Source organism: Rosa rugosa, chromosome 2 (genome assembly GCF_958449725.1).
Source record: "Rosa rugosa chromosome 2, drRosRugo1.1, whole genome shotgun sequence".
NCBI classification, from domain to species: Eukaryota; Viridiplantae; Streptophyta; class Magnoliopsida; order Rosales; family Rosaceae; genus Rosa; species Rosa rugosa.
In genome coordinates, this window is record NC_084821.1 from 57,253,218 (window position 1) to 57,393,051 (window position 139,834).

Sequence of the window (139,834 nt, forward strand, 5' to 3'; positions counted from 1 at the left end):
CAAATGATTTGACACACAATGCCGTCAATGCGTAATCTAATCATGGTTAAGTTTAAGTAGTATTATAAATTAATAATATTAATGTGGTTAATGATGAGAGAGATGAAAAAAGCAATATTGTCTCTCTTCCTTCCCCATTCCAACTTCAAACCTAGAAACATACCAGAGAGGCAGAGATCTCAATTTTGGGATTCGATTTTTAGTAAGGCAAATTATTTCATTATTTCAAAAGTCTCAATACTATTCTCTATACCCAGCCTCTTCCAACAAGATTTTCTCCATGATAACCCAAACCGAAATTGCATTGAAACATTTCAAACAAGGAAAGGGAAAGCAATTTGGAGATTGATGTCCAAACACTAGACTTTTCACATCTGTTGAAATTGAACAGTTTTCTATTAATATTGATGTAAAGCTTTTATCAAGATTTCTTTTTTCTTTTGGATTGAATCATAATCAAGCAACCCCAGGAGAAACCAGACTCTTATCTCCTTCTCCGGTCGACTTGCTCTTCTTGCAAATTGCAATGGGAAGGAGTCCATCCGGGTGTGGTCGCCGAAGAAAACCTCGTCGGCGGATTTCTGAAACGACACGAACTCGAAGTCGACATCTTCTTCTTCTTCTTCATACACGTACTCTTTAGTCTCATGAACTAATCCATAAAGAAAAAGAACATATTAGCAACGATAGTTTCTTGAAATTCATATTACAATAAATTCAAAGAGGTAGTGGAAGAGTAGAACTCAGAAAATGTTCTCATCAATAACAAAGATGAAGAAGAAGAATACATGTAGAGAGAGTAAAAGATACGGAAGAAACGTGGTGAGAGAAAAATGTATTAAAAAATAATAATTATTAAAATTATTTAACCAGAGTTACTGAGTTAGTGAGAGTAAAACGTGGCGGTTGCATATGCAGCAGTGGTATCACCACTGAGCTGAGTTTATGTGGTTAGCAAATTTGATTCAACTAATTGGAGCCAAATTTCTTATGATTTGAATAGTCTATCTTGTTATCAATTTTTTAATACGCATAACCCCCACTGACAGGTATATTTTAGGCGAGTAAGAGGAAAAAAAAAACATTACTGGATTTGACGAACAGATCATGAATAAGTTGATTAACATCTACGCCAGTACTCAAATCTGCGATATTTCTAATATATCCCTTTTTGGATAGGCCAATATATAATAAGGGGTTAATATCTTATTTTCTACCGTTTTTCTTAAAATTTCTTCGACATCGTCAAATATCCCTGATATATTAGATATTTGAGATATATCTCCAATAAAGTGAAAAATTTTGGGATATATCCCTGATAAAGTGAATAAACATCTGATAAAAAAAAAATAGAAAAGACTCAATAATTCTCTAAATGCAATTTTGTATGAAAAAAGATCTCCTTGAGGGAAATCTGGTTTTGGAGAAATCCCCTCAAGGTGAATCCAGGTGAGGAGAAATACCCTCAAGGAGCGATTCTGTGTGGGAAGTACGTAGTTCTCTCAATGCAAATCTGTGTACGTGAGGAAAGATCTCCCCTCAAAGCAAATATAGGTGAGGAGAAATCTCCTCAAAGGGAATTTGGATACTCCTCGAGGAAAATCCGAGTGAGGAGTGGAATTCAAGTGAGGAAAAATTCCTTGAAGACGAATCTGGACAAAGAGAATTCATGATGAAGCAATTTCAAAAAGTAACTCATTCACTACATCTTTTTCAATTATATGGGATTGACCTCAATTATATTAAAGTTCCAGATAAAGAGAACAGATTGTTGGGTTATTATCCTCTTATAGGAGAAACAATCGGCAACTCTAAAGAGATCTATAACTATCATGTTCATCACTACAATTCGTACTATATGGGTCATATATCTTGGTCTGATTATTGCATTTTCGTAGACCAACGAGCGACTTTTCAACCACTTATAGTCTCTTTTTGGATGTAGAAGAAGTTGACATTTATATGTATTTACATGTAATTCAATAAATTGACTATTTCAGAAACTATATATTTTTTCCTATATCCCTGATATTTCAAATATCTCCATTTTTCAAAATTCCAATAGATATGTAGATACAGATATTTTAATCTTTAGATTCAAGTACCCATTGATTAATTTTATTTAAGATTCAAAGTAAAATGCAAAAGTTCCAATTTTTACTTTAAAGACTTGGACCCAAGTGGACAAATAACTTTCCAAGTCTCCACAAATAAAGTTTCGAGACAAAGAAAATGAATAACAAATAAACTAACCACAACCATCATGAATAAGAAAGAAAGAAAATGAAACATTCCCTTTTCAAGTCTGAACTGTCTCAAGTCTGCACTGTCATCGGAAAAAAAAAAAAAAAAAGGTCTGAAGTACTATACAGTGCACGCAGAATACTATAAGGCAGCCATGCGCACTATAAATAAAGCTAAGACTGAATTGCTCTCTATCATATCATACAGCAAACACATACAAAACCATGAGAACCATGAGATCATTTCTATCTTACCTTCTTTTGTACGTTCAGCTGATTTCATCACCAAACAATGCTTTTGCTTCTGCTAGTTCCAGTTCTAGTGAAGCAGAGGCTCTCTTCAAATGGAAAGCCAGCTTTTTAAACCAAACCCAGAATAATAGTCTGACCTCCTGGACTTACTTTCCCAGCAATTCCACCAATCCAAAAGCCAAAGGAAGCCCATGCAACGTTTGGACTGGCATTTCATGCAACACTGCTGGAAGTGTCAACAAGATAAACCTCACCAGTTCTGGTATACAAGGTACGCTGCATGAATTTCCATTCCTGTCCTTACCCAATCTTGAAAATATTGACCTTAGCTGGAATGAACTCTTTGACAGCATCCCACCTCATATTAGTTCCCTCTCCAAACTCATCTTTTTTGATCTATCTTATAATAAGTTGTCTGGGAAAATTCCACCAGAAATTGGTCTTCTCACAAATCTTGAGGTCTTGCACCTACATGAAAACCAGTTAAATGGTTCAATTCCTCAAGAGATAGGTCAGCTCAAGTTTCTTTACGAGCTTACTCTTTACCATAACTATCTAGAAGGTCCAATTCCTTCTTCTCTAGGTAGCTTGAGTAACCTGATCACTTTGTATCTCCATGACAATCAACTTTCCGGTTCCATTCCTCCAGAGATAGGAAACCTTTCTAGTTTGGTTGACATGGTAATGGATAAAAACCATTTAACAGGTCCAATCCCTCCAAACTTTGGAAACTTAAAAAACCTGGCATATTTGTATCTCCTTGACAATCAACTTTCTGGTTCCATTCCTCCAGAGATGGGAAACCTTTCAAGTTTGGTTGAAATGGAAATGGCTAAAAACCATATAACAGGTATGATCCCTCCAAGTTTTGGAAGCTTAAAAACCCTGACATATTTGGGTCTCTACGACAATCAACTTTCTAGTTCCATTCCTCTCGAGATAGGAAACCTTTCAAATTTGGTTGAAATAGAAATGGGTGAAAACCATTTAACAGGTCCAATCCCTCCAAATTTTGGAAGCTTAAGAAACCTAACGCGATTGTACTTGAACTTGAATAATCTTTCTGGTTCAATCCCAACATCTTTAGGTGATCTGAGAAACCTTAAGCTTCTCTATCTTTATGGAAATCAACTTTTTGGCACTATTCCAAAAGAGATAGGTAACTTGAAATCTCTGGTATATTTAGAGTTGAGCACAAATCAACTTAGTGGCTCCATTCCTACATCATTTGGTGAGTTGAGAAACTTAGAAACCTTATTCCTTCGTGAAAACCAACTATCTGGATCCATTCCTGATCAGATTGGGAATCTCATGAAATTGAATATGCTGGCATTGGATAGTAACCAATTTTCTGGTTATTTGCCCCAAAATATATGTGGGCGCGGATTACTAGAAAACTTCACAGTATACAACAACCATTTGATAGGTCCCCTCCCCAAAAGCTTGAAAACTTGCAAGAGCTTAGTTAGATTCCTTCTTCATGGGAACCATCTGACGGGAAATATATCTGAAGAATTTGGTGCCTATCCAAATCTTCAATATATAGACCTAAGCCACAACAACTTCTACGGTGAAATCTCACCTGTCTGGGGGGAATGTTCACGATTAGGAACTCTCCGGTTTGCCGGAAACAACCTGACTGGTAGCATCCCACCTGAGATTAGCAATGCAACCCAAATTCATGTACTGGATCTTTCATCAAATGGTTTAGTTGGTATGATTCCAAATGAGATTGGGAGATTAACTTCTTTGGTGAATCTGATTTTGAATGGTAATCAACTTTGGGGTCGGATACCCTCAGAATTTAGATCATTGAAGGATCTTGAGTATCTTGACCTGTCAACGAACAAATTCAATGAGTCAATTCCAAGCACTTTAGGTGACTTGTCCAGTTTACACTACTTGAATTTGAGCAACAACCAGTTCAGCAAAAAAATTCCATTTCAATTGGGGAATTTAGTCCACCTGTCCCAGCTAGACTTAAGTCATAATTCACTGGACCATCAGATACCATCAGAAATGAGCCAAATGCAAAGCTTAGAGATTCTGAATCTTTCCCACAATAATCTTTCTGGTTCCATACCCAAAAATTTTGAACAAATGCATAGCTGGGTTCAAATCGACATATCCTACAACCAGTTGCAGGGTCCCGTCCCCAACAACAAAGCATTTCAAGATGCTCCTTTGGAAGGCAATGAAGGATTGTGTGGCAATATTACAGGACTTCAACCCTGCCCTTCCATGGAAAATAAGCATGCCACAAAAAAGAATCGAAGACTCATGTTTATAATTGTTTTCCCTGTTCTGGGGATACTTTTACTTTCACTTGCCTTCCTTGGAATTGCCTTCGTTAGAAAAAAAGGAAGAAACAAAGAGCAGGATACAGAGCAGAGCAATGTGGAGCAAAAAGAAGTCTTTTCCATATCTGAGTTTGATGGAAGAAGAATGTATGACAAAATCATCAAGGCAACCAATAATTTTGATGATGTATATTGCATCGGAAAGGGAGGATCCGGAAGTGTCTACAAGGCAGAGCTGCTATCAGGTAGCATAGTTGCAGTGAAGAAACTCCACCCAATACTTGATGGTGAGGAGTCGTCTTGGAAGGAATTCCTTAATGAAATAAGGGCACTAATAGAGATACGGCACCGGAACATTGTGAAACTTCGTGGTTTCTGTTCACATGCCCATCACTCGTTTTTGGTCTATGACTACCTAGAATATGGTAGCTTGGCTTCAATCTTGAGCAAAGAATATGAAGCTCAAAAGCTGGACTGGAGCACAAGGGTGAGGATTGTGAAAGGTGTAGCTCATGCCCTGTCTTATATGCATCATGATTGCTCACCACCTATAGTGCATCGAGACATATCAAGCAACAACATTTTGCTCAATTACGAATATGAGCCTTGTGTTTCAGACTTTGGCACCGCTAAGCTTCTAAATGCAGACTCATCGAATTGGACTACCCGTGCAGGCACATATGGATATATAGCACCAGGTAAACTAGTTAACACATGTTTCCTAAATTTTATACTTTAGCCTATATATACATTCTTATATATGGACGTATATTATGTGTTTGGCAGAGCTGGCTTACACAATGAAGGTAACTGAGAAATGCGATGTCTATAGCTTTGGGGTGCTGGCACTGGAAGTCATAATGGGGAAGCGGCTGGGTGAAATCATCTCCTCATTTTCGTCTCCATCCGCCAACGAAGACAAATTGTTGAAGGATGTATTGGACCAACGCCTCCCGGCTCCAACACCTCATGTTCAAGATGAATTGGTAACCATTGCAAGCCTAGCAATTGCATGCAAACATCCCCATCCACAATCCAGGCCAACAATGCACAGGGTTTCTCAGGTCTTATCATCCCACCCTGCAAGTTCCTCGGGACAACCAGAGATTACACTTGCGCAACTCATTAGTTAATTATCTGAATTGTGTGGCCTATGAGTATGGCATAAATAAGATGCTCTTGTTTGAGCACAATCATGTATTGATTAGTTTGATCATTTCGTATCATTTGAACTTGAGTTTTCTAGTAAGAATTTGCACCCACTTATTAATAGAGACTTTCTTCGTCCCAATTTGCTCGGGCTGTCTTTTAAATTGGCGAAAGTTGTCATCCTTTGAAGTAACCTCACCCAGAAATCTAGCACTTGTTTTTGCGTAACTTAATGATCAACATTAACAAAGATGAAAGAATATTTGCAATTAATTCCAAGAAGAAGAAAAAACACACAGTTACCTCTAGTTGAGTTGTATGAAAGATTAACAGAGGGGACTTGGTCATCGTAATCGACCTCTGCTTTCTGCCACGGACTTGGACACATCGTTGGTGGGAAGTTGATGTATTATGATTACATTTGATGGATCATAAATGGTGTGATACTACCCATCGGCGACAAACAGCTATCCCCTGCCAATCGATCACGTACGGCTCACATCTCTTTTTCCTTCTCTTTTTCTAGTTTATCCTCACTCTCTTTTTGTTTTTTTTTCTTGTTTTCTCTGGTTCTCCTTTAGCCTCTCTTGGCGATTTGGTACAAGTCAATGACTTAATAAACAAAAGGTGAGTGATTATTTTGTGGTTCATGACCACAATGCGTTCGTGTTCTCAATCACTGTGGCGTTGACACAAGCATACATAAGACAGAAAAATTAAAAAATAATAAGTCATATCGACCCATTAAGTTGTTTCAAACCATAGATATGTTGTAATTCAAAATTACTTAATAATTTCTCCAATATATCTAACTATATTTTACATTTTTTTAGGTATGTAGTCCATGTCAAAATAAAATTTCACCTGATTGAAATATCTAACTATACTTTTCAAATTTCAAATATGTTGTCCAAGTCACAATAAAACCTGAAGTCCTGAACCAATAAAATATCCAACTACACTTTGCATCTTTCAAGTATGTAGGTCTTAATCACTTGTAATTATTTTTTAGTATATCATGTGGCACTGCCAATTAAGTGGTAGTCCGTACAAATAGAATTGCGACCAATCAACAATAATTACTGGCCGGGCATATTTATCCCCCATTCAAAGAAATGAGTTTCTTCCAGCTCACTGAAAACATCCACGAATCCTCTTAGATGTTTTTCCTATGAATTATGAATTCAACTACTGCCCATACGAAATTAATTAATTATGGTTTTGATTTCTCTAGATATCATCTACAACAACTCTAAGATGCTTACAACAGCAGCAACACACAAGTATAAGAGCTGCAATAATATGCAGTCCAAGATTTAAGCTCTGAGATTTTATTGAAGGAAAGAATCGCAACTGATTGATGACATCCTGTAATTGCTGTCATTGAAACAACTTACCTAGCTAGAATAGTGGATCGTATCATATGTAAAATGTATATATGTTGTAAGACTTTGCACAATGTAATATATTGAAGTTATCCCCATTACAAACTTCTTTATGGTATCAAAGCAAACGCTCTTGAGGACCTAGAACTTCATACAAACATATACCTCCTGGTTGGTGATGACGAAGAGCAGAGACTCATTGAACCCGGAAAGGGCTCGAACTCTTCCAAGACCTCAGAACCATGGGAGAATTCCAATCACCCTCTTTTCCTCCATCATTCGGACCAACCAGGTTCTGTCCTTGTTTCACAACCACTGATGGAAGACAATTATACAACGTGGGTGCAGTCAATGACCATGGCACTCACCATAAAAAACAAGAAGGGTTTTATTGATGGAACCCTAAAAAGGCCGACTCACAATCCTAATGAACAACTGCAATGGGACCGATGCAACGTCCTTGTCAAAACCTGGTTGCTAGGAGCTATGTCAAAAGACATCTCGAGCAGTGTCATCCATTGCAAGGATGCTAGAGGTATGTGGTTAGAGTTGCAAGAGAGATTCTCTCACACTAATACGGTTTTATTGTTCCATATAGAGAACACCATACATGAATGTGAGCAGGGCACAAACTCAGTCACTTCCTTCTTCACAAAACTCAAAAGCCTATGGGATGAAAAGGATGCTCTCTGTTCATTTCCTACTTGTAACTGTGAAGCAGCGGCTGAAGTTAAGAATTTCATGGAAACACAAAAGACCATGAAATTTCTTATGGGACTTAATGAGAATTTTGCGCAGACCCGCAGCTAGGGCTGCACACGGATTGGGTTGGATCGGTTTTGACTCCAAACCGTCTCTATGTCAAAGTGAGCGGATTAGGCATTTTGGAGAACCAGTCATAAAAAAAAAAAACCTTAATCCGACCCAATCCAATCCAATTAAAAATGGTTTGGTTCGGTCGGTTAGGCGGTTTTCACCTATATAATAATAACATGCTATTTATGAAAAAGTTCATAGTAAAAATTCAATCTCAATAATTGAAATTATGTTAAATTATCTAAATTTAAAATTCAACAATTAAAATCCACAACATATAGTCAAAAACTAAAATCTAAATTAGATTGAAAGTGATTCACTTATTTAACGACTTAGTCACAGTACTAGCTTAATATGATAGTATTAATGGTCAAAGAATGTGAGATTGAGAGATCAGAAATGTGATGTGAGAGGATAAAAAAACTTGCAGCGATGGATAAAAAAACTGGCTGCGATTATATACTTAGGTTTTAGGCCTTTGGGCTTTGAATTCAATATGGTAGTATATCATTTGAGAATAAAGTTATAACTGGAGATTTAAAACTTACTTAGAACAAATTGGACAAATGAATATATATTTATTATGTGTATATATAAAAAAAAAAACTTTTTCTCTTATATTTCAAGCATACCGGTCGGTTCGGGTTCCGCGGTTTAAGCACAAGAGAAACCAAACCAAACCAGTTCATAAATGGTTTGGTTCAGTATTGAACCGATTTTCAATTTTTAAAGTTAAAAAACCTTAACCAAACCATATTTATCGGTCGGTTTGTATCATGTTATGCACACCCCTACCCGCAGCAACATCATAGGGTTGGATCCACTTCCGAACCTGAACAAAACCTATGCGATGGTACTATGCCAAGAGAAGCAGGCAGAGACCACTGTTGGCAAGTCCACGGCACCACCAGAATCCTCTGCTTTTTCAGTGAAGAAAGTGACTCGTGATTTCAAGTCTGTAGAAGGAGAAGCCAAATTTTGTGAAAAATGCAACATGACCAACCACAACACAAAGAACTGCAGAGCTCATCTCAAATGCACATATTGCAATGGGAAGGGACATTCCTATGACTACTGCCGAAAGAGGAAGAATGCTACTGAAAGTGGACAAGCAAGATCAAAAGCAAACCATGTAGCTCCTGAAGATGATCAAAAGGAAGCTGCGACTGATTTCCCATTTTCACGAGAAGAGTGTCATTAACTTCTCAATCAGCTCCTAACCAAAACGAAGGCTGCCTCAGCCAATTTGGTCGGTAACATTCCCAATTATGAAGAGCTTTCAGGTAAACTTATCTCCCTTGCACAGAATAGTAAAGAGCCCTTATAGATATTAGATAGTGGTGCAAGCGATCATATTGTTTGTAATCCCAGCTTGCTTACCTCATTCAAATCAGTCTCTAATCGTTGGGTCAAGCTTCCTGACGGTACCACAGCACGTGTTACTCATGTTGGCACTGTAGCTTTCTCTCCACATTTTGTTCTTCACAATGTCCTATGTGTCCCTTTGTTTTACCTTAACTTGATCTCTGTGAGCAAACTAGCGTTCGACTCTTTTCATATTACCATCTTTCTAAGACAAATTTGTGTCATACAGGACCTACAATCGGGGAAGATGATTGGGACGGGAACTGAGAAGGAGGGACTCTACCGACTCAATCTACCACAGAAAGGAACATGCAATGCGGTACACACCAACTCGGACTCGGACAGTTTATGGCACCAACGACTTGGTCATCCCTCAAATAAAGCATCTTCATTGTTTTCATTTCTTGCAAATAAAGCTTGTGATTCAAGCTCTTGTTCTGTTTGTCCTTTAGCCAAACTTACTAGACAACCGTTTCCATTAAGTACTACTCGTAGTGCATCTTGCTTTGATTTAATTCACATTGATATTTGGGGAGGTTATCATGTTCCAACTTTTTCTGGTGCACAATATTTTCTAACAATCGTCGATGACCATTCACGAAGCACTTGGGTGTATTTGATGAAACACAAGTCTGAAGCACGCACTCTCCTCATCCATTTTATTCATTTGGCTGCAAATCAGTTTGGTCAAAATGTTAAGGTCGTTAGGAGTGACAACGGTCCAGAGTTTAAGATTCCCCAGTTTTATTCTTCTAAAGGCATTATCCACCAAACTAGCTGCGTCAACACACCACAACAAAATGGTGTTGCTGAACGCAAACATCGCCACTTGCTCAACATGGCCAGGGCCCTTCTTTTCCAAGCCAATTTGCCAAAACCTTTTTGGGGGATGCCGTACTCACAGCAACTTACTTGATTAATCGAGCACCAATTCCAATTCTTCAGGGAAAAACACCTTTTGAAAAACTTTTCCATAAGGAACCTACCTATTCTCATTTAAGAGTCTTTGGTTGTCAATGCTTTGTATCCACACATCCAACTTGTCCTAGTAAGTTTGATCCTCGATCAATGGAGTGCGTTTTCCTTGGCTATCCACACGGCCAAAAGGGGTATAAAGTTTATAACTTGACAACTAAGAAATCCCTAGTTTCAAGGGATGTGATTTTCTTTGAGAATGTCTTTCCTTTCTCGAAAAATTCGGAGTCTTTTCCATCTCAAAATACCGATTTGTTTCCTTCTATAACTCGTTTGGCCCATTATGATAATCCTTCAATTCCTACAATTCCTCCTTCGAGTCCCACACATAACTCTCCACCTACAATCTCTCAAAATCTCCAGTCTTCCGCTGAGCAACATCCTAATTCTCCTTCCAAATCTCTTTCATCTACAGAACCCGTATCTTCTGACATCACCATTCCTAACTTGGACACAATCTCCTCTGATCCCATTCAATCACCTTTGCCTCCAGAACAAACTCCACCACGACCACGCAAGCCTACTGGCGCTTCCAAGCTCCCTACCGCATTACAGGACTTTCACATTGATGCGGCCCTCCCCTCACGTCTCGCTCCGTCGTCTTCTTCGAACGAGGTCACAACTCCTGGTACGGCTCATAGTCTCTCACATGTTCTTTCATATGCCAATCTCTCTTCTCCTCATAGAACCTTTACTGCTAATATTACCCTGCAAAGAGAACCCACATCTTTTTCTCAGGCAGTTAAAGACCCAAAGTGGAGAGAAGCTATGCGGCTAGAGCTTCAAGCACTGCAAGATAACAAAACATGGAGCCTAGTTCCACCACCGGCTCACAAACGACCGATCGGTTGTAAATGGGTGTATAAAATCAAGTACAACCCCGATGGAACCATTGAACGCTATAAGGCCAGGTTAGTGGCCAAGGGTTACAGCCAAGTGGAAGGCCTTGATTATAGGGAGACATTCGCACCAGTTGCCAAGCTTACCACAGTCTGAGTCTTGCTCAGTCTCGCAGCTCAACAAAATTGGCATCTCCACCAACTGGATGTGAATAATGCGTTCCTTAATGGAGATCTCCATGAAGATGTGCACATGCAACTTCCTCCTGGCTTTGAACGAAAGGGGGAGAAAAAGGTCTGTAAGCTACACAAATCATTATACGGCTTGAAGCAAGCCTCCAGGCAATGGTTTTTGAAGCTCTCTTCAGCCCTCAAATCAGCCGGTTTCAAGCAATCATGGTCTGATTATTCCATGCTCGTCTGAAGCCATCAAGGTACCTTTACAACTTTGTTGATTTATGTGGACGATGTAATTCTTGCAGGCAACAATTTAGATGATATTATGAGGACCAAAAGCTTTTTATCAAGCCACTTCAAACTGAAGGATATGGGACAGTTGAAATATTTTCTTGGATTGGAAGTAGCAAGGTCCAAGCATGGCATTGCATTAAGTCAAAGAAAGTATGCATTGGAAATACTTGAAGACACATGATTTCTTGGTGCAAAACCTTCACGTTTTCCAGTTGAGCAAAATATAACCCTCACACAAGAAGATGGAAGATTGTTAGAAGACGCATCTCAATATCGAAGGCTTGTTGGACGCCTCATTTATCTGACAATCACAAACGGAATCTCGTGTATGTAGTTCATATACTTAGTCAGTTCATGGATAAACCAAGACAACCTCACTTAGATGCAGCTCACAAGGTGTTGAGATACCTCAAGAAGACACCAGGTCAGGGTATTTTCCTACCTTCAAAAGGGCCATTGGAATTAAGAGCATATTGTGATGTAGATTGGGCGCACTGCAAAGACACTAGAAGGTCAACAACGGGTTATTGCATCTTCCTCAGACATGCTCCCATTTCATGGAAAACAAAGAAACAGAGTATCGTCTAACGTTCGAGTGCAGAAGCCGAGTATCGCTCTATGGCCACTACTTGTTGTGAGATAACATGGTTGCAATACATTTTGAAAGACTTGAATATTCAACATTTGCAGCCAGTCAAGTTGTTCTGCGATAACAAGGCCGCAATACACATAGCGTCTAATCCTGTGTTCCACGAAAGGACCAAGCATATAGAAATAGACTGTCATGTCGTAAGAGAGAAAGTGCAAAGAGGATTGATTCAAACAGAACATATAAGAACCAAGGAGCAACCAGCAGACATTTTCACGAAGCCCCTGAGTTCAAAACAGTTTTCATTGTTGCTGAGCAAGTTAGGAGTGATCAATATCCACTCTAACTTGAGGGGGAGTATTGAAGGAAAGAATTGCAACTGATTGATGACATCCTGTAATTGCTGTCATTGAAACAACTTACCTAGAATAGGTCCTAGAATAGTGGATCGTATCATATGAAAACTGTATATATGTTGTAAGACTTTGCACAATGTAATATATTGAATTTATCCCCATTACAAACTTCTTTGGATTTAGTAACAGCCTGTTGAGATTTTATTCTCATAATTTTCTGAGAGTACCAATTTTTTGTAATTATTTTCATGTGAAGCCTCTGTTTTCTTTTGATTTCAGAGAACTTATTCTCAACGGTGGATGGCAGATGCAAAATCTAAGTTGTAAAGGTCAGTCCTGATCGACTCAACGTCTGTTAGTTTGGGCAAAGGCACACATGACGGTGCCTTTGAAAGCGTCCCAAACCAGGGGCATTGAGGTACTGTTTCGTGGCAAAAGCAAAACGTGTGGAAGCCAAAGCTTGTGTAGTTGTGTTATGGACTTATGGTTATGCAAAAGCTTCAGATCTGGTTCTAATCAAAACTGGTTCGTGTATATTGGTAATTAGTCGTGGCAATTAGGCCTATCCTTCCTTGACCGTAGGGGAGTGAAGATATTCACCGACTTCACCGAGTTGTCACAATGAAATTACTTACACTAAAGCTTAGACCCCCGAAGCAACAAATTACCATGCATGTTCTACCTAAACAGGGAGAAAATCCTTAGCAAATAAGATTCATTACAAACTTGGTTGCACACTTGTTCAAAAGTGACTAAAAACTAAAAAAGAAAACACTATATATACCCTAAACTACCCCAATCACCTGCTCATTCACAAATTGTCAAAGCATGCAATTGTGGTACGACACATTTTAAAGATCCAAGAAATATTACCCAAGTCGATATATGGATCCAAGAAAATTACCTAACCCAAAATATAGATGCCATGCCACTAACCTAGGTTGCCATCCTCATGAAACATCAAATCAAATCGAATTAGCGCACAGTGAGGCCCAGGTCCAATGGTCTTTCTTTGCTTCTGAAAAACTAGGGTACGTGCAAATCACTCTTATGAATCTAAAAAACCATGCATGGCATTCGATCTGCATCTACGCGTACTCTAAACCATGTCAGACTAATTTAGCTAAAAACCACAACCAGGTGGATATAGAACAGTCCTATAGCTCCAGAAAGTCAAGAAGAACAAAGGAACAAGAGATTTGGGATTTTCTGATATGTTATTTACCTTATCTAAGAATGGAGTATATATACAAGATACATCAAGACCTATTAGGAAACTAATTACAACAAAAATAATCCTAATAATACACAATATTCACAATCCTAATTACATGGCATGACTCACGCCAACACTCCCCCTCAAGTTGGTGCATACAGATCACGGATGCCCAACTTGTCAAGTGAGTCACAGAAAGCTTTACTCGAGAGAGCCTTTGTAAGAATATCCGCCAACTGTTCTTCAGTAGGAACGAAGGGGAACATAATGACCTGTCCATCCAGCTTCTCTTTAATAAAGTGTCGATCTACCTCCACATGCTTCGTGTGATCATGCTGAACAGGATTGTGAGCAATTTCCATTGCAGCCTTATTATCACAATAAAGCGGCATAGCCTTTTTCTGCTTGAACCCCAAATCCCTTAACAAATTTCTCAACCACAACATCTCACACAGTATTCGTGCCATTCCTCTATACTCTGCTTCTGCACTAGAACGAGCCACCACCTTCTGTTTCTTGCTCTTCCAAGTAACCAAGTTACCACCCACAAACGTGAAGTAGCCCGAAGTAGACCTGCGGTCTGTAATATTACCTGTCCAGTCCGCGTCTGTGTACCCGGAAACATCCAAGTGACTGTGTTTTGAAAAGAGTAATCCCTTCCCTGGAGCAGACTTTAAATACCGCAAAATATGAAATACAGCATCCATATGAGTCTTACTGGGATTATGCATAAACTGACTCACCATACTAACTGCATAGGCTAGATCTGGTCTAGTGTGGGATAAATAAATCAACCGGCCAACTAACCTCTGGTACTTTGCTTTATTCGTAGGCACTTGATCCAAATACTCTGCTAACCTATGGTTCTGCTCAATAGGAGTATCAACAGGTTGACAGTCAACCATACCTGTTTCTGCCAGCAAGTCGAGAACGTACTTCCTCTGACTCAACACAATACAATCCTTCCCACGAGCAACTTCAATTCCCAAGAAATATTTCAAATTACCCAAATCTTTCATCTCAAATTCAGAAGTAATTGACCTTGTAACCTTTGAATCTCCTCAAAGTCATCACCTGTCACAATCATGTCATCAACATAAATAATCAAGGCAGTCACTTTACTACACCGATGTTTAAGGAACAAGGTGTGATCTGAATTGCTCGGCCGGTACCTAATTTTCTTCATGAACTTGGTGAACCTGCCAAACCAAGCTCTGGGAGACTGCTTCAAACCATAAAGAGATTTTTTCAATTTGCACACCACCTGCTCTCCAGTAGAAGTACCATATCCAGGAGGCAAATCCATATCAACCTCTTCATGCAGATCACCATGCAAGAATGCATTCTTAACATCAAACTGTTGTAACGGTCAATCAAGATTAGCAGCTAACGAAAGAAGTACCCGAATTGTGTTAATTTTGGCCACTGGTGCAAATGTCTCATCATAATCCACTCCATACTTCTGAGTATAGCCTTTAGCCACTAGTCTTGCCTTGTACCTGTCCACCGATCCATCCAAATTATGTTTCATGGTATACACCCACCGACAACCAACTGTCTTCTTCCCGGGTGGTAATGATACTAATTCCCACGTACAATTCTTCTAAGGAGCATCCATTTCGACTGTCATTGCTTGCATCCACTTCTCATCCCTCATTGCATCCTGCACTTTACTAGGGAGAGACACAGAAGATAATTGATTCACAAATGCTACATACGGTTTAGATAGCCTATGGGTGATAGGAGCATAAAATGCGACGTTTATAATGTTTTAACTCCCTATATTTTGCTAAGTTATTTCCTTTATCTTGATCAATTTAACTTAGTTAGTGTTTTACAGGTAAAATGGAGTCTCAAAGTCCAAAAATGGCTAAGGAAGGCACAAGTGGCGTGAAAATGGAAAGAAATGAAGAAATGGAAGTTCTCCCAGTTTGACTAGGAAAAGGAATCCCAGTTGGAGTAAGAATCAGAAGCTGACTTGGACTCAAACTCTTAAGTCGCGGAAATTAGGAGTTCTACTTGGACAAGGAAACCCAATTCTACTCAGATAAGAAATACTAGTGTGACAAGGAGTCCCTGTTGGATAAGGATTACTCAAGAAGGTTCCGGAAGAGTGTGGAAGCATCTCGGAAAAGGAAGCAGTATTCTACTAGGAAACCTACTTACATATGGGGTTCTACTTGCACTAGGAGACCTGTGGACGCTAGGAGAAGCCCTTGAAACGTTCATGAAGCATCTAGAAGTCTCAAGAAGGTCATATGCCGTGCACATGGAAGAACAGTACACTTTAGATTCGGTATTGAGAGAAATATGGAGTTGGAATTCGAAGTGGAAAAGGATTGGATTTTCCATGATATTCTTGAAGGTTCTTAACGTTTCATCTTCAATATAGGCGTGGAAGACATGTGAGAGGCATGTGATGGAAGGAAAACCTAATTGGACACAAGTTATGCTTTAAAAGTCAAGTCCATTACAGATTCGGAAAACTGTCTGTGCAGATCAGTCAACTTCAACGGAGTGCCAAAAAATAGCTCAGAGCTCAGAAAATTATAATATTTATACTGTTGGAAAGATACGGATGTCTAGTTTCCAGATATTTTTACGGTTTGTCGATATCAATTTTCTAGAGAAAGTTATGGCCGTTTTAGTGAACTGAGGTCAATCCTGCCGGAAATCTGTTTTGTGTCAAAGAAGTCCTAGATCAACACAAACTAAGAGAAGTCAAGTAGAAACGAATTGGGAGTGCTTTGAGACATTCTCCTATATATACCTAGTGTATTTGACGTCTCAAGGTTACCAACTTTCTCCACAATTTCGATTTCTCACTTGCTTTCTCTCAAGTTTTCAGGTTTTCACAATCTTCAAGGAGCTAAGCCGTGCCACCTTCCTCCATTGCCGTGATCTTCACTTGTTGCCGTGCTAAGGAACTGCTTTGGATCTTTGGGACGTAATCAAGGGTTGTTCATATGCTTTACCATACATTTATTCACGGTTTTGTGTACTTGTTAGATAGATTTTCTGCTTTGGATTTTCTATGTGTAAACCGAAACTTTTGAGTATGCATTCTGATTTTCGAATACAATTTTGATGTTCTTTTCAATGGTTAATGTGTTTATGTGATCTTGATCTTGATTGGTGGCCGAATATATGAATTGTTAATCTGATTTTGTGCTTCATTACATGTAACGTTCTCTTGGTGCGCAACATAGGAATACTTGCATGTAATTTGCTAGTAATTAGGTTTTATGCTTTGTAAACCCTAATTCGAAATAGTAGTAAAGGCTTGCTTTGAGTCGAAATCAGATTATGCATGTGATGATAAGTTTTGACTTGCTTTGAGTGCTTGGATTTGCATGTTTATCAATTCTTTCTTGAACTTAATGATTTGAAAACAGATTTTCAACGCAGTTGCTTTGATTGTGTGATGTCTACTTTTTAAAATAAATTGTCTTGGTGCTTTGCTAATTCAATTGACTTAAGAAAGAGAGTTAAAAGGGACAATGATTGCTTTGATCTTTGTGTCTTGGTTGATAGCTTTTCATGGTAACTAAGAAAGATTAAGAATTGCATGAAACGTTGAGTTAGATTGGTTCTTGATAAAGTGTTCTTCGAAAATTCTTCTTGTCCCACCTTTGTAAATAAAAATGTTTTTATTCTTTATTGTTTTCTGAAAATTTATGTTTTCAATCTCCAAAACCCCCCCTTATCTTTATGTTTTCTTGTTTGTGTAAATAAATAAAATTAATTTAGTTTTTTTTCTTAGGTAGCATGTTCACGTAAATAGTAAGTAAATAATCTGAAAATACTTAGTAAAATCGTAAATAATTAAATTGTAAAGTGTTTTTGGCCGAAATATACCTTAGGTGTTTTCTAGGAATTATTTTGGTGGTTTTTAGGAATTGATTTTGTGTTTTTTAGGGATTGCTAAAAAATAGGGTTTCTTTTGGTGTTTTTTAGGAAAAGTAGTTAGAGTTAGTTTTAAACTTGTATTCCTTGTTTGACTTGGTTTAGACTTTGTTTTCTTGTAGATTAAGTAATCCTAAGTAGTGTAGAATTAGTAATCCTCGTTGTATGTGGATTTCTAATATAACTATGACTTGTAAAATGTATATAAGTAGGAGTAGGATTTCCAAAACTTATTCTAACTTGGTTTTCTTTCTAAATTTCGGATTGTATATATATATATGTGCTTGTATATTTCGTTGCTCTCATCCTTTGCTCTCTAATTTCGTAGTAGAATGTATGTGTGCCCTCTAACTTTTGTTGATTCGAAATTCTATGCATGTTTGTATGTTTGTATTTGTTAAATTCTAATTTTCGTGTAAACCTGTATGTGTTCTTATAATTTCGTAAATTTGTATATTCTTTCCCTTAAATTCGTCTCACATGTTAGCACCCTCAATCCCCGATTTTGAACGATACCCTATTTGCTCTATACTAATGATGATTCTTTTCAGGATTTAAATTGGCGAATGCTTTTGCACGTATCAATGGGTCGACACATAATTAGCAACGGGGTACTTAGCTTTTGCACTTAGAGTAGGTTCATAGTGTTTCGGGGGCTGACCACGGGTGGAACGACTAGGCAGAGTTTTGGTGGGAACAATATCTGACACAGAAGAAGGAACACTAGCTGACACAGAAGGAGTATTAGATAAAGAAGAATTAGAACATACCTCGGGTGATGATTGAGAAGGTGAGACCACTGAAGAAGAGGGAGAGACAGGAGAACTGTTCAAAATGGCATTGGCGGCATCGGTAATTTCCTCTCCGGCAGACCGGTCGGACTGATCCGGTCGACTGGTCGGTAGTTGACTGCCCAAATTTTCTTCTCTGGTCAGTGGGCTGCTGTCCTCTTTTTCAAGTTCCGTTCCCAAATACTCCAGCCTTGAGAACTCGGATGCTAGTCTCACATCTTGTCCACTAAACAAATCTTCATAATAACAAGACTTCTCCCCCTGACGAGGAGTCACAGGAGGCAAAAAATAACATGCATCTTCACTGAACGTAACATCCATGGTGACATAAAACTTCTGGGATTGTGGATGATAACATTTGTAACCTTTCTGATGAGAACCATACCCCACAAACACACACTTAAGGGCTCTAGCATCCAACTTTGACCTCTGATTCTTATACAGATGAACATAAGCAATACAACCAAAGACACGAGCATGAAGAGTATTAGAAGATGGAATAGAAACGTAGTTAGACAGGACCTCAAGTGGGACATGACCTTGAAGAGGGGCAGACGGAAGATGATTGATTAGATGAGAAGCACACAAAACGGCCTCTCCCCAAAGATACTTAGGCATGTTAGCACTAAGTAGAAGAGACCGAGCCATGTCCAGAAGATGGCGATTTTTCCGTTCAGACACCCCATTTTGCTCAGGTGTCTGTGGACATGAAGTTTGATGTATTATGCCATGGTGTTGGAAATATTAGTGAAAGGAATGATTGACAAACTCACCCCCATTATCGGAATGAAAGACCTAAACGTGAGCATCATATTGAGTACGAACAAGCTTATGGAATGCTGTAAAAGCAGAGAAAACAGAATCTTTGGACTTAAGTAAAACCACCCAAGATTATCGAGTAAAGTCATCAATGAATAACACAAAATATCGCATTCCAGAAAGGGTAGAATGTTTAGAAGGACCACATACATCTTAATGAATTAACTCAAAAGGCATAGTACTAGAACGAAAACTCGAAGGATAACTAGACCTATGACTCTTAGCCAAAGCACAAGTTTCACAATGTAGGCTAGACTCACTAACTCCCAGAAACAATGAAGGCATGGACTTCTTCATAACTCCAAAAAATGGATGACCCAAACGCCTGTGCCACAACCATAGCTCACTCACTCTGTCAGAATTCAATGTTAGGGCCAAAAGCTGTTCCGGTGCTTGTGTTGGCTCTGCGTACATGCAATCCAAGTGAAACAGTCTCCCCCTCAGGTCTCCCTTGCCCATGACCACCCTGGTGCACAGATTCTGAAAAATAACATACATTGGATAAAAGGTTACAGAGCACTTATTTTGTGACCCCAACTGGGATACAGACAAAAGATGATGAGACAATGAGGGTACATAAAGCACATCATGCAATACAATGGATGGTGTAACCTAAACAGACCCAATACCTAAGACAGAAAAAGACACACCATTCGCATTAGAGACATGGGATATAGAAGGAGATGACATAGACATAAAGAATGACTTATCATAGGTCATATGGTCAGACGCACCAGAATCAATTATCCATGTATCACTACCAGTAAAGTCAGAAACATGTAAAGCAACACCAATTTTACCTCGAGTTAAGGAAACATTACCCTTTAAGGGATCTTACCTTGCAATGCCGTAGAAGTCAGGTTCTGGCACCAATTGGACTGCTGCTTTGCCTATTTGACCACCACCACGTCCTCCAGTATTATTGCCTCCTCTCCAACCAGAGTTATTGTAATTAAACCTTCGCAACTTAGGACATTGATTGTTGAAATGGCCAACTTCCTTGTAATAGTTGCAAGTTATTTGGTTATAATTCTGATTCTGCTGATATCCCTGATTATGTGGTTGATACTGACTCTGAGATGGAACTAGGGTAGAACTCCCAATCTGAGGTTATGGTGGAGGTGTAGCATGGATTGCTAAACCAGAAATTTCAGTATGAAGGTTTTGAGCGGCAGCCTTATTACCTTCATCTCTTCGGATATAGGCAAAAGCTTGTTCCAATGTAGGTGGAGTTGCAAGACGCAATAATTCATTCTTTGCCCCTTCAAAGTGAGGATCCAGGCCAGCAAGAAAAATATGGACACGCATCTTGTCCTGCTCAGTCCGATAGGAATTAATATCAGCTTCACAAGTCATAGGATTAGGGTTTCGCTGATCAAGCTCATGCCAAATTGTCTTCAAATTCGCATAAAAGGTTGCAACAGGCTGTCCACTCTGAGTTATTTTGAAAGCTTTGACATTCAATTCATGAACACGAGCAAAGTCACTCCCATCATAATATGTAGCAGCAACAGAATCCCAAATTGCTTTGGGAGAATCATAGTTAGCAAATAATCTCATTACCTCCGGAGTCATAGCTTTGAGAAGAATTCCCATCACATTAGTATTTGCCGTATCCCATTCATCGGCTTTTGGTCCTGCAGTAGGTCTTGCTGCACTACCGGTAACATAACTCCACTTTCCAATCCCCTGAATATGGATCTTCATAAGCCTCTGCCATAACTGATAATTCGTGTCGTCGAGCTTTACACCAAAACTTGAATTATCTGTCACATTCTGAACAATCACAACCTCACGGGCCACAGAATTAGCCCCTCCAATCTGAGATCCTCCATTATTCCCATCGGTAATAGTCAAATCCACCATCCTTTTTTCTTTTTTCTTTTTTTTCAAATACCCGAATTAACAAACCACAAACCAAAGAAGACCAGCAACGTTTTTCCAAAAAACACGTCTCCAAGATGTAGAACAAAACGTAACAAAACAAAGGACGTTGATGCAAGATGCCTCCAAGAGAAACCAAGGTTATTATAGTTTGATGCAAAGGGCAAAGGACCAATAACAGTTTGATGCAAAAGGACAAAATACCAATAACAAACTGGGTGGACCAACGAGAAACAAAAGATTAATTGTGTTCAAACAAAAGAACAAGGGAACAAGATTAATTCTAGAGTTGTTTTTCCCCGCAGCGGAAACCAAATAGTACCACCGAGTCCGAATGGATCTCGGCTCTGATACCAAGTCAAGAAGAACAAAGGAACAAGAGGTTTGAGATTTTCTGATATGTTATTTACCTTCTCTAAGAATGGAGTTTATATACAAGATACATCAAGACCTATTAGGAAACTAATTACAACAAAAATAATCCTAATAATACACAATATTCACAATCCTAATTACATGGCATGACTCACGCCAACATAGAAGAAGTGGCAAGAAATCAAGCAAATTCATCGAAATGTACTTAATATCATTTTAACCCAAAGCAATAAGGTGAGAGCTTCATATGATAAATTACAACACAAATACACAACTATCCAATAATTTTATTAAACCCTAACAGAGTGTGGAGGAGAAAATTTACCTGAACTAATTGGCAGCTGGAGTGCTCAGTTCACAGAGAAATTAGAAAGAGAGAGGGGTCTGCCCGTGATGTTATGTGGAGTGTCGTCAATTATTATTTAGAGTTAAGAGTTAATTACATATAAGTGTATCTTTGAATGTTTTTTTAGTCATAAAGCCACCAATTAATTTTTTCCCTCATAAGGCCACTAAATTAAAAATGGTGTTATATTTTGGATATAAAAACCAACATATTTACATAAATGCCACTAGAGTAAAAAGTCAACAACCATTCTCTCTCTCCTCTCCGGCGAGGTCTCCGGTCAACTTCGGCCGACCTCCGGCCAACTCCGGCGACCACAAAAGCTACTGTCACTAACACCAAAAGCTATTGTGGCTAGCAACAAAAGCTACTCTGATGAGATTTCCGGCAACCTCCGGCGAAGTCACAAAAGCTACTATCACTAGTAACAAAAGCTACGCTGGTGAGATTTTCAATGAGGTCACAAAAACTACTGTCATTAGTAACAAAAACTATTGTGACCACAACAAAAGCTACTGTCATTAGCAACAAAAACTACTGCTACCAACAAAAACTACTGTCACTAGCAATAAAAGTTACTCTGGTGAGATTTCCGGCAACCTCCGGCGAGGTCACAAAAAACTACTGTCACCTGCAACAAAAGCTACACTTCTCAATACCAAAATCTACTATCCCCACCAATAAAAGCTACTGTTACAAATACCAAAAGTTATGGAAATGTAAAAGATACAACCAAAATAAAAATGCTACTACAATCGAGAAAAGAAAACATATTCAATGACGGAGAAATTTGAGAATACAAGTGGCCTTATATGTACAAAAAAAATTAAGTGGCCTTATGACTAATTAAAGTTTTAAAATGACACTTGTGTGTAATTTTCTATATTATTTATTAGACGCTACACACCTCCTTTTTTGCTATTTTTGTTTTTATTTTTTATAAACCAATCGACGCCGTTAGACCTTCCTAAAACCCGAAAAGCACAAACTAATAAAACCTTCACTGAGCGTCTCTACTTCACCGTCTCCTGCCCTTAACTCTCATCTCTCCATCTTGGTTAATCGGAAACTCAAGGTCAGTAATCTCTTTTTTCTTAAAAGATCGGATCTTGTAGACTCATATACTTACCGGAAAACTAAATCAAATTCCGGTGAAATGTGAAATATGATTGCCGTATCGGAATGATGCATTGATTGAACTACTAACTGAAAGTGTGTAATCCATTTCTTCTTACTGTGCTTATCGCAGCTTTGTTTTCTTTACCAAGCATAACGAGCTTGTTCATATTAACTCAGCTTATATGTGGAAGTGTGTAATCCATTTCTTCTTACCGATCCTATTTCGCACCCATGCATCAACGTCAATAAGCCCAAAGGCTAAAGCATCTTTTAGGGTTTTACCTTTAATTATTTCTCATGCCAAATCGATTTCTAATATATCTTAATTATCTACTTTCTGCTGTGGATTATATGAAGCTTTGAGACTTGAGAGTTCTTACTTCCCAAGTCTTGAACTGTTTTAGTCCTGTGACTAGATAAAAGCATTGAGACTTGAGAGTATGTTTAGTGTTTTGATTATACATTTGAGTCTTCACAAGAGTCAAAACACTTGGTCCATGTTTAAGTGTTCTTGATCATTGTTTCATATGCATAACTTCTCTTGAGATCAGTAGAGGAGCTGTGAAGAAAGGAGAGCGATATTTGGTGATCGTTCAAGTGAAGAAGGAGTTCAAGACGAAAGACAAACTTCGTATTAATTTACATCTAATCATTGTAGCCGAGCTAGTGCTATTCAAGTTTGTAAAGAACATATCCTTCATCATAAGTTAATTCTTATTTTGGGTTCTCAAGAGTAAGAGACCCGCAGTGTTTTTAATCTCATATTTGAGGTTTTCACTGCGTAACCAAAATCTGGTGTTCTGTTTGTTAATTTTGGTTTCTGCTGCCCAGTAAGGATTGATCCGTGCATTGCAATCCCCATTTTCTAGAAAACACTATGTCCTTGTATTTTCAGAGTGCTTTGGTTTGGTTGATTTATATGATTTTACCAAATGTTGAGCCATTATATAAGTGGAGTTTGGGCGATTTTAGTTGTGTTATATGCTATTGGGCTATGCAAATGTTAAGCCATATATGATTTTACCAAATGTTAAGCCATTATATAAGTGCCGTCACGAACTGCGCCTCCAAGATGCTCGTTGTCCTGCTAATGCTTTTAATCATATCTCCAGACTAAGATTAATCAAACATATATACAAGATAACAGTTAACAAAATTCAAATTGAGAAACCGAAACCCTAGCCCCCAATTTCAAACTCTCGAACCCTAAAAAATGAATCCCCAATTGATTTCCCTAAATCCAAATCACCCATAACATAGAGGAAACAAAGAAGAAAACACGGAGAATGGAAGACGATTTACCATTATGTTCCATGATAGAAAGGAAGAAAAGAGAGAACGAGAAAAGAGATGTGAGGACTCGGGGAGGAGACTGGAGGGACTCGAAGAGTGGAAGGGTTAAGTTAAAGTGTTTTCTTATACAAAGTTGAAAATAGTTTTAATTTTATAAACGAGGGAGATGTGGCGCTTTTCAGTTTTGAAGCCCGCGTTTCACTTTTAGAAGCCCGCTCCCGTATTTTACTCATTTTAAACTTCTTTCATAGCGTTTACAAAGAAAACAGCTATTATTAATTGAATTAATAGCACTTTGAGTAAAAACGCTATTACTAAATGCTATGAATAGACACTTTTCTTGTAGTGATGTACATATGTATTTCTATTTTATTTAGGTTGCTGCCATTTCATACACTTCTGATTTGGATGTTGAGCAGATGCATTATATGTTTAGCAGGAGAACTATTCTGTTGGTCAGATTTTTTATGTTCTTAGCTGCTTTGTAATAAAGTGATTACAACAAGCTAATAGAGTCGATGGGATAGGTCGCCTTGGCATAAATTATTCTGAAGCTTGACTGTCACAGTTTGTGTGCTTGTATGTGTCAGAGTATGACGAAGTTGAGGAAGCTAAACCGAACTGTGGCTCATCGCCTGTCCATGCTGAGGACACAGGTGTCGCAGTTGGTGAAGATCGAACGCATTGAAACCACGGTTGCCAAGGCAAAAGAGGTTCGACGTCAGGCTGATAGAATGGTGCAGCTTGGAAAAGACGGTTCACTCTGTGCTGCAAGGCGCGCTGCTGCTTTTGCTCGTGGGGATGCTGTAATTCACAAGACACAAGCTGTTCACAGAACTGGCCTATCGATACAAAGATCGAGTAGGTGGATACACAAGGCTTCTTCGGACACGTAGACGAGTTGGTGATGCTACACCAATGGTCTATATTGAGTTCGTTGACAGAGACAATGAGCTCAGACAATCAAAACCACCGGCCCCTCAACCACCACCACCACCAAGAGTTCCCTTGGATCCTTGGGAAATATCCAAGCCCTGCAAGCAGTTTGCACCTCCTAAACAAGATGAGCAAGTGCTCCGAGATTTGATATATTTGGGATTTTATACTCATTACTTTCTGAGAGTAGGAATATGATTTCTTGTGATCATTCTCATCGAAGTCTCTGGTTTTTTTAATTCGAAAAACTTATTTCCAAATGTAGTGGTGTGATCTAAATATTTAAATAATAGTCCAACGTCCGAATTCTCGTGTCATGTACTTGTGTTTTCTCAATGAGATTAGTGATGTCTGAATAGTTGTTTTTTTTTTTCTTTTTTCTTTTATCTAGTCACAAAAGTTATTTCTTCTTCTTGCGGTCATTAGTTGAACCATTATTAGTATGAGACTTCGTTTGGTTGCCGGAAAGGAAATTGGTTCCTTGGTCTTTCTCATGAGCATGGGAAAGTAAATTTCCCATTAGTTTCCCTACCAATGTTTGGAAACGTTGAGAAAGTAATCGGGAAATGTATTTTACTTTCCTTTCCAATATTTGGTTTGTGCATGAATAGGAAAGTAGGTAACATCAATTTTCCAATAATCACTACACCAATTTTGTTATCAGACAACGGCAAAAAACCGTTGTGTGATTTGATGTATAACCGTTGTAGAGTGAGCCGTTGTCTGATGAAAAATCAGACAACGGTGGAACACAGTTGTGTGATAAACACACAGACAACAGGTATGTGTTATAACTGTTGTTTGATAGCTCGGCAGATGCCAAGCGCGCAGCTGCGCAGCGGTTTAGGGGCGTCTTCAGACAACAGTGCCAGTTTGCAACCGTTGTATGTTAATCATGTCAGACAACATTTTTTTATTTTGTCTGTTGTCTGATTGCTCTTCAAACTTCAGTTCTTAGACTATATATGTTGTGTGATTAAATTTAGGACAACAGAGTTCAATTGCTTCTGTTGTGTGATTAACTTGTAGGACAACAGAGTTCAATTAATTCTGTTGTGTGATTAGCTATTAAGACAACAGAGTTCAATTAATTCTGTTGTCTGAGTATTAATCAGAAGACACTGATTCGTTAAAAACCGATGTGTGATATATTGATTATAATGTGTTTTTCTCCCATTTTTGGTCATTCAGACAACAGGCAGTGATCATTAGCTTTGGTCTGTTGTGTGATCATTTGAACATCCCATTCCTGAATTAAATTGTGCATTCATTTGGTCCATTTACCAAATGACCAGTACTCTATCAAATACAAACATTGCAAACCATCAAATGATTCATATAACCAATACTTTAAACTTCAAAAGCAAAAGGGGTGCATTTCCCTATCATTGAAACCAACATTTTACACAATTATAGTGCATGCCCATCTACTTGGGACATAAAAAAACTGATACACATATATATTGTTCCAAAACATGCCACACATGGTGCATGACAATGTACCAGCAGAGAAGCACAAGTTCCAGTTACTTCCCTTATGCTTGCAAGTCGCCTAACATCTTTTCCCAATATAAATGTCTTGCGAGAATATCCAAACACTTCAGGCTCCATGTAGAAGCTGATTGTATGCCCATCTTTGAATGCATCTTCACCCCACAAGATTTATAGCTGTTGCCTATATATGTTTGAAATAGTAACAGATTTAAATTTATTCCACAAACACACTCATAAGAATTCTAAGAGTAACAATAAGCTGCAAGCTTGAGACAGTTTCTGAAAACTAGTAACAAGAAAGAAAAATTCACCAACAACTATTATTTTAGTGATTTCAAGCACAACTTTCCAGATTTCAAGTAGATATGCAAAGCTACTATTTCGCAAAGTTTCATGCTATTCCCAGTTCAAATGGATGGTCAAACAAGAATCTAAAGTGACAGAATTGCTGAATTCTGCAGAAATCCTGAAACAGTGCAATAACTTCAAAATAGAATAAGTATCGCATTTTAACTCCGTTTTTCACGAAACCAAGTTCAAAATGATCATTGAAGAGTCCCCTTTAAGATATCAAAAACTGAGAGTAAAACAAGAAGTATAGATTTTTCGAAAATCATGAAATGCCCTACTGGTTTAGCAGTTCAGCTTGGGTGTCAAACACATGGTGTGCAATAATCGAACTTTGATCGCTGAGCATCTGTTATACCCCTTTTAAGTGTTGGGAAATTATTGATTTTTCCCTACATTCTCAATCAAACATGATTTGCTATGAGAACTTCAACAACAATTAAAATATAAAAAGAGAAGAACCTGTGGCCAACAAGCACAATTTCAGGAGGGGAAATATAGTTCAGAGTACATATATTTGCAGCTATCAACTACATATAAAGCATAAAACCGTTCAGTGTACATTATATATGCAGCGCCAATAGGTGACTAGAAAAATCAACAAAAGCAACCACAACAAGTTGATAGGCTCTTAACAATTTAGTCGCCTAAACCATAATTCGAGCAACCAAATTACAATAAATGTACTTGAATGTAATATTCTACTCTAAGTGCAATAGCCATCTTACGAGTTCTCTGTGTAAGAAACAACAAGGGTCTTGTCAAGTAAGGGGAGGCTTTCTACATATGAATAAACAAAGCACTATTGAAGTTCAGATTCTTCAGAATCATTCTATTGTCCTTTGCTATGAGTTTGAGAAGAAACTATATTGGCACAAAATAACATATCCTTTCAAGAACAACTAATGTATCCTCTCTGTCCACCACACTCACACATATACATTTCTTAAGCTATATAATGGCTCCATTACCAACCAAAAAAAAAAGATTTTCAGAACAAGGAAAAGATGGTAATTACAAATAAATGGCACCAATAAGTAAAGGATAGAAACCTGAAGTATGGAGTCCACCTCGCGAATATTTGACAAGAATTTATTCCCCAACCCCTGCAAGGAATAAAAGTAAGACAATAAATTAAGCTGATGCTATTTCCTTTTTTTCTCAAAGAAAATAAATAAGCAGATACATTCTAACATATATACAACAGGCCAACGTTAGGGTTTTGATTGGATTTAAGCCATCCAAGCATAAAAAGATCACAAGCAACAGGACCTCAATAATTGCTCATGTAAAAAAAATGAAAACACAAAAGTATATATCAATCAGATTCCTTTGTTTGGTGAAAAAGTATTCCTTTTGCTATATGGAGACCCAAACTGAATCACTTATGGCTTCACCTTCTCTAGTAACTTCAATGTCATAGTCAATAATTGCTCATGTAAAAAAAATGAAAACACAAATATATATCAATCAGATTCCTTTGTTTGGTGAAAAAGTATTCCTTTTGCTATATGGAGACCCAAACTGAATCACTTATGGCTTCACCTTCTCTAGTAACTTCAATGTCATAGTCAGTGAAAGCATCTCCTTGTGCTAGTTCTGCAGCAAATTCGCTTTCCATTTCTGCATCACACTCTAATGCATTTTCTTCAGCAAGTTCGCTTTCCATTTCTGCATCACACTCTGATGCATTACTAGACGTTGAAGGACCTCCGACTTGACAATTTTGATTATCAAGCACTGGAGCAAGAGAATTTGCAATGTCAGTTGCAACATCAGATTGGCTATTGACTATTGTTGTACACTCATATTGAAACCAATCTAAGAAAATGAAAGGAAGATTGATATGGTTTAACTGTCAAAGTTACAGGGCCACATGTACGTCATAGTAATACAATGTCTTCAATAAAGTAACTCACTCACCTTAATAACCTTTGGATTGCATAGAGATAAAGCCTCCTACAAGAATGAAAAAAAGGAAGAAAATACAAACCACTGAGATTAGGAGACATAAGCTGCTGTAACACAGACAAAGCTAAACGTTGCATTTCTAAAATTACTTTTTGCGCTTTGTTTTTTCCTGAAACACACCACTACTTGATACTTGATGCAAGAAGACTTTTTTACTAGTAAATACTGAGGAATACAGTAACTTCAGAGTTCAGACAATTCAAAATGGATAAGCATTTAACCTGGTACATCATGAAAGCTTTGCAAGACAATTAAAGTTTGTGTTATGGTTCCTTTGGTTAGTTGGCTACTTACTGAAATGTTTTAACCTGGTACTGAAATAGAAACAGAACCCCCAAACCAGACAGCTCCATCTCAATTAAATAGTACTATACCACTTTTAAGTCAAGAGAGCTACATCTTACTACAAACTATGGGAATAAATTGTATGAATTGTAGATTCCAGTAGCTTGATAAAAACTCACTACATGATTAAGTAATCCATATTAGTCATCATAGGTGACTTAGAATTGAGAATTTGAGATGTTATCTTTAAGTTTCTGAAGGTATTTATGAAATGACAGGTTCTCATACTAAACCCACAACCATTTGAAAGTGCCTCATAAGAAACTGATTGTGGATCAAGAATTAAAGTTTCATTCTTTTAAATGCACGATAAGACATCTTATATCATTATATGAAAATGCTCCCCAAACTGATCCATAGAGTAACTTCCAAGGAATGACATTTACACTCAATCTCAAAAACTCACAGAAAGGAGATTTAACCTGGAAAGATGTATCTAAAATGGTAACTACCTTGGGTCTGCAGCTGGTAACTTCCTGACAAGGAGAGTTCCCCCTTGGTCCCCTATACTAGGGGCCATCTCTGCTCCTTTATTCCAATGCATGTATGTCAACTTTCCCTGAAATAAATTTTTCCAAACAGCATCACCAAGTTCTCTGTCTGTGATTTGACCTCTTTTATAGTTCTGTATTTCATAAAAATTGTTGTCACGACAACTTCAACGAACAACAGGACAAACAAAAACCATATATAAAGCCTTCCCCAACTTAATGATAAGCAAATGCAAGGAAGCAGAAGCAAAAGGATAAACCAATTTCTACAATGATTATCATTTGACGATATAAACCTATCCTGCAATCTAACTTATTCTTCTAGAAATGACAACTTGTGAAGGGATTCTCAAGAGTACACGTTTAAAAGCTTAGAGGAGGACCCAGTTTTACCCTTGTGCTTTAAATTTTCAAGAACCGGACTTTGAACTAGCAAGACAACTCATCTTTTAAATGTTCCCAGTTCTAATGTAGCTACAAAACTAACTGCACAGCTTCTTATATTATGAGATTGTGCCCCAAAACAGTAACCAGAAATGCCAAAATGGCAATTTTGAGAGAAACGCATCTTCAAGAACACATTCTCTGACCCATTGAGCAATATAACAGTAAAAATTATACAATATAAGTTCTCTTTTACAACAATTATGAAATCAATATCGAAGATAATAATGCCACTTCGAAAACCCATCAATTATTAAGAAAAGCAACAACCAAAGTACCAAACCCTTATCCACAACAACATCTTAACACAATAAACCACCATCAAAACAGTACCCAATGACACAATTCAATGATTTAATCCATGAAGTTTCATACTTTGAACAATAAAAGAGCACAGATAGGGGCAACCGGTCTCATAAATCCCAAAAGACCATTTCTTTACCAAAATTAAAAAGTCCCCATTACGCAAGTTCGATGCTTTAACCTTAATGGGTCTAGAAAATCATAGTTTCTAACAGATGAAACCCATAAGCGGACTAATCGAAGCAATAAAGACAAATTGAGAAATTGGTAAGAGTAAGAATGGGTGGGAGACCTTCCAGCTGATAGTGGCAGAGTATTAGAGCTTGTGGGCTATGTATCGGAGCCATATTAGTGGAAAAGTGGAAGCACTCACTACTGTAAATTTCTCATGAACCAATACAAACCCAGAAGTGCAATTCTCATTCTAAACTGTTGAAACCTAAAAGCCTTAAGCACTCAGCAAAGACTAAGAGTCCATATACGTACCTTGGTCATTGCGAGCAGTGAAGACAATGGTTCCAGTCTCATCGCTAACGAGGCACTCAGTAATGCGAGGGGGCTGAAGAGGGAGAGAGGAGAGAGAGGATCGAGCGCCGCCATTCTTGGAGGTGACCTCTCGACCGGATTGGTGGTGACGACCTTGACGGTCAGGGTTTGGCCGCTCGTGCCAGGCTGGATCTCCTCCACCTTTTGATTGCTCGATTAGTAGCAATAAATCTACGACTGCAGGTGCTGGGCTCACCTCTCGTGTTCATCGTGAGATCTCAAGAAACCCCAAAATAAAACTCAGAAAGAAACCCTAATTCGGTTTTACCCATTACCTAGAAATTGAAATTGAAAAGGAAAGAATACCTATTCATTAGGATTGAGCAAATTTGCTTTGCTCAGACTTTGGATTTGAGCTCCTTCGATATGCAGGACGAGAGGAACACAGAGAGAGACAGAGAGTGCGTGTGTGTGTGTGTTATTTTGCCCTTCATTATGAAGTTTTTGGGGATGCTGAGAGCTTGAGAGAGAGAGAGAGAGCCAAAGCGCGATGTTTAAGGGAAGTCGAGGTTTTTGGGAAGGGACTGTGAAGTGTGAAGAAAGTGACGGAGAAGTCTTTGGTGGAAACGATTCGAAGAAAAACCCTTATTTTGTCTAAGTGGGAGTGAGAGGAGACAAATAGCTATGGTGTTTTCATGAGAGATCCATGGTGTTTTGATGAGAGAGTGATGGTTTTTGATGAAGTTGAGAAGAGAGCTGCTCGACGAGAGGAAGCGGCTATTTTGACAAAGTGTTGACGGGGAGAGAGTAAATCCAATAAACCTAGCTAGCTAACTAAGTTGTCTAAGGCGGGCTTTTAATTTTTGCTTTACGAATCAGACAACATAAAGACGAAGTTTTGTTGTCTGATTGTGAACAAATTAAACCTCAGCTAAGGTTCCAAAGAGGGAAAAGTTCCCGCTATAATATGCAACCAAAGTAACATGCTAGGCAATGCTCATTCACACAACGGAAACAACTCATTTGGTTGTGGGATCATCAATCTGGTGCTATATTTCAATCAAAACTTGGAGGTTTTTGGGGGGCTTCAGTGCCATTTTGGGCCAAATAAAGGCACATTCAAATATTTCCCACTTTATCACACAACAAAAGGTAAGAAACCGTTGTATCATGTTTTGCATGCTACTCTCACACAACACATATAACTATACTGTTGTACTATGTAGTACCAATTTGGAGCCAAATTTGAGTCGATCTAGGAGGGAAATCTGCCGCTATTTTTTTTATGATTCACACAACGGATTATTCTTGTAACCATTGTGCAATGACCTTCTAAAAAAAATTTCAGAATTTTAACCACCTCATACAACGTAAGTTTAGTAAACATGTTGTATGATTCACTTTTCTTCATCACACAACGCTTTTTTTTTTTCGTTGTGCAAAAAGTGTTGTGTGTTAACGTTTTTGGTGTAGTGAATATTCCTTATTATCAAAACATAAACAATTCAAGATTCAAAAAATTCTTGGATAATTTGGTAATAACAACCATTAAAATAATGTTTAGAGTGTGCAATTAATATACAATTAATGCAAGGAAAGTATGAAGGAAAATGAATCCCATGCCCCGTGGGAGGATCCATTTTTCCCCTTATTTTCCCTTCATGCAGGAAAGTTGTTCATTTTCTTAATATTCCTTATTATCAAAACATAAACAATTCAAGATCCAAAAGTAACCATTAAAATAATGTTTAGAGTGTGCAATTAATGCAAGGAACGTATGAAGGAAAATGAATCTCATGCGGTGTGGGAGGATCCATTTTTCCCCTTATTTTCCCTTCATGCAGGAAAGTTGTTCATTTCCTTGGGCGTGCCAAACACAGGAAAGGATGAAGTTTCCCTTCCCAACATTTCTATTCTGTAAACCAAACGAGGCCTAAATTCATCAAATACGTATCTGTGTATGAGAATTAATTTCTAATTAATTATGGGTCCTTGACCCAAAGCATAGAATTGAGTAAAAATTATCCCACTTACCCCAGCAACATATTTTTATTCCCACCTACCCAAATTAACACCAAATGACCATTTTGCCCTGAACTCAATTAAACAATTACTTCAACTGCCACTCTCTGTCTCTCTCTCTCCAGACGCCGGCAACAACTCAAACCCGACACCTCCGAGCCCGGGTTGCTCAACGACGGAGGCTCCGATGCCGGAGGTTACTAGAATGGCCGGAAAATGACTGGATAACCTGGAGGCGATTCTCGAGTCGCTCCCGACCTCGTCGACGACGCTTCCGACCTCTGCTCCGATCATTTTGCAGAACCACCCGCCGCTCCGATCGTTTTGCAGAACCACCAGTTGTCGTTGCGGCTCCGATTGGCCTCGTCGACGACGCAGAACCACCAGCCGCCATCGTTTTGCAGAACCCGATCCGGCGGAGTACCTCAGCTGAGGCCTCGTATCCTTTTTTTTTTTTTTTTTTGTAGTGGGGGCAGAAGGTCCTGAAAAAGAAAGAAAAAAGAAAAATAAATGTTTTATTAGGAGGCAATAGGCGTCTATTGGGCAATAAATAATTTGAATTGATGTAATCTTCTCGTTTTTTTTCCTTAATCAAATTTTTATTTGTCTAATTTTAAGGAGATTAATTCTCTTTCAGGCGATCGAAAATTCTATTGGGGGGCAATACATGTTTATTCGGAGGGGCAATAAACCTCTCCGGCCCCATATGAGATCTCCGACAACCTTTTTGGAGACTTCCGGCGAGGTTTCATAAACCTCTATTGGGGGGAAATGGGGGACAATAGACGTCTATTGGGGCAATAAATCTTTCCGACGACCTCTTTAGGGACCTCAGAAAAGTCTGGCGGGCAGCGACCGAATTTTGGCAGCCGGTGACCGGATTCCGGCCAACTGCGAAGTTGACCGGAATCCGGCGAAGTCTAATATGGTTTCTCTCTCTCTCTAAGTAACAAAGGGGTGAGGGTAAAATAGTCTAAAAAAACACAAAAAAAAACAAAAAAAAAAATTAATGGGGTAATAGGGAAGACTTCCTTAGAGTGTTTTGGGTAAGGGGGAATTAAAAAAACTTAATGGGGTAAGTGGGAAAAAAATATCTAGAAATGGGGTAAATGGACAAAAACCCTAATTATTATAAGGACTAAATTCAGTATAGTCCCTCAAACTTTAGGTCAATCTTCATTTTGGTCCCTCATCTTTTTTTTTAATCACGGTCATCCCTGTTCTCCCAAATGTCATCAGCCTCGTCCAAATTTTAAATCTCCCTCCATTTGTGAGGTCAGCTGCCGAGCTGGAGCAGACACTTGAGCCCACATGTCAGATTTTGAACAGTTTTAGGAGGGCAGAATCAACATTTTCACATATTTTGCCTCCAAATTTGAAATTAATCCTAATCTAATATGGTAATCAACCTACATTAAGTACGTACCAAAACTAATAAAAAAAACACCAGAGTTGTTGCCAACAGAACCAAACATAAAGGGATGTAATCTTGCAAACATACCATAAAGGGTTGCGAAATGAGAAAATCACCATAAAATGACCAAACCCAAATAATTTGCACAAATTGTACCTAATCATTAGCAGCCAACTAGATGCATATCATTTGTTTTGTTTTACATCCAAACTAACAAAAAACAACAGTTCGGAAAGAGTTGCATAAATTCTAGGTCTAATCATCTAGGCAAAAGATTAGACCTAGCAACCATGTGACACAGCACAAGGTTGCACAAAAATATTACAACATGCATCTCTATCTCCTAACCTTAGTTGCTAATCAGATTGTCCCTTCGCTCTATTTTCCACCACTCTTTGCATTTTCTCTGATCCTTACAGATGACCTGGATGAAGCTTGTGAAGTTTGTGCAAAAGCATCTTTACCCTTGCTTGAGGGAGCTCTTAGTGGTCTACCTTTGGTTGCAGTAGGTCTAGCTGTTGAAGTTCTTGCTGCTACCTTCTTTTCATTGTATTTTTTCTATAGGGGCAGAACCAAAAATCACATTTCAATATAATCACCATCACAAGAAGTTCATATTGAAGGACATATTGAAACTACCTTTTGTTCAATAGCTTTCTGCTTTGCCTTTGATCTGAGCTCATTCTTTGACTTTAGGGGCCTTTTGCTACCCTTTGCCTGCAGTAAGTAAGGTGGTCAGTATAATAACAAAAAGGCACAACTCCAAAGTCAAAAACCAATAACAAATCATGAGCAGAAGCAACTTGAGGTTGAGTAGTTGATGTATCTCCATTGTTGACCTTTCTCTTCTTGGTACCTTTAGCTGCTGCTGGCTTAGGTGGTAAGTGCCTATGGCAAGTCTTCATATTGTGGCCCAAAATGCCACAATTGCTACACTTCAGTGATTTTTGAACCCTTCCAAGCTTAGGACCATCAGACTCCTTCTTAGATGCATCTTTTATCCTCTTGGTCCTTGGCCTACCAGGCTGCCTATTGTATTGTGGTGGGAGGATGGCAGGTTCATCAGAAGGGAGCCATAAGTCCATACTATTAACAGGTTTCACAGTGTTAGAGTAAATGGCCATGTAGGTGCTTGTCTGGTAGCATGCATCCACATAGTCTTCAGGTTTCTGCCTCATGAAATTGATTGCAAATATGGCATGCTTACATGGTATGCCAGTGAGATCCCATCTCCTACAAGCACAGGTTCTTCTACTCAAATCAACCACATATTTGGATCCTCCAATGCTTTCTACCTCAATCTGCTCGCTGCCAATACCATAAGGGATGCAATCTGTTGTAGACTTTACTTTGTTCTTCTCTAGAATTTCTCTAGGCTTGGGGCAAATGGGGTCTACAATTCTGCTCATCTTCTCTTTCCTCATGGCAATCCTCTTCATCATCTTCACTCTAATATCCTCAAAGCATGATATGACTGGCTTGGACCTTGCAGGTAGGATGAAGGCATTGAAGCTTTCACAAAGGTTGTTTAGAAGCACATCACATTTTAGAACAGTGCCAAAGTGTGCTCTACACCAGTGCTTAGGTGGTCTTCTAGGATCTGCACATCATAATAGACCAAATGTTGAACTCTAGTATCCTTCAATATAATGTAGGACTAAGTAAATCAAAATTGGGTGAATGAAACTTACCTGTTAACCAGTCATATGCTCCTGGATCCATCTGCTTCATGAGGACCATCTCCTTCCAATAATAAGCCATTGTAGTGGATTTTGCAATTGCCCAAAGCTGGTCTTTCATGACTTTTCCTGGGAACAACTTGTTGAAATTTGTCCAAAGATGCCTGACACAAAACCTGTGTTCTGCTAGTAGGAGAACAACTTCAGAAGCTGGAAGCAACCCTTTCTGCTTGTCAGAAATTATGGTATACCCATTTCCTTCTCCCCTAATGTCTAGGTCCTTCACCAAAATCCTCAGAAACCAATCCCATGAATCTTTACTTTCCATCTCCACCATAGCATATGCAACAACATATGTGGTGTTGTTAGGATCCAACCCCACAGCTGCCAACAACTGACCACCAAATGCACTCTTAAGGTGGCACCCATCTAATCCAAAAATGGATCTGCAACCAGGCCTAAAACCCCTCTTCAGAGTTCCTAAGCACACATACATCCTCTGAAAAACAGGGAGCTTCTCAGTGTTGTTGAAGTCACAAACTATCTCAACTGTTGTGTCAGGATCCACCCTCTTCAACTCCTTTGCATAGTCTTGTAACCTAGCATATTGTTGCCTTGAGAGGTCTTCATTGACCTCTTAACCCTCTTCAGTGCTGCCTTCTTGGTCCTATAAACTTGTTGAAAAGAAACTCTTGCTCTCACTCCAGCTGCCATGGTCTGTGCAAGTGCTTCTAAAACATAAAACACCCAAATCTTTGTATTAGTAATGAATGCATACATCACTTAACATATAGCCCTCAATGCACAAGTCTCAGATCAATAAAAAACACATATACATGTTGAAATGTTAGGATTCAACTTTATCTGATCTGCAAACTTATCAGTGAGGTAGGGGGTCTTCATAGTACTGGTCTCATATACTCTTGCACAGTTATGCTCTCCATGGTATGTCTTAATCATGAGGGTATCTTCATGCTGCATTTTTGATGCAAATAACTCGAATGGACAGTCTTCAGCCTTGCATATAGCCCTCAATCTGACCTTGTCATTCTTTAGAAAAAGAGGTTCCCAACCATTTTGAATTGCCCTCTCTCTGATAGCAGCCCTAAGTATCTTGGGGAAGCAAACTTCATACCCTTACAGAAGTGAGGGTCTCTCATATCCACTTTAGGGTTAAACTCTGGAAATCTATCTCCATCTCCTTCATCATCAGAATTATACTCATGGCCAATTCCTTCCTCATCTGAATCTACAGCTCCATACATACCCTCATTGTCTTCAAAATCACCCACTCCTATCCCTCCCTCCTCCTCATTACTCCCCCTAACAGCCTCACCATCCATAGAACATCCTTCTTCTTGAGACTTGGCACCTACCTCCTCTTCTGTTAACCAATCAAACAAAAAATCATCATCTACTCCATATGCTGCATACTCATCATCATCTGCAGCAGGATTATAATCATCATCCTCAGAATTATCTTCTCCAGAAAACTCTTCATTTTCCTCAGATTCCTCTTCTTCAACCCATCCATCATCTTGTCCACCCATTCCATCAGAACTATCATCAAAGTCATCAACTTCTTCAGTCTCCAATTTCTTCTTTCCCTTATCACTGGGATCAATGGTTGGAGCTCTGCTCTGTTGAGTAGGAACATCATCTTGAGGCTCCCTAATAATCACAGGAGGCAGCTTCTTCCTTTCTGCACACCTTTTAAATCTTCTGCCCTTTTGTTTATTGCCCACCTCAGGTTGCTTCTTAGGAGAAGGAGGGAGCTCTTCAATCTTCACAGATGTTCTTGGCTTCCTTGGTGAATCAGGAAGTTCCTCAATGACAACCCCACTGGTTGTAGCTTGACTAAACCCCCACTCTGGTACTTGGTCCTCATACATAAATAAGTATCAAGTTCTTCTTCTTGTTGATCGTCGTACAAATCCTTGTGGTCAAGATATAGAATCACCACCCTTATCTCTGGCACACAACAACACATTGTGATCACATCCTTGTCAGTGTTCAACTTCGTTATTGCATCATCCTCAGATCCTATTGAGTACCAATAGTCAATCCTTCTCCCAACATAAGCAGGATTAATACCCCTCACCATCCCATCTACCTCAGTTAAGCTCATCCTGTCCTTGTCCACATGATCGTAATAAGATATGCTTCCACCAACATACTTATTTTCTATGTAATCTACATATCCACCATGATATACCTTCATGGTAAAATAATCTGGATGTACTGCATTGCAAAACAAAGGACCATAAACAAAGTCATTTACCAACATGACTTACCAAAACTACAAGTACAACACTCCAAAAACTAGTACAGAATAGCACAAAGCACAAGCACAAATGCCCTAAACCTAAAGTCATAAATCCTCACCAACCCAGTTTACAACGTTTTCCAACCACTCAGACCCTGAAAAATGAATTTTTAAGTAGGACCACAGCAGCACTTATGAGGACCACTATAAAAGCCTTCTATTTCAGCTACCTAACGAGCTTCACATGCATATTCTATTATGGACCTTCTATTATTCAAATCTTCTTATTCGTATGAAAGAGAAATAGACAAGCCTCTGTAATTCTCGAAAATCACATTTCAGAAGCTTCCTAAACCATAGCCTACAAAACCCTAAATTTAAAAACCCAGAAATCAAAACTGAAAACCGCACACAGTAAACCACTGTAATGGGTAGAAAAAACCCTAAATTTCACTGTAATAAAACCCTAAATTTCACTGTAACAAAACCCTAACTTACCGTAATTGGGAATATCCTCGCCTCCATTTTCCAATCGGGGAATCCAGTCGTCATCGGCCCCGGCCATGTCGTTTACCGTCGCGTTCGATTTCTAATCCACTGACCTATTGATCTGGGTACTTTAATCTTGGTTCTTTTATCTGGGTTTCCAGAGGTTGAAGATGAGAGATAGATAGAGAGTGTGTTTTTCGAGATTAGGGATTAGGTTTTGAGTTTCTGGTCGCCTAATCGAGGACATAATGGAGGGAAAACGGTAACCAGGGCCAATTTGGACATTTTGTCCAAACTGAGGTTCAAAATCTGACATGTGGGCCCAAGTGTCTGCTCCAGCTCGGCAGTTGACGTCACAAATGGAGAGAGATTTAAAATTTGGATGAGGCTGATGACATTTGGGAGAACAGGGACGACCATGATTAAAAAAAAAAGATGAGGGACCAAAGTGAAGATTGGCTTAAAGTTTGAGGGACTAAACTGAATTTAGTCCTTATTATAATGGTTAATTTTTAAAGATATCATCTTTTGTTTAGAGTATACTTTTTTTTTTTTTTTTGGAAGAAACATGTCAGCTCATTATATTGATCAGCAAAATTACACATAACAACCTATCCCCATAGGATTGTTAAAAGAGTCACTATCTAAGTAATTCAACATTTTTAAAGATCATGAAGCTTAGCTAAAAACTACACTAAAACATCTCTAGAAATCAAGGATAGAGATGTTATGGGCATTCTTGGCGACATATAAGAGAACCTACAAACTCTTCCCCATGGAAGAAGGAGTTCTTACATCAAAACAATTAAAGGTAAAATAAAAACTCAACACAAGATCAGGCCCAATAAATCTAAGTCCAGACCCAAACAAGCAACCATGAGGCCCAAAGGTGGGAAACCCTAGTAGATGAAAGCTTATTAGGGATGCAAGCCCAACTGAAAATGCTAAGGCCACCCAGCCTCCTGGGTACCCGATCCAACCACAGCGGTCCTCCATGGCTCCATGCCTCTAGCAGTCAACACCACCAGACGAATAGACGCACCAAAGACCTGCAGCCACCGGCATCCATCCGAGGCACTGCCTATAACCAGGTTGATCGAGCCACTCAGCGAGCGTGCTACCACAGCCATCCTCGACCACCACCTGCAGCCAACCTACCGCGGTCGAAGACCCGAAATCAGGCCACCGCAATGAACCCAGCACTCACCATCATTAGACACAGCCAGCATCGAGAGGCGAGATCCGACCCCAATCTAGCTTGGCAAACACCTTGAAAAACCCACGCATTTTTCAGCTTAATATGTTAGATCACTTGTTTGTTTGTTTTTTTTTTTTTAAGAATATCATGTCGATATATTAATATTAATACTCAGGCCAGAAATGACTATTACATATCCTCCCTCTACCATCTAGGGGTAGATAAAGAGTTTGTGGTAAACCACAGCGATACATAGATTAGATCCGATCATTTCACGGTACCCATGCTCACTTATTCAAGAAAGTCTATTTAACTATGAACAGTAATGCATAGTAATAGGCAAGCAAATTCTAAAAAAGACTAACTTAATATGTTAGATCACTTGTTTAGAGTATACTGATTAAGGTTTAAATATGACACGCGACATTTAGAACCATAAAATAATTACTCATGAAACACCGAATATTAAATAGGGTAGTGAAATATGCACTCCAACTTTTACAAACCACACTCCCTTGATATTGATTTTACAAAATTACCCTTACACTTTTAGCTATGAGTCGCAGAGCTCCTCGGCCTCCTCCTTCTGTCCTTGCCTTCCTCCTCTCTTCGTTTCTCCTTCTAGCTCTCTTAATCATCTTCCTATCAATTGCTCTCTTAATCATCTTCCTATCAATTGAATTCTTCTTTCTTCCTTATATCTCATGATTCATGATTCTCATCTAAATCGATATGCCCAATATTAGATAGATTTTCATCTTTGGATAATTAAAGATTAGGGTCCGAATTGCAATCAATTCTTTCAACTCAAAACTCAAAAGCCTACGAGGTCGATCTTCGATCAAAGTATTCTTCCCTTACCAAACCCAATTGGGTCTTCACCTGTTAAATGCATCAGAGTAGAACAAAGGTGTGGATGACAAATTGACAGTGATAATAGGAATTGGAGTGGTAATACATCATGAGAAGAGACCTATTCTATCCTCGGGCATTGGATTGCGTCAACTGATTGAAACTTTAATATACCTTTTCTGATCCCAGATCTTCTACTTCATCTGGGTTAGCAGCATGCTTGTATTGGGTTCTCTCTCTCCTTGCTCGCGGAGCAGCATTCCAGAGAAAAGAAATTATCGTTCTTTGTTTATGCTGCTGACTCTTAGTTTTCCTGCTTTTGGTTCATACAAGGCGAGAATGATTACCCATTTGATGTTCAAAGACGAGAGGACTCACACCTTCCCTCAATAAGACTCGGATCCTTAGTCACAATCCTTCTTGAAAGAAATCTCATAAACTGAACTCCCAATACCATCTTCTCCTCTCAATTATGAGTCGAATTTGTATTTCAAAGAGATTAATTTGCCATGAAAATTGTTCCCTTTTGTATGGGTTTAGCCAGGAAGGTTCTTGGTAATTTAGATCGTACCATCTGCTTAAGCATTCTACTTCTATCCTGCAAGTTTGGGAATCGAATCGTCAAATGAGAGGAAAGTTCTCTTGGTTGGTGCGATTGGAAGACAGGTAAAGAAGTGAGGGTAATTGTGGAAGAGAAATTGTCAAATAATATTAAACAATTCAAAGGGAGTGTGATTTGTAAAAGTTGGAGTGCATATTTCACTACCCATTAAATATGATGTTTTGAAAGAAGGAGATGAAAATATGAGAATGAGGCTCCTACGAGTTGCCCAAATAATGGGCGACTGACTGCTGGCAATAGAAGTCCCTTTGATGTTAGCAATAAACATGTACCATTGTCTAGAGTAACATTTTTTTCTTTTCTTTTTAAGTTGCTATCTTTGGTTGGAAGAATGTTTGGATGTTATGTGAAATTATAATATTATTCATTTGAAGTGCTAGTCGACATTTTTTTTTTTTTTTGAGAGGTCAGTGCCGGTCGATATGATCGATCGATTTCGTTCCACGTGCTACAGCTCTAGCAAGGAGCATAGAATCCCAACTTCCCCAATGTACCATTGCCAAACAATTTGGCCACCACATGGATGACGACATTTTTATGAACCATATTGAACCAAAATTTGTAAATATCCAGTATTATTATTATATTTTTGTTGAGAAAAAGTATTATTATTTATTATTAATACTATTTTTTTTTTTTTTTTTTTGGAGAAACTGCTCGTGGCGGCGAGACAGTGTTGGTTGGGCGGCGCAGGTCGTGAACGACGTGGATCGAGGCGACGCAGGTCGTGCCAGAATGGGACGTGCAAACTCGGCTCAGTGCATGCGATCAGTGGGTGAAGGGATGGACACTGGGCCTGAGCCTGATCTGTCTTGTTGGACTTGGATATGGTCTTCTTCTCTTAGGGCTCTTTTGGACTCCTAATTAAGACTAACTTCTTTCTAAATAATTTTAGGGAGCTATGCACTTTTGTGTTCGTTCTGTGCCTATTTATTGTGTCTGTGTTACATAGTTTATAGACTTTCTTGAATAAGTGAGCATGAAAACTGTCAAATGATTGGACATAATTTATGTATCGTTGTGATATTACTACGAACTTTTTATCTAGCCATGTCGGTAGAGGAATGATATGTAATGACCATTTCTGACTTGAGTTAATGATATAATATTTATTGAAATATATATATATATATATCTTCTGAGATGTCTTGCAATTTGCATATGCATACAGACATTCGAGAAAGTATGACACTCACTCATAACGGTGTCTTCTGTAATTCAATCTTTCTTGAAAGGATTGGCCTACTTTGCCCACTCAAAATAATGAAATATGCATGTAAGTGACATAAAGCTTACCTACCATCACTCCATCATCTATCAAAAGAAGAAAAGAGAGTTTATCTACAATTAGTATAATAAGCTTTTTTTTTCAAAATGAATCCAAAGTGAATCGTGTTTCATTTGTTTAACTAAGAATCTTACTAAATCCTCCTGAATTGTCATTTCCTATGAATTCTTAATTCACTTGCTTATCCCACTACTGCTCTCGAGCAATACCCGTATATGTTAAACGATTATTTGATTTAATATATGGTTTAATTTTTCTCTAGATATCAACTACAACGCTGTAGTAATCGAAGGGGCCAATCTGCCTAACACATATATATTATAGTTAACAATGGTTTCCTAGAGTATGCATGAGTATATCAAAGCCGCCCAAATTCTTGACTCCTAGAATGAAATCCAAATGAGTATATGTCATCATTGCCACCCATGTATATGTTTTTGTATTTTATGAATTTGTTGAGATGAAGTCAAGAACAGTAAAAGCTAATCTTGTTAGAGTGTTTTTATTTTATTTTATTTTTTTTATATGTTGTTTGTTATATGTATTGTTAGGGATTTTTAGGGTTATGGACAAAATTTTCAAATACTGACTTGATAATCAAAGCTAGATTGCCTTGAAATTTGAGATATCAATGTCAAAACTAGAATATAAATTTGGGTTTCGAGAATGTTATGGTACTGACAAAAAACAATGCAATATAAAATATATTGGTATACGTTTCATTATTTGTAGCTAGTGAATATATGTTCCAAGGCATTTGAGGTGTCAATTTGCAATGTGGTACCAAACTTCATCCAATTAGAATTTGAGGTCAGGCTTCACATCACCTTTCATCTCTAAAAGAATCTTGGATCCAATAGCATCAACTTCTCTTGTAGTAAAATTAATTGCAGCGAACAGCATACGGCCAAGAATTTTAGGTTTTGTTCTAAAGAATGTGATGATATGTATTATAGTTGTCCTAATTAAATCTTACGTACTTAAAATTTCAGTTACTTTCATCACCACATCTGTTGAAAGTTGATCCCTTTCTTTGATCACGACAAACAAAAACAATTCTCCACGAAGAGATTAATAACATGAGCGGAGCAACATCAAAGTAATCATTAAGGGCTCATTTAGCAACTATGAACCATTTAATTTTTTTTTTTTTTAGAGAAAAAGAACATTCATTCAATCACCAAAACCATACATTTGGGGGGTAAATAGACCAAAACCCCAAGAGAAGACATTTATAAGTACCATGAGCCGAGATGAGCTCAACTATAACCGCAATTAAATGCTATTATACAATGAATGACATAATATTTCCATTTATTTGTTTATGGACATGCTTCCTTGCTTTGCACAAAAAACATCTCATCTAAAGATGAGTAGTCACCACCTATCCATTGCTAGAGGCTAGAGCCGTATCTACCCATACCACGCATCTCACGAGATGGAACGAAACTTTGCCATTACTTTTGTGGGTGGTTGATTCATCATTCACGATTCACCCCAAAATATTATTCCATGTCTTTTACAACTTTGAATCCACACCAGGACATGCACGAAGCTTCGTTAGTGAGTACTCAAAATAGCATACAGCCGAAAGCAAACCACAGTGAATAATAAGTCGGTCTGGTCTGGTCTGGTCACATATGACATTAAATACGTAGGTGTAGAATCCACAAAATCCCCGAACATCTTTTCCAATTTAAAATCTTATTTTACATCTTTCGTGTCAAATTAATTTCCTTGTTGCACTAGAAGTCTAGAACACATAAATTCATAGTAGTCTCCACGTATTCCGGGCACAGGTGGTTACGAAACTTTTAATTTTGGCAAGAAAGGAAAAGAGAACCAAAACCAAAGCAACAAGCTTTCATTCACTCTATATTTTCATACCACAGCACCAAACTCTCTGTGATTGTACCAAACCATGGAGAAGAGTCCGCACTCGAATTCCGGTGGAGACTACAGGAGGGAACCGCTTCTAGAGTCGGAGGACGGCGTCGCGCCAAGCAGGTCTTGGAGGCTTAACATCAATGAGTTTCGCATGCCGGAACAGAACGAGGGTGAAGGTGAAAAAGGGTGTCGACCCTTCAGTAATATCCGTCGTCTCTGCACACCCAGTAAGTCTTTTTTTTGAGTCTTTTGTTGAAGTACATTAAGATTTTTCATGTTGATGTTTGTGGAATAGGTGTAAAGGTTTGATCTTTGGAGCCTTTTGGAGTTTTTCTGTGTGGTTTTTGGAACGTTGGGTGGTTTGTTCTTGGAAAATAAGTTGAAGAATGCGAAAGGAAATCTTGGGTCTGTGGGGAAGTTGAGAACTTTGAATTGGGTTTGGATTGATTTGTTTATGAAGTGAAAAAGACAGGGCTTTGTTGTTGAAAGCCCTGTTTTGTATTGACATGCCGTAGTTCATGTTAATGAATAGTTGTAAAGGTTTGGTTTTTGGTGTTAACAGAGTGATTCTCTGTTGGGAAATAGGTTAAAGATGAGAAGGGGATTTTTGGGTTGTTGGAAAGTTCTGAAACTTTTTGAAGAATTGGGTTTGAATTAAATTTTTTAAGAACTTGAAAGGCAGGGGTTGTTGCTGAAAGCCATTGGCTTAGTTATCCTTAGTGTTTGTCTGCAGTCTTTGTTTCTGTTAGGTTGTGCTTCTGTCATAGAAGTGTGGAAGTTTTTCTAATTGAAGTGCTCTGTTGAACTATAGATGTTCGTTATTATTTACAGTTTTCTGAATATGTGTACCTTTTCGTGTAAATATCTGTCGAGTAGGAATGGATCAAGAATGATATGTAACATTAGGACACTTCGATTTGCTTTCGAGCTTTACATCTTTCTCCTACTCCATGATTTTGATGGGCTTCATGGGCTTAACATTCTTGTGTTTTGACCTTAGAGAAAAAGTACAAAGTTGAGCAATATTACAAGCAACAAGGAAGGCTTCTTGAAGGGTACAGTGAGATGGAGACCATGGCTGAAGAGGGTTGGTTGCCAGGAAGTCTCACAGAGGTTAGTTCAAATTGTTTAGGCTATGAGATTGGTTTTCATGTTCCTCTATTCTAATTAAGTTCAGTGAATTAAATGCAATTTAGTTGCATTTGGCAGAATCTGCCAGAGCTTTAGCTGGGTTCCAATCTGCCAGCATTTAGTGAAAAGAAATAAACTGTTAAGTTTGACCGAGCAATGCAATGAATGAGAATTTCAATGTCATTATCATTGATTTTTATTCTGTACACCAAATCTAAGGTTATGAGCCTGGTTACTGAAAACGGCCTGTGCCGTCATTGTTTCTCGTAACATGGAGCATCTTGGAGTTTTAATTTCTCAATTAAAATTCATATGTTCCTTTCTGCAAAATTTTATTGTTTTTAATTCTCCTCTGTTTTGAATAAATTTCAGGATGAAATGAAGCAGCTAGTTAAGAGTGAGAGGATGGCAGTTCATATATCAAATGTAGCTAATTTGCTGCTCTTTGTTGCAAAAGTTTATGCTTCAATCATGAGCAGATCACTGGCAGTTATTGCCTCTACCTTGGATTCCCTCTTGGATCTCTTGTCTGGCTTTATTTTGTGGTTCACTGCCCATGCCATGAGAAAGCCAAACCGCTTTCATTATCCTATTGGAAAGAAACGTATGCAACCAGTGGTAAGGCATCATCAATCTTGCTATCTAGGGAAATTCTGAAAATAATTATATTTTTGTCTGACAACTATTGATGAGTTAATAGAGAGATAGCATTGGTTGAGCGAAGACTATATGTTAGTTCGGTTCCTAGATGCCAATTTTAGTACTAGAAGTTAGCGATATGACATGTTAATGACATCTTAACATTTTGAGTAAAAGTTTGAGTAACTAGGAGTGAGTACGTACCATTGACCTGCAATAATCAGTATAATGTGTCAGACATGCAAAGTTGTGTCCGCATTGTGCATGATGAATCTTTGTTTCTGTTCTTTGTATATCTCTAGATTCTCTACTAATTATGCTTGCTCATGCAGGGTATCATTGTCTTTGCATCTGTTATGGCAACTCTTGGACTGCAAATATTGCTTGAGTCTGCTCGGGAACTCGTCTCAAAGGTAAGCGATCCATTTGTTTTCCCCACTCCAACCTGAAAGTTGGACCTGATCGATCTCTAGGTTTCAGACTGTGACTCTGTCGGTTTTGTGGAATGTATTGCTGATATGCTCTCTTTTAACTGGCTGGTTAGAGGTTCCAATCATGCATATTGTAAATATTTCTGTGGATGCATATCCGTAGATTTTCACTGTTATTGAATCACCTAAATTAGCGAATCATGAAAATCACAAACTGAATTTGGTGGTCTTTTTTTTTTCTTTCCTTTTTTACATTACAATTAAGATCTTTAATCATGATTGTACTGGGAAGTTATTTGTTGTTGTACATATGTTTGCCTGCCAAGTTCTGTCAATCTATTTAGTCAGTAGTTATGTCAAACTTACTTACTTGTGTCCTTCATTGACTGCAGTCCCCAACAGAAATGAAAGATGCACAGGAGAAGTGGATGATTGCCATCATGGTCTCGGTGACAGTAGTGAAGTTTCTGCTCATGCTCTACTGTCGTAGATTTGAAAATGAAATTGTACGCGCCTATGCACAAGACCACTTCTTTGATGTCATTACTAATTCAGTTGGTCTAGCAGCAGCAGTCCTAGCCCACCGGTATAAATGGTGGATTGATCCTTCTGGTGCTATTGTGGTAAGTTCGTTCGTAATAAAAACCAGTTTTGCTTGCTCACCACATGGAAATTTTTGAGATTTTCTCAAAAATTTCAAGAGTTATACCATGTTTATCCAACAATGCTGATTTTATTTTTGAACAAATGATGCAAGATTGCACTTTACACCATCAATACATGGGCGAGGACAGTCTTGGAGAATGTGCGTTCGCTAATCGGAAGAACAGCTCCACCTGAGTTTTTGGCCAAGTTAACCTATCTGATATGGAACCACCATGAGGAGATCAAGCACATTGATACAGTGAGAGCATACACATTTGGTAACTATTACTTTGTGGAGGTCGACGTAGTCCTGCCAGAAGACATGCTTCTGCACAAAGCACATAACATTGGCGAGACACTCCAAGAGAAGCTCGAGCAACTTGCTGAAGTCGAACGGGCCTTTGTGCATATCGATTTTGAGTTTAGTCACCGGCCGGAACACAAAACTAGCGTATGATGGTGAGAATTGTAGTAGCTAGGAGCGGAAACTCAGCTCTCCACGTACAGCACAGAAGTTTTTAAATAAGCTGATGTTTTTGTTTTCAGCTTATAATAATCTCCTCATGCATTTGTTCTACGACTGGATGTTTAATGTTATTAGTACGTACCTTGTTACGGTTTTAGTTCCTCAGTTGTGGTTATGGGCTCATTTATTGCTAGCATCCCTAGACCTAGTGTTCTTTTTATTTTCATAGTGAATTTTATTGAACGTTGATGGCTGGCAACCTGATGGTGGCCCTTTGGTCTAGGGTTTCCTTTGGGGCAATGGGCTGGAAATTTGGGATTCTGGGTTGGGTTTATGTGGACTGGGCCTGGGCTCAATTCTCTCTTTTGTATGCTGACGATGTAGGAATTTCTCTCTAGGGGGAGAAATTTGTAAGGGAGACCTTCAGTATTGAGGAATGTCGCTGGGTTACCCACAAAGTCTACGTTATTTTATTTTCCTCGTGGGTAGTTTTTGCATGTGTTTAATTGTTTCCTTAAAAAGGTTGAATTACTTAGATAATGGCTCTATCTGACAGCCCTGTATGGGCGGGTCGTTATATGTAATTTTGCTGAACATTATCATTGGAGTTGACTGTTTCTCTCAAAAAGAAAAAAAATTGTGTTTCCACTATGAATATATTCTATCAGCAAGTTGTGACCTGTTAATTATTTTTAGAATAAGTTGTGAATTTTATAGTAAGGAGTCGACAAAAATCAAGGGCCTAAAATAAAATCTTCAGAAATTGGGCCTTGAAAACTGTAGTAACTGACCATATTTGGGCCTCAGTTTTCTCAAACAGGCTAATGAGTCCAAGCCCTTAATTGATTTATGGTCTAAGGACATGCTAGTAATTTGCCACCACTAGGGTTTGTTTCTCTTGGCAACTACTATATAAACCCCTTAACCTTAATCCTTCAAACGCATCACACTGTTATATGCAACCTCCTCCTCCTCCTACGTTTTCAACCCTCAAATTCTTATGCTTGTTTTCTGTGTTATTGTGGCCGGTGATGTTTAGATGTATTGTCCGTACCATCTGAGAGAAATCTCTGATGCATTAACCTCTAGCTTCTGAGGCCTCTTACTAAGCTTCTTTTTTTTTTTTCTACTTGTTCTAGTTTCTGGTTCATAGGTTATTGCAAAGTTGTTTTCTTGGTGAGGCCTTGATGAATGTATTATATACCATCAAACTTTGAAAGCCCCAGATTGGAGCTTGTTGATGCCAACACTATTTTCTGAGCCTTCTGTTTTTTGTTCTTTCAACAAAGTTGTAGTCTTAAGATCTAGATGGGAATGGAGTTTAGCTGAATAGAGAAGCACTGTAGTTGTTGGATGTTGGTGTGGAAAGGCAACAAATTAGAGTCTCTGATGCGCTTAATTACTATAGCGTTTTAGTGCTGTACGTTGCCAATAGGGATTTGGGAGCTGAGATTCTGACATGTACCTTCTAATTATTTAAGGTTTATGCATTCAGATGTTCCCACATTCATAATTGTGGAAGATCCACTTTCTTACTCTAGATTAATATGGTTAATAGGGATGGAATTAGAGCATTGAATTTACTGTTTTTGCAACCAATATCTAAACTTTAGTATAAGCATGGTGGTTGGGTATGATCTATTTACATGTTCTCAATGTATGATGTGATTTATTGGTTTGTCTTGGTTAGTGTTGTATTTTAGTTTAATTGTGATTTGATGATAGAGGCAACAAATTAGAGTCTCTGATGCTCTTTTTCTATAGGGTTTTCAGTGCTGTACGTTGCCAAGAGTAATTTATTGGGAATTGAGATTCTGGCGTAAGCCTTTTTCGTTAAGGTTTATGCATTCAGATTTTCCCACATTTGAATTCTGGTTTGCTCAGTTTGTTTGTACTCGCAGGAATTGTACTTTTTTGTTCTTATAAAATTAGCTCTGGTTACTTTTTCTGAGTTATTGGATTTGGTATTGAAGGCAACAAATTAGAGTCTCTGATGCTCTTACTGCAATAGGGCTATCAGTGCTGTACGTTGCCAATAAGAATTTGGGGATTGAGATTCTGGCATTTGCCTTATTTGAGTAAGGTTTAGGCATTCAGATATTCCCACATTCAAATTATGTTTGGTCTAAAGGGGCAAAACTGTGTCTTCTAGATTAAGAAGTACGCTGATATTCTGAGCATTAAGCAGTAACAAGTAACAAGTATCCAAGGTTTGACCAAAAAAAGTGGGCTGTAAAAATAAATTTGAACACCTGGACATTATGTCACCATGAACTGAAGTTTAATCAACATCAGTAGAAAATTGAAACCCAAGTTATTTAGTCATGAATCATAATTGACGATTAACCCTTAAATCACAAAATGAATGAGGACCGTTCCGTAGTAGAGAATCGATCAGAATGGATTTGAGGTTGCACCAATGCATTAAGAGAATGGATCAAAATGATTTGAGGTGCCCCTATTCTGGCAAGGTGTAGTATTTCAAAATCGCTATTGTCATACATCCTTCATCAGGAATCCCATTATCGAAGATGATGTAGTTAACTGTGGCTGAATCTCTTGTGAAGGCGATGTAGTTTTGGACTTTTGGACAAGACATTAGACAGGAAAAAAGAGCAGGATGTTTCAATCTTTTCACTCGTTCGAGTTGAGTCCATTGGGCACATAGTCTTTTTGGCCCAATAAAATACGGAAACTCATGTCTAAAAGGAAAATCGATTACAGGGAACCGAGTATAACTTAACGATCAATGAATCAAATATAGGGTGCAAATCTACCCTAACATTACAAGGCCAAGCCATGTAGAATTGATACGATTGTTTCCAATCCACATTTTGAATTGTTACACTTCATCATCAAAAGTAGAATTAACTTCTATAAAACCAACATCAATTTCTTATATCACTTGAATATCGGGAATCTCATTTTATTAAATTGATTTTTTGTCGGGGTTGAAAGTTCTGCTGTGTCAAAGCCTTTCTCGCACAAGTTTTCGGATCAAAGTTCTAGGTGCTAAATTCTGAACTGCTTTGGAGGTTACTGATGGCACATCCCAAGAGGAATGTGCCTTGTCAAAGTTTGAAGATCCTTTGGGAGGGAAGAAGGGCTTTAAACGAATATCCTCGTTTCCATTGTTTTGTCGCTCTTAGGAAAAAGCAGCATTATCCTAATGCTTGTACCATTCCATGTACATATTACAATCAATCAAACCACGGCAGAGACAATTAGGCATGAGCCCACTTGATAGGCAACCGTTCAATTGTACATTTCAAACTTGGATTTGGTCTTCCAATAAGTTTTCATCTTCTTGGATAACCTAATCTTCCTGGTCTCCAACAAAAAATGGGGTTTAGATATTGAGAAAATTTTGAAAAGTATGCTTTAGTTTTCTTGTAAAAGGAGCAAATTAAAATAAGAATGTTGTTTTGATTTCTTTTCTTGGTATTCGGTTAAGGAGTATGAAAAATTCTTCTCCCAGCTTTTGGCTGGGTTCCAAACTCTTACATTTTTAAGAGATGAACGATATCAATTTTATAATTTTTTTTTTTTCATAAGAAATCATTCATACTTAAAATCTTAGTTAATATTTTAGAAAGAAATCTCATTAATAGTTATTTGGTGTGTATTGGGTGTTATAACTTGTGAATTTATGATAGAGAATGATGTGATTTGGAAAAATGGTGTCAATTTTTCTCGTTTTCAATTTTTTTTTTTCAATACAAATTTCAAATTTGCTATTAGAGAATATAAAGGGCTTAACAGCAAGAAGATTTGTGCATGTACTTGATGGACAGATGTCAAAAAAATAATCCCAAAGTCTAGGGAAAAAAGTGCAAGAGCCAAAAATGATTTGTATCTACTTGGTCCACCTTGAAGCACTTCCAATCAGAACTCAGGCATATTCATGGCCATCTTCAAAACCACTCATATATAATATCAAATACCAAAATCAAATGCTCATTCTTTTCCAACCAACCACGAAACCCAGAAAACAAACCTCAAATATCTCTCTCTTTCTCTCCAACACCTTCTCCTTCTCTCTACTTGAAAATCTGAATCCACCTGAGAATTGAAGAACAACAACAACAACAACAAAAAAAGGCAATGGCTTTTCTTCTACCAAATTTTTCTCCCACTTTACCCCTCCAAACCAAGTTTAAGGAAAAACCAATTCACCACACACTTTCTCAGATGAAACCCAACTACTCTCTCCCTCCTCTCTCTCACCTGGCCAGTGTTCAGACCCCAACTTTGTCAGAGGATGCGCAGGTTAACACCTCCAAGGGTGCGCAGGATAAGCAGCAAAGAGATGATTTTTATGTCAATCTTGGCTTGGCTGTTCGAACCCTTCGTGAAGATATGCCTTTGATTTTCGCTGAAGATCTTAATTATGACATTTACAGGTGATTTTCTCATCTGGGTAACTTGGGATTTATATAATTAGTGTTTGGTTTCTCAGAAAGTTTGGAACTTTATTGAGAAAGTTGATATTTTTAGGAAAGTTATGATCCTATTCACAGTTAAAATGATTACCCAGAACAGTAAGATTGCAAATTTGATTGGATTCTTGTTTGAAATTTGATGGGTTTTAGCTTTTAGCATGTAATTTTTGGTAGAAACTGAATAGTTGCTCTCATTGATTGTGTTGTGTGTTACAAATACAAGTTACTATGAAATGTAAGAGGAAACAAACTAGCTAATGATAATCCTAGAACCTAGAATTCAATGATGCCTATACAAGTTAAGGATAAGGAGAACAATCAGATTACAGTCGCAAACTTCTTGACAACATTATAGAGTACATCTGATGAAATCTTTTTTGCGGGTTTTGATGATTTTCAGGGATGATATAACATTTATGGATCCTTTGAACACATTCACTGGCATTGAAAACTACAAGTTGATCTTCTGGGCATTGAGATTTCATGGCAAGATTCTGTTCCGTGACATTTCCCTTGAGGTTTATAGGATTTGGCAGCCTTCGGAGAATGTCATATTGATTAGGTGGAATATGAAGGGTGTTCCACGGGTTCCGTGGGAAGCAAAGGGCCAGTTTCAGGGCACGTCGCGGTATAAATTGGATCGGAAAGGCAAGATTTATGAACACAAGGTTGATAACTTGGCGTTTAACTTCCCACAACAGCTCAAACCAGCATCATCAGTGTTGGATTTAGTAGCAGCATGCCCAGCTAGCCCTAACTTGACATTTTTGTGGGGTCCTGCGGATGCTTACTCATCTTCGTGGTTGGAGTTCTATCGAGCAGTCAGGGGGACTTTGGATCGAGAAACTTTCTTGCTTCCACAAGATGGTTTGGCTAGCTGATGAGCTACTTTATAGATGAATTTATACATAGGTTTTGTACCTTATATGTATACTAGCATTACATTTTGTATTATATATTGGTAGATAGCAGATAATGGTGTTTGTTGAAGAACAAGGTTGTATATACATAGGTTGATCCTGGAGGGTTCGATTTACTTCTTGTGTTGGTGAAGTCAGAAGCTAGTGCACTATGTTTTGAGCTTATACAGGTCGGGATAATATATATACGGAATCTTGTTTCATTTAATAAATTCGACTTTTCATTGATTCAGTTGCTTTAACACTTGAATTTGCCAACAACTTCTGCATTCTTCTATCGTTGCTGAGTTGTAAATAGACTGTACTAATATGATTCTGTTCTGCTTTCTTTATCTGTTTTGATCCCATCAGCATTCCCATTTTGGTTTTTGTTGTCATTACCTCTGTAAACATGTTCTCCCCCAAAGCCAGGGATACATCACGGACCTTGCTTGTGGTTAACTCCATGGTTACCTGAACTTCTTTCGTTTATTCTTCTCTGCAAGTAGGTCTTCCTTCTGGAATCCATTACAGTGTCGAAAAGTCTCAAATCTCCTCATTTCATGCCTTAGCACAACTTGCCACGCATCTACCAACACCCCCCAAGTGCCTCTTACACAAAACTAAAATCAGAAGAATGTGTTCATATAGTTTAAACCTTTTGCACCTTAACAAATTTCTGGTTTATATACTTGCTGCTTAGACCTTTGTTTGACAAGCCCTTCTTGGCGGAACAATGGTTAGCAGACCAATGCTTGTGACTCCTGTATCAATTCTTGCATCAGTTTGTTAGGCACTCCTGTATCAGTTCTTGCATCAGTTTCTTATGCCTAACATTGCTGGAATATATAATACTCAATCTGAGAAAGTTGATTGATCATTGCATATGTACCAACAAGAAGTTACGCATTCATAGCTAGCTGTTACAACAACAGTTGTTACAGTTTTAGGTTCATAGTGTGTTCAAAACATGATCTTACAATCAACACATCCCTAACATCACAAGGCAGTAGAAAACAAGACTTCTTTACAACATGCCCTTCATTGTCTTAACAAAAACTTGACAATGCCCTCTATTTTAGTGTGGTAAACCAGCATGTGAATTACGGTGACATCATATACAGGTATACTGCCAGGCTCCAACAGTTTCGAGCAAAGATTTGAATGATTCTGCATCAGATGAATCAGAGGGGAAGCCTCTCCAAGGGTTCAATTGCTGCAACACGACTGAGATCAGACCTCATGTATTTCTCATATGTGACCTTCAACTTTCCTACTCCAGCAGCTTTTTGAAATCTTAAGATCATCTCTGCACAGTCTCTGCATATGTAAAAGATCGTTAGTCAAAATTCATTACGAAGCAAGAGCTACGCAAGGAAATGAGCTTAGTTGTAAAGAAGCAGTGCCTGATTTGAGACACTTCGTAACGAGCATGTTTGCAAAGCAGGGGGGTCCAAGCTGGAGTAATCTGCAGAGTGCACCTTGCAACATAGATGGCTGCTGCACATAGCAATGAGGGCTTGACCATTATAGGTTCATACTCAACCAGACACAATTCTATGAGGTAGAAGGCCAAATGTTCAAGCTGCAGCAATGTCCACAAAGTAACAGACTGTCAGATAATTTGAAGTTTCATTCACATATTACTATTGTCAACCAATCCATATCTAAAGCTAATATCAAGACCCTATGACTACAAAATTTCTCTCTTTTTCTTTGTTATTTACACCTTTTCTTTCGTATACTATAATCAAACTTATAGTTCTGGAGTAAATTATCAATCAAATTTTCATTTATTAGCCTTGGAAATGATAACTACCAAATACCTTTTTATCTGACTGAGCAGCCTTGAGAAATCTCAACATAAAGACATATGGAGTAGGTGTGTTAAGACGAAACTTCAACTTTTTAAGAATGAGCCTCTCCTGAAATGCAAAGATTTAGTGTCAGAAATGGTGGGAGGAAAACTCTAAAATGTGGAGAAGAGATGGTATTGACTATTTATTAATCATAGAAATGAAAATCCCTTAATAGTACAGACACATACCATTTCAAGCACCTGGTCTCTAGTGTATGACTCAGCTGAGATGCTAATCAACTCTTTGACCTGTATTTTTGCAGAGCAAAACAAACCAAATCAAATCATATTCTGGAAACAAGCTGACATATGAAACAAATAAATATAAAAAATTTCATGCAAGTTGAGATACTGATATATACCCTTGGATGCCAAAAGTCCTCATACTTTGATGCCAACAAGAGTGCAGTAAGACCAACTAATTGCATTTCATTCTTCTTAATTGGGACTTGAGAAAGATATTGGTCTAACAATGTCACCATGAGATAAAGTGTTTCTTGCATCAGATCAAATTTGAAGTGTACCTATTCCCAGATCAGCATATATTAGCAGTGGGAGAGAAAGGTAATAGCCATCTACTGAACAGAAGTGCAAGCAAAAAAAAAAAACCAAGCAAGACGAAAAGAAAAGAAAATATAGGGAAGCATCAGAATGTAGAATAAGTACCTCAATTAACCAATTGACCAATATGCCGCGCATATGAGGAGTAATGTCTGCCTGAATCAACAGGAAATTTGCCCGAGGTGGATTCTGTGCCTGCAATCAAAAGCCAATTCAACACAGGGAACAGGAATTCAAACTAGAGTAACTGTCTTGGAATGCATAAAAAAATAATGCATATAAAATAAAGGAACATGAGCAAAAATGAAGAAAATTAAGAAGACCGCAGGATAATTACACTGACATTCCGCCTCAAATCCAATTTAACATGAGAGAGACATATATCACTAGCATTAGTACACTCCACAAGATGATAAATTTTTTTAAGCCTGTTACCCAAACCAGAGTAAGATGCAAATAATGGTATCAAAGAGTGGCATTAAAATAATCACCTCATAAATCCAATAGTACTGATAGATCTCATCAACATAATCAGAAACTTCCAGTTGATTGCAATGATTATCAATACTTGGCAGCTCTTCCTTCATAGCTTCGACACGTTCCTCTAGTAACTGCAGGTTTGGATCAAGTGTGATTAATTCACAGAAACTGAATAAAGTAAGCCTAAACTGAATAAAGGCATTAATTAGAATACAGTAAGCCCCAACCTTTGATCCAGTCATCAGCAGAGACGTATAAGATCTCCTCCTACTTGAGTTTCTCCTGGAGATGATATCTGAAGCAGTTTTGCTGCAGTTGCCATCAGATGGTACCTCTCCCTGAGTCGTTTCTTGCTTAACATCCTCAGCAATTACAAATTCAACAGCTTTTTGGGTTTTAGACGTAGTTGCAGTAACAGAAGCCAACTTATTTGGACCAGATGTGTACTTAGGTTGCATCCCTCGGGACTCGGGAACCTTCAGGGTGGACTTCAAAATTGTAAAACAAGAGCTTAGATTTATTATGTTAATTAAAACATATGACATGATATTCTCTCTTATGAATATCTGGTATACATATACAACAACACATCCGGAAAATGAGTAATATACAGTATATGCATATATAAAAAGACATCGTCAAATAATTGAAGTTATTTTACTGTCTGATCTATATGAACTCCAGATACTATAACAGAAACACAACTCAACAATTTGGTGGGTGAGAGGGCATGAGTTTTATATAATATTATACTTACTTTGGTAGATTTTCTTGGCATCACGCGAACATTTGAATTCCTTTGACCCCTGGAATATCATATCAGATGCGAACAATTAATAGATGTAAATCTTAGTCTTGTTTAAACAAGAGATAAATTTGTATGATAAATCAATGTAAAATACATTGAAGAAACTAATGTAGGTAGTTATTTAACATGATAATTGTAACAAAAGAAAAATATAGGAGACCTCCAGTCTCTGAAACCGTAAAGGCTTATAACTGGGTGAAATCACAAGAATCAGTGGGTGTGAACAACAAAATAGAATATTCCTACTAAGTGCATCTGTCATTATATGCTCTGGTTTATGACGTTGACACATAGGATTGTCTATGGGATAACAAACAATCAATAGTTCATAAAATGTAATGCTGCCATTTCATTCATTCAGAAGTGAAATGAAGTTTAGGAATAAGCAGCAACATCAGCAAAACCATATAAACTGTCTTTAAGTGGGAGAGAAAAGGATGTTAGTTGTAAGGATCACTCTCACTTACCTAATCAGAAAGCCATCACTCACTCGATTCCTTGATACATAGCTCCTAATATCATTGCTCACTCTGGAGACTAGTTTCTTGCCAACTTTAGCCTTAACTGTATTCCAAAGTGTCATCTTGGTCAGATCCTGTTTTATAACTTGTGAAATCTTAAATAAATGACTGCATCTTACCAGGACTGCCAGCATTTTCCTACAGGTAGAAAAGCAGAAAAGATGAGTTTCCAATATAGACCACAATTCTGTCGAAAGAACTCAACCAAACAAATACACACACAGACACATAAGTATGCTATCACAACAACCTTTGAAATACTTGCTTCTTCTTGGTTGACCTTCACTACTGGTAAAGACAACCTGTACGATGGAAACAGAAAATAACAAATTACATCAATAAAAATACACGTCTTATTCAACAAAATAAAACTGAGAAAAATAATCTTTTCAGATCAGAGACCTTGTCAGCTTAAGTGAATTCCTTGAAGTCCTCCTGACATATAGAAAAATGTAGGTAAGGCCTTTCAAACATTTCTAGCAATATACATAGATTCGTTGCTTAGACCCATAAATTCATTGAGGAGTTCACAGACCTGCTATCTGCAGCCCTAGATTCATTGCTTAAACCCATAGCTTTGGTCTTTTGATTTTCTGAAGGGGCCTTCAAATCTTTAATACCTACAACTAGCCAAAATGGATAAATACAGAATGGCAATGCTCAACCATGAAACTACAATAGCAGTTCTGAAGTATAAAAGCCACCTCTCTTTGTAGTCTGCAACACAGAAACACCTTGACTGCTTTCCCGCTCTTTTCCCTGATTGGACAATCAAGAATACTTCACAATTATAAGAAAACAAAAAACACAATATGAAAGAAAGATTGGCTTTGATAGTTGCTAAGTTTTTTGAGGCAACAAATTGTCATAAAGCCAACCATAGATAGGGACAGTAGCAATCTGAGTTGATCTCTTGAAGGCAAACTGGATTTCTCAGAACCTTCTTTCAATTTTTTAAACTTCGGACAGTTATGAATGGGTATATGGAATTTCAATTTCTAGACCCCATGTGGTTTGAATTTCTAATAAGATTCGGAGCAAAAAAATTATTTATATTTGAGAACTTGAACCAAAACGGCACCTCTAAGCCAGCAAATCCAAATTCTACCTCACATATTTGTTTGCTTGTTACTCCTTTTTCACTAAAGCAACTAGTACTTGAATCTTAATCTATGCGGTCAATTTTATAACAAAATTTTCCTGCGAGTGTAATTAAGACAAAGCATTTCCATTTTGCAGCAGCTTTCCAGATCAGGAGTAAAACATATGAATACTAACTTCAACTGCCCTGCTTTAAATAATGTAACTAATCATAAATCATAAAAGTAGAGAGGTAGTTCACATATGAACCATTCATAGGGGGATCTCCTTTTTATTTTTATTTTCCCAGATACTCACTTCCTTTAGAATTGCCTAATGAAACTACAAAATGATCTGTACTGAAATCAGAAAGCACACTACAGGATATGTAATGAAGGGAACTTTAAGAAAACGGCATTGTAGGACTAAAAAGGTTCTTACCAGGAGGGATCTCCTTGATGTGACATTCACATTCCTGGTGCCTGTACCCACTGAAGGCCTAAAAAGATGCAAACAGAAACAATGCTACATTCAAAATTAAGCATAGGAACTCAAACCTACTGACATTTTATCTATTTCATCTGTGTTTATGCATACAAAAAAAAAGATTGCATTCACAAACACATATACATAAGATAATAATAAAAATGGTTAAGATGTCAAAAAATGCATACCGTTGCAGAGATTTCTTTCTCTCAGTTTTACCAACCCTGCATTAAACATACCCAGAATTTAGAACTTCTAGCTCACAAGCCAAAATCTAGGTACTATTTAGGCAAATGAGAAGGTACCAACATTGGTTTAGAGGCATCTCCCCCTACAACCCTAGAAGAATTGCCTTTGACATTGCTGACATCGGCTAATGCTCTCCTTCCAACATTTCCAGTTGCTAATAAAAGGCCAACACAAAACTGAAATGTGAATTACTCCAACATGGAAAACTCAATTTTGCATCCTATTAAAGCCAGGTTAAACCTTACCAGCACTACCAAGTGTGGCTTTGCTCTTCTCCATACTGAACAAACCCGCCTAGATATGTACAATTAAAGGAAAAGAAATAAAATTACATACAGAACAAGTAAAATATATAACTAAAGGACCCATGGGTTGTTAGAAGAAACACTAGAAAAGGACTGAGGAGGTATCAGTTACCTTTACAACACTTTTATTGTCAAGAATAGATTTCTTCAATGGCACAGAACTCCTGCAATTCAAAGCACAAGAACAACGAAAATTTACATACCCATAGCATCTAGATAGTTGCCAAAATTTACAGTAACGGTCTAATATCAGGCACACACTACAATTACCTGCTATCAACATCAGGTTTAGCAGTTCCTTTTTCTGTATACACCTTAAAATTTTTAGCACCAACTGTTTCACAATTAAAAACACTAAATCAGTCACTAGATCACCGAAAACCCGAAAGAAGAATCACAAATTGAGTCTTTGAACCACCTGTGTGTGTCTGATTCTCTTTGCCCAATCGATTCAGGACCATGCTTACGTTTGACTGAAAATTCAGAAAACCCAACCAGAGTTTCATACAACGTCAGAATTGCTCTTCACGAAAAATAGAAAGCACAGAAAGAGAGACAGAGAAGTAAACAAGATTTGATTTTTAGGGTTTTGCTGACCTTGAAAGCCCCGAGTTTGTTGGTGTCTTTTGTGGCAGAGCTCCGTCGCTGATCCAATTCACACAGAGACAAAAAAAAAAACTTCAATTCAAGCTAAAATTTACGAGAAAGATCGAAAGTTCGTGATACGAAACCCTAGTTTTTACTAGAAACGGAACAAAGATTCGGAGACGGGGAAACAAGAAGAAAAAGAAAAGCCCTAATCGAATCCTCAAGAATTTTGAACTCGATTTTGAGGAATCGGAGGGATTGGAAATGTGTTCGTACCTTAAACGACGCCATTTTGGAAGGCTCTAGGTCTCTGCTTTGCTCGGTTTGTGAAAATTTGAAAGGGAGGAAGGAAAGGGGGGGGGGAATTTACTTGACCGTTGGAAAAGATGGGTTGTCTGAATCTGTGAATGTGAAGAAGCGGCGGTCTTTGATTTGTTTTTGAAATACGAATGGGATTTGACGTTAATACCCCTCTTCCCCAAATTTGATTCACAGTTTCACTTTCACACACGCCTTTTGGCTTTGGATGCTCTAGTCTCCCCAAGAAAAAGGAAAAAATATTGAAGAAAGAAAATAAAAACGGATAAATCTATGCCGTCGAATTATTTGTCGCCAAAAGACAATCGTAGAGAATAGAAAACGGGGCTTTACATACATTTGCCGACGTTAGGACAAGCCACTTTTATTGTTCTCCCACATATCTTTTTTCATACGGTTTAAGCAGCTCCCACTTTGCTCACATCTTAAAGCCATAAATACATAAACGATGGAGAATGATTATTAGAAGACTAGTTTTGACTTCAACCTCCAATCCTCTTCTCTTCTTTAGTGTAATTTAGTTTTATATGTATCCTATTGATTTGATTTTTTATTACTAGGTATTCTATAATTCAACCTTGGTTCTCAAATGCATGAAAAAGCTTTTGATTTGAATACATTTATCTACTGTGCTATGCAATCATATTTTTAGGTCATTTTTATATATGTTTTTTTTAGGAGAAAGTTAACAGTTTTATTCATTGACACTAGCCTTTTTCATACATGCTCTGCATGTGTAATAGTTTTTTCTTTTAAAATAAATGAAATAAAACAGTTATTGCAGAGAGAAATCAGAAAATAGTGGGAGAAAAAAGTGGGGGTTGTGGGTTAATTTCTTTTTAATTTTATTAACAAAATCTATTTTATAATTATCATATTTATCCTTGTGATTTAATTAATTCTCAAAGTTTATTAATCTTCTAGGGTCAATTCTGTCAAAATTTTTTATTTTGGCTAACAAAGCCTATTCTCTTAATAATAGTATAGATATTTACCCTTGTGATTTAATTAATTCTCAAAGTTTATTAATCTTCTAGGGTCAATTCTGTCAAAATTTTAGATTTTGGCTAACAAAGTCTATTCTCTTAATAATAGTATAGATAAGTATAATCAAAAGCAAACGTTACAAAAAGCAGCCAACTATGATTTGGAAACAAGCCCCTAATTAGTAACAAACACTCCAACGCCCAGAATCCACGTACACAGAACAAAAGTAGGGTAATGCCAGAGACGGCCATACTCAAAATAAGGAAACCCCTACTATTGAACAATATACGTATTAAAAAATAAAACAAACTTAACCAAAACTAACTACTGGGCTCCATAGCCAATAGCCAAATAAACCCCAAACAAAAGCCATGGCCTATGACACCCTATAGTCACCATGGAATCAAGTAACCCTCGGTCGACGAAATTCGGGCTACTCAAGAGTTGATACGTTCCGAAAATGTTGAGATTCATGCTCAGAACGCCAAATTTTTCTCTCAGATACTACAAGAACTTCGGTCTCTCTGGGTCAACTCTGTGACCCAATCTGTCCCTGCTCTGGTCTCTCCGAACAACCTGTTGCATTTCGGCTCTTTTCCAGCCTCTGAATCAGCAAATACTACTGTTTTCAGCTCATCCGTCTATTTGCCCTCAAGGTTTGGGTGTTTTGAGCATTACCCCTGATGAACTAGCTCTAGGTATAATCACTTCATCACCTACTACTCTAGATCCATTTCTACTCCTCTTACTACTTATCTTGGCTTTGGCACTAGTACTAGTTGAAGGCCCGTTGCCAACACCACCTTTACCGTTAGAAACCCTGCCTTCAACAACACTATTGTCGCCTACCTCGCTGCCGCCCACCACATCGTCACTGCTCGAGTCAATCAATCAAGAGGTTAAGCAGTCTCGAAAAGGTACTTGACATATCCGAATTTGTGAAAAACCACCATATGGAGGTCCTTGAAGTGACAAGGCCGCTGCCAACAGGCCATGTTCCAGCACTGCCTAGCCTCCCTCACCTTGTAGCACCATGAATGAAGGAAGAGATTAGAGGAGGGAACTAGGTGGAATGAGGGGGAGTGTAGAAACAACGACGGCCTGACAGCTACTGAACAACAACGAGAGCTTGCTCGCGAATAACAAGTCCAATTGGGTACAATTAATAACATATGAGATTTCATTTTTATATATTTTATTTAAAATAAAATAAGTTAATATATTGAAAGATTTCTAGCGCTGTGAATTTACTTTATCTTAAGACACTGGATATTCTCCTAATGCTTATTGTAATCTGGGGTTCAGGCTCTACGTCCATCCCCCCCCTCCCCCCCCCCCCTGTATTATGCAACTTCATTAATCAAGGCTTGAGGGCAGCCACACCAGCCCATTTTTTTTAAAAAAAAGACCCTGAATTCAATACTACATATAAACCCCTAAGTGAAAAAGAGAAACAACTTAATCTCAATTTAGTATATACCATCCATGGTTGTTTCTAAAATTGGTCAACAGCTGGCTAAACTAGCTACCTAACTTGAGGTCGACAATTCTCTATGTCAGATTGTCAGCTCAATGTAACCGAGCTGGCGGTGCACATAAACCAATTTATTATGTAAGAGATCTAGTACTTCGGATTCTAAGTTGGTTTGATACATATAATAATATATGATACTGATTACTAAGATTATAATCAAAGTGTTTCATCTGTCACAACCATATCCCAATTAAACTTGATTGAGCACTTAAAGAGTTAGAGAGATGGAAAGCTTGACAACACATTTACTTATTTGGAATGTGAATGAAAATGGAGGGAATTATTCCGGGGTAAAAGTATTCATGCGTTTACTAACACATAAAGGAATCAGAATGGATGTAGGTCTCACGTTCTTGTCAGGAATCGATTTCTAAATACTCAGGAATTTGATTACGAATGGGGAGATGGGTTTTTTTTTTTTTTTTTGAAAGGTGCTGGTGCGGCTGCCCTCAAGCCTTGATTAATGAAACTACAGAATACATGGAGGGACGTAGAGCCTAAACCCCAGATTACAATAAGCATTAAGAGAACATCCCGAAATAATACCAGAAGTCTCCATAAAGTCTATGTATTCTAACAAGCACAAATTAGCAAAGAGTGCACGAATGGCTTCTCTATTTGCTTTGACATAGCGGTGACATACCGGAAAGATAACTCTATCACGAATAAGCATCATTACAAATAACACAGTTTTCCCACTATGTTGCCGCACGGAGATAAATCCGGCGACACTACGTTTCATCCTGCCACAAGGAGGTTGCGTCCATTTGATCAAGCAAACAGTTCGTCGCCTCGCTAGGCCAGACAAGGCACACAGAGTGTGCAATCCGGGACAAAGCCCATGTCGCCCTGTCCTAAAATGACAGGGACTTATTTCCGGCATATAACCACATTGAATTAATAATAATAAAAAACAATAAAACATAAGACAAAATTAAGGAGTTTAGGCCCAGAGCCCAGGCCCAACCCCTACTCAGCCCAATACGATAGTGTCGATTGTTGTGGTCACCCCGCCGCCGTCCCACAAGCCGAAGCCAAACCGTCCAACCACCGGCAGCCAAACCGCCGGCTTGAGGAAACTCAGGTCCTCCCATCATCTCTCCGTCCTCCACAAAACGCCAGACTGCATCGCTGCCATCCCCAGCTACCCCTCTCCACAGGGCGGCTCAAGACGACACCAGCCAAATCGGGGAACTCTGATCCGATCTGTGCCGCTCAGATTCCGTCCTCGCACCACCAAGCGACGACTTCTCCGGCTGTCCTCCTCCCTCTCCTTTTGAGAGCGACCCCCGCCCCACCACAAGCCGCTGAACCGACGCTGAAAATCCAGCTAGACCACCACGCGTTTTGGACATCGAAGCAGCCACACAGCCTGCACTGCGATTGGGTTTATTCCATTGAACAATACCGATGGACACTAGGTCCAATCTACCCCGTCCGACGCCGCCGCCACGAGGGCGAGCCGCCGGAGGGTGCACGCTCTCTCTGGTTTTCTTTTAGGTAAAATAGGATTGTAGGATCCTTTCTTCTAATCCTAAAATCCTCTACTTTCTGGAATGGGGAGATGGGTTTAGAAATCAAAGCCTCAGGAATCAAGATCGATTTTTTTCTTCTCCCATTCCAATTGTCTCCGATTCATGATTTTTTTCCCATTCCAAATAAGTAAACGTGTAATTGAATATAATCATCCTAGAAAGTGTTTGAGAGTGAGGGTCAAGTACTCGTTCTCCAAGTATTCTTCAAATTCATATACTTCTAGAATTTTAGATGTTAGGCCTAGGTATTTAAGGTCAGCTCAGCCTATGAGAAACTACCCGACCAACAACAATTAGGAGTACTAAGAGATTAAGCATATTAACTTCAATTGTGAACTTGTTGTTGAAAATTAAAGAACGCGAACTCATCAGAGACACAAAATTGCAATATCAAATACATGGCTTGCTTGTAATTGCATCATCAAGAGAGATCATCAAATCTATATGACAGTGTAAATTCAATTAACACAAGAAAAGCATCAAAAAGCCAAAATATCTGGCAAAATCTATATGAAACTGCAAAAATTGCAAAAAAGAGGAATGAATTTCATCATTGATCAAAAACAAAACTGCAAAATCTACAAGAGCGCAATGCCCCCTATTTTAGGGTTACCATATCATAACTTATATCCCACCCATATAGTCCTTAACGCATGATTCTCTCCTGTTCCTATCATTCAACACCCAAATCACATTGTTTCTCAATTCCATTAGGCTATGAATGTACATCGCACGTTGTTCTGGATCAATAGGCTCCTCCTCATCCCACCAAAACTTGTGGGAGAAGTCTATTGATAAGCGCATCGTCTCATCTCCTTCTCTATTGATAAGGTTAATAAGCTCCTTCACCTCGCCAGCCTTGTGGATAGGCTCCTCCTCATGGATAGGCTCATCCTCATCGACATCATCGGTACTATCCTCTCCCTTCTCTTGCTCGCCTTCTAAATCTTCATCATCATCTTCATTACTCACACAATCATGATTTTCATGAAGTGTACATGAAGTCTCATCACCACAATACCGAGCTATGATGGAATCAACGTTCGGGTGACCAAAATTGTAGAACTTGCCACCCGGTGAAACGGTAAGAATGGCGATCTCGGCACCGCACATATCACAAAGCTCAGCAGCTTTTCGGAACAAACCCTTTCGCCGCTTCGAAAAGGTGGCCTTTAGGTAGGCTTTGTTGTCGATTTTCTTGATTTCAATCTTCCTTCGTCCCATGATTTATACCAAATGGATGTAAGCTTATGCTTCTCCTTCTCCTTCTCCACCTTGTGGACTGAAACAATTAAGTAGCCTAGTGTTGCGTAAATACCAAATGATAGAGAAGGAGGCATTGATAGATATATATAGAATCAGAGACCATGAATTCTAGGTTTCCTTATTAGATGTGTTGGCTTAGGAAACACGTACGCTTTTGTCAATGGGAGCTATTATGGGATAGATACAAAGGTGATTGTTTCATAATTGGAAACTAACTATATTAGAAATTTATGACCAAAGAAACAAAAAGCTATATAGTAGAAATCTTTATAAATCTTTTGGCCTTGATTCTTGTTACAATTAAGGAAATGCAATCCAGATTATATTCTTCGATTAATTTAGGAAACTTAGAGAACAAGAATTAGTAGCGACTAGCTAGCATGGGTAAATAATTTAAAATTTCGATACTAAAATTGATATACTTGATATTGAGTCAATGTGAATCAGAATTTTCACCGGTGAATTACCGCTTGGCATATGGCAAGTATTAAGAATTTAGGTTTGATGTTTTAAGGTGTAGAATTTCTATAGTGTAGATTTATGGCTTAGCTCTCAAGTTTTGATTAAAATTTGGAAATTAAATCACTAAAAGATTACATGTAACCGTTTCGACCTATTTTTCAACGACATCATCTTTTGTCTTAGGCATCAATGGCACCCGTCCTTGGACCAAATTGGAGCAACCTAAATTTGTTTAGTGCATCCAATTACCGGCCACTTAGGGGATTGAAATTTACATTCCCCAATTTACAATCCACACTCCATGTTTCATTTTATAGTATCTTAACATTTACAATTCATACTACAAAAAAACAAAACTTAAGATACTAATAAATGAATTATGAAGTGTAGATTGTAAAATAGAGAGTGTGAATTTTACTTAAGACTTTTAACTCTGATATTTATTCTTTCTCAAATATTTAAGGCCTACCGAATTCGGTTGTGGGTGTCTAATATGGGCTGTTCTCTAGAAATCTTTCACTACAAGGAAAAGAGAATATCTGAATCCAACTTCTCAAGTCAATCCATATATGCTTTGACACAACAAAGGGAACATAATTAGCCGGCAATCAGAGTGGCGCAGCGGAAGCGTGGTGGGCCCATAACCCACAGGTCCCAGGATCGAAACCTGGCTCTGATAGTTTGAGTAGCTTCTGCCTGCCTTTTTTGTAACCAAAAAAAAAAAAAAAAGGGAACATAAGCCAAACTTTTTTAGATCTTGCATTCTTGCCATTGTGATCAAGAACAACAAAACCAGACGCTGTTTAGCCATAATCTACGGTGTTTGCAACCATTGTGTCAATCCTTTCTATATCAATGTTATGGAGTCTCCAGCAAGCCCCGATGATTCGATACACATATCGCAGATTAATACAGAAGAAAACAAATTCTATAATCTACAGAGGCAGCACCCCAAGGTCTTGATCTCATAAGGTCACTGAGTATACAATGAGAAATGAAAAACAAATAGTATACCAATATAAACAATTTAGACCGAAGCCATTAATTCTACTGACGAATTCAAGAATACAATGATAAGTAGATGAGCGGAAAGCCCAAATTGGTCTTGCATTTATATGATCCCGGTCTGCATGCTTCGAGTTGCTAGCAGAATGTAACTTCCCTCAAAGGATTGGGCAGCATGGCTATAACAAACCATTTATTGACAAGAATGGGCAACCCAAGAATAACTAACAATTACATAATATCGTTTACCAGACTTCTTACCATCGAAGTAGCATCAGTCTTCTAATCACGATAGGGTGAGAGATCAATGTTGAAGCGTTGCTTCCCCTTGCTTACCCTCTTAAGAAATAACATAGATCAGAGTATCGAGTCACTATCTAGCATCAAAATGAATACCAACTATAACTGCTCATATTATGGATGGGTAAAGAGACTTACAGCAATTGCAATAAGCTCTACCAGTAGTTCCTCCAAATGGCGCAACGGCTACAACCAAGTATACAAAATGTAATTGAACCGGATTAACTTCATATTTTAGTTTTTAGTTTTTCTTTATTTTTATTTTTTCTAATCTAAGCTCAATCATCCCAGAACAGGAATCCGAACAAAATGCACAGGAACATGAACAAGCATGACTCACCCATTGGGTTGGACCATCAACTGGCGCATTAGAAGGATCATCATGTACCTAAGTAGTAAGTAGCCAATGGAAAATCTTAGAAACACAAACGTCTGTATGCACATTTGTATGTATGAACCAATTCAAAACACAGCTTCAGATGGTCAATACTATGAAAAGCTAAATTTAAATTCATATATAGTCCACTTCTGGATTTGTGCGAATTTATAGACAAAAAGATGATTCATTAACAATTCTCTACCCAAGTGAACTAGAATGAATTCAAGTTATGTTCATCATTCAGCATCCAAGAATCATAATACTTAGAGAATAAGAAACATGAATGTTGGCTTCAGCTGATTACTATACCTCCATGAAAATTCCATCCACCCCAACAGCAACTGCTGTCCTTGCAATACATGGTATCAATTCACGAAGACCACCACTGGCAACACCTCCGTCATCCAACTACAGGAGAAAGTAGAGTTCAGCTATTTGTTATGAGAAACAAAAATTCAACAATAACTTGAGATTAAATTAAGTAAGCATATCCATTAAAACAGCAGAAATATTGCAACACTACGCATAGTAATACAGAAAAAAGGGTATTGGCAAATGTCTAAAAAAGAAGTGATCTAAGCATTGAAGCAACAACTATCAGCGTTATACAATTTTTTTTTTTTGGAAAGAAGACGTAGAATAAATAATACGAGGAAAAATACTGATTTGTGCCTGATATGCATTTCACTTGTATTCCTTAAGACAAGCTGAACCAGTATTTAGTGTACATTGATATTTCAACGACATAAGACAGATGTGCTAACCCTCAAACAATCTACTTTATAACAACATTTGCAAGCCTTTTTCTCACCTTTCTCCCAGCAGGCTGTTGCAATGCATGTGTAACATCAGCAACCTATAGTCAATCAATTAGTCAGTCGCCTTTAAAAGATTATAAAAGAAAAGCATGTAATAGAGTCACGATTAAAAATTTGGGATAAAAAGATTGCAAAATTTGTGCACATCGATAAGAAACTTCAAAAGAATTATCATAGAAGAACCAATTCTGGAAAAGATAGTTGCATTAAAGGTGACCCAACTTAACTAGAAAAACTTCAAGTTACCAACCAACTTTTATTTCCATAATGTCAGATTACAGTCAGAGGACTCAGATGTAGCAACATACAAACAACTGATTGGCCATACCACTTAAGCTAATGTAAGATATAAGAACAGAAATTTTAGAGCACCAAATGTTTGCATATTCACCAGCCATTGGTTCCCACAAATTGTCCTATGGTTACTTCTCTAACCACAAAAGCATTGTCTATTCAGCCAAACAATATGAAGCACTGTTGGGAAAAATTTTGGGCTAGAAATGGGGAAATGTGTTTCACGTGTTTCCAGTATGATTCACAATAAAGTAATTTCTATTTTCATGGAATATAAACAGGCAAACTATAAGACAGAAATACAGATAACACCACCAAAAAGTAAAGGAAGGAAAAGAAAAGAAACAACTTACAACAGGACAATTAGCTTCTCTGATCCACTCCAAATTACGCGGATCAACAATTAAATCATCTATAAACCAAAGCAGAGATGTATAAGATATATGATATATGAGTGTGCCACAGTATTATAAAGCCAATGTTAAGTCTTAAACACTATGGATGCACAACCAATGCACGAATATCAAACCAAAAAGGGTTAATGCAACCAGAAAATTATCTCTGGACATAAGCATTTGACAAGGAAAGTGGGCAAGCAGTGGAATCTTGAGGAAAGCTCAAAATGGCAGCTTAATTGGACATAATCATTGCAGCTATAAAAAAAGGGGGATGACTTACTATAACCAAACATAGTTCCCCTCTCACAAACCATCACATTTGGATTTCCTGCCAGTCTAATCTTCTCAGCAGAATTTACCATGACCTACAGATGTGGAAAACTTAATAATAAATACCAGATGCATATACATGCCAATATGTTTTAAATGAGATTGGTATCAGTTAGGTCAGAATTAATCACTCAAAACTAAACTAGAGAGAGATAGAGTAAATTACTCACAGAAGGTGCACAGAATTGACCCTTCTTAATATTGACAATCTTTCCAGTCTTGGCTGCTGCAACTAGAAGATCGGTCTGTCATCATAAATCACAACTGAGATACATTGGTACTAACAGATGCTATTAAGTTTTCTTCAATATATTTATTCTTCTTCATGAAAATATCTGCTGGTAGAGGCACAGGGTTCAATATAAACTTAACCTGACGGCATAAAAATGCAGGAATCTGAATGATATCTGCAACTTTGCCAACTTCTTCGCACTAGGAAAAGAAAACAGCTTTGATAAATGTGAGAAACAACTTATGATCAGTGCAAATTTTGCTTGCTGAACATGGGAATCTAAAAGATGAACAAGGATGCGAGCTCACCTGTATAGATTCGTGTACATCTGTAACTATAGGGAGGTCATAAGCTATTTTAACCTTCTCAAGGATCTGAAAGTAAAAGGGTAAAATCAAGAGAAGTGATCACACCAGAAAAACAAAATAATAAATGATCTCTCTAGATAATTATATGTATCCAGTTACTGTAACAAGAGAAAATCTACTTCAGAAAAATTTGGCCATGATTTTTGTATGTCTTGGCAGTATTGCAGCTGAGCTATTACAAGGTCAAATGTATCACTAAATGTCATGAGAGAACTTTAAAGGGCAAGAACACATGAACAAACCATGATGGGAAACTGATCATGGATACTGAATTCGGAGCCTCGAAATCCAATTGTAGCTAATAATCTATCTGAATTTACTGATATCTAGCATATTTTCTATGTTTATTTGCATAGCAAATAATGCAAGTTGTATCTTAAAATGAATGACAACAAACGCTGCCTAGCAGTTTATCACCTTTAACCCTTCAGCCATGCCAGGGCCGCGGAATGATTTTGAGGATGTACGGTTAGCTTTGTCAAAGCTTGACTTGAACACCAGTGGCAATCCAACTCTATTAACATTGGAAAACAGATTGTCTATCTTAGCAAAAACCATCAATATAGATTATGAATAAACTCTAATCTTAGCACATAGAAGATACATAGTAATCTCTTTACTTTTCTTACTTTTCTCAATATAAACAAACTGGAGAGGACAGAGTTCAACCTTAAGGGTTAGAATAATTGGCCGAGTTTGACCTTCTCCTTGCTCTTAAAACTAAGATTATAAAGAACACTCTAACTGAAAATGCAACTGGTATGAAACCAGATAAAACAAATAACAGAGACATGACCTTCTACTCCATAGAACCTATCTATTGAAACCTATTTTCTTCAACCCCATCATCTTTTATACCAAAATAAAAATAAACCAAATTCGTTTTCTTGAGCTAGTGTCTCAAAGTTCCAAAGAAAAGAAGCATACTTTGTCGCAATAGTCTTTATGTGCTTGGCCATCCGGAAAATGTGCTCCTCGGATTCAATCACATTCGGACCCGCTAATAAGAAAAACGGCTCTGCTGTCTGTTGAGATCGAACAAAAAAAAAAAAAAATCAATCAGTTAACTACCCATTAAACTTATAAACCACCCAAAACACTTCGAGCTAAAAATTTAAACCATTGAAACAGAGAGTTTTTAAAATTTTCTACCTTGAGCTGATTGTATAACAAAGCTGATGATTCCATATCTGCCACTGAGCTGAAACACAAGTGAAGCTCAATATGAGCATACCAAGTAAATCATGATCAAATGTAAGATTTGAGATATTGGGTAAGATTGTATAATTCCATGTTTTGTTTCAGATTCTGATAGTTAATATTACACAGACATTGTAATTTGCACACATTTTCAGGGCAGGCAAACGAAATGTGAATGAAAAATAAATGCAGATGAATTTCACAGATCTTCACATATATAATAAAAAGGTATCAACTTTTTGTGTAGAATCAGCTTATGAGTATTGGGTAGTGGGTGATCAAGAAGATGAGTTTACCTGAATTGACACAGTGATAGCTTGAGTGAGTGATCGAGTAGAGCAAAGACGAGACAACAACCTTTCTTCCTTTTATCTGATTCTGTCATTCTGTGGGTTTCTGCCACCGACGAGCAAGTAAATTATGGGCCGAGAAAAAAAATTGAGGCCCAAGTTCAAAAGATTGTTACTTGTGGGTCGAGGTGTCCGGCCTGGTCCGTTTAAAATGAGTTCAGGGCTTCCTCCCGATGATCGAGCCTACTCGTTATTTTATCGAGCCGGACCGGTCCATTACCGATACAGGTCGATCCGGGTTCATATATTGTCGATATATTTTTTTTTTTTCCTTCAATTATGTAAAGATGTATTTGCTTCATAATTTATAGAAGAAATCAGATAATTACACTCAGAGATAAGTAATTGGACTCTTGACCATTTACCCAATTTGGGCCCAATAAATGTCTACTTACTCTACTAAAAGATTTGTGTGCCCACTTACCCAATTTAAATGTAAAATGACAAGTTTTCCCTTTAAATAATTAAAAAGTCATTGAAGAGCTCGCGGACTCCGATCACCGGTCGCCAGATTCCCAGAATCTGGTGACCGATCGCTAGAGGATTCCAAAGAGGTCGCTGGAGACTTTTATCACACCCCAATAAATTTTTATAAGGTTTATTTGGAGGCAATAAAATGTTATTGGGTATTATTGGGGACAATAAAGTTTATTGGGAGGTAATAAAATAGGACGCCGGACTCCGGTCACCGATTTGGAGGTTGCCGGAAGTTCGCAAAGAAGTCGCCGTAGATTTTTATTTACCTCAAATAAAATTTTATTGGGGGCCAATAAAAAATTTATTAGTAATAAAAAGTTTATTGTGGGGCAATAAAACCAGACACCGGTTGCCGGATTCCGGCCGCCGGTGATAGGATTCCGGCGGCCTGTCACATGATTCCGATGGTCGGTGACCAGAATCCTGTGAAGTCTCTCTCTCTAAGTGACAAAGGGAGAGAGGCAAAATTGTTCAAAAAATAAACAAAAATTAATAAAACTATAACTTAATTGGGTATTAAGGCAAAAAATATGTAATTTGTTGAGTAAGTGGGCAATCTTATAAGGTGTTTGGGTAAATGGGGTTAGTGTAGCTCAAATTTGGGTAAATAGACATTTTCCCTAAGTAATTTATAAATAGCATTTAATCTCTATGTTTAATCTCGAGCTCTATTCATTAGATGCACATGAGCTCGTCTTAATGAAGAAATAAAACGAGACTCAATAATAGCTATTATGGTTAACCCCAAGTCTTATTTTACTTTTTACCTTATCATTTTGTGATGACTTTGGTATTCCAATATGCAAGGAATAAGTAATTATCTTTCCATAAACATTTAGTTTCATAACATATAGCTAAATTTGTACTACTTTTTTTTTTTTTGAATAAACAAAGGAGTAGCTTAGACGGCTCATCCCCTATTGAATTTTATTCCAAAGAAAATAAAAGAAAAAAGTATAAGAACAAGGAGAGGACATAAAACCAAAACTCCTCCAAAGAAATTAATCAGAAAAGAAAATAAATGATAAATACAAGAAGAAATTAGTGAAACTAACTAAATCGAAAATTGGGCAACCCCAAGTAGTCCTTCCGACAATAACAGCGAATAAGATCCGGGGCATGTCCCACCACGTTAAACCATCAGAATAGAAACTCACGTTAGCAAAAGTTTCTGCAGCTTGGTTGCCTTCACGATAGATGTGTGAAGAACGGAAATGCATCTGAGAGATACGATGCAAACAATTATACCACTCAATTCGTAGCTGCCAAGATACCAAGTAAGGAGAATGAAGAAATGAAACAACAAGAGCAGAGTCCACTTCTAACCATATATATTTCCAGTCCTAGACCCAAGCTAACTCAATAGCCTTAATGACTGCCATAACCTCCGCTACCACAGAGCTCGGAATATTAAGATTAGAGCAAAAGGCACCCATAATACCATTTCTAAAATCTCTAAAGATGCCACCATAACCCGCATGTCCAGAAGATTGAGCTACGCCAAGCACCATCAATATTAATCTTTACCCAACCAAGAAGTGGAGGATGCAATTAACTTCAACAATACGTGGAGTTTCCTAAATAGTAAGATCTTGAACAGAACTGTACATGCAACCAGAAGCAATTCTATTGGAGGACCTAACTCTTGCCCTTTAATTAATCTACAAGCATTATTCATGTTGGCCTGCACACCTTCAAACTTAGCCTGATTTCGAAAATGCCAAATGCACCATAATAAAGCCACAAAAGCAGTGAGCCATAGCTACATGGATAGATTGGGGGACGCCGAAACCCTAAATCAACCATATTGAAACTTGGCAAAACATAAAATCAACCATAGCTACATTTGTACGACTTACCAAGTATTGTAGAGTATTAAGTTTTAACCATGCTAGCGATTATGCAAAATGTATAAGTTTTTAAGTAAGTATATGGTGTCGGTGAGCCATGACATGTTGGTTAGCTAGCCAAACTAACACCATGGAGGTCATGAGTTCAAATCTCACTGACATCAGAGTGGGGTGAGGAGTTACATTATCGTCTAAAATTAAAAAAAGAAGAAGTAATTATGTGGTGGCAAAGATCACAGTTTGTGGGCTTCAATGCAGTTATGAAGAAAATGACTTGCTCAATTTACTACTTTACCATTTTTTTATGAGAGATTCTTAGGTAGGGCTGGCGCGCCACGTGGCGATACGCCCAGCCAATTAATTATTGTCTATGCAGGGGAGTGTTTTGGGTATTTCATTATAATTAAACATGTGTTGTTTTGGAATACAATTAAAAAATAGAGAGACGTGATTGACTGAGCATACTACGTACGTTTGCCCTACCTAAGAATTTCTCATTTTTTATATATGTTGGGATTTTCAATGTCCATTATTTGAAACACGCTTCTATATTAAATGATGTACTTCACTTGAGTCGTCATTAAGTACACTTTTTATATTAATCGAGTTTCTAAGTACTTCTCCTATTTTAGCTGGTCAGATCCTGAAAATGGATGAACAGTACGTTGTATTAAACAATTAATATGGTTATGCTACAATAAGCTGACACAAGATGTGTGCTCATCTCCACACAATAATCCATTTAGTTTTTATTTCGACGAGAATAATAAGGCAATTAGTTATGAGGACATAAATCGACATGTTTGATTTGACTAGATGCAATCTAAGCTAAACTCCCTTGTTTACTGTGTTTGCATGACAACATTTTCACTTTCAACATTGTTGCTTGAATGATGTGAGACCTTTTCTAAGCTCTGTTCAGAAGAAACCCTATTTCAAATCCTCATATTATTTACATATATATTCTTCTTGCAGTTTCCCCCTAAAAAATGCTTCTTCAGATGACCTCATAACCGGTCATTTGGGATATTTTGAAAAAATTATGATTGACCCAAAAGTTCCATTTCTGCATTTGTTTTGGCGCAATGATGTGTACGTACTAGATTCTCCTGCACGTTTACCTCTTCCCATATATAAGAGGAATAACCTCCCCAACTTCTCAAACACCCAAAAAAGCCAGAAAGCTTTTAGTATAAGCTACTCTTTTCCCTCTCCTCTCTCAAATCATGTTTATTCTTCAAGCTTCATCTTGGAACATGTTGAAGATAGTGGCATTAATTCTAATTCTTCTATTCCCCACTTTAGTATTTGGTGAGTGTACCTGACAGGAACGAATCTGAGGGTTGCCATGTGAGGCAGCGGCCTCAGACCACCAGTTCCTGGAGACTTCTGATTTATCTACTTACTCAAAGGTTTTTATATTTTTATTTTTTGAAAATACAATTGTGAAGCGAAACATTGGTCCAGTGGTTATGGGCACCTTTTGTGTTGTTTTCTTCACCTAACCAAGGTTTGAAACCCAGTTTCAGTTTCTGGAATAGAATATTTTTTACATTGAACTTTTCTTCATCTTTTATAATCTATTCAAAATCCTTAGAATAAAGGAATATGAATAAAGTATAATTACCCAAAAAAATTATTTGGACACTTATATCAATTTATATTCGCAGGCCACACACACAGGACCGGCCATGCCTGTGAATCTGAACACACACACGAACACAATGATGAAGCAGTAAAGTACAAGCTAGGCTCCATTGCTTCAATTCTTGTTTTTGGTGCTTTGGGGGTGAGTCTGCCACTGCTAGGCAAGAAGACACTCATGCTAAGACCAGAGAACGATATCTTCTTCATTGTCAAGGCTTTTGCGGCAGGGGTGATTCTAGCGACTGCCTTCATTCACGTACTACCTGAGGCCTTTACGACCTTGACTTCACCATGCCTAAATGAAAATCCGTGGGGCAGATTCCCTTTCACAGGCTTTCTTTGCATGATGTCTGCCATCGGAACATTGATGGTTGATGCAATGGCAACTGGGTACTACAAAAGGTCAAGCTTGAAGTCATCCCAGGTGAGAATGGATGAAGAGAGCAGAGTTGGTCATGGTGCCACACAGGGTAGTAATGCTCATGACTCTGAAGAATTGAGATCATCATCAAAATTATTCAAGCACAAGGTCATTGCGCAAGTAAGGTTCATTTTTTTGTTGTGTTAAACACTTGGCAATATTTCCCTAATATTGTCTTGGGCATATAATAAGTTCCCCTCATATTCTTGTGAAATGTCTGAGGCATGTTCTAGGTGTTGGAGCTGGGAATTCTAGTCCATTCAGTTATAATTGGAATATCAGTGGGTGCATCCCAAGACACAGATACAATAAAGCCTCTCCTGGTGGCTTTGTCTTTCCACCAGTTCTTTGAGGGCATTAGTGTTGGTGGCTGCATCTCTCAGGTATAATCACCATAGCTACAGCCTGTAGTACAATACTACAATGTATGGACTAAGCTGGCCGGAGTGGTTTGTTTTGGCTATTTTAATTTTTCCCTGGTACAATGTGTATGGTGCTGAAAGTTAGAGAATGTGTTCAAAATGTTGTACCACATTGAAACATGCATATCCGTCTGTGCTGTGACACTTACGAGCATAGAACTTCTGATGTTGCTTGCAGGCGCAGTTCAAGTCTCTGTCTGAAGCCATAATGGCGGCATTTTTCTCCCTCACAACCCCTATTGGAATTGCAATTGGTATCGGAATATCAAATGTTTACAGTGAGACTAGCCCAACTGCTCTAATTGTTCAAGGGACTTTGAATTCAGCTGCAGCTGGAATTTTAATTTACATGGCTCTTGTTGACCTACTTGCAGCAGATTTCATGAGCCCTAGAATGCAAGGAAATCTGAGGATTCAATTGGGGTCATATATCTCGCTTCTTCTAGGGACTGGCTGTATGTCTCTCTTGGCAAAATGGGCTTGAATTTTTTAGCAGCTATCATATTAGGTTGCTGTGAAATTTTTTTTCTCCATTGCCTTCATTTATTTTGAATCTTTGTGTATTGATTTCCTTATCTTTGTAAATGAGTTTGATTTTTTCATGTATTGATTTCCTTTACAAGCACGGACACCCCAAAAATTCTACGTACCTACACATCTTTTATCTTTGTTTTTCTAGCTCAAATTTCGAAAATCAAATCAAGATAGATTTACTCATATCAACATTTTCATTTATTTTGTAAGGGCAATTCCAACCCTTTAGTCAAAAGCCAAAATGGCTACCCTAGCTATTTTCCAACTGCTCCAACACATATAATTGTAGAGCCAAAATGGCTCTTGAGTCAAAACTTGAGTCATTTCAACTAAAAAACGGAGGACGAAAGCCATATTGGCTCAATGGGACACGTGGTAGGCCCAAATGGCAACTACACAATGAAGGGCCGAAATTCACTCCACATTGATTTAGTTCAATAGGCTCAGATGAATTGGTACAAAAAAACAAAATGTAACTATATAATTACTTAATTTCTAATCTGATGGCCAAAAAATGCGATGGCTAATGAGATTCAACGGCTAATAATAAAGTAACACACACACACACACACACATACACACACACACACACACATATATATATATATATATATTCTGAATCAAGGTAAAAAGCCAATATATTGATCACAAACCCGAAAGAGAGGCCCGCTCGACATCGTGCGCCGCCAGACGAGCACGAATTTGCAGATGAAGCCGGTCATAGAAAGAGAAGCTCCCGCCGCTCTCTCCCTTTAGGGGTTAGGTTGTGGACTTTCCTCTAGCTTGAGGATAAAGTAACATATTTTTAAACGTAAACTACATGAAAAAACAAAAGAAAATTTTCTGAAAAATCAGAAAAATATTTTATTATGACGATATATTATATAAAATATTAATATATGATACACAAATTCATATTGCAGTTAAATTATTGTGTAAGATAATTAAAATTCTGAAATGGGTATGGCTTTTAACTAAAAGGGTTGGAGATGCAAAATCTGAATGAATACGAATGACAAATTCTGAAATGGGTATGACTTTTAACTAAGGGGGTTGGAAATGCCCTAAAAAGATTTGGAACCCAAACAAGTGAGAAGATTCAGTCATATTATTATATGAAGAAGAATATGAGCCAATCTAGTTAATAATTTTTAGCTATTACAATTGACATGATCTGTTACAAATACTACTCATTTGCACTGAGTCAATTTTATCTAAAGATTTCAAAATTTCTAGTTTTCAACTACCTTTTTGTTTATTTTTTAAGAACATAGATTCGACAATATTAATTAGCTTCTCTATGATGATCGATTTAGGACGTCAAGCGCCCATTCACAATCTTAAAAGAAAGGGTGCCACCACAACCAGGAAACCGCCGCCTGTCCTTTATTTAAATTTTATTAATAAATAGAATAAGAAAAAATAGAAGAAGGGAAGGGGGCCAAATCAAAACCTTCCCAAATCTAGTTTTCAACTATCTGGTTTGACATTTTTTTTTTTGAACAAATCTGGTTCAACATTCTCAACTTGGAAATCTTGGACTTATTTTATAACATTTTATATAATTTCTTTTGTAATACTATATTGCAATGGAATATTAATTGATGAAGTTTTGAATTCTATCACTAGAAGGTTTCTATGACCTCCATGATAATCCAAACAACCAACAGATTACAGCTTACTAGGACGCGCATTAAATGTATTTGATGAAGAGTTGTATTAAATAGTTAAACGTGCAGACAAGCATTTAATTTATTTCTATGCTCAACGTACCTCCTGGTAGAAGCTCTATTCACTACATGGGCATAAGCTCGTCCTACTAAAAGCAATCAAACGAGACTGCATAAAAGTCTATTATCATCAAACCCAAGTCTTATTTTACTTTTTACCTTATCATTTTGTGATGACTTTGATATTGCAATATAAGTTTTTTTTGAATAAGAGCTGGTGCAGCTGTCCTCAAACTTTGATTAATGAAACCGCAGAATACGTATGTGGGATATGATACCTATATCCCAAATTACAATGTGCATCAAGAGAACTTCTTGAAATAATAATAATAGTCTAAACTAAAAGAATGTATTCTAACAAGTACTAATTAGCGAAGAGTGCTCTACTAGCTACTCCATTCGCTTTACAATTAATTGCGGTGACATACAGGAAAGGCTATAGAGAAACATCATTACAAATAGCACAGCTTTCCCACTATGTTGTTACTGAAGTATAAATCCAGTGCCACTTAGTTTCACTCTATCACTAGGAGGATGCGACCATTTGACCAAGCACTGAACTCGCGCCTACCTAGAGCAGACAGGCACACAAGGTGCATAGACTGGGACTAAGCCCACATCGTCCTACCAAAAAAAGGTAGCAACTTATTAACTCAACTACTAACAAGAAAACAAAATGGTCACTAATAACTTGAACATAAAAAATAAACCATCTTGGACCTAGAGTAAAACCCTAGGCCCAGACCAGGCCCACCACCAGACTAAGGCCAGGTCCAACCATTGAACCCAACCCACGACATGTGTTGCATAGACAACTCAGCCACCACCATCGCGCCTTTAAGCCCATCAAGCCGCCACTTGCAAATCCCGACCATCGTCGAAACAACATCGTCGATCAGCACCCCAAACCTCCCTCCACTATACGCACCGAATCCAGTCCGCAACCACTCTCCACCGTCCTCCACTTTATGCACCGAATTCGGTCCACAATCCCTCTCCAAAGGGTTTACGACAAGATTTGATTGGATCCAACCACAGATCAACCCACAAGAACAAGTGTGAACCCCAGCCACACAACTGGTGCTTGCGGCGAGATCCGAACGAATCCATCAGACTCCACTATCTGCCGTGAACTCTCTGCCTGTGTTGACACTGCCTCCAACCGAAACAATTGCATAAGGACCCTATTCAGCCCCAATCACCAATCACCGATCACCTACACCATCACCCCGTCCGGCCACATTCAACACACACTGGCGATGCCATAAGCCATTGTCAGTGCCAAGACGCAGCCAGACAAGCATGATCGACTTCTTTTCACTCAAAGTTTTTCTCTAGGATTTTCTTCGAGTTTTCCTCTGCTGCTTTCTGAATTTTTAAATCACTTACTATAAGAGGTTGAGTTTACATGTAATTACCTTTGGGAAGTGAAATTTGCACTCCCCAAATTGCAAATTGCACTCCCCATCAGTTTTTTAATAATATCTCCCCTCACATCTTTCTCTACTTCCCAAAATACCCTTGAGTCAGATTTTATTTATTTTTATTTTTTTTGGTCTTTTCTTCCTTCTTTTCTCTCTCCCCCCACTTTCTCTCTTTCTCTTTTCCAAACCACGACAAAATTCTCTCTTTCTTCTCCAAACAATGTCAAACTCTCTTCTCCACTGAAACCTTTCCAACCTCATCCATTCATCTTTCCAAACCAGGTCACAATCCAACTTTTCTCTTTCCAAACATCTGTCATTATTAGTATGTGTATGCTTGTCTTCCTTTATGAATAATGGTTCATCAGACCAAAAAAAGAATAATGGTTCTGGTGTAGTGCTAATTTCGTTATCTTGTCTCAGGACAAAAATTCCCAGTTTTGAGGTCCTGTGTTGGCCAATGATAAAAAACAAATGCATAAGCCCCAATCATAATCTCAATACAACTCATTCAATCAAATCTACAATGAACATAAAGTTGCATTGTTGAAGCTACGCCAACTGATTCAAATCCCCTATTAATAACATCTACCAAATACCAACTAATATGTCCCCTAACACAGTCCATGGAATGCTGCAAAAAAATCCTCTGGACCAAGTACATTGAAGAGAGCCCCCTAAAATAATATGACTTTCTTCTTTAAGCTCTTCCTTAAAGAGAGACACACTTCAAAGAGAGACACACTTCAAAAAATTTCTTGCTCTCTGCACAAAGAAACAAAATGCAGACTGTCAAAAATACCACCAATTACTATATCACAAGGTGATCAAGATTAACTACATAGTTTATTATATCACGTGTTTCACAATCTGCAAACTTCCTATATGCCATTTGCAATTTGCAAACTTCCTATATGCCATCTGCAAACTTCTTATACGTGGTTTGAAAACAAAAGCAACATGTGTTTCACAAGCATACTACAATCTACAGCACAGTCTTCTTATCAAGTCATCAACATGTTCCATGCTCCATCCACTCAACAGAAAAGCATCCACTTGAAAGTAATTCACAAAATTCAGTTTGCCTAACCCCATAAAAAGACAAGATCAAGTTCAAAGAATCTATTCATACCAGAAAGCATCCATCTCTTAGATCTTACCAGAATAGTACAACAATGTGTAGAACAAAATATATATGACTACCACTAACACAGATTGCATATTAAAAAACAGAATGCATCAACCAAAAGAACGAAAGAAAGTAAACAAAAAATTCTGACTAACCCAAAAGAAGCTTGGAGTTATCTCACTGTGTTCCTAGTGATGGACACTTGTTACGATAATGGCCGATATTGCCGCAGCCCCTACATTTTCGAGGTGCCTTCTCCACTACCTCAAAATATGAAGGTTCCCGCTTTGTAGAGCTAGTTTCCTTTCTTTTATTTGATCCTACCGAACAACCTTTGTGAGGTTGAAGAGTAGACTCAAAAATTAAAGGACAAGATGCACCAAGAATCTGAGAAAGTTGTCTTATGGTGTTTTCTTTTTGCATAAGTGGCTGTTTTTCATACTTCTCTTTAATCTCAGATACAAGACTACTAAATGGATCTTGATGATCCAAGCTTGCATGATGATCATTACCGAAAGATCTTGTGTCAATCCTCCATTGCTTATGAATCAGATTTATAGACAACACTTCAATGTTCATCTCCTTAATCATGTGCACACATGGGGGAGACCCATGCTTTTGGAAAACTGCCCCTTGCATTGAGATGAATAGTCTTTGGTATTTGCCAACAAATATTGCTTTTGTAACTCAAACAAAGCATAGAAAGATACCTTATTAATCAACTCTTTAAAGAAAGGGATGCAAAGCTTTTGAGGAACACGAATCTTTTCACTTGCAAGTTGAGTTTTAATTTCCTGAAACTGATTTTGAATAGCAAGACAAATATTGTCATTCACTTCACGTAGACCACCAGTAGAAACTTGAAGATATTTCTTTAAGGTTCCATGTGCACCTTCTGCTCTAGAAGTAACATTATTACCAAAATGTGAAGTTCCATGCAAATACAAACCTTTCTTTCCATGGAATCCAAGTATTGCCAATGTAAGTCAAAACTGACGCATAGTCTTTGTACTTGTTTATACCTACATTGGCAAGCTTGTTCTCTACATCACCAAGCATAATTAACACCCTATTTGGGACACCCACAAGCCATGGTGAGGCCCAACCGCTACTTGCATCTTGTAGCCCTATGTTCAAGCTACGCTACGGTATCCGGAAGTCGCAAATCCGCCGCCGGGAAGCCACCTTTCCGGCCTTGCCAAGTTGCCTCCACAAACTAGGCTTTCTACACTAGAATAGTTATCTTTGCTTGTCCCACATCGAAAACCATGTAAAGGAAGAGCACTCCTTCACCTATAAAAGGAATGCCTCCTCCCACTTAAACACAAGTCCATTCCATTACAACCGATCCCATTACATCTTTTGTAATCCCTTTGGGCCGCAAGGCCCGAACATACTAGTTAAACATTCAAGTGGACGTAGTTTCCCGCTAAGGCGGGAAATGAACCACTATACATCTCGTGTCACTCTCTCTTTCTCTCTCTCACTTAAGCTAACTAGAGATCCCTCGGATCACTAACGTTAACAGTACTCAATTTGAAAATAGTTCCAAGCTTCATTGAACGTTGACACTTCCCAAGACTTTACTAGTGCAGTCCAAGAAGACATAAAAGAAACCCAATATGAATCTTCCTTAAACTGACCCTTACAACGTGCAAGAATATTTTTTTCAATATGCCATATGCATAAAAGATTAGGAGTCATCGGAAACACAACCTGTATTGCCTTCATTAATGCCAACTCCCTATCAGTTATAATCGCCACTAGATGATTATCAGCTCCCACCAACTTACTGAACATTTCAAGAGCCCACTGATAATCTTGTTGTTCCTCTTTCTGCATGAAAACAAAACACGAATAAAATGATTTATTGAAGCTTGACACTCCTACAATCTCAAGTAATGGCATCTTGTACTTATTTGTCTTATAAGTACAATCCATCACAAAGACATTAGAGTAGCTTTTAGTCAACTCAATGGAAGTGGGATGAGCAAAGAACAGATGAGTCAAATGACCACAGTGATCATATTTGACATTATGAGAAAAACCAGCATCACCAAGCTCATCTAATAATGCTTGAATAATTGAACGGCCACCTAGACTCTCCCTCCTAAATTGAGCTATCTTGCTATATATATTTCTGGAAATAGCTAGAAGACCAGGATTCTTTTGTCGAAGCGAAGAGAGTATTTGACGTGGTTTTATGCCAGCTCTACTCACTTGTTTAACTTGTAAGGCTTCCTCTTCAGCAAATCGACGACAACATGGATGTCCAGCCATGTCAGTGGAAGGCTCATGGTTATGTAACAAGCTACTTATCTCGACCTTCCACAACCCTTCTGCTGTCCTTCTTCCCAGAATTTTAAATGGACAATTTATCCAACGAGAAACTGAATTCTTTTTCTTGTCCTCAAGTGTAGAGTAGGTTCGATAACAACCACCTCTATCACAACCCATAACCACATAACTATTGTCTTTAGATATTTTGATTACCATAACATAGCCTTGCAACAACCCAATCTTACGAACATCACTAATGAGGTCTTCTCGGTTTTCAAAAAGTTTAGTCGATAATGACAGGAATTCATCAGAAGCATCAATCATAGAGGAGCCTTCAAGTAAATCAAGGAAAAAACAAAATAATTAGAATCTCTAAAAATAATGACAGTGATAGCTCAAAATAATACCATTGAGAATGGGATCTTCCATACCATCTGAAGACAGAGAATCTAGGGGCTCTTCTTCCAGCAGCTGATTTTGGGCATAAAGATGGAATCTTTTTCAATCTCCAAATTTCAAAAAGATCCCGAAAGCAATAAAGACTCGAAATTTCTCAATTTATCAGAAAACATATTACCCACAAATCATAAAGAAATAAATTTGTGCTATGAAGAAAGAAACTTGTGATATCTTCATGAGCCAAAAGAAAAGGAACAGTAACAACGATTGAAATGCAGGAGAGAAAAGAAAAATTAAACATGAAATTAGAGTAGATCTATAGTGATATAGTAAAGAGAAAAGTTGGATTGTGACCTGGTTTGGAAAGATGAATGGATGAGGTTGGAAATCAGTGGAGAAGAGAGTTTGACTTTGTTTGGAGAAGAAAGAGAGAAAACTTTGTTTGGAGAAGAAAGAGAGAATTCTGTCGTGGTTTGGAAAAGAGAGAGAGAGAAAAGAAGGAAGAAAAGACCAAAAAAGAAAAAATAAAATAAAATCTGACTCAAGGGTATTTTGGAAAGTAGAGAAAGATGTGAGGGGAGATATTATTAAAAAACTAATGAGGAGTGCAATTTGCAATTTGGGGAGTGCAAATTTCACTTCCCTTACATTTTTATAGACATTTTTTTTTTAAATTTTTTTTATAGACATTTAGTTTCATAACATATAAGTCTATTTGTACGAGTTAGAGCAAGTGCAGCGGTTGCACTTTGCCCGGGCAAATTGGGGGAATGATGATGTGTTGACCAGCCAAAGTCATTTTGTTGCTTCCACCGGTCCATCTTTGACCAGGCAAGCCTTGCCTTTTCATGACCAAGGCCAAAGAAACGGGCAAGCAAATGACTAAATTCTTGACTGGGGGTGAGGGCTGCCAGCTCGGCTGAGGAGAGAGAAGAGAGAGTTTCAGGGGTGAAAGTGAAGAAAAGCAGAAAAATCTGTCCTTATGAAAAAGGACCAGAAATTTTTGCTATTTATAGAAAATTTTCAAATTTTCAAAAATTTATAACTAATTCATACGAACTCCGATTTTTGCATTCCACATATGCACAAACTCGTATCGACGATCTCTATAACTTTCATGAAGGAAGTTTTCCCAAATTATGTATGTGTAAAAAGTCAATTTTCGAGACCCCCCTAAAATTATATAATAATGAACAGTGTTGACCGGGCAAGAAAAACAACGGGTGTAAACCCATGTCCAGTGGCAGTGAATAGTAACTTGACTGGTCGAATTCTCGACTTCTCGACTTTGCCTTTTCTTGACTACGGGTGCACTTGCTCTTATCAACTATCATTGAGTTTTAAGTCTTAACCACAGGGTAGCGATTCTACAAAAATGTACAAGTTTTTAACTAATTACCTGGTGCCAATATCACAGCTTGTGGGCTCCAATGCAGTGATGAAGAAATTGCATGCATGACTTGCTTAATCTACTACTCTAGATATTCTTTATATTGGGATCGATTTTCAATGTCCGTTATTTGAACCACGCTATACTAGATGAGTATTTAAGTCTCTACAAAAAAAAAGAAAAAAAGAAAGAAAGAGAGTTCATAGGTAGTACTTCTCTTAACTTTCTTAAGTCATGGGTAGCAAGATATCATCGTAGCCAAAGGAGGGCACTGACATTTTGAGAAATGAAATCAATAAATTAGATCCAGTATTGGAAAGAATATGACCTAATTTTAACGAGAATCAGGGTTGTTAGCTCTTACTGAGCATCAGTCAATAATCAGACCTAGCCTCTGCTAGGGTTTACTTTCTAGTTCTCTAGAAAGCAAGTTTCGCTCTACCATGGATATGGAAATACTTAGCTGGAATTGCAGAGGGATCTGCAGCGACACTACAACTCGGGCTTTGAAAGATCTCATCTCTCAAAACCGGCCTCAGATCATCTTTTTATGTGAAACCAAGATCAGACGCTTGACTGATTTTATTGCACTCCGGTCAGCGCTAGGGTTTGCGCACTCAAAGGAGGTTTTGAGTGATGGTCAGTCCGGCGGGCTGGGGATGTTCTGGACGGAGGATGTGCAGGTCCAGGTTGGTACTTTTTCTCCTCACCACATCGATATCATGATTGACGGAGGATCTGGGAACCCTAGATGGCGCCTTACGGGTTTCTACGGTTTCTCCAGAACATCCGAAAGGGACCGGTCATGGCAGCTTTTGCGTGATCTGAGGGACCTTGACTCTTTGCCGTGGGTTGTCATAGGAGATTTCAATGAGATCCTTAACAATGGAGAGAAGAAGGATGGTCCGGCTAGGGCCGAGCGACAGATGAGAAGTTTTCGTGAAGCCTTAGGTTATTGTGAACTGCTTGATTTGGGATTTCAAGGGCCGCAGTCGACATGGTGGAACTCGGAAACCCAACTACGTCTTGATAGAGTAGTGTGTACAGAATCCTGGTGTGACATTTTTGGATTTGCAAGATTGAAACATCTTCCTCCTAGCGACTCCGATCATGTCCCTATATTGCTGCATGCTAGTACGATCCCTTTGCCCATAAGGCCGAGACATCACAGGTTCAAATTTGAGTCCTACTGGTTGCAGCATAGTGAGTGTGATGAAGTTGTATCTGGAGCATAGAGAACTGATGTGTCGGGTCCACCCATGTTTCAAGTTGCAAAGAAGATTATGCATACAAGATTGTCGTTGGATAAATGGCAGAAAAGAACATTTAAAGGGAGGCAACAACAAATGTTGGGAATTAGGGCAAGAATGGATGAGCTAATTGATGTTACCATTACTGAACCTATTCTGGCTGAGAAGAAGTTGTTGATGGAGAAACAACAATCTTTACTCTCTCAAGAGGAAACATTTTGGAAGCAACGGTCCAAAGTCACCTGGCTAAAAGAAGGTGACCGAAATACCGGTTACTTTCATAAGAAGGCAGCTAATAGGAGGAGGAAGAATACTCTGAATGGGTTGTTTGATGAAACTGGAGAATGGTGTGAGGATGACGAAGGCATGGAGCGCGTTATAACCTCCTATTTTTCTTCTATGTTCACTGCTTCCGATATTGATTTGGAGGCGATGCATACAACACTGGAAGCTATCCAACCGTGTGTGACTCAGGACATGAATGAACGGCTGTGTGCTGAATACTCTTTGGATGAAGTCAGAGATGCTCTCTTTCAAATGTATCCGACTAAGTCCCCTGGGCCTGATGGGATGCCTCCATTGTTTTTTCAGCATTACTGGGATGCCATTGGGGAAGATGTCGCTGAAGCAGTTCGGAGCTTTTTACAGTCAGGTCAGCTACTTAGGCAAATAAACTTCACTCACATTTGTCTAATTCCAAAGGTATCCAATCCTGAACATATGTCTGATTTGAGACCAATAGCGTTGTGTAACGTTATATACAAGATTTGTTCGAAAGTTATTGCTAACAGGTTGAAAGTTATTTTGCCGGATCTGATATCACCTTTTCAAAGTGCCTTTGTTCCCGGCAGATTGATCACGGACAATATTCTGGTTGCAAATGAATTAGCTCATTTTGTACATAACAAAAGGGACGGGAATGAAGGTTGGATGGCTTTGAAATTGGATCTAAGCAAAGCTTATGACAGAATGGAATGGACTTTTCTAAGAAAGGTAATGGAGCGGTTTGGTTTTGATTCTGCATGGGTTGAAATGGTAATGCAATGTGTTTGCTCTGTTAGATATTCTTTCTTGCTTCGTGGTAAACCTCGCGGCCTTGTGATTCCTAGCAGGGGGTTGAGACAAGGAGATCCTTTGTCTCCTTATTTATTTCTTATTGGGGCCGAAGGATTTTCTGCTTTGCTCCAACAGAAACAGAATGCTGGTTTATTGGCTGGGATTGAGATTTGTGATGATGCTCCTTCGGTAAGCCATTTATTATTTGCTGATGACAGCATGCTCTATGCTTCTGCCTCGTTGGAATCTTGTTATCAAATACAAGATGTTATCGAAACTTATGGGAGAGCTTCTGGACAATTGGTGAATTTTGATAAAAGCTCGGTGGTCTTTAGTAAAAATGTAGCAGAACCTATGCAGGAGGCAGTTGCTAGCTTGTTGGGTGTGAAGGTTGTTGATTCACATGAAAAATATTTAGGGTTACCTACTTACGTTGGAAGGAAGAAAACAGCTACCTTTCAATATATTAAGGAGAATCTAGCCAAGAAGGTGGCTAATTGGCAAGGGAAGTTGTTGAGTGGTGCAGGCCGTGATATTTTAATTAGAGTGGTGGCACAGGCTTTACCCACTTATGCAATGAGTGTCTTCCAATTGACAAAGAATTTTTGCGAGGATTTGGAGCAAATGTGTGTAAGATTCTGGTGGGGGAGTACTCTTGATAAAAGAAAAATCCATTGGAAAACGTGGAAGGCCCTATGTAACCCTAAAGAGGAAGGGGGCTTAGGGTTTCGCAGTTTATCCGAATTTAATACAGCTATGTTAGCAAAACAAGCTTGGCGAGTGATTACTAATCCGGAATCTTTGTGTGCACGAATTTTTAAAGCTAGATACTTCCCACGAACTTCTTTTTGGAATGTGGAACCCCATCCCTCTCCATCCTTCTCTTGGAGAAGCATATTTGGCACTCGTGAATTGTTAAGAAAGGGTACTTACTGACAGGTTGGTAAGGGAGACACTGTGAATGTGTGGTCTGATGCTTGGATTCCTGGAGTACCGAATTGCAAGCCTCAAGAAGGTAATAGTGCAGCTGGAAACATTACTCTGGTTAATGAGCTGATGTGTCAAACTGGTGTGTGGAATGTTCCTTTGATTAGAGACATTTTTCCACTGGCAGAAGCTGCAGCGATACTATCAATCCCTTTGTCTTCAAGGGAGGTGAATGATCGAGTGACTTGGAAACTAGAAAAACATGGTAAGTTTACTGTGAAGACTGCTTATCGGTTTTCTTTTTCTATGTCTTCTTCTAGAAAGCCTTTTGATTTGTCAGTGGGTGTAAAGTTTTGGAAGAAGTTATGGCAGGTGAATATACCTAGTTCTGCTAAGGTACACATTTGGCGAGTGTGTCATGATATTCTACCTTCATTGGAGAGACTTGCTTCAAAGAGGGTTGATTTAGAGTCCATGCTTTGTCCTTTGTGTTCGTTGGCAGTGGAGTCTACTCTTCACCTTTGTCGAGACTGTGTTTTCACAAGGCAGTTGCTGCAAACCAATGCTGTGGTATCTCAGGTTTGTTACAACCCCCATTTTGCTCATCACAATCTGTTGGAATGGTTATGTGCTTGTGCTAGTGAACTTTCTTTGGGAAGTTTGGGTGAGTTAGTTTATTTACTATGGGGTGTTTGGAAAGAACGCAATTGTCGTGTTTGGGATGACAAGGCTAGCTCCGTTAATGATGTGTTGATCAGGACAGTTTCTAGGCTACAAGATTTCAGGTTTCATGCAATGAAATCGAGTAGAACTGGCAGTAGAGGAGTAAGGGTGACCCGTTGGGTAGCTCCTCCAATAGGTTGGTTTAAGATTAATGTTGATGGCTCTTTTCACCATGCTACGAAGACAGGAAGTGGAGGTTTTGTTATACGGGATTGGCAAGGTACTATGCTTGCCGGTGGTGGGAAGCCGTTGGTTGGTTTGATCTCTCCAGAGCATGCAGAAGTAGAAGCTTGTAAGCAGGCTGTGAAGTTTGCGGTTGAACAGGCTTTTATGCCTGCTATGATTGAAACTGATTCACTCTTAGTGCAGCAACAGTTGGTACGTCATGTTGGGGTCAATACATCAGTGTTGGGACGTCTTTATGAAGACTTGGGGGTTATTCTAGCTGCTAACCCAAATTTGCAAGTTGTGCATACCAAAAGGAGTGCAAATAAGATGGCTCATCTTATGGCAGCTTCTTGCTCCTCAATTCCAAATGAGGTTTTTTATTTTTCTGCACCTTCCTTCTTACAAGCTGCTTTAGCAGCTGAAGCTTGTAATTTGTAATTTTCCTTTTCCTCAATAAAGACTGACCTCCTTTCTCTCAAAAAAAAAACTTTCTTAAGTCATTAAACACACTTTTTATATTAATCAAAATTTTAAGTTCTCCTATCTTAGCTAGCTAGGTCCTGAAATGGAAAAACAGTTGTATTAAATTAAACACGCATATGCTACAGCTGACACAAGATTTGTGCTCATCTGCACACAATAATCCAGTTAGGTATGAGGACATAAAATCGACATTTTGAGTTGACTAGGTTAAACTAACTGAGCTCTAAATCGATACAATCTAAGCTAAACTCCCTTGGTTACTGTGTTTGCATGACGACATTCTGTCTTCACTTTCAACATACTTAGTTGAATGCATGCGAGACCTTTTCTAAGCTCTGTTCAGGGAAAAATCTATTTCAAACCCTCATATTATATATTCTTCTTGTTTCCCCCTAAAAAAATGCTTCTTTAGATTACCTCATTGTAGAATTATTGGAACAACCCGACCATATATAATGTGATGAGACTTTGGCCAATCTTTAGATATAACACGAAATAGACAGTAGTAGAGGAATAAACATTATTGTGACAGTTGTACGTGATAAGCAAGCACATTTTGTAATGAAAAGGTAATAAAACAAAACACGTATTTGAAAAACATATTAATGAAAAATAAAATGTAAAATTTATAACACGAGAACTAAAATTTTCCCGCGCGTGTACCATTCCACACACTTAAAATGAATCATTGAGTACGGTTTTCCTTCTATCCATATGAGCCTAGCTCAATCAGCCACATTTATCTTCACAATGCATGAGGTCATGTACCTATGGTAAATTACTTTTCATTTAAACAAAATCATTTTGGACATTTTGGAAATTTAGGCCATCCAATCTATATTATAATGCCACATGAACAAAATTTGTTTCTTTTTTGAAAATTCAAAATTCTGATTGAGACCCAAAATTTCCATTTCTACATTTGTTATGGTGCAATGATGTGTAGTAGATTCCACTTGTTACGCTAACCAATGTGACTCTCCTGCACATTTACCTCTTCCCATAATCCATATATAAGAAGAATAAACTCCGCAACTACTCAAGACCCAAAAGCCAGAAAGCTTTTATTATAAGCTACTCGCATCCCTCTCCTCTCTCAAATCATGTTTATTCTTCAAGCTTCATCTTTGAACATGTTGAAGATAGTGGCATCAATTCTAATTCTTCTATTCCCCGCAATAGTATTTGGAGAGTGTACCTGTGAATCTGAAGACATACAGGCCAACAACGATGAAGCACTAAAGTACAAGCTAGGCTCCATTGCTTCAATTCTTGTTTCGGGTGCTTTGGGGGTAAGTCTGCCGCTGCTAGGCAAGAAGATCCCAACTCTAAGACCCGAGAACGATATCTTCTTCATTGTCAAGGCCTTTGCGGCCGGGGTGATTCTAGCGACTGCCTTCATTCACATACTACCTGAAGCCTTTGAGACCTTGACTTCACCATGCCTAAAAGAAAATCCATGGGGCAGATTCCCTTTCACAGGCTTTGTGTGTATGATGTCTGCCATCGGAACATTGATGGTTGATACAGTGGCAACTGGGTACTACAAAAGGTCAAGCTTGAAGTCAACCCAGGTGACGATGGATGTAGAGAGCATAGCTGGTCATGATCATGGTCATGCAGGTCATGTACATCATACTGTTCATACACATGGTGCCATACAGGGTAGTAACGCTCATGGCTCTGAAGAATTGAGATCATCATCAGAATTAATCAGGCATAGGGTCATTTCACAAGTAAGGTTCATTTTTTGTTGTGTTAAATACTTGGCAATATTTCGCTAATATATTTTTTTTGGGTACATAATAAGTTCCTCATATTCTTGTGAAATTGTTTTGGGCTTGTTCTAGGTGTTGGAGCTGGGGATTCTAGTCCATTCAGTTATAATTGGAATAACATTGGGTGCATCCCAAAACCCAGATACAATAAAGCCTCTCCTGGTGGCTTTGTCTTTCCATCAATTCTTTGAGGGCATCGGACTTGGTGGCTGCATCTCTCAGGTATAATCACACTAACTACAGCCTGTAGTACAATGTATGGACTAAGCTGGAGTGGTTTGTTTTTTAACAAGAAAACCATGACTATTTTATTTTTCTCTGGTACAATGCATGTGTATGACTGTATGGTGCTGAAAGTTGGAGAACGTGTTCAAAATGTTGTACCACATTGAAACATGTCCATCAGTGCTGTGACATTTACAAGCATAGAACTTCTGATGTTGCTTGCAGGCGAAGTTTAAGGCTGGGTCTGCAGCCATAATGGCGGCATTTTTCTCCCTTACAACCCCCATTGGGATTGCAGTTGGTACCGGAATTTCAAGCGTTTACAGTGAGACTAGCCCAACTGCTCTAATTGTTCAAGGGACTTTGGATTCAGCTGCAGCTGGGATTTTAATTTACATGGCTCTTGTTGACCTACTTGCTGCAGATTTCATGAGCCCTAGAATGCAAGGAAATATGAGGATTCAATTGGGGTCATATATCTCACTTCTTCTAGGGACTGGCTGTATGTCTCTCTTGGCAAAATGGGCTTGAATTTTTTAGCAGCTAGTATGTAAAATAAGTTGCTGTGAATTTTTTTTTTCATTGCCTTCATTTATATATGATGAATCTTTGTGTATCGATTTCCTTTTTTCTTTTTATTAATGAATTGATTTTTTTTTTTTTTGTGTGTGTATTGAATACTGATTTCCTTTACAAGCATGGTCACCCCAAAATTCTACCTACACATCAATTTTTTTTTTTTTTTTTTTTTTTTGCGGGTAACAGTCAGCCCTTTATTGAAAAGATAAATCTTACATACTACAGAGTTCAGCTGCAACTGCAGCAAGTAGAAAAGAAGGTGTAGAAAAATAAAAACAGTCCTGCGTCAAAGAGCAAGCATGTGCTGCTAACTGGTGTGCTACGTTATTCCCCATTCTGCCTACATGAGTAACTGCCACAAAGGTCTCTGATTCCAGCAACAGGATCAGGTCATCATAAATCCGTCCCAAAACCGTAGTATTACTACCCACTGTCTCCTTTAACTGCCTTTGGACTGCCACAGCATCTGTCTCCAAAATCACCGGAGAGAAGGAATGGCTCACTGCAAACTCCATAGCTTTCTTGCACGCCATGACCTCCCCATGCTCCGGTGACAATAAGCCTCCTAGAGGGCAGGCCCCCCCAGTCAACATAACCCCCAGTGCATCTCGGATCACAAAGCCTAGCCCACCCTTTCGAGTAACATGATTAAACGCCCCATCAACATTAAGTTTCAGAAAACCTACTGGAGGTGCCGTCCACTTCACCACCCTTGTTCCTCTATTTATGTTCCTCCCTTGTGGCATATTGTGAACCCGAAATTCCTGCAGTCTGGCCATGTTGCTCAGAACTACATCACGCGCATCGCCCTTCTTCTGGTTCCAAACCCGTTCATTCCTCTCTTTCCAAATCCCAAAAAGAAGAAAAACCAACTCCCCAAAGTTGGTTGATGACAATTCTGCAGCACAAACGCTTAACCACTGCATCAAACCAACTCCTACAGTCTGGGGGCTAAAGCAAACCTGTCTAAAGATTGCATTGGACTTCAACACCGATTGAGTAAAAGGACAGTCTCTACAAATGTGTAGAGTAGTCTCATTGTGTAATTCACACAACACACACAAGGTAGAGTCTAACTGCACCCTTCTTGACTCCAGCTTAACCAAAGAAGGCAAAATGTCCAAACACACTCTCCAAAAGTGAATCTTGACCTTATTTGGCGTATTTAAACTCCACACCTTCTTCCAGAATGCACTATCCACTGAAGAAATAAGAGGACTATAACTAGATGAATTAGAGAATGACGCACGGTAAGCAGATTTTACGGAGAATTTACCATCCTTTGTTAACCTCCAAATCAACCTGTCAGTCACCACTCTTCGACTTAATGGTATACTAGTAATCAACTCTGCCTCCACCACCGGAAACAAACGGCGTATCTTTGCCTCATCCCAAATTCCCGTGTCCAACAACAAGTCCTCCACTAGAAACACCTCACTTTGCTCTGAAGTTGTCAAAACAGGTCTCCCTGCAGGTAATGCCGGAACCCAGTTATCCGAAAAGATTTCAATGTCTTTTCCATCCCCAACTTGCCAACAGCAACCAGCTTTAAGCAAATCTCTGGTAGAGAAAATACTTCTCCAAGAATAGGAAGGAGAAGCATGAGGAGTAGCATTCCAAAAAGAACCCTCAGGAAAATACTTTGCCTTGAACAACCTAGCAACTAGAGAATAAGGGTTAAGGATCACCCGCCATGCCTGCTTTGCTAGCATAGCATTGTTAAAATTCGAAAGACTCCGAAAGCCCAAACCACCAGCCTCCTTTGGATTACACAAAGCATTCCATGTCTTCCAATGAATCTTCCTCTTATCAAGAGTACTCCCCCACCAAAATCGAGCACACATTTGCTCCATATCATCACAAAAGTTTTTTGTCAATTGAAACACACTCATTGCATAGGTAGGCAACGCCGATGCTACCACACGGATGAGAATATCCTTTCCTGCACCGCTAAGCATTTTTCCTTGCCATGCCTCCAACTTCTTGGCCAACTTTTCCTTGATATATTGGAACGTAGCTGTTTTCTTACGCCCTACGTAAGTAGGCAAACCTAGATATTTTTCATGCACCTCCACCAGCCGAACTCCCAAATAAGAAGAAACCTCTTCTTGCACCTCATCCGAAACATTCTTACTGAAAGCCACTGAACTTTTATCAAAATTAACTAGTTGCCCCGAAGCCCTCCCATAGGTCTCAATCACATCTCGTATCTCAAAACAATTCTCCAGATTAGCATGAGCATAAATCATACTGTCATCAGCAAACAACAGGTGATTAAGTGAGGGAGCATTACCACAGACCTCAATGCCAGGCAATAAACCTAACACTTGCTTCTGTCGCAATAAAGCAGAAAAACCCTCAGCACCAATGAGGAATAGATAGGGGGATAGGGGATCACCTTGCCGTAAACCACGACTAGGACAAACATAACCCCTCGGTTTACCTCTAATCAAGAAAGAATACCTGACCGACGAAACACACTGCATTACAGTATCAATCCAACTCTGATCAAATCCAAACCTGACCATAACCCTCTTAAGGAAACTCCACTCCATACGATTGTAAGCTTTACTTAGATCCAATTTTAGTGCCATATATCGGTCACTACCGTCCCTTTTGGTATGCACAAAATGAGCAATCTCATTAGCTACAAGAATATTATCAGTGATTAGCCTTCCAGGAACAAAAGCACTCTGAAAGGGTGAGATCACTGAAGGGAGTATGATCTTCAACCGGTTTGCAATTACTTTTCTTTATTTTTCTAGCTCAAAACTAGACGTATCAACATTTTCTTTTATTTTATAAAAAGATTTGACGAAACAAGTTGGTTGATAAGGTCATATTATTATATTAAGAAGAACATGAGCCTATCTGGTTAATTATTTTTAGATATTACAGTTGCACTCCATTACGAACACCAAACATTTGCCCCGAGACCCGAGTCATTTCATCAAAGGATCTCAAAATTTCTAGTTTTCAACTACCTTTTTGTACTTTATAAGAAGAACATATTTAGAGAATTCGACGATATTAGCTTCTCTATGACGACCAATTTGGGGCATCAAGCACCCACTCACAATCTCAAAAGAAAGGATGCCGCCACCTATCCCTTTATTTTTTTATTTTTGAATAAAGGACCGGTGCTGTTGTCTTCAAACCTTGATTAATGAAACTGTCGAATACATGAGAGGGGGGGGGCATTTAGAAAAGTAGAAGAAAGGAAGGGGACCAAATCAAAACCTTCCCAAATCTAGTTTTCAACTATTTGGCTTGACATTTTTTTTTTTTGGAACAAATCTAGTTTGACATTCTCAACTTGAAGATCACGGACTACATTTCATGTAATCATTTATGTAATTCTATATAGCAATGAAATATTGATTGATGGAGTTTTGAATTCTATTAATGAATAATTTCTATGACCTCCACGATATTTCAAATAACCAACAAATTACAACTCACTGACACACCATAAATGAAATCATATGTAAACTCCGCTTTGCGTTCATGAGAGGACTTCAGATCGAGGTAGAATATATGCAGATGAAGGTGAGGAGGATGAGTTATTTGCTTGCACTACGACTATGACTATGATACGGAGCATCAATACCATCATTAACACGTGTTACTGGACACCTAACACCAAAAAGGTTAGACCATGAACCAATAAGATTGTTAGGGACAGTGTCCAGACGCAAGAACCCAAAAATATCATTCTTTCCTTTGTACTTATTGTATATGTGGCAAATTACGATTGGGGGGGGGGGGGGGGTCATACAAACCTAGTACACCTGCAAGAGCTTCATCCGTGTAGGAGCTCAACTCCTAAACAAAACGGAATTTTGATTTTTCAAGAGTCCTAGTCAAAAACCTCTGTGCTTTATCCCTGTTCAAATCGATGAAGCTTGCTCTCTAAGAACTCCATATTTTCTCAGGTGAGTAAGAAAACTTAAAATTGACTTGCATTTGTTTCTAGTTTGATCAAGTTTCTAACTTTATAGTAAAGTTTGGATTTTTGTCACAGCATTTGTTGGGTGCAGAACAAGTGTTGCAGATGAGGCAACGTGAAATTTGAGTCAAAGGGCCGGGCTAGGGACTTAGATTGCATTATGAAGAGAAGAACATCAAGGTGTCAATAGCTGAGGCCAAGGAAGCTTGAGATTACTTGTTATGGCTGTGAAGACTATTTCAATTACACGCGTAAGTTTATTTGCTAGTTAAAGCTATGGTGCTAAACTAAAGTAATGAGAATAATAAAAGTGGTTCTTAATTAGTTTGTTAGTTAATGCTATGTTTAGATTTTCAGGTACTTCATTGCTTGGTGTATTTGGAATTGTAGATACATCATTTCGTTGTCATGTGCTGAAGGTTATTTTTATGATTGTTGATATGAAGATGTTGAGTTATTCCTAATAGTAAATCATATGGTGGTGCTTAAGAAATGAGCTTTTAGCAGATGGGAGTGCTTGAAAGTGCTATAACTTGGGGATTGGACTGATGGCATTTATGCAGCTTTAGTATGTCTGTGATCAAAGGGTCAGAGATTCGGAGCTTTACAATTGTCAAATTCTCTGTATGAACAGAATGATTATAATGATTCTCCAGAAGATGTGACTTGCAAATGATGGAAATTGCAGGGAACTTCGATGGTTACAGCATCGAAACAAAAAGACCAACCGGTAGACTTTCAGCTGCCGGGGGAGAATTTGCAATGCTTTGCGACAGGAATCAGTGCCTAATGTTATGGATACAATTTGGACAGGTAAGTGCTAATGTTAGCTCCAGTCCTGGTGCTATTAGTGAGGTTAAGAAATTTTGTATTAAATCCTTCTTTCTTAGTTCTATATAATGAAAGGTATGGTTGGTTAGGTGAGATTGGATTGAATTGTTAGAGAAAATTAGTGCCGCAGATTCTTTGAAAATTGCATTTCAGATATTTCATCAAATGGGGATTGACACTGACATAAATATATGGTTTTAAAATAATTTATGTCGGGGCTTTGCAGTTGTCCGCATAAAAAAATAACACTTCTTCACTGGTTTTTTGAACAGGAGGAGGTCTACTATCCCCAGGTAAATTAGAATCTGTCTTTGTAATGTAAGAAAATGGGTGCAACACCTGTAAGTGTTGCAGGACTTATGAGCGCGCCTTCAATTTTTAGCAGGGTAGAAAATTATCTATGTTAAGTTCCTGACTCTTTAGCTCCTAAGCTGATGTTTATTGAAATTCTAAATGAAGTATTTTCCCTTATTAGAGCTGTTGCTGCTGAAGTTTGAGAGCTCTTTTCTCCTATCCCTCCGCACTCTGAGCTTGCATTGAATGGGTTTAAGTGTTTATGAATGCAAGTGGAAGTCATCGCCAACTAAGAGAGCTAGATATTAGTCTTCTTGCTTTTATAGGTGCTATGCTCACTCGTGGAGGGTTACATGTACAGAGATCACAAAGGATGTGATGGTAGTCACCTTTAATATGGTATGTGATGATCACTCAATTGATTAGAGTTTAGTGTTGCTATGGATTTTTGCTCAGTATATACCCTTCACCTCTGCAAATGCTAATATGAAAACGCCATACCATTTCCTTGCATGATGATATTTTGGTCTCTTCTGGAAGAAACTTTCGAAATGATATATACCTTCTGTATTTAACATAATTCTATGCATTGATTCATGTGTTTTTTTTTTTTTCATTGAACTATGGTCATTTGTTCCAGATGGATGTGCTTCTGTTGTAAATGGAGATCTTGTTGCTGAAGGCTCAGTTTTCTTTGAAGGATGTAGAGGTTGTGATAGCCCAAATTGATTTGGAAGCGGTATGCACTTACTTTTTCTTTCTACATGTTTGTTAGAGGCTAATTTGAATTTCAATGTATTTGTATCAGAAAATAACAATTCTGTCAAAATATACATGCTTGGTTACTCATTTTGTAAAACTTAAAAGTGTTATACAATAGCTAGTTTAACAATCACTTTAAGACTTTATATTCAGGAGGATTGAAATTTTGCCACTTTTGCATGTATATGTGCAGATGTTCTCACTTCTCACGAGGAGTGCTCATATTAGCTGCATCCTTACACTCCCTGTGTATTGTTTCTTGCTTTATCTTGTTAGATTCTAGGCAGGCATATCTTTTGATATTAATTTGATCCTTCAATTTATGAGATTCAGATTTCAAGTAAGAGGACCTGGGAGTCTATATATAACCTGGGACTACACAGTACTGAAACCACAAGATCCAAGCCCTTCTCAAACCATGAAGGGGTTATGCAGGGGTGCTTTCAAATTATAGTAGAAGAAGCAGGTACATTTCATTAGGGTTGTGAAAATACCACTGAGCCTATGAGTACACGTACAGTGCTTTCACACAGGATGCGAAGGTACACCAGTTGAGACTGGATAGTTTGGATTTTGGAAGCTGCTATTAGTCAGCCTCAGTGTTTCATTTGTAAGAACTGTGATCAAGTAGAAGTAGGGAATGATCATTGAAAGAAGCTGTCCACACATTCTCAATGGATAGTGCACTCTCTGGTGGTGGAACTTGTACTTCCCAATACCCAATAGTGTACCATCCCCCAAAAGGGCTGCAGAATTGGCCTATGCTATATAATGTTGTCGAGATATCACAGCGTCGACACTTTGGAGAACGTGATCACAAAAGCAAAGTTAAGGAAGATAAAACCAGATCATCTTGCACTTAAAGACTGGTTGTTTGAGTTCAGATATTTAAGATACAGCTCCATGACTAGTTTATGTTTATGCTATAAATTTGCATTTGGTTGTAGTTTTTGAGTATTGAATATGGGAAAATAGATGCAGACAAAGTGGAACATTATTTGTATTAGTTTTCTGTATATGTTCAAATGAAGCAAAGTTAACCTGAATGAGATTGGTTTTCCTATAGCTGAAATCTGTTGTGAGTATATGTTTTGCAACTTTTGAAGAAGGATATTTGATACAACTTATAAGATGCAGTGACCAGCAAAGAAATGCACCATCTCAGTGCAGCAGTGTGCAACAGTTTTAATACTTAACAAGAGTTCTCTGATGGTAACAGTTTTTAAAAGTATTCCTAAACAGATTATGCATGTCTATCTTAACAGGCAGAACCACAAACAGATCAGATATGTTATTCAGTACCAACAAATGGGACAATGTTCTATCTCCATTACTCAAAAGAGTAGATATTCTCTACCCTAACGTTTTGACATTCAGAAACTCTCACCCTTGACCTATACAAACCTCAATATCCTGCAAAAGAAATTGGCTTCTCTGCTATAACCACTACACCAATTTCGGAATCAGACAACACATATCAGACGACAGCAAACATTTTAACTGTCGTCTGAAATAATCAGACGACAGCAATAATTTTTCTGTCGTCTGAATTTTTGAATCAGACAACAGTTGTTACATTGCTGTTGTGCAATTGTAATTCAGACAATGGTTATTTTTTTTTATGTTGTCTGAATCAATCAATTCAGACAACAGTTATTACATTGGTATTGTCCAAGATTGATTAACACAATGGTTGAGAAAAGATGTTGTCTGATTGTTTTAATCACACAACAGTTATTACTTCTCTGTTGTGCAATTAGTATTTACACAATGGTTGAAATAGATGTCGTCTGACTGTTAATTCAGACAATGGTTGAAATAGATGTCGTCTGATTGTCATTCAGACAATGGTTGAAATAGATGTCGTCTGATTCTAATTCACACAACAGTTTTTAGTTGTCTGTTGTGCCATTCTCCATCAGACAATGTACTTGAATTGATGTTGTCTGATTGTTCAATCACACAACTGTTATTCATTGTCTGTTGTGCAATAACTTTTAAGTCAATACTTGCTAAAAGATATTGTCTGATTTGGTTTCACACAACTATTTTTATTCATCTGTTGTCACATTATCTTCAAACAATGCACCCTAAATGTTGTTGTCTGAAGTTAGATTCCCCTTGGCCTCATCATATGGCCCTTGGGCCCTAAGCCCGCCCGGCCCGGCCCTTCCATTAGGGCGGGCCAGCCCGACCCTTTTTTATTTAGGGTAGGGTATGGGTCACACAAATAAAGCCCGGCCCTACCCTACGGCCCGGCCCGATTGAGCCCGTAAGGGCTAGGACCGGCCCGGCCCTAACCCGGCCCTAAAATTTATATTTTATTTTTGTTATTTTCTATTACATGTGTTATATGTATAAAACTATGGAAGTGTAGAAAATTATTTCAATCTGCCATATTAGGATATGAGTCTTTTAAATTGAGCCATATTTTGAGAAGAAAAAAATAATTTTTTTTTAAAGAATTAACCGTTAATTCGGCAAAAACGCCGCCGTTTTAATATAATCTTATGGGTATTTTAATATTTACCAATAATTACTGTTAACTAATTAACTGTAATAATTACAAAGCTATTATTTCAAATTGGACAATATATTCATGTAATACCAATTTTGAAATAAATCAAGTAATCAACATAACTAAAAATAATCAATTGGTCGAGTTGAAACCTTTTTACCAATGTAATGTTAACTTCTTAATGAGCAAAATGGGGGACGAAATGGAATTTTTTTAAAATGCACCGCTGGATGTTATTTGCATATGAATATATCTTAGTGGTAGAAATTTCAGCAATTTCCTCCATCTTTTGGACCTCGATCTACCCGGTCAACTCAATACCCTAAATAGAACATAAAACAAATATGCTCTTAACCGGTCCTTGGCAATTCACTTTTTTCGATCTTTCAGCTCCCACACTCTCATGGGTAGGGGGTCTACTTACGGATGTCAAAATTCCGCAACGTTTGTCCGCGCATGGTGCCGCTCCCCTTAGGGAAGTTTGCTTGTGCAAAGCGTTGACCGCTCCGTTGGGCGGCTTATTCACGGCGGATCGGCCTAATTTCTTTACACAATACCTATCACTATTGTATAAACATATAAGAATTTTCCGATTGATCGATTTTCATTTCAAAATTTTTGGATCGCACATAATCCTCATATGTCTTGTAATGTAGTATAACTAGTTTATTAGGCTTGTTACCCTCCATGAGCAAAATGGGGGACGAAATGGAATTTTTTAAAATGAACCGCTGGATGTTGTTTGCATATGAATATATGTTAGTGGTAGAAATTTCAACAATTTCCGCATTCGGTTGGACCTCGATCTACCCGGTCAACTCAATACCCTAAATAGAACATAAAACAAATATGCTCTTAACCGACTTGGCAATTCACTTTTTTCGATCTTTCAGCTCCCACACTCTCATGGGTAGGGGGTCTACTTACGGATGTCAAAATTCCGCAACGTTTGTCCGCGCATGGTGCCGCTCCCCTTAGGGAAGTTTGCTTGTGCAAAGCGTTGACCGCTCCGTTGGGCGGCTTATTCACGGCGGATCGGCCTAATTTCTTTACACAATACCTATCACTATTGTATAAACATATAAGAATTTTCCGATTGATCGATTTTCATTTCAAAATTTTTGGATCGCACATAATCCTCATATGTCTTGTAATGTAGTATAACTAGTTTATTAGGCTTGTTACCCTCCATGAGCAAAATGGGGGACGAAATGGAATTTTTTAAAATGAACCGCTGGATGTTGTTTGCATATGAATATATGTTAGTGGTAGAAATTTCAACAATTTCCGCATTCGGTTGGACCTCGATCTACCCGGTCAACTCAATACCCTAAATAGAACATAAAACAAATATGCTCTTAACCGGTCCTTGGCAATTCACTTTTTTCGATCTTTCAGCTCCCACACTCTCATGGGTAGGGGGTCTACTTACGGATGTCAAAATTCCGCAACGTTTGTCCGCGCATGGTGCCGCTCCCCTTAGGGAAGTTTGCTTGTGCAAAGCGTTGACCGCTCCGTTGGGCGGCTTATTCACGGCGGATCGGCCTAATTTCTTTACACAATACCTATCACTATTGTATAAACATATAAGAATTTTCCGATTGATCGATTTTCATTTCAAAATTTTTGGATCGCACATAATCCTCATATGTCTTGTAATGTAGTATAACTAGTTTATTAGGCTTGTTACCCTCCATGAGCAAAATGGGGGACGAAATGGAATTTTTTAAAATGAACCGCTGGATGTTGTTTGCATATGAATATATGTTAGTGGTAGAAATTTCAACAATTTCCGCATTCGGTTGGACCTCGATCTACCCGGTCAACTCAATACCCTAAATAGAACATAAAACAAATATGCTCTTAACCGGTCCTTGGCAATTCACTTTTTTCGATCTTTCAGCTCCCACACTCTCATGGGTAGGGGGTCTACTTACGGATGTCAAAATTCCGCAACGTTTGTCCGCGCATGGTGCCGCTCCCCTTAGGGAAGTTTGCTTGTGCAAAGCGTTGACCGCTACGTTGGGCGCCTTATTCATGGCAGATCGGCCTAATTTTTTTACACAATACCTATCAATGTTATATAAACATATGAGAATTTTCAGATTGGTCAATTTCCATTTCAGAATTTTTGGATCACATATAATCCTTATATGCCTATTAATATATACCATTAAGCCATATTTTGAGAAGAAAAAAATAATGTTTTTTTTTTTGTTAAACAAAATAAGGCCCTTTTTTGGCCCATTTCGGCCCTATTTGAGGGCCGGGCAGACCCGGCCCTTTCGGCCCTAACGGATTGGGCTTTTCGGGCGGGTAAGGGTTAACATATTTAAGCCCTGACCCGATCCTACCCGGTCCTAAATTTTGTTGACTTTGACTAGGCCCGGCCCGACCTTAAGCCCTAAAATTTAGGGTAGGGCCGGCCCTAGCCCGGCCCATGATGACCCCTAGATTCCCCCCCCCCCTCCCTAAAAAACTTTTGTTAAAATTTTTGCGGGAATCACAAAAACCGGAGCGGTGAACTTAAAATTAAAACAGTTGAAGGTGGGAACAAAAATTTTAATTCCCACAGTTGGATATATTTTCCCACACTAGCATTTACTCCCCAAACCCTAACCGAGAACAACTCATTTTCTCCCAACTCTCCTCTTCATCCTTCCCCGCCTCCGACCAACACTTTTCTCTCTTCTCCTTCTCTCTCGCTTCCTTGTCCTTCCAAACCCTACTCTCTCTCTCTCTCTCTCTCTCAGTTTCTAGTTCACCAACCTCGAGAAAATCAAGAGCTCCGCGGCTCCGATTCATTTCACAGAGATCGAGGGATTCGAGGTCGGAGATTTCCCGACGGTGAGTTTGAATTCAGAATTTGTGCGGAAGCTGGAGTCGGCGCTTGGGGTTTCGCTGGGAGGCTCGGTGACGGACATGGCGGTGGTGATAGCGACGATTTCAATTGAGTTGATAATTGGGTTTTTGGTGGTGCTGTGGCGGAGATCGTCTGATAAGACTAGTTGGGTGGTGAAGCAGCTGGCTCTGAGCTCCAGCAGCTGGCTCTGGCTCAAATCGGAAATCCTCATCTATAGCAGATCTCTCCTTACTACTCCTTTTGTCTCACAGCTTCAATTACCCGCTCCAACTTTTCTTCAACATATGCCCAGAAACCCTAATCCCAAAATTCGCCCTATTCGCTGTACCAAATTGAGAATTCGTTTCAAAGCCGAAGGATAAATGGGTAAGTTTCTGTACAAAAATAGGTAAGTCGCTCTCCGAATCGATGTGCTCTGATTCTCAATCACCCAGCGCGCATCACTGACTTCCATCTATAGCTTTTCTTCCTTGAATAGCCTTCTTCTGTTGTGCGACCGTTTTCGTTTGTTCAGTTTATTCAATTATAGATCTTTGAAAACGCTCTCTTGCGGAAGGCGATTTCAGTCCTTGGGTTTGACGGTTTGGCTAAAGTTCATCGTTGGTGAGTTTTTCTTTTTTCTTAATCTGGTTTATCTTTGGTTTCAGGATAATTGTGTTTGGGTAGGTGATCTGCTACAACTAAACCAATCGTGCTTGGGTTTTGAAGATAATCGTCCTAGATCAACCAGGTGAGGGACCATCGCTTCTAATTTGTTTCATTTATTCTTCGTCAGTTGGTTTCGCAAGGGCTGGGTTACACATATAATCAGTGCCCCCCTTTTTTTTTTTTCAATATTGCTGTAATTTTTTCATTCAATTGATGTAGTTGTGCTTCATTATTTTCATATAACTAAGATTCTGAATAAAGCCAAGGATCTCTATTGTTGGTTATTGATTGTTTGTATTGTTTTTTGAAATTGGGTTGCAGAAAACAGAAGAAGTGTTGCTGGGTTTTGGATTTCAGTGATTGAAGGTAAGGTTTTGATTTTCGGTCTGCACCAGAGTGATTGACGTTTAAAATATTATCAAAATAAGTTAATTGCTGCACTCTCAGTGTGTAACCCAAATGGAGAGAGAGAGAGACCCAGCCCTATGGATTAATTCAATAACTAATGATTGAACAATAAAAGCCATGAATCAATTGTTTAATTCAATGATTAGTCAAAATAACTAAGGTAAATATTGGGTTTTGCTCTGAGATGGTGCCCCTGGATATATATAATTCAAATACTTTTAGTTTTATTTGTGGTCAAAAATAAATTGTGAGGTACCAAATTAATTTAAAATGTCAAGCCAGATATTCCAAACTTTATGAATTTGAATAGTGTCTCTGTTGGTTTCGCAGTTTTCAGTATTGTGGACTGGAGTATCTCCCTGTTTTTGCTTTGTTGATTGGATTTTGCCGCATCCAGCATCGACTTAATTAGGTATTACCTTTTGTTCTTATTCTATGTTCTTGATTAATTGCTATGTTCTTGATTTGCATATGAAATAAGGGATGCTTTTAGTTGTTTGAGTTCAAAACATTGGTGTTTGGTGATTGGGTTTGGGGATTTACTTGATGTTCTGCAAATATTGAAACATTTGATAGCAGAAAAATTTGCTCTTTTTTATTTATTTATAAACTACTGTGGTGGATTTTAAGGCTATGTTACTGATCGAGTTCTAGAAGATGATATAATCAATTTTCAGTTGTGGTTAGGATTTTAGAAGTTGGAATTTTGAGGTTTTATGTTCTTTATGGTTTCCATGTCTACGGTTTGAAGTTTATAACAGTAGTGCATATTTGTGAGAAGGAAATGATGAGTTGTTGTTCTTGAAATAAGAAATTGGTAGAATCAGATATGGGTGTTCATGTTTCAGGGATATTGTTTGTTGTGGAGTTTGCGATTTCAGTAATTGGTTGGAAGAGGTTGGAGGTCAGATTTTGATGAAAATAATGAAGCACAACTACAATTATCAGTTTTGGGTTTGGGATCAATTTTGGGTTTGGGATCAATTTTGGTCTTCAATTATCAAAAAACAATTGTTTTCAATCTATATCCTTATTTATTCATTTATACTTTTAATAATGGCTCTGCTTTTAATAATGGTTTTGTTTTGGTTGTGGCTCACGGAAGCACAAATTTCCGCGAAATGTGCACATTATTTGGAGTCCAGGAGAAATTCAAGAAGTTTCCAGGGAAGTTCAACCAAAGTTCAGTTGGGAGTCCTTGAGTACAATTTCGCATCCAACTGAACAACACTACCAACTGAACTTTGCCTGAACTTCCTTGCAGACTCCTTGCACTCCCTCTTAGATTAGATCTTTACTTCAATTTCCATAACTTATGTCTGCTTCATTTTCAGTTTCATATCAATTTCAGTTTCATTAGTATCATATGAACTCCCGCAGCAAAGCGCGGGAAACTGTATCTAGTATATATATAAAATACAAAATGTGTCATTGAATTCACTTCCTTACTATTATGTTTGGTTTATTTTATGTTTCCCCCTGTGATACTTGGTGGTTTTAATTTTAAGTTGGTCAATTTTAACTTATTATATGTTCAATGGAGGGTCGCAGAAATAATCAAGAGAAGTAGTACATGGTGGAGAGATGGGTTCAGCCTTGGCAACAGAGGGATCAAATGAATATAATTCAAGGTAAGAAGGCAGTGAGTGATGGAAGTCTCATTCATGCATTTTTCTGCACTGTTATTGTTTTGCAGTATAATTAGAAAATTCACTCTAAGGTAGCGAGTTACTACTTATTAGTTTCTCTTGTAATTTTCAAATGAAACTCGGGTTCACTTTCCCGGGTTTTCTCTTAATAATATATTTTAGGCCCTAGCTAACTTGCTGGAAATATGTACAGGTTCTAAACATTTTTTCTGCTTATAGGAAGAAAGACAAGCTTGGTGAACCAATAGCAGCTCCACGACGGCTTGTTTCTTCTTTGTGGAAAGGTACACAATGAGCCCTATTATGTCTCAATCACCTTATTCAAATTATAGGTCTTCATTGATCATTTTGTTGCATTAGTGTAGGGGCTGAGTTGTTAGTTTGTTGCATTAGTGTAGTCTAATTCTTTGGTTTTGGTTTTAGTAATAAAAAGGCTGATAATCTGTTTTGGTTTTTTGGATTGCTTCTGGGATCAGCATCTTGAACAGGGAATGGAAGATCCATAGCTTGATAGAAATCTAAAGACACAAAAAGAAGAAGGTAACTTTTGTCTAGTATTTCCTGGATCTATTGGCACTTGTTTATGATTGTCAATATCAGTTGGTACTTGTCTTCATTTCTATGATAAAAATTGAAACACACTTATATCGCTGTCTTCAATAGTAATGCAAGGATTTTACAAAGTCCTAGCAATAATTCCTGCGCATTAACTATGCCTTTTGTTTCAGTGGCAGCGACGATCCGAATTGTTCTACACCCAAAAGGATGTTGATGTTGTGAGGTCAGAGTGGGCTAAGTTTGTGATGAAGTATCATATTGCATAGCTGTGATGGTTGTTCAAGGCAGGGCTCTTATTTTGGTATTTTGATCACCTGCCTCCTGCTAGCTGGTTTTAGTTTTTGCTTTAGTTATAGGCATGGTTAATGCGCAGTTGAAGGCATTTTTGTTTTGGTATTTTGATGAGCCTCCTGCTAGCTAGTTTTAGTTTTTGCTTTAGTTATAGGCATGGTTAATGCAATGTGGACGCGTTTATGTTTTCCGGGCTTTATGCAGTTATAGCCACTTAGGCAATGTTAATTCTTATGTAAATGTTGGGATGAATATTGCTGATGAATGAAATGGCTTTTGGAATCAAGGATGTGTTCAATTGTACAGAATGTATGTCTTCTCTTATATCTCAGACAATTCAAAACCAACAGCAAACCATTGTCTAACAAATGAACATGATGAAAAAAGAAAGAAAAATCTGTTGTCTGATGAAAACGAAGACCACAGAGAATTGAAAAGCTACAATTGTATGAATTGATAAACTACTACAGCATCTTGGGAGGCCATATGGTTGAAAAGAGACTTTAAGGATCCATGAAGCAAGAAAGCTGTAGTTCAAGAAAATCTCAGACAACAGTTTATTTTAGGATGCAAAAGTATGAAGCAATGATACACAATGGCTTTAATAGTTTTGCTCTTGTCTTGTTTAAAGTCAGTCAATAGCATTCAATTACTTTGCAGATGTACAAGCTTCCTTCAGACAACAGTTTTTTACAAATCAATGTTCTCTAAATTTTCACTACACGTCCATATTCTTCTAGGGTCTGTCAACTGAAATTACTTTGCACAAGAGTTAAGTTGCAATTGCTGTTGTTCTTCGTGGTATTCAGACAACAGACAATTGTGTAGTCGCTGTCGTAGTAAACTTTATCAGACGACAGTTTTTGGTATTATTGCTGTTGTTCTTCGTGGTATTCAGACAACAGACAATTGTGTAGTCGCTGTCGTAGTAAACTTTATCAGACGACAGTTTTTTCGTATTGTCTGATTATGTATCAGACGGCATTGAGATAGACAACAGCAAACTGTATAATCAGACGACAGTGAAAAACTGTCGTCTGATTGAAAAATTGGTGTAGTGAACTATAATTTGCTAGAAAAAAAAGTGCATCATCTGGCCCTTAAAACTTCTTGATGTTTCTTGATGTGACATCAGCTGACCCTTAAAACTATATCTGACGGTTGTGATAGAATCCAAGCAAATTATAGCATGTCATATTATAGCAGAGAAGCCAAGTCCCCTGCAAAATGCTTGCCTAAAGCTCGTGAAGTGGATCAAATGAATTTCATTCAGCTGTTGCTAATCCACAGGAGCATCACCTGACCTCTGGTAAACAGTTTTTATGATAGGGTTGCAGAATGCTTCAACCTCCTTGAGCTTCTCCTGATAGTCCTCCTTCTCAGCGGTCTGGTTGTCCTTCATCCATTCCAGGGCTTTCTTCACAGCGGTCTCAAGCTTATCCTTCTCATCATACTCGCTTGTCAACAACCTTGTCCATTTCATTGATCTGGTTCTTCATGTTGTAGATAAAACTTTTCAGGCTGTTATGGGCATCAATCCTCTCCTTCACCTTCTGGTCCTCATCAGCTAACTCCTCTGCCTCTTTGACAATGCACTCAATTTCCTCTTGGCTTGCGCAACCCTTGTCATTGGTGATGGTGATCTTCTCAGATTTGCCAGTGCCCTTGTCTTCTGCCTTGACATTCAGGATACCATTGGTATCCACTTCAAACGTGACTTCAATCCGAGGAATACCCTTGTCCAATGGAGTAATGAGTTACAGTGAGATCTCTATAAACTGGTAAGGTCAATTAAAAGAAAAGATAAGATTAAAATTTCCACAATTCTTTGTGAAATTCATTTCACCCTCATACACCTTGGAGCAGAAACAAACCTTGGGGCTGGGGGAATGCCAGTAAGTTCAAATTTTCCAAGGATCCTGCACCCTCACAGACCTCGAAAAAGCAAAACGCTATTAAGTCTAGGAAAAATTCATCATGCCGTCATGCCGTGGTCATTTCAACAGTACACGAGCATTTCACTTACAGTGGATTAGTTAAAGAGTGATACCTGAATGTAGATTGTACTCTGCTGATCCTGATAAGTGGTGAAAACCTGGTCTCAAAGTGTATCTGGGAATCAATTTAGTCATAATACCACCTGCATTTTCAATACCAAGGGTGAGAGGTGTAACATCCCAGAGAAGGATATCTGTATTTAACAAAAAATAACGTGCTCTCTGAGTTGTTCCAAACTTCTAATCATATATAAGAGTTTTTCTAAATGTACCCAGCAAACTTCTAAATATACCCAGCAATTTATTTGTATTTAAAATATTTAATTAAACCCAGCAAATATTCCCAAAATACCCACCCAAACAAACATGTACCCAGCAAACTGAATAAACATATAAACAAATCGAAATAGGGAGGATAGATGGGATTACGGCCGTTATGAAAAAAGGAGGAGTATGAACTCGTTATGATAAGATGACATCCATATCTAACAATTGCAGCAGTCAATAGACTTCCTTGTAGTTCTGGCTGAGGGTATGGAGTTTTTTTCAGTTGGGGAGCTTGTAGTTCGGTAAGCATAGAGGACTCTAGGTAGGTCAACGTGCATGCCAGCGGCCTCTACGCCTTTTTAGCCCCTTCTTCATGCAATCGAAGTAGTGCGATTCATCTTTTCTGCCTGCCTCTGTAAATAACTCTGAGAAGAGAAAGGAAGCGTGATCTTTGTGCTTGCATGTTTGCAAGTTTCTGAAGCTACGATGGTTGAATTGGGTCATTCCATATGCTTCTACTCTTCTCTTAAATACACACACAATTAAACGAGCCTCACATCACCATTACAACAAAACCATTGTCTAATTTGTCTTGTGAGAAGCGTGATGCTGGTGAAGAATTTTGTGCTGGGAAAACTATGAAGATGGGGGTACTTTGGGAAATTTGTTGGGTTTAATTAGATGTTTAAAAATAATATTTAAATATAAATAATTTGCTGGGTGTACTAAGTGTTTTGCTGGGTACATTTAGAAACACCCCATATATAATTAACCCTCATCAAGCAGATAAAAAATGACTACCATTATTTCCATCACCAGCCTTATCATAAGCAAATGCCTCAGGGTTCACACCCTTGTTTGGTTCCTTGGCATCAAAGTAATCATTTGTGGTAGAACAACCTGTGGTACAGCTCTCGACATATTACAAATATCACAGCATTCTATAAATAAGAGAACAGTTTCTTTATAAACCCATAAATAAGTACGGATCGATATGAACCTTCAACAGCCAACATTTCAAGTACTTCCATTTCTCCTTCAACCTCCAACAGTTCAAGTTCTTCCAATTCTTGTTCAAGTTCCACCATTTCCACTACTCGAATAATGCTATTAGACATCACATCAAAGAAATCGGTTGAAGTGGTACAGGATGTAATAATATGATGTTACATCAATTGCTAAATAAACCGATTTCTACTATTGTTATTAACATTTTAGTTTTCCGCAAAACTTAAGACTTCGTATTTTTAGTTTCCCACAGACACACACACTCTCTCTCCCCCATTCTCTTCAGATCGAACCAAAACCACAAAAAAAACCCTAGAAAACTAAGTTCACATATTTCTTTTTTGCAGATCGGGATTGCTGTCCTCCTCCTCCTCCTCTCTCTCTCTCTGTGCAAAGCCATAGATCCTGGTGATTAGCACTTTGGATTGGTTGTGCAGATCCAGATTAGCACTTTGGAGGATGAGAAAGTTGTGCAGAGAAGTTGGAACTATGGAACTTTGATTGATTTTGAGATCCAGGTTTAGTCTTAGAGATATAGGAATTTTCTAGGTTTTGAAATTACAGAGGAGTGTTTCATTTTGCCAACTGAATCTTTAAACTTAATGGTTTATAATGTGGACAATGGTTTGAACAAGCCTGCAAATGTAAATCTTTTCTAATAAGTTTTGCTGAAACTTATTTTAGACAACCTCTACTTTGATGACTTTTTTTGTGAAACTAGTTCTCAACTCATTTGCACAATTCCACATGTTTTTGGCTTTTTGCTAGGCCTATTGGCAGCTACACCAAGGAGTTTTCAATCTTCTTTCTTTCTTTCTTTCTTCTGTGTTATAACTAATTGTTCATTCAATTTTATTTGCCGGAGAAAACAAATGGGATATGAAATATTGGCAAGATACATTTTCGTTTATATTTCTATTGTTTAGTTCTATAAACTATTTTTTGAACTTTTGCTTAACTTTATATATTCACTTGAGCATTAACACAATCGATGACTCTCTCAAGAGAGAAATATCATTGGTTCCTCTCTTTGGCGAGCGACGGCGAAAAAACTTCTTGCTTGCTTCTCTATGGAAGCGGCGATAAATCTCTTCGTCTGCCTCTTTCTTCAGTTAGAGGAGGCGGTTTTGCTAATGTTGCTGGGATTGGAAATGGAATCTTGGTCGACCATTTCTGGTGGGGTGTTCCTATTAATAGTGAGGATGGATCTACTTTTGATCCGTCGATCTATGGCGGTGGCCAAAGTACTCTTGTTGGAAGTGATGGTGCTCTATGGCTGGGCTGTGTGCAATCTGATGGTCGTAGCGGTGCAGATCTCGTGGTCGGTACAGCTGGTTGGCTTTGGGTATTGACGGAAAGGTATATGGTCTTCGATGGTGGAGGCGGTAATTTGTCTCAGGTTGTTGACATTGGCAGACTGTTCTGGTGGCCACCGCCGGTACTTGCGACGACGGTGGAGGCAGGATAGAAGCCGACATGTATGGCGGCTGCGGCTGGACTGTATTTTCATCCAGGTTGTGCCCTAGGTCTTGTGGTTGGGCCTGGTATTGGGCTGCTAGGATTTTTTTGGACCCAGGCAATTATATTGTCTTTAAGGTTTAATGTAGCTTTGGGCCTTCATTCTTTTGTGAATGATGGGCCTATTTATTTCTTGCATTGAGCGGGAGAGATCGCAAAGAAAAGAGAGACCTCGTTATCAATTTATTTCTTCGGGGCTCTACTTTTCTTTGTTTTGGGCTTAATCGTAAAAGATGGGTGTGCTAGGAGACTACTAGTTTGTTTGCTTTTTATTAGGGGTGGCTTTGTAGTAGTTTATAAGAAACGGTTCTTTATGTCGACCCCACAGGGATGGATCGTTTTTGTATTGCTTGCTGAATTATATAATGGGATGACATCTTTTACTCAAAAAAAACTTTATGTATTCATTCTATATTGACATTTTATCAATAACAATAATAATAATAACAATTGTTTGCTTACTATATGTATTCTCATTCTAATGATTACTACGATTGTTTCCACAAAGAACTAGTGTATGTACTTTGAAAGCGGATTATTTTTGAACTTGAAACTTCTCAAAACCAAGAAAACAAAACATCTCAAAATAAGAAACTGATGTCACAAACTGATGTCACAAAAGAATAATTTCTATCTAAATAACATATGTCAAACGCTAGAAAGTAAATCGATTTCTTGTTCTAAGACGATGTCATAACAAGAAATTAAATCGGGTTCTTATAAAAGAACCGATGTTAAGACTTAACTTTTACATCGAGTGCTTATAAAAAAGCGATGTGTAGCTTCATTTTTAACATCAGCTAAAAACTGATCTCTTAATTTTTGGATCTTTCTCAACACCCAAAAAGACATCGGTTGCAATTTACATCAATTTTTAGCCGATTTTTTATTATATAATTCTAGTAGTGTCTAAGTTCTTCTAACTCTATTTCAGCTTCCAACATCTCTAGTTCATCCTTAAAAAGTTTCAAATAGTGCATCAAAACCATCATCTATTTTCACAGCTGCCAGTTGCTCATCATTCTCTTAACCATTTTGTAATCTCATGTAGAAGCTACAGTTTGAATAATGCATGGTATCACAGCTGCCAGTTGCTCATCATTCTCTTAACCATTTTGTAATCTCATGTAGAAGCTACAGTTTGAATAATGCATGGTATCAGTGTTAATTACAAGCCACTCACAGCCATCATTCAATAATGAAAAATAAAAAAAATTGAATGCAATTTCTTGAAGAAATAGGAAAATAACAATAAAAATGCCAGGACTGAAAACCCTTCAATGGAATTTAGTACCTGTTCAGTAACGTTTTAAAAAAAAAATTTGAATTCTGAAAAGAAATTTTCAAAAACAAAAACGAGAAAACAACATGGTAATTTTTGAATTTGGAATTGTGTTCAATAGTTTAGTATGCAAAAGTATTCTCTTTATTTTTTTTAAATTGGCCATGGGAGAAAAAAAAAATGAAAACGTCAAATTGCTGTTTTCAGTTTTTCCGTGTAATAGTTAAAATATTTTCTATCTTTATTTTCTACGTTTTCAAAATTAAGTCACCGAATATATTTTTACCTTATTTTCATTTTTCTAAAATGAAAATACAAGCTAGCATGAAAACGTTACTGAACGCCACCTACCAATCTCAATTCTCAAAGCATGGAATATCCAAGAAACAAAAGAATTGAACTGTAAATAGGAAATATATCAATGTCAAGCGAAAATCTCATTCAACAATCATAATTATTCAAAGAAATAGAGCAATTATGATAACTCAGTAAACCAAGTTCCAAAATCCTTGAATTTTTAATGTGGAAATGTGTAGCACGAGATTTACTTGCCCTCCGAAATGACATTTTCAGTTTCGAGTACCATATAGCAAAAATAATCTTGATCATAGTCCATTTTGATGAGGCAGGGCAAGAACAGACAGAGAGATGAGTACAGAGCAGAAACAGAGTCAGGAAAACCCAATGAGGGAGAATAGAGAAAAGAAAGAAAGAAAGAAAAAATGGCAGGAAACCGAACTGTGACTAGCATAACTCTAACTGAAAAGAATTTTATTCAGTAAAAATATATACTTCTTATAAATAAAAGGAAAAAAAATTCTACTTTTTTTTTCCAGTACCATTTGGTCTAGTGACATATCTCCCTTTTATTAGTGGAAAGTTGTGAGTTCGACTCATAATAGACTAGTTGTTTTATATGAGTTGTTTATTTGATTAAAAAAAAATCTACCTTTTTGTTAGTCATAGTCCATAAAGAATAACAACCGTAGAACGTGTTGTACAATTTAGTCCATCTCTCGGTTAATCTTCCAAAGGGAAAAAGGATACCTATGGAGGACCAGCCATCGGAGAAACTGAAGTTGATTTTGGGTATCAAATTATTGGAGTGAGAGGGAGAGAAATTGAAATGGTGGGTAATGAATGGAGGCGTCGTTCCTCTTCTTCCTCCTCCTCATCCGCATCGGAATCGGAGAGGAAGGAGGATGGTTGTGGAGGAACGGGAAATGTTAAGCTATCGAACGGGGAATGTTAGGCTATTGAGTATTGACTCAGTCACTCATAACAAACATGGCTTCGAGGCTTGGAGGCTCTCTGAATTAGTACATTTTCTAATTTATTTATTGTTGTTTTCTTTTTCTTATGGAAATATTGATTCTTTTTATGTCGGGAGAAAAAAAAAGTTATCAAAATAGCTTTAATTATTTTAGAGATTAGTTTGGTTTTGTTGGAATATTCTCATGGACTTCGGTTTGAATACTGACTGGGTGAGTGCATTACTAACTCTCCAATGTAATCAATGTGGCTTGCTACCTAGCTCACTCTCGATCAAAAAAAAAAAAAACAGTTTTAATTATTTTGTAACACAATCGGTAAAAATAGATATTCTAAATTAGACAACTAAAAACTATAAACTCAAGACCTCTAAAAGTTTCACCTAACCATAAAAAATGAGTTCACGATTAGGTTATACAAGCTCAATAAGAGACCACCTATCCAAACAAAGTTTTTTTTCTTTAGGCAAAATACTGTTTAGTCCCTAAAGTATGACCTCGTCCTCGTTTCAGTCCCTGCCTTTCTAATTTAATCCCAAAAGTCCCTGAACTCAAAATTTTCAGTCCAACTGATCCATTCCCTCCATTTCATCCGGTTGCCTGCTGACATGTCAGTTTTCGACTTGCCAGCTCAGCGCCACGTAAGAAGCCAGTTTTGTAAAGTGACAAAGATGCCCCTACTCTTCGTTCTTTCTCTTTACACCCAAAATCCACCACAACCGAGCTCTCCACCACCACCACCACCACCGAGCTCTCCACTACCACTACCAAGCTCACCATCCAAAAACAATCCACCACCACTACCAAGCTCTTCTTCAACTTCAATTTCAGCGACGTCATCTTCCGCCATGAAAACAGTCACGCTCACTCTCACAACCTCATGCCGGAGCTTTCTTCTTCTCTTACTCCTCCTGATTTCCACCAACATCATCGCTGGCATCGCTCTTGACAACGCCGTCTTGAGCGTCAAGTACAAATACGCCAGCCGCGACCCCACTCTCAGCGCCCTAAAAGCTCAGACACCAAACCTACTCTTCGATTTATCGCCGGCGTGGATCTCCCTCTCGGCGGCTCCGGCCTCCCTGACGTCGTCGGGGGCATAAAAATTCATCTTCTCGTCATGCTCTACAAGCCTGTGTAATTAGATTTTGAATTTGATCATGTTTTGATGATTTCATTTCTGAGTTGCTTCGGCCGTTTCGGGACAATTTCTGGCATCTCCGGTGGCGGTTGGGCTTGCTTGATATATGAAAGACAATATGCTCTCTGTACTTTACAAGCTGGCCGGTGTAAGTGATTTTCGAGTTCGATCAAGTTTTGGAGAAATTGCGATTTTGAGCTGGTTTCGGCTTTACAGTGTTCTCGTGACCTTGAGTCGGAGTTAAAGTCTGGAAATTTCTAGAAATTGGCCGAGTTGAGGAATTTGGGTTTGCCGTGTTCTTCGTCGAACGTAAACCTGCAAATTGGGTTCATATCTTGATCTCATTTGATCACGAGGTAAGCTAGATTCTATTTGAAAGTTCTGGGATTTGCCTTGTATAGTTAGCTTCTGGAATGGGTTGCCATGCTTGTATACGTACTGTGAATGCAAGTTGAGCTTACCAAATTGTTATAGTTAGTAAGTTGGAGTTAATTTTGAATTAGGGAGAAATTTGGATTCATTGGTAATCTAATGTTATGAGGTTGAGTACTTGGAAGTGAATTGAAAGTGTGTTAAGAAATAGTTTAGGTATTTCTTTCTCTCCCATCCTCTCTCTCCTCTATGAACCCAATACCATGAAAGTTGCAGGTTGAAGAAATTCACGGTAATGGGAGGTGGTGGTGACAACTTGGAGAAGAGAGGAGTCGTTGGTGGCGATTTGGGTTCGCCGGATGCACGAGAAGAGAGAGAAGTCAGACACCCAGAAAGATTTGGGTGTCCAAAGCAATTCTAGGTATTGCTTCGTCGGTGCGTAAGTCATTTTCCGGCAGCTCCGGAAGATGTGGGAGCTGGGTTTGAGTCGCCAGAGACTGGTGGACACCGTGGTGGTGGAGGTGAGGCACGGTGGTGCCGAGATATTCACTGGTGGAGGAGAGAGAGAAATCTAGATCTAGTTTCTCTCTCCTTGAGTTCTCTCAGGAGACTACCATTTTGGAGGAAATTTTGGAAGAAACTGAAGCAGGGGCATTTTCGTCACTTTACAAAATTGGCATCTTACGTGGTGCTGAGCTGGCAAGTCGAAAACTGACATGTCAGCAGGCAACCAGATGAAATGGAGGGAATGGATCAGTTGGACTACAAATTTTGAGTACAGGGACTTTTGGGATTAAATTAGAAAGGCAGAGACTGAAACGAGGACGAGGTCATACTTTAGGGACTAAACAGTATTTTGCCCTTTTTCTTTTTTAAGTGATGTCAATTCATTATAAAAGTTTTTTTTGATACGGAACCGACCAATTCAAGTTATAGTCTCAATTTAACCTAAAAGAAACTGCGCTATACAGAAAGGGGTCTCCCCCAACATCTCTATTGCCCTGCCTGGAGTTTTTACAAACTTCTTCTTAGGCTTATTCGATGCAAAAAGAATTTATGGGAGACCTTCTCCCCAGAGCCGTCTCAAAAGTTTTGGAGGCCCTGTGCGAGATAGAAAATATGGCCCTCTTTACGCGATTATACATGAATATATCATTGAAAATTTTTGTTATATACAAACAAATATAAATACATAATTAATTACTTTATTATTTTTTTTTGGGCCCTCTTATCTTATATTATTATTCCACTTCTTTAAAATAAAAATAAAAATTAGAGAGAAAGAGGACTAAAGCTTGTTAACAAAAATCCATTTACAGATAAAATTACAATTGAATTATGAATTATTAACGAAGATAAATACAATACTATCTAAAAGACATAAATAAATGAAACAATGATCAAGGATAAATGTAATATCTACCAGAACAAGAAAATGGAGGCAGAAAAAGGGGCCCAAAAAATAGAAGAGATAAAAAGCAAATCACCTGCAATGAGGAAAAGAGGCCCAAAAGAACAAGAAAATGGGGGTAGGAAAAGGGGCCCAAAAAAGAAATAAAAAGCAAATCACTATACTAAGTTGGAAAGAGAGTTAATTGCCAACTAAACTACAAGACTTTCAAGTAGGGAGGGCCATTTCATAAATAATATAGATGTACAAAGAAGTATATATAGGGTCATAAAATTTGGGGGCCCTATTCCATAGCACACTTTGCACAGCCTCTAAGCCGGCTCTGCTTCTCCCGCTAAGCTTGTTCTTGCTACCCAACCGTCGACTCACTTGGTCTTCTTAACTGGAGAGACTAGTAGCACCCTCCTTCATAAGTAGAGTTAGAGTCAGTTCAAAATTAAGCTCAATAGGCACAATCATTCCAGAATCAATACACTTGGTGCACTTGCAATAAGGCATCAATGCCATAGACGCTGCCCTCTTTCCTCTAATAATGGGCATCGCCACTATTATGGTTTCGGACTTTGCAATCGATGGAGCTATAACTACCATAGGTTCGGAGCAAAACCTCTACAACTGCTTTGCCAAATGATGCGCTACCAGGAATGGTGAACATTAGTGGCTTAGGCACCATCATGAACAAGTTCGGAGCCTGAGCCTAAGCCACCAATATCGAAAGATGTGCCGCCGCCTTCTACCCTCCAATGTGCGACTCCGCCTCCTTCGAAATCACCCTGGCTTTTCCTAAAACCCTAGCTGTAGGGTTAAGGTTGGCTCTAATCCCAACCTCCTCTTGAAAGATCTACTTCGCCCTCCTTTGCAAATATTGATAAATTTTAAATTTTGGATGCTTTACGAGGGACAAAAAGATTAGGTGGCCTAGAAAATAATAAAGTTAGCAGTAATGGTCTTATATGTCATTCATCCTAAAAATGAAAAATGATTTGATTCATTAAGGAATTGATCTGCTGTTCTAATATGCTTGAGGACGTTAAATTTGATGAATTTTTATTAATTGAAATTAATTCCCAGATAAATGCCTTTTCTTAATCCTTTTCCAAATTGTTGTAGGATGTATAAAAGAGACGGTCTTCCCAAAATTAGAACACTGTATTTTTTTTTCAAATTTTTGTAGATAAAGGCTTAGGTCTCTAGCATGATCTATATAAAATTATAAACACACCCTCACCAAGTTATCACTACTCATAGAGTCTGTTTGCTATGAATTTCAGGCCATCTCCAGCTGTGGGGGGCTAAAATAGCCCCCCGGCTAAATTTTAGCCCCCGATAATCACTATTCATGTAAATAGTAAGGGCTATAATTTCTACCATCTTCAACCCTTAGGGCTATAAGTTTAAATATCATGTTATTTTATTATTTGTCCTTTAATCTCAGCCATTAATTTTGTTAATTAGAATTTTATGCCACCAGCGTGGTCCCCACGAAGAAGAAGCCCAAGGGCTAAACAAAGGGCTATGTTTAGCCCAGCCCTTGGCCCTTTTAGCCCCCCAAATCAGTTTTTGTTATAGCATAGCCTTGGGTTGGAGATGGAAAATGGTGTTTTTTGGGCTATACCAACCCCTTAGCCTAGGGTTGGAGATGGCCTCACGTCTTCAAGAATGATGTTCAAGAAGCAGTTTTTCCGTAGCAGAGCATCGCAAAGAGACACAAGCGAACCCCTTCCTCCCACAGTAATCCCAATTGGCAGCGACATGCTTCCCATCAAATTAAGGCTCTTCGCGCTGATCGGTTCTTCTACTAACGGTCCTCCAAGAACAATTATTTATGATGCACCAAACCTCATAACCGAACCACAAATGGTGGTTTCTCTCTCTCGTGTCAAACTATCATACCTAATTAAGCGTGGGTACGCAAAGGTCATGGCTAGGCACCTTTCCGAGATGGGTGTCCCAGAAGCTGATCGAGCAGCTGCTATTATTGTTAAAAATCGGAAAAGTATTTAAGGTGGTTGAAGTGGCTGTCCCTCGGTTGCCTATTACTGTGAGCATAGTGGACGTGACTGTGACTACGCCGGATGAGCCCTCGTTACGCAGATTAACAGCTTGTGTAGAGGCCAATCATCAAGAGATGCTTGATGTTCACGGGCCTCTATGGGAGTTCATGGACACATTTAGGTCGACGATGCATGTAAGGAGACAGATTGATGCAGTCAAGATAGATTTATTATATGCATTAGTTTTCTGTATCGATCCATGCAGATTAAGCCAAGTTAATCTGATTGAAACCAGTTTTGCTATAAAATAGCTGAAACTCGTCAGAAGTTTATGTTGGCTAGCTTGTGCAATTGAAAAGAATGTTCATTGTCGTAACAAGTTATATCGCCTCTGGTAAATTTCTGGTAGTTACATCATTTTCTTGTAAATCTGTGTTGTCTAAATATGATGTAGACATCGGGCAAAAATCGATGTCTAAATGCATGACATTAGACATCACTTAACGAGACATCGGTTGCTTACTGAAATAGACATTAGTATTTAGCTGATGTCTATCAACATTCTTGTACTAGTGAGTACTTTTAAATTGTGGATGATGTCTTTCAACATTTTAATTTAGAATTAAAATCAGGTCTCTTATCACAGTTCTATAGGTAACATAGTCAACATTTCATGATCATCCTGTCAATTCATTGTATGCCATATTTCTAGTATTAAAAATAAAGTATACAAATCTATAATTGTGATGCTGCATAAGTGTCTTATGGAATAGGTAAGAATGCATGTTTATGATTTTGTAAGAAATATCTAAAATGAATGAGTTTATCATCGAAGCATAGCAAGTACAATTACAACCAACAAAACCAAGTAATTCAAAACATATAACCTTGTAGCACAACTTATTTCCTACTTCGATCTCCCTCAGTCTAACATTTTCCCTAAAGCATATTCTATGAATTTCTTATTTAGTTTCTCTAAACTAATATAATCTTGGTTAGTTGCAGAAGTTTGTTGTTCTATATATCCCAAACTGCCTTGGCCATCTTGGTCAAATACGGTTTCTCTAGGGTTTACCGTGAAGTTTATTGAACAATTGATTATTGATGTGCTGCAGTTTATTGAACAATTGATGTGCTGTGATGCACAATTGGATTGTTGTAGACAAGGTCACTTTTGAGTTTGGGGTCTTGACTGATAGCCCCATTTTAAGATAAAACACTCCCAATCACCCCACCAACAAATTAATATTCTCATTCATCCCATTTAAAGACGAAATGTCAATTTTAGATTTTAATAATTAAGAAATTACAAAACATGCCACTCATCACTCTCCCTAAAGTACTCTGACCCCAAGCAAAGCCCGAGATCCATCTCCATCACCGGAAAGCTGAAGATCGCGCGAAGACGGGACCGCTCCGGTGCAGTCACCGCCGGGGAAGAGGGACAGCCAGAAGGACCTTTTCACCCGGGCTTCCACGCGCACGACACCACAAGCCCTGCCGTCTCCGTCAACCCGTACCCAAGGCTTCCACGCATCATGCACCTCCTCAATTCCTCTGCTGGAGGTCCCCGTCGCCGACGGCGAGAATAAGGAGTTTTTCGATGTGCGAAGGTCCGACAATTCCAAGGCTGGAACCAAGGTCAGTCATCCCCTTTTCAATTTGAGGGAGGCATGTACCTTGAGCTTTGCTCTCTCACGAATAAGAGTGAGGGAAGCATCTATCACCCGGTTCTGAGACGAAAACCCAACGAAATTTTCTGAGATGATTATTGACATTTCTGAGTAGGGGTGGGATCGGCTCGGTAAATAAGTCATCCCGAAGCCGAGACCGATTGTTTCAGTCGGTTCGGTCCGGCTCGGCACTCATCAATAGCAGTCTCAAAACCGAACCGTACCGAAACCGATCGGTTCGGTACCAATTCGGTACCATTCGGTACACCAGTTCTCTTTTAAAAAATCTGTCAAGTTTCACAATAATGCAAATCTTACTGCAGATTTTTCCTGCATAAGTAATATAAGCACAACTGGCCCTTATCATAAAGTCCTAAACTAAAGACAGAGGCTTCTAAACTCATAAAGTCATAACTCATAATTCATAAAGACATAAACAAATAAACTGAAAATAAAGGCTGCAAACTCACAAACATACAAAGTTTACAAACTCACATACTGTCATACTGATATATAAATTGGAAACTGATGGCTGCTAAACTCACAAACATAAATTGCTAATCAAAGGCTGCTAAACTCACAAACATAAATTGCTAATCAAAGGCTGCTAAACTCATCACAAAGCAAAAAGCACACAAAGGCATGAAGCCATGAAGTCACAAACTGAAATTTGAAAACAAAGGCTACTAAACTGACAAATACAAACTGTCAAACTGATAAATAAATTGGTATTGCAGCAAGCCAGCAAAGCTGCAAAGGTTTACTACTAGTCTATTATTACAACCCAAAAATAAACTCATAGATAGAAGTCATAGAACTATAGAAGTATTGCACAAACTCACAAAGGTTGAAACCAACAAACCATAAAGTCATTAATTGAAGAATGAAAACTGAAAATGAGACTCAGCAGTCAGCACAGTTCATGAAATGATAAAAATTAAAAATAAGCAACAACCAACAATGAGCAAAGTTCAACTTGTTTCTGAGTCATCAGAACCAGAATTTTCAGATTCATCTTCAACTTCGACAATAATCTAATAATCCTAATATCTAGTTCATAATCTCATACGTCAATAAGAAAAAGTACTGAAGTGGCAATTACCCAAATCAATCTCAAGTTCTCAACCAGTCAACCATCATGCATGACAATGACATACCAACAACTCAACAAGGCAACAAACATCTAGCTTTCCCATTTGAAATTCATATTAATCAAAACCCAATACTCAGACTTACTCCTAGCTTTCCCATTGATAATCAAATGATCAAATCCGAGCCTTCAGTGAAAGCTACAGACGTAGCTTTTGGAGCTGGAGCTTCAACTTCTTGAGTTCTTGTCTTCGATTTGAATGGAATCGTGGTGCATCGATTGAAGGAGGTTTGACTTCTTGAGTTCTTGTCTTCTATTTGAATGGAATCAATCAATCAATGGAATCGTGGTGCATCGATTGAAGGAGGTTTGCGAATGAAGGCGGCTTGGTTAGGTTGAAATGTCGAATGACCTAGTCAAAACTGTCAAATGACTCGAGCTGCAGCCATCCATCGATTTGGAGCAAAGTAACGGGCCGGGTCGGTAACTTGACGGTATGAAAAAAGCCCAATCCGATCCGGACCCGAGCCCAATATATTCGGTACGGTTTCAGTTCGGCACTCAAAAAAAAAAAAATGAAACCGAGCCGATCGGTATCGGTACCGGTTCGGTCGGTATCGGCGTCGGTATTTCGGTCACAGATTCCCAGCCCTATTTCTGAGACGAAACCAGAGTCAGTGAGGAAAAGAAAGCGTGAAGGTTTGAGCTTTTTGGTTTGGCTGATGTGTTTGTGGCTTTGTGCAGTGGTTTCACTTTCACATGATTAGATTGTAATGTAATATATTACATTAAGGGGCAACTAAATGCCTATTAAGGAGCAATAGACGTCTATTGGGGGGCAATAGACATTTTGAATTGATGTAATTTTTTTTTTCTTTAATTAAAGTTTTATTTGTCTAAATTTAGGGAGATTAGTTTCTATTTCGGAGACTGAAAATTCTATTGGAAGGCAATAGATGTCTATTGAGGGGCAATAGATGTCTATTAAGCGGACATAGACTATTGAGGGGCAATAGACCTCTATTGCCCTTCTATTTGGGGGCAATAGACGTCTATTGGGGGGCAATACATGTCTAAAAGTCGTCTATTGGGGGGCAATACATGGCTGATATTCGTCTATTGGGGCAAAAAAACTTTCCGGTGAGATTTTCAGCAAATTCCGGTGGCGGCAGCCGGTGACGTGATTCCGGCGGCCGGTGACCGGAATCCGGTGAAAGTTTGCCGGATTCTGGCGACCGGTGACCGGACTCCGGCGAAGTCTCCTATGGTTTCTCTCTCTTCCATTTTTTCTCTCTCTCTCTCTAAGTAACAAAGGGGTGAGGGTAAAATGGTATTAAAAAAAATTAAAAAACAAAAAAAAAATCTTAATGGGGTATTAGGGAAGACCTCCTTAGAGTGTTTTGGATAAGAGGGAATTAAAAAAACTTAATGGAGTAAGTGGGAAAAAAATCTTTAAAAATGGGGTAAATAGACAAAAACCCTTTGAGTTTTGATCCGACTCCTATTATGCAATATCTTTTTGGTTTGGGCTCTCGACCATTTACCCAATTTGGGCCCAATAAATGCCCACCTACTCCACTAAAAGATTTGTGTGCCCACTTATCCAATTTAAATATAAAAAGACAAGTTTGCCCTTTAAATAATTAAAAAGTCATTGAAGACCTCACGGGATTCCAGTCACCGGTTGCCAGAATCTAGTGACCGGCAGCCGGATTCTAGTAACAAGCCGCTAAAATCCGGTCACCAGTGACCGGCTGCTTGAATCCTATCACCGGTCGCCGGAAGTTTCCAAATAGGTGGCCAGAGACTTTTATTACCCCCCAATAAATTTTTATAAAGTTTATTGGGGGTAATAAAATGTTTATTGGGTATTATTAAGGGCAATAAAGTTTATTGGGGAGCAATAAAAAGTTTATTGGGGGACAATAAAATAGGACGCCGAACTCCGGTCACCGGTTTGAAGGTTGCTGGAAGTTCACAAAGAGGTCACCAGAGACTTTTATTAACCCCCAATAAATTTTTATTAGGGGGGGCAATAAAGTTTATTGGGGGACAATAAATTTTTTATTAGGGGCAATAAAGTTTATTGGGCGGCAATAAAAAGTTTATTGGGTATTATTGGGGGTAATAAAAAGTTTATTGGGGGGCAATAAAACCGGACACCAAACTCCGGCCGCCGGTGATCAGATTTCAGCTGCCGATCACTAGATTCCGGCGATCGGTGACCGGATTCAGGCGACCGGTAACTGGAGTCCGGTGAAGTCTCTCTCTCTAAGTGACAAAGGGAGAGAGGGCAAAATTGCTCCAAAAATAAACAAAAATTAATAAAAAAATAACTTAATTGAGTATTAGGACAAAAAATATGTAATTTGTTGGATAAATGGACAATCTTATAAAATGTTTGGATAAATGGAGTTAGTGTAGCTCAAATTTGGGTAAATAGACATTTTTCCTTTTGATTTTTTGGTTGAACACAGTGAGTTCTGTCGTGACGATGCTTAGTAAGTTCTACCGCGGCGTTGCTCGTTTCATGGTGATCGTGCTAAGGTTTATTGCTTCTGTCGGGTTGTTGTTTTGGTTTGCATGGAATTGGCTGGAGAGCATGCTTAATTTGGTGAGGTGCGATTGGCAATTGTTACTTGTTAGTAATGCTTTTGTTGGCGTTACTTATGGCCTTTTAGACTTGTTTTTGCTATCTTGCTGGGCTTGGAATTGTTGCTAGTAGTCTTTGATCATAAAACAATAACCCAGTAGACTACGTACGACCAGCCAAAGGTAGTAACTAAAATTTTCTATTTTCAAGTAGAGTGCTTCTATTCATACCTCCATATTTAGTATGTAGACCTCTCCAAATTTTTGCAAAAATCTATTTCCCATTATGCCCCTATAAAAAAACTGTAAAGGTACCAAATGTTTTTTAAAAAAGTTGTCTAGACCTCCACATTACTTGAGCCAAAAAAAAAAAAACTCCAAATTCCAGTCGTCTTTTTCCTTTCTCCTCTATTTCTCCCATTTCTCCCAACCTCACTCCTTCTCTTTTTCAGTTTCTTTCTCCTTTATGTATCTTTTCTCTCACCCTCTCATGAGGAGATCACTTAATTCTATTCATATCATTTCTGAAGTGGATCTGATGTACTAGCAAGAGAGAAAGCGGTGTCTTGGAATGATGATTCAAATTCATGTTTGAGTTTAGATGTTATGAATTTGGGTTTTGTTTTGAACTAGATCAATTAATATCGATGCTTCATGTCCAAGAACGAGGTGTTAAAATTTCATACAGAACTCACCAATTCTAAGAAATTGAAATAGTCACCATATATTCACCAAGACACCATCAATCATCTTGTTCCTATTTAAAATCAATAGAATCCACCAAGCTTTTCAAATCTGAACAAAATTCTAATATCTTATTTTCTACCGTTTTTGTGAAATTTCTCTGACATCGTCAAATATCTCCGATATGTTAGTTATTTGGGATATATCTCCGCTAAAATAAAGAAATATCTGTGAAATCTGATAAAAAAATAAAATAAAAACTCAGTAGTTCTCTAAATGCGAATATGTGTGAAGAGAGATCTCCTCAAGACAAATCTTGGATGGGGAGAAATCTTCTCAAGGTGAATTTAGGTGAGGAGAAATACTCTCAAGGCGATTCTGGGTGAGGAGTAATTCTCTAAATACAAATATGTGTGAGGAGAGATCTCCTCATAGAGAATATGGGTGAGGAGAAATCTCCTCAAAACGAATTTGGGTGAAGAGTATTCCCTTCGAGGGAAATTCAAGTGAAGAGAAATTTCCTTAAGACGAATCTAGACAAGGAGAATTCATGATGAAGCAATTTTAAAAAGTAACTCATTCACTTCATCTTTCTCAATTATATGAGATTGCCTCAAATATAGTAAAGTTTCAGACAAAGAGAATAGACTATTAAGCTATGATCCGCAAAAAAATGTAAAAAAATGTGGTGCAATTATATGAATTATTTGATACCGTGTATTCTGTAACTCAATCTCTATGTAGTCTGTAGTTGAACAATAGAAAGAAGATAAATGTTTAATTATTTAAATGAGGCCAAGTGACTTAACAGAAGGAACCATATAAAGCATATATGGATGACAAGATGGGAGCAGAGTACAGACTACAGACAATGCATCATGAAGAAGTGAAGAATAATGAAGTATGTAGTTAAACAGTATAAAGAAGCTAGAGGTTCAAAGCATAATTATGGAACTACCAAATATAGTAACTATCAAATGGAATAGATGCATGTCAGAGAGCAGGCCGTACAATTATTCAAAAGATGCCAAGTTCAATCATTCAAAAGAGGGCCGAGTGAGCCACTAACCACACTCGGGTCGCTCCTCGGCCGCCTAGACTGGCCTACATGAGCAATGACGTGGGTGGAAGAGTGAAGAGAGTTTCATCGAGTCTTCTCTCCTTGACAGAAGAACAGACGAAATCTATAAATACACGAATCGTTACTGCCCAAGTGTAACACGATCTCAATCCATCAACTCAACTCACCAAAAAGAACCCAGCTTTCAGCAAAATCAACCGAGATGGCAGCAACCCAAATCCCAGTAGTGGTTCTTGAATCCTCCGATGGCCGCAGGACCATGCCTGTGCTTGGCTTCGGCACAGCATCCAACAATTTACAACCAGAGGTTTTGATAGAAGCTGTTCTCGAGGCCATCAAGCTCGGTTACCGCCACTTTGACACGGCTTCCGTGTACGGCTCGGAGCAGAGTCTGGGAGAAGCCATAGCCCAAGCACTCAAACTCGACCTCGTGGCTTCTCGGGACGAGCTCTTCATCACTTCCAAGCTTTGGTGTAATGATGCTCACCCTGATTTGGTTCTTCCTGCTCTAAAGAAATCGCTTCAGTAAGTCCAGCGATTTCGGGGGAAAAGAAAAAAAAAAAAAATGACTTTCTCTTAATGAATTGGGTGATGACTAATCTGTGAGTTCTTTTGTGTAGGTCTCTTCAATTGGAGTACCTTGATCTGTATCTGATTCACTGGCCCATCAGTGGCACGCCTGGGAAATCGGTGGAATTTCCCAAGGAGAAGGACCAAATGCCGATGGACTTCAAGGGTGTGTGGGGAGCCATGGAAGAAGCTCAGAGACTTGGCCTCACCAAATCCATTGGAATCAGTAATTTCTCTACCAAGAAGACTGAGAATATGCTCTCTTTTGCTACTATTCCTCCTTCAGTCAACCAAGTGAGTTGGTCCCTTTTTTTCCCCTGGCAATTCTAGCAGCACTGAACTGAAATTTTTATCAACATTGATCAATTTTGTGCATGTATAGGTTGAGATGAGCCCATTTTGGCAACAAAAGAAGCTCAGAGACTTCTGCAAGGCCAACGGTATGGTTGTGACTGCCTTCTCCCCATTGGGTGCCATAGGAGCCAGTTGGGGTACCAATCATGTTCTCGAAAGCAAAGTGCTCAATGAAATCGCCGAGGCTCGGGGAAAGACTGTTGTTCAGGTTAACTAAACTACCTTGTAGTTTTGTTGTAGAAACTTATTGGTACCCATTAGTTTTAAAAACATAGAGTTTGTGACTTTGATGCGGTACTTGTTCTGGTTGCAGGTGTGCATTAGATGGGTTTATCAGGTAGGAGCAACTCTTGCAGTGAAGAGCTACAACAAGGAGAGGTTGAAGCAGAATGTGCAGGTGTTCGACTGGGAACTAACAGAAGAGGATCTTGAGAAGATCAATCAAATCCCACAGCACAAAATGATGGTTCGAGAAGAAGAGTTGGTTACGGCTACCGGACCATACAAGTCCCTTGATGAGTTATGGGATGGAGAGTATTAACTTTACACACTATGAAAATGTATGTTTATTTGTATAAAAATAAGGTGCCAGGTCTCCGCCTGCTTGGCTGCTTCTGTGTTTAATTGCTGCACTTGTTTTTTTTTTTTCTGTTCTGAGAGTGGTTTCCCGTGGCCCTGATCATTGTTGATTTAGGTTGGGAACAATCTTTCCTTTGTGTAAGTTTGGGCTATGTTATTCCATCTTCTTGGGCTTGCTCTTTGTCAAGTCCAGTATCCAAAAATAAAAAAAAATAAAAAAATAAGGTGCCAGCTAGGTCATGTAAGGCCATCTCCAATCCTAGGCTAAGGGGTTGGTATAGCCCAAAAAACATCATTTTCCATTTCCAACCCAAGGCTATGCTATAACAAAAACTGATTTGGGGGGCTAAAAGGGCCAAGGGCTGGGCTAAACAAAGCCCTTTGTTTAGCCCTTGGGCTTCTTCTTCGTGGGGACTACGCTAGTGGCCTAAAATTCTGATCAACAAAACCAATGGCTGAGATTAAATGGCAAACAATAAAATAACATAGTATTTAAACTTATAGCCCTAAGGGTTGGAGATGGTAGAAATTATAGCCCTTACTATTTGCATAAATAGTGATTATCGAGGGCTAAAATTTAGCCAGGGGCTATTTTAGCCCCCCACAGCTGGAGATGGCCTAACTATGGCATACATTGTATAAGACTTCTGTTCGATTCTGGAAACGTAATAACGTATTGCTTGTTTTTTCCTTCTCTGCAAGCCTCCATTTTGTAAGTGATCATTTGGAAATGAATAACATATGAAAGCTAGCGAGGCCTACTTACATCAGTGAACATCCACTTCATGGATCCCGTGAAGAACAATTGAGAGATTAGGAAAAACCTGAATAACATCCTACTATTGTTACTGAAATGTATCATCTTTAAGACTGGCTATGGAGGGTAAGCCAAAAACAAAAATCACCGTAGGTTGGAGTTTTTTTAAAGAAAAGGAAATTGCATTAATTACGAAATTGGGATGTTTACATCTGCTATAAGTACATCGGATAGCTATTGTAGCCTATTCTCAATCCAAACGTGAAATGCAGGATACATAAGTGCATTTCTAGCTAAAATATGAGCTGTTCGATTACATTTCTAGGAATAGAAGTACAAATAACTTATTGGAAGAAGTGAAAAGATGTCCTCACTTCCTCTACTAAAACTCTAAAAGGCCTTCAATTGACCAATCTGAAGTGTCACCACCAGTGCATCCATTTCTAGAATAATATGAGCCGAGCCAAATCCAGCCTGATGAATAGTTTATAGGCCTAAAGCTGCTGCATAAAGCTCTGTAGCTTTGACACTAAACAGACCCGTCAAACCTTTAGAGAGTTTTCCGCCAAAAAAAAAAAAAAAAACCTTTAGAGAGTTAGAAACTGCAAGAAGTAGTTCTCCATGTTCATTACGTAAAACAGCTCCCAGACCTCTCAGGCCTATAGTAGTATCTACTGCTCCATCTACATTTTCAAGAAAGGGAAAGAAGGTGTTTGGACCAAAAATGAACATTTTGGCCTGACAAGGCATGTGTTGGAGAAATTGAGCCAATGTCAGTGGCTCAAGCTATATATTGTCGACAAGCTCGAAATATATATTTAGAGGGTAAATAAAGCCTACTATGGAAGCATGGAAGCATGAAAAGTTAACTTTAGCACATTTTCCTACTTCGGCTAGGAGAAACCGAGCTAAACAAGGAAGGAGGGGCGGCAGACTAACCAAATGAAATCTAAATGAGCTAAAACTTTCCAGATTAATTCTAGAAAGCCCAAGGATCATTTCTTATGAAGAGTGCCAGAGCTAGATTTGAGTGGAAGGCCTTCAAACAATCAGTCCAATTTTCTACAGAAGCAAAACTGGAAAAACTGGATCTGTAAGAGGTCCAGCAGCATTTCCAGCCCAACCGCATAGAATAAAGCTCTGAAAATTTGTCAGGATGATCTACACTCATAGTGGAACATTTTTTATGAAGAAGTCGAAGGCTCATTCTGAAGGCTTGTTGGAGAAATAATTGAAGGAATAAAGGGGCAGAAACTGACCTAAAACCAGCTCAATATTCACATGTTCATGTTTCCTACCCACATGAAGAAAGCTAGATGCTTTTCTTTTTTTCCTTGGATATATTTTTCTACTACAATCTCTTTAATAGATCATCATCACTTCCATGTTTTTGCACCTTCATGCCTTGCTTTCATTTCATCATTTCTCTATCTTTTCCATATTTTACAAATCACTTTCATACTCCACTTTCATTATTTTTCTTCCACTCATCATTGCACTCTTCTTTTTCTTCCCTATATAAACACTTTCTCCTCTCATTCTACAACACAACACATTCACATTCAACAACAACATCTCTAAGATGATCTAAGTTCTCTCTAGAGCAAACCTCTCTAAGAGCAACTCCTCTCCCTCTCTTTCTCTTTCTCTTACCGGTGATCACACTCTTAGTCCTAGTCTTCTCAGAAGCCGACTTTCAGTGCCACCAAACCCTCTGTCAACGTGCTTTAGTCCTAGTCTCCTCGGGAGCCGACGGTAGTGCCGCGACCACAACGGTTACAGAACCAGCCAAGCAAGGGTAACGCCCTAGCAACCCAGCCAAGCTAAAGTCACGCTTTAGCAAGATCTCAACATTTCCCGGTGATGTCGCTCTGCTCGATCTACAATATTGAGTATCGATTGTGTTAACAAGAAGAAACTTCAGCAAAGTCCTCACCACGAGGCAGAAAGAATCCCACGACGAGGTTGGTGCTCTCCTCGTCTACAATCGCTTGAAAAGAAGTCAGGTCAAGGGACATCCCCGACGACCGCACCCGAACGGTGCTGGCACGCCCGCTCAGAAAAGAGACTGTTGACCAGCTGCAGCAAAATTGGAGCCAAACAGAAGGATTCTTTGTTGAGGTTGATTTATAGTAGAGGAGGATTGGATTGGAATTCATCACGAACTTACGTTGACAAAACTGTGGATTGACAAACTTACGTTGGAATAGCTCCTCATTTCTAGTCTGCCATATTCGTCGACAAATCAACACCACCAATGCCAACTTTGTATGTGAAAGAATTGAAGAAGCAAAATGGAAAAGATATGCAAAAGTTCTAGTATTTCAGCCCCCAACAACCTTTTTCAAAAGAGTAAGCACCAAACTTGCTTAGCTTTTGTACAAGTCCATAAAGCATGAAGAGTAGTCTCTGAATACAGTTTACAACGTGGACATAATGGGGAGGAAAGAAGATGTTGCTGAAATAAGAGAAAATTGCAAGGAAGAATATATAAAAAAAATCATTGCTGCACTTGGAACTTGCAGATGCCATACTAACCTCTAAATTGGGTCAACCTGAGAGACTGAGTTGCTTTCTTCACCAAAGGCTCTAGCTTTAATTTCTTGAGCCACATGATAGCCGCTTCGTACTGTATACAGTGGCGGATCTAGGATCTGAAAATGGGGTGGGCTATATTTTTAGATCTCTTTCTTTGGGCGAAGCCCAAAATTTTTTTTTTAGTACAACTATACACACGTGTAGGAGTTGAGTATGCATCATTAATTGAAATGGGCATAGCAATCACAATCCCAACAACTAGTGCAGCAAGAGTAGGGTTGATTAGTGTGTGTATATTGTGGAAATGGTAGAAGAGTAGGGTTGATTGTCTTCTCAACCATAATTCATCTCCACCAATACGTTAAAACTTCAGACCAAATTACTCATTTTTGCTTCATTTAAACCAACTCAGATAAAGAACCAAGTCGACGAAGGCTGATTCACACATAATTTTTTTCCTTTCTCGAAGTAACCAGATTTGGCTGAATATGGGACTGCGGCATAGGTATACTTGAGAGATTTTCAGTCGAAACATGGGTTGGGCTATAGCCCAACCAGCCCTTAACTTAGTTACGCCCCTGACTGTATACATACCTCTTGAAGTGTAATGTCAGCATAACTGATCAAGAGGTATGTATACACTTCAAGAGCACATGAAAAAAGAGGTATACGCTTCATGAATTTTAATTTCTTGAGTCACATGATAGCCGCTTCGTACTGTATACACTTCTAGATAGGGCCATTGAAGCTGATGCTATCTCTTCAATTCCTTTACCGTTATACCCAATTCCTAAACCGCAACCAAACCGCAACCAAACCGCTTTTTTCGGTTGGCCTATATATCAAACCGCAACCGCATTACAAAAGGGCTGAACCGATTATTTCAGTTACACCATTTTTCGGTGCGGTGCGGGTCGGTTTCGGTTTAGAGCGATTTATTAATTTCAACTAGAAACAGAGGGCCAAAATCAGGCTTATTTTAACCTAAAAATTTCAATAAGGCATAAATAAATTTTGAATGCATTTAGAGTCCACACAAATCGGCAAATATCACCCAAATATCAAGCAACTTGCAGAAAGACCATAGCAACTTATTACACACACACACACACACACACACAGAGATATATATATATATATATATATATATATATATATATATATATATATATATATATATATATATATATATATATCAATGATCAAGCAAACATAGCAACTTATTACAAACTGAAAACCTAATCAAAAATGGATTTCTTATATATTGAAAACCAACATTTCCATCAATAAAGAAATAATAAATAAATAAAATGTAATTAAAATAAATTCGGTGTGGGTCGGTTTAAATCGGGCGGTTTATGACCCGAAACCGCAACCGAACCGCTTTTATACGGTTCGGTGCGGTGTGATCATAAAACCAAACCGTTTTAGTTCGGTGCGGTTACCGAACTGTTTTTTCGGTGCGGTTCGGGTCGGTAACCGCATTTTCGGTACAAAATGCCCACCCCTACTGATCAGGAATTGGGTATAACGGTAAAGGAATTGAAAAGATAGCATCAGCTTCAATGGCCCTATCTACTTGGGCCGGCCTTATACATGAGGTTCTTCTTGCTGTTCCACACCTGCACTTGCTGTTTTAACCAGTGCAACACGAGGCTCTTCCGTACTAGAAAAAAGAGCAGGAACATTACCCAGCAGACAGACTGGCCAATAATAATGAAAAATTCATGACTGCCATCTGTTCCTTTTGTAGCCCAAGTTAGCTTTGACTTTTTAACCACTAGACTCAACTCTGTCAGCATAACTGTTTAGAACAAGTGGTGACTACTACAAGAAGAAAACTAATCGGATGCATCAAATGCAGAAAAAGAAGCCTGAATATTTACACTGCCATCATATGCTTAAGAAGACAAACATTCAATAGCCAAATTCCATTCCTCTAAGTAACACCAGAGCTTATAATAGGGAAATGCATCATAAGAATAAAGAATCTACAAATCAATAAGCACGGGTGTTAACTGTCGCTAGACATAAGCATAACCCAACATGGACTGCAGGATACATATGTCAAAATATAGCACCAAACCTTCATAATACTCATTGATTCAGGACAAGTACAAACCACCAACCCTTTATATACATGTTATCATTAATTTCAGACTAGGTCAAAAATAAGAAACTTACATTTCCAGTTCCAAAGGCACAATCTGACCTACTTCAGCTATCACAAATGTTTACATTCCTTTCCTTCCAATGAGCATTTTGGGAGGGGACAGAGATCTTAGTTCAGGCGCAGAACTAGGAAAAAGAGTGTTCAGCTTATGCATGAGAATGTCAGACCTAGATGGAATCTCATTCAGAAGAAACTGTTGAACTATGGGTTTTTTAAACCACTCCATGACAGCATCTCCTGGAGCCCTCAGCACTACTTTACTAACCTCAAATGGAGATTCCACAGAGCTCAAAATTTGTGCAATCACAATCTTTAAAGTTGGTCCAGTGACCAACTTAATACGTCTCGGGACAACACCGTAATACAACATTCGTTTCCGGAACCTATGGAGAGTGTGCACAACTGATATGAGAGCAGCTCCAACTGATAAGTTCCTGACGTCAAGGGACCAAGCTATTTGTTGATCAAAAACTATTGCCTTTGGGAAAAGCTTATTCTCATAGGCGACTTTCCAAACACATCGAGCTCGGTTTATCTGCCCCATAAGAACTAGGTAATTGAGGAGAACATTAACAAAGTACCTAGCAGGCCCCTCTTCCAACTCATAGTCAATACCTTGGAAAAAGTCCCTCACAAAAGATAACACCGGTTGTTCCCTCTGTTCTGGGCCTGTGAAGAGTCCGCACATAAAAGCATGTGCCTTATGTCTTGTAGTACCAAGTATTGACATCAAATGCCTCTCATTCTCTTCTTCCTGGCATCTTACAAGATGTGCTAGAATGGATGCGTACAATACCAGATCAACTTTTGCAGCTGAGTTCACATAAGTTTCAAGGAGAGGCTTTGCTGACTCATACAAGCCACTCTTCATACATGACTCAAACAGCTGTCTAATTATAAAATTATTTGTTCGAATCCCTGATGAACCCATGAAACGTAGCCACCGCAGAGCAACATCAACAGAACCATCCTTGATATACACCATCAGTACATCACTAGCACTCACATCAACAGAATATCCCATGCTCTTCATCTCAAGCAAAATTTTGGCAGCCACATCCACAAGCTTCTTATTAGCTAAGAGCATCAGAAGGCCAGTGTAAGTACTCATACCTGGTCTTAAACCTGCATTGGTCATCGAATTATACAGCTTCATGGCAGGATCTACTTGTCCAGAGGCAGCATGCATTTCTAATAGACAAGAATATGTAGATGGAGTGGGTAGAAATCCAACCTTCTCCATATCCGTAAAGGCAGACATTGCAATATCAAGTTTTCCTGATTTTGCATGGGACTCAACAATCATTGTATATAACCCAAAGTTAGGCCTAAAGCCTGCTTTCTTCATCTCATCCCAAAGTCTAAGGGCAGCATCCAATTTCCCAGCCTTCACATTTGACTCAATCATGGATACATACATAGGAGCAGATGGCCTGAAACCATAACCCTGCATTTCCATGTATACCTTCATTGCCATGTCCAACCTCCCAGCTTTTCCCATTGAATCAACAAGCGATGCAAAGACATTAAAGCTGGGTTTAACATTCTTTTCTTTCATTTCTTGGAAGAGCTTAAATGCTGCATCAAGGCGGCCCGACTTTGCCAAGTTTGGTACCATCAACTCATACGTTGATCCATCCAACGAACAATTTGCAGCTTGCATGCTTTCATATATCTCAAATGCCTTATAAGGTAAACCCTTATTTAAAAACAGCAGTATGAGTGAATTATATGTCTGAGTATCAACTTTACATCCTGAATCTTGAATCTTCTTAAAACAACAAAATGACACCTCCATTTTATCCGCTTTAGCCAAAAACTGAATGACACGATTATATGCAGTAGATGATAAAACTCCATTATTACTCGAATCCTGCACCATTTCATCAAATAATGATTGAATCCCATCAAAGTCCCTACTTTCATTCAGGCCATCAAACAATAAGACATAACACTCATCACTCGGCAAATACCAAGGTTGCCTCTTAGCCCATCGAAACAAACTCAAAGACCCTTCACTATCATTAATCACCTTCAATGCTTGAGTGATGTGAGTCATGTTTGGCACAAATTGGAGTTTGTCCAATTGGGTCTCCAACTCAGGCCCCCATTTCCACCTCTTCACGACCTCAACAATCTTAGCAATCGCAGAGGCGTTCAGAAGCGGCTTTTTCAAACCACCCACCATCACATGGTCATCGAGCCCCGGCTCGACAGACCTTATACCTTTCCCAGTGTAAATAACACTTCCTGATTCATCCAAATACTCAATTTCCTCAGTCCACTCATCACTGTTCTTCCCAGAAGAGTAATTTCTAACAAAAGCACACCCAACAGATAATGGAGTTTCAGAAAGATTTAATCTTGAAAACCCAGAGCTGCCAATGAAATTGGGTTCTAATGGTACAGAACATTTAGGAGAAATTAAGTTGGAACCCACTATAGAGCTCCAAAATCTGGAACTTCCTCCATAACTATTGAGTTCTCTGGTGCAGAGATTAGGGAATGAATTGAAATTGTGAAATAAAGGGTTTAAGGCAGGGTTTTTGTAGAGTCTGCCAAAATTTCTAGGACACAACTTCCTCCTATAAATCATTGAGTTCTAGGTAGAAAGAGAGAGACTTGAATTATGGAACGCAAGGGTTTAAGAGCTCGAATGCGTTACCTGATTGAGAAAAGATGCCGCCTTTTCAGAGCAAAAGCTTAAACCCTAGTGCTGATGAACCAGCGACTGGGAGCGACTATGAGCAGGCAGCGTTCCCGTACTGTGGCTCAAAGAGCTGGAAGACTTGGTTTTTAGGAGGAAAATACTTCTTTGTAAAAATGGAAATTAAAGTATTTTTCGTTTGTTTTTTTATTTTATTTTATACTTTTTTCCTTTTAGTCCCATTACTTTTACATCTTCCTATTTACCACTTTCACTTTCTTTCTACACCCACACTAACTCTCTCCGGCGATGCCACCTATCTCCGTCGCCACACGTACACCTTATGCTAACAACCAGGCTGCTTTTGACAATCGGTGGAAGGTCACTGCGTCATTGAATCATTTTCAAATGTTATTGAAAATTGTGCATGAATTAGTCGTTTTTTTTTTTTTTTTAATGTTAGATTTATTGACCACCCATTGAATTGTTGTGTAATGTGTAAATTTTCTGAAATTATCCACGTTTCTAGTGTTTACTATTTGATCTTCCAAACATCTATCTCTTAGACTCCCAATATTCAACCTGACCAAAGCCAAAAGAATGTATTGATACTTGTAGGATTGTTCTCTATTTGGTATATGAAATGCATTATTTCATTCGATTTTAACTTTTAATATAAAGTCTTTTAAAAACATTGGGCAAAGTAAAAACATGTATATTTTTTTGTCGGGCTAGTTACTTGGACAAGTCGTAGGTATTGCGGACTACCAGCCCATTCCCAAAATCTCACGTCCACATTGTGTGAAATGCATACGACATATTGTCTCAAATACTTTTATCCTTTGTGCTAAAGTTTGGCGTTCTATGTTTCATAATCAAGCATGCAAATGTACTTTCAACTGAAAATGTAAATAATTTGAGAAAAGAAAGCAGATGGTTTCTGATATGAATATCGCATATACACTTGGTTTGGTTTTCTCCAGATATGTAAAACTAGTCCTGAGAGAGCTTTAATTTGAGTAGAAAGCAAGCAACACAAAAGGCCCAGAAAAAAACCACTTTCATTTTTCCCAAGATCAAGCAAGCATATATTCCAGTTTTGCTACATGCAAAAACTAATTAATGAGGCAAAAGATGATATATGCAGGCTGTGATAGAACAATTCATCTTCCTATAAAATACAATTCTCCTAAGAACTTTTAACTCTTTTTTGTATTCCTTCAAACTCACATAACTCAGCAAAGTGATTGAAAGTTGGACTGTGCTAAAGAATCAATCTTTATGGCCAACCCGGTCTACATTGCCCTTTCTTTGGGCAATTCCAGAGGAGTCCAAAGCTGCTCGGTATATAAACTAAAGCTTCTTCTCTATTTTCTTACTTGAGTTTATTCAATTCTAGTCTTTGAGTTTGTGGGAAGTGGAGCAGATCAAAGAGAATTGCTCAAGTGGTTAGCTTGGAGTTTTGGGTATTTTTGTTAAGTCATGGAAACAAGCAGAGAGTGCATGAGAATTTGCATTCTTCTTCTCTATTTGACTGCAGCAACTATTTCCTTCACTCAATGTGGTAAGCCTCTTTCTCTAATTCAAGGATTTATTGTGGTATATTGTAGTTGACATGCAAGCCTAAATCTTTTGTCAGATGCAAGAAAATCACATAGATTACTAAAGGGTCTTACAAAACCCCCTCCAACCCATCACAGAAGTCTGTTTCTCAGAACTGCAAAGAAGTTGAATTTAGTAAAGCGCATTGAGTATAACCCATTTGGTTCATCAAAGCAACAAAACCAAGAACCCTATGGTTTGAATTCACCACTTTCATTGCCACCTTATGATTCACTAGCTCCACTTTCCTTGCCTGATGCAAATGCTCCTCCATTTTGTACTTACCCACCCAACACTCCACAAACCCCCTCTACCACTACTCCAACCACATCATCACCCCCAAGCCCACAATCACCTTATCTTTACGTTCCACCAATTCTTCCCATGCAAAGCCCACCACCAGTCCCAATAGGCACTATCCCAGGCCCACCGCAATCTATCTCCGCCCCTATTCCCCCAGCATCCGGAACCGTGCCTGGGCCGCCGGAGTCTATACCGAGTCCGACCATCTACTACCCAGGCCCACCGCAATCTATCCCGACCCCTAATCCACCCCAAACAGTCCCGAGCCCACCGGATTACGAGCCCAGCCCGCCAGATTTTTCTATTCCAAGCCCGCCTTCTTTCGTCCCATCTCCTCCCTATGGGTTCCAACCAAGCCCACCAGTGTTCGAACCCCCTGTTGTGTTCCCTCCACCAACCACTCCGCCGAGTCCAAAGAAAGGCCCGACAACGGCCCTGTGGTGCGTGGCCAAGCCGTCGGTGCCCGACCCAATCATCCAAGAAGCCATGAACTACGCTTGCGGGTCCGGAGCAAATTGTGATGCCATTCTGCCCAATGGGTCATGCTTTGAGCCCAACACATTGTTTGCCCATGCTTCGTTTGCCTTCAATAGTTACTGGCAAAGGACCAGGGTTGCTGGTGGCACCTGTTCGTTTGGAGGAACAGCCATACTAGTCACAGCTGATCCAAGTAAGCTTCCCAACATCTAAAGACTATACTACATTGTTCTACAAGAACACTTTTGATTTTAATAGTATTGATCACATTATCTTTTGTGATGTGTTTCACAGGTTATGATGGGTGCCGGTTTGACTATTATTGATCACAGGAGATTAGACAATCACAAAAGCAGATCTCTTTTTCTTTCCCTTTCCCTTTAACTTTCCCATTTCTTAGT

General features: G+C 38.5%; 14 protein-coding genes, 4 long non-coding RNA genes, 3 other non-coding genes and 2 pseudogenes across 30 annotated transcripts in view; 15 read left to right on the plus strand and 8 right to left on the minus strand.

Moving 5' to 3' along the window:
• Positions 1-247: 247 nt before the first annotated feature.
• On the minus strand, positions 248-6,514 carry LOC133728706 (uncharacterized). Of its 2 annotated transcripts, none has more exons than XM_062156131.1 (2): positions 6,248-6,514; positions 248-652 (listed from the first exon to the last, which is right to left on the minus strand). In XM_062156131.1, the coding sequence occupies exons 1-2, from the start codon at positions 6,330-6,332 to the stop codon at positions 399-401; spliced, it is 339 nt and encodes a 112-aa protein (XP_062012115.1). In that variant the 5' UTR covers positions 6,333-6,514; the 3' UTR covers positions 248-398. The 2 variants fall into 2 exon arrangements, 1 of the variants encoding a protein (XP_062012115.1); XR_009855970.1 differs by lacking the exon at positions 248-652 and adding an exon at positions 4,193-4,331.
• LOC133728705 (probable leucine-rich repeat receptor-like protein kinase At1g35710) lies at positions 2,361-6,240 on the plus strand. The gene is made up of 2 exons (XM_062156130.1): positions 2,361-5,493; positions 5,582-6,240. The coding sequence occupies exons 1-2, from the start codon at positions 2,469-2,471 to the stop codon at positions 5,926-5,928; spliced, it is 3,372 nt and encodes a 1,123-aa protein (XP_062012114.1). The 5' UTR covers positions 2,361-2,468; the 3' UTR covers positions 5,929-6,240.
• Positions 6,515-25,079: 18,565 nt separating the features above from the next.
• Positions 25,080-25,623, plus strand: LOC133731121 (uncharacterized; annotated as a pseudogene).
• Positions 25,624-26,840: 1,217 nt separating this feature from the next.
• Positions 26,841-31,167, minus strand: LOC133728780 (uncharacterized). Of its 2 annotated transcripts, XR_009856003.1 has the most exons (4): positions 31,114-31,167; positions 28,813-30,208; positions 28,320-28,373; positions 26,841-27,100 (listed from the first exon to the last, which is right to left on the minus strand). It is a non-coding gene; the product is annotated as an uncharacterized LOC133728780 (long non-coding RNA). The 2 variants fall into 2 exon arrangements; XR_009856002.1 differs by having other exon boundaries at positions 26,841-28,373.
• A 13,512-nt stretch (positions 31,168-44,679) lies between these two features.
• Positions 44,680-48,501, plus strand: LOC133728708 (metal tolerance protein 9-like). The gene is made up of 6 exons (XM_062156133.1): positions 44,680-45,251; positions 46,025-46,137; positions 46,528-46,773; positions 47,127-47,207; positions 47,618-47,848; positions 47,983-48,501. Exons 1-6 carry the CDS (start codon positions 45,059-45,061, stop codon positions 48,325-48,327), a joined length of 1,209 nt encoding a protein of 402 aa, XP_062012117.1. The 5' UTR covers positions 44,680-45,058; the 3' UTR covers positions 48,328-48,501.
• An 858-nt stretch (positions 48,502-49,359) lies between these two features.
• LOC133734958 (small nucleolar RNA snoR117) lies at positions 49,360-49,437 on the plus strand. Its single transcript, XR_009858702.1, has one exon. It is a non-coding gene; the product is annotated as a small nucleolar RNA snoR117 (small nucleolar RNA).
• Positions 49,438-49,515: 78 nt separating this feature from the next.
• Positions 49,516-49,600, plus strand: LOC133734957 (small nucleolar RNA snoR116). The gene has a single exon (XR_009858701.1). It is a non-coding gene; the product is annotated as a small nucleolar RNA snoR116 (small nucleolar RNA).
• A 2,656-nt stretch (positions 49,601-52,256) lies between these two features.
• LOC133728710 (uncharacterized) lies at positions 52,257-53,926 on the plus strand. Its single transcript, XM_062156136.1, has 2 exons — positions 52,257-52,739; positions 53,179-53,926. Exons 1-2 carry the CDS (start codon positions 52,441-52,443, stop codon positions 53,657-53,659), a joined length of 780 nt encoding a protein of 259 aa, XP_062012120.1. The 5' UTR covers positions 52,257-52,440; the 3' UTR covers positions 53,660-53,926.
• A 401-nt stretch (positions 53,927-54,327) lies between these two features.
• LOC133728709 (putative cyclin-B3-1) lies at positions 54,328-60,999 on the minus strand. 2 transcript variants are annotated; one of them, XM_062156134.1, is made up of 24 exons: positions 60,890-60,999; positions 60,623-60,670; positions 60,444-60,498; positions 60,296-60,359; positions 60,138-60,189; positions 59,966-60,014; positions 59,781-59,874; positions 59,660-59,695; positions 59,427-59,484; positions 58,610-58,664; positions 58,441-58,531; positions 58,308-58,340; positions 58,156-58,207; positions 58,025-58,043; positions 57,852-57,948; positions 57,334-57,382; positions 56,804-57,064; positions 56,588-56,707; positions 56,202-56,291; positions 55,898-56,059; positions 55,725-55,784; positions 55,504-55,602; positions 55,084-55,262; positions 54,328-54,997 (listed from the first exon to the last, which is right to left on the minus strand). In XM_062156134.1, the coding sequence occupies exons 1-24, from the start codon at positions 60,902-60,904 to the stop codon at positions 54,862-54,864; spliced, it is 1,974 nt and encodes a 657-aa protein (XP_062012118.1). In that variant the 5' UTR covers positions 60,905-60,999; the 3' UTR covers positions 54,328-54,861. The 2 variants fall into 2 exon arrangements, with proteins under 2 accessions (XP_062012118.1, XP_062012119.1); XM_062156135.1 differs by having other exon boundaries at positions 54,332-54,997; positions 58,441-58,525.
• A 4,445-nt stretch (positions 61,000-65,444) lies between these two features.
• Positions 65,445-66,241, minus strand: LOC133728403 (agamous-like MADS-box protein AGL29). Its single transcript, XM_062155817.1, has one exon. The coding sequence runs from the start codon at positions 66,209-66,211 to the stop codon at positions 65,612-65,614; it is 600 nt and encodes a 199-aa protein (XP_062011801.1). The 5' UTR covers positions 66,212-66,241; the 3' UTR covers positions 65,445-65,611.
• A 1,081-nt stretch (positions 66,242-67,322) lies between these two features.
• Positions 67,323-67,394, plus strand: TRNAM-CAU (transfer RNA methionine (anticodon CAU)). Its single transcript has one exon. It is a non-coding gene; the product is annotated as a tRNA-Met (tRNA).
• Positions 67,395-67,621: 227 nt separating this feature from the next.
• On the minus strand, positions 67,622-72,431 carry LOC133732430 (2-dehydro-3-deoxyphosphooctonate aldolase 1). 2 transcript variants are annotated; one of them, XM_062159976.1, is made up of 15 exons: positions 72,336-72,431; positions 71,992-72,040; positions 71,767-71,864; positions 71,257-71,353; positions 70,780-70,845; positions 70,612-70,671; positions 70,410-70,484; positions 70,190-70,274; positions 69,865-69,923; positions 69,211-69,255; positions 68,709-68,807; positions 68,361-68,408; positions 68,159-68,206; positions 67,982-68,059; positions 67,622-67,899 (listed from the first exon to the last, which is right to left on the minus strand). In XM_062159976.1, exons 1-14 carry the CDS (start codon positions 72,422-72,424, stop codon positions 68,003-68,005), a joined length of 975 nt encoding a protein of 324 aa, XP_062015960.1. In that variant the 5' UTR covers positions 72,425-72,431; the 3' UTR covers positions 67,622-67,899; positions 67,982-68,002. The 2 variants fall into 2 exon arrangements, with proteins under 2 accessions (XP_062015960.1, XP_062015959.1); XM_062159975.1 differs by having other exon boundaries at positions 67,622-68,059.
• Positions 72,432-75,887: 3,456 nt separating this feature from the next.
• Positions 75,888-77,846, plus strand: LOC133728715 (zinc transporter 1-like). The gene is made up of 4 exons (XM_062156143.1): positions 75,888-76,027; positions 76,387-76,904; positions 77,018-77,167; positions 77,385-77,846. Exons 1-4 carry the CDS (start codon positions 75,943-75,945, stop codon positions 77,688-77,690), a joined length of 1,059 nt encoding a protein of 352 aa, XP_062012127.1. The 5' UTR covers positions 75,888-75,942; the 3' UTR covers positions 77,691-77,846.
• Positions 77,847-80,967: 3,121 nt separating this feature from the next.
• Positions 80,968-85,180, minus strand: LOC133728714 (protein FAR1-RELATED SEQUENCE 5-like). Of its 4 annotated transcripts, XM_062156142.1 has the most exons (4): positions 84,735-85,180; positions 84,244-84,635; positions 83,740-83,859; positions 80,968-81,659 (listed from the first exon to the last, which is right to left on the minus strand). In XM_062156142.1, the coding sequence occupies exons 2-4, from the start codon at positions 84,625-84,627 to the stop codon at positions 81,624-81,626; spliced, it is 540 nt and encodes a 179-aa protein (XP_062012126.1). In that variant the 5' UTR covers positions 84,628-84,635; positions 84,735-85,180; the 3' UTR covers positions 80,968-81,623. The 4 variants fall into 4 exon arrangements, with proteins under 4 accessions (XP_062012126.1, XP_062012124.1, XP_062012125.1 ...); XM_062156140.1 differs by having other exon boundaries at positions 83,740-84,635; XM_062156141.1 differs by lacking the exon at positions 80,968-81,659 and having other exon boundaries at positions 82,453-83,859.
• Positions 85,181-86,535: 1,355 nt separating this feature from the next.
• On the plus strand, positions 86,536-87,327 carry LOC133731122 (uncharacterized). The gene has a single exon (XM_062158574.1). The coding sequence runs from the start codon at positions 86,536-86,538 to the stop codon at positions 87,325-87,327; it is 792 nt and encodes a 263-aa protein (XP_062014558.1).
• Positions 87,328-91,709: 4,382 nt separating this feature from the next.
• On the plus strand, positions 91,710-93,297 carry LOC133728713 (zinc transporter 1-like). Its single transcript, XM_062156138.1, has 3 exons — positions 91,710-92,435; positions 92,550-92,699; positions 92,928-93,297. The coding sequence occupies exons 1-3, from the start codon at positions 91,803-91,805 to the stop codon at positions 93,231-93,233; spliced, it is 1,089 nt and encodes a 362-aa protein (XP_062012122.1). The 5' UTR covers positions 91,710-91,802; the 3' UTR covers positions 93,234-93,297.
• Positions 93,298-97,602: 4,305 nt separating this feature from the next.
• Positions 97,603-98,126, plus strand: LOC133731577 (uncharacterized). Its single transcript, XR_009856721.1, has 3 exons — positions 97,603-97,649; positions 97,738-97,817; positions 97,919-98,126. It is a non-coding gene; the product is annotated as an uncharacterized LOC133731577 (long non-coding RNA).
• Positions 98,127-98,462: 336 nt separating this feature from the next.
• On the plus strand, positions 98,463-100,000 carry LOC133730141 (uncharacterized). The gene is made up of 3 exons (XR_009856633.1): positions 98,463-98,754; positions 98,996-99,094; positions 99,451-100,000. It is a non-coding gene; the product is annotated as an uncharacterized LOC133730141 (long non-coding RNA).
• Positions 100,001-105,093: 5,093 nt separating this feature from the next.
• LOC133733123 (uncharacterized) lies at positions 105,094-108,338 on the plus strand. Of its 3 annotated transcripts, XR_009857506.1 has the most exons (6): positions 105,255-105,512; positions 105,885-105,966; positions 107,106-107,185; positions 107,423-107,487; positions 107,680-107,743; positions 107,932-108,338. It is a non-coding gene; the product is annotated as an uncharacterized LOC133733123 (long non-coding RNA). The 3 variants fall into 3 exon arrangements; XR_009857507.1 differs by lacking the exons at positions 107,106-107,185; positions 107,423-107,487; positions 107,680-107,743; positions 107,932-108,338 and adding exons at positions 105,094-105,228; positions 106,403-106,958 and having other exon boundaries at positions 105,468-105,512; XR_009857505.1 differs by lacking the exons at positions 107,106-107,185; positions 107,423-107,487; positions 107,680-107,743; positions 107,932-108,338 and adding an exon at positions 106,403-106,958.
• Positions 108,339-109,331: 993 nt separating this feature from the next.
• LOC133731123 (luminal-binding protein 3-like) lies at positions 109,332-111,404 on the minus strand (annotated as a pseudogene).
• A 16,016-nt stretch (positions 111,405-127,420) lies between these two features.
• LOC133732432 (non-functional NADPH-dependent codeinone reductase 2-like) lies at positions 127,421-129,123 on the plus strand. Its single transcript, XM_062159977.1, has 4 exons — positions 127,421-127,958; positions 128,054-128,297; positions 128,386-128,565; positions 128,671-129,123. Exons 1-4 carry the CDS (start codon positions 127,636-127,638, stop codon positions 128,896-128,898), a joined length of 975 nt encoding a protein of 324 aa, XP_062015961.1. The 5' UTR covers positions 127,421-127,635; the 3' UTR covers positions 128,899-129,123.
• Positions 129,124-134,292: 5,169 nt separating this feature from the next.
• LOC133728717 (pentatricopeptide repeat-containing protein At1g79490, mitochondrial) lies at positions 134,293-137,210 on the minus strand. The gene has a single exon (XM_062156144.1). The coding sequence runs from the start codon at positions 136,998-137,000 to the stop codon at positions 134,466-134,468; it is 2,535 nt and encodes an 844-aa protein (XP_062012128.1). The 5' UTR covers positions 137,001-137,210; the 3' UTR covers positions 134,293-134,465.
• A 1,225-nt stretch (positions 137,211-138,435) lies between these two features.
• Positions 138,436-139,834, plus strand: part of LOC133733805 (extensin) — a 1,564-nt gene continuing 165 nt past the window's right edge. The window contains exons 1-3 of the mRNA XM_062161442.1: positions 138,436-138,615; positions 138,691-139,626; positions 139,728-139,834. The exon at positions 139,728-139,834 is cut by the window's right edge and continues 165 nt beyond it. Coding sequence (XP_062017426.1) covers positions 138,534-138,615; positions 138,691-139,626; positions 139,728-139,759 — 1,050 coding nt within the window. The 5' untranslated portion in view covers positions 138,436-138,533 and the 3' untranslated portion in view covers positions 139,760-139,834. The remainder of the gene's footprint in view (positions 138,616-138,690; positions 139,627-139,727) is intronic.

Bases quoted from the DNA above. Each gene is read 5' to 3' on its own strand.
- LOC133728709 (XM_062156134.1), bottom strand. The intron at 58,665-59,426 runs GTAAGAACCTTT...TTGTCCAATCAG, and splicing joins CATCAAGGAGATCCCTCCTG to GGAAAAGAGCGGGAAAGCAG. The intron at 55,263-55,503 runs GTATTTGGTAGT...ACATTGCTGCAG, and splicing joins CTGCTCAGTCAGATAAAAAG to CTTGAACATTTGGCCTTCTA.
- LOC133728713 (XM_062156138.1), top strand. From the start codon at position 91,803: ATGTTTATTCTTCAAGCTTCATCTTTGAACATGTTGAAGATAGTGGCA. The intron at 92,436-92,549 runs GTAAGGTTCATT...GGCTTGTTCTAG, and splicing joins GGCATAGGGTCATTTCACAA to GTGTTGGAGCTGGGGATTCT. The intron at 92,700-92,927 runs GTATAATCACAC...TGTTGCTTGCAG, and splicing joins TTGGTGGCTGCATCTCTCAG to GCGAAGTTTAAGGCTGGGTC.
- LOC133732430 (XM_062159976.1), bottom strand. From the start codon at position 72,424: ATGACAGAATCAGATAAAAGGAAGAAAGGTTGTTGTCTCGTCTTTGCT. The intron at 71,865-71,991 runs GTAGAAAATTTT...CGATCTCAACAG, and splicing joins TGTTATACAATCAGCTCAAG to ACAGCAGAGCCGTTTTTCTT. The intron at 68,060-68,158 runs GTAAGTCTCTTT...TTATTTCTTAAG, and splicing joins TAGAGCTTATTGCAATTGCT to AGGGTAAGCAAGGGGAAGCA.
- LOC133728715 (XM_062156143.1), top strand. From the start codon at position 75,943: ATGTTTATTCTTCAAGCTTCATCTTGGAACATGTTGAAGATAGTGGCA. The intron at 76,028-76,386 runs GTGAGTGTACCT...TTATATTCGCAG, and splicing joins ATTCCCCACTTTAGTATTTG to GCCACACACACAGGACCGGC. The intron at 76,905-77,017 runs GTAAGGTTCATT...GGCATGTTCTAG, and splicing joins AGCACAAGGTCATTGCGCAA to GTGTTGGAGCTGGGAATTCT.
- LOC133728714 (XM_062156139.1), bottom strand. From the start codon at position 84,627: ATGATTGATGCTTCTGATGAATTCCTGTCATTATCGACTAAACTTTTT.
- LOC133728708 (XM_062156133.1), top strand. From the start codon at position 45,059: ATGGAGAAGAGTCCGCACTCGAATTCCGGTGGAGACTACAGGAGGGAA. The intron at 45,252-46,024 runs GTAAGTCTTTTT...TTTTGACCTTAG, and splicing joins CCGTCGTCTCTGCACACCCA to AGAAAAAGTACAAAGTTGAG. The intron at 46,774-47,126 runs GTAAGGCATCAT...TTGCTCATGCAG, and splicing joins AGAAACGTATGCAACCAGTG to GGTATCATTGTCTTTGCATC.
- LOC133728706 (XM_062156131.1), bottom strand. From the start codon at position 6,332: ATGTGTCCAAGTCCGTGGCAGAAAGCAGAGGTCGATTACGATGACCAA. The intron at 653-6,247 runs GTAACTGTGTGT...TTTATGGATTAG, and splicing joins TTCATACAACTCAACTAGAG to TTCATGAGACTAAAGAGTAC.
- LOC133728710 (XM_062156136.1), top strand. From the start codon at position 52,441: ATGGCTTTTCTTCTACCAAATTTTTCTCCCACTTTACCCCTCCAAACC. The intron at 52,740-53,178 runs GTGATTTTCTCA...GATGATTTTCAG, and splicing joins CTTAATTATGACATTTACAG to GGATGATATAACATTTATGG.
- LOC133731122 (XM_062158574.1), top strand. From the start codon at position 86,536: ATGGATATGGAAATACTTAGCTGGAATTGCAGAGGGATCTGCAGCGAC.
- LOC133728717 (XM_062156144.1), bottom strand. From the start codon at position 137,000: ATGATTTATAGGAGGAAGTTGTGTCCTAGAAATTTTGGCAGACTCTAC.
- LOC133732432 (XM_062159977.1), top strand. From the start codon at position 127,636: ATGGCAGCAACCCAAATCCCAGTAGTGGTTCTTGAATCCTCCGATGGC. The intron at 127,959-128,053 runs GTAAGTCCAGCG...TCTTTTGTGTAG, and splicing joins GCTCTAAAGAAATCGCTTCA to GTCTCTTCAATTGGAGTACC. The intron at 128,298-128,385 runs GTGAGTTGGTCC...GTGCATGTATAG, and splicing joins TTCCTCCTTCAGTCAACCAA to GTTGAGATGAGCCCATTTTG.
- LOC133728705 (XM_062156130.1), top strand. From the start codon at position 2,469: ATGAGAACCATGAGATCATTTCTATCTTACCTTCTTTTGTACGTTCAG. The intron at 5,494-5,581 runs GTAAACTAGTTA...TGTGTTTGGCAG, and splicing joins ATATGGATATATAGCACCAG to AGCTGGCTTACACAATGAAG.
- LOC133728403 (XM_062155817.1), bottom strand. From the start codon at position 66,211: ATGGGACGAAGGAAGATTGAAATCAAGAAAATCGACAACAAAGCCTAC.